Source organism: Sinohyriopsis cumingii, chromosome 3, assembly GCF_028554795.1.
Source record: "Sinohyriopsis cumingii isolate HCF-2022 chromosome 3, ASM2855479v2, whole genome shotgun sequence".
NCBI classification, from domain to species: Eukaryota; Metazoa; Mollusca; class Bivalvia; order Unionida; family Unionidae; genus Sinohyriopsis; species Sinohyriopsis cumingii.
Window position 1 is genome coordinate 72,336,192 of NC_142963.1, and position 144,179 is coordinate 72,480,370.

At 37.1% G+C, this 144,179-nt stretch overlaps 2 protein-coding genes across 2 annotated transcripts; one reads left to right on the plus strand and one right to left on the minus strand.

Annotated features, from left to right (window-relative positions):
- Positions 1–1,370: 1,370 nt before the first annotated feature.
- Positions 1,371–2,562, plus strand: LOC149803086 (QRFP-like peptide receptor). Its single transcript, XM_089951340.1, has one exon. The coding sequence runs from the start codon at positions 1,404–1,406 to the stop codon at positions 2,214–2,216; it is 813 nt and encodes a 270-aa protein (XP_089807466.1). The 5' UTR covers positions 1,371–1,403; the 3' UTR covers positions 2,217–2,562.
- An 11,455-nt stretch (positions 2,563–14,017) lies between these two features.
- On the minus strand, positions 14,018–99,581 carry LOC149803087 (visual pigment-like receptor peropsin). Its single transcript, XM_089953882.1, has 4 exons — positions 98,979–99,581; positions 47,166–47,271; positions 31,177–31,382; positions 14,018–14,542 (listed from the first exon to the last, which is right to left on the minus strand). Exons 1-4 carry the CDS (start codon positions 99,579–99,581, stop codon positions 14,018–14,020), a joined length of 1,440 nt encoding a protein of 479 aa, XP_089810008.1.
- Positions 99,582–144,179: the final 44,598 nt, after the last annotated feature.

Consider the following 144,179-nt stretch of genomic DNA (forward strand, 5'->3'; position numbering starts at 1 on the left):
GTTTATATTGATTTTAAGTAAGGAATTATACATAACAAAATATGTAAGTATATATATTCTCATATGTATGTTATTAATATTACTTACAACCATATTGTAGACTTAGAAATACCAGTGTGTCCACTGCAATTAAATATTATGTATGTAACTTTGTACTTCAGCCAATGACCTGATAAGAAAACAATAAAGTTATGTCTCAACTGAAACACAAAACAGAATGTTGGAGTTTTCGCTGTCGCATTTACTTCGACTGAAAACGTTACACTTTGTCTCGCTATTTGTTAACGGAGATTTTACGGCAAATAGCGCAAAGAAAAAGACAAAATCAAAGACGTTTTAAATATATTGATTACGATCAGCTTTGCTGCTGTCTGCTTTATCTCAATAATCCCGCCAATGACATCATCCGCGTAACGAACCATACTAAGTAAACATTTAGTTATTAAAGTCAATACGTTCAAATCCAGGCTACCACCTTATTATCCTACTTTGTTTTACTTCCACTTCACAGATTTCTAAGTCACTTCCAGCTTGTACGCAACGGCCGCATGCTAAGTTTCCGAACTAGGCCATTAGGCTATCGGAGCATTAATGTACTCCCAACCAAAGAGTTTGTCAATATGGCCGCTTCCTTTCTGGAGGGCTGATTGTTTGTTCTGCAGTTACGCAGTTTCATATTAACATATCATTGATATTATAGTCTGCAGATGATAAAGAAAATGTTCTAGAGAAGAGAGTTTTGATTCATTACTGATCGGTTCTTGAATAAGAGTGGGAGAATGTTTAGTTATTCGTTTTGTCCACGGATCAGCAAGAAACTAGGATGTACATATGTGGATTCTTATTAACATGTAGTGACATTTTACAGATCATTCCACTGTCCCAAAATGTCTACTCCCGATCATCCAACAACGACAAATGCCACAAGTAACTTAACCGATGTAGGAACTACTTTAATACCAAATGGAACAGATTCTGAATCTACATTTCATAATAATACAAACTGTTCTTCCACCTTTCCCCTCACACCTGGCGAGCTGCTGCAAATTTGTGCCGACACACTATGCTCCAAACAAGAAACAAATGTCTATCAGTTCTGCAAACAACACTATCCTCAACTGGAATTCATTATCGAGCAGGAACTTCTTTATTCAGACGCACATGTGTCCGACGCATCACGTGTGATTTTGATCATTCTTTTAGTTGCTATCATGGTGATCTCATTGGTTGGTAACTCACTTGTGGTACTAACGTTTATTACAAAGAGACACATGCGATCCACCACTAACGTTTTCATCGTATCTCTAGCAGTCAGTGACTTAACGTTCACCGTGACTTGCATTCCTCAAAATATAGGAGATGTTCTCAATAATTACTGGCAATTCGGACGTGTTGGATGCAAAATGATACCTTTCATTACAAATTTTACCGTAGCATGCAGTTCTTTGACGTTATGTTGTGTAGCTATTGACAGATACTACGCAATCGTTCATCCACTGAAACTGAACTTCCTGCAGGCACCGAGACGAGCCGCTATCTTGCTAGCCGTGGTTTGGATAATATCCTTTGGTGCTAGCATTCCCTATCTGATCATATATGACACTGAGACAGTTACGTCAAAGTGTTCTGAGGGACGGCATGAAGTCTGTTATACACCGATACTGAAGGGAGGAAAGGAAGCTTTTGATGTCGGCTTCACATTGGTTCTGCTCTTCATAGTTCCCTTCTTCTTCATGTGCGTGACGTACGGTATTATTTGCTGCAAACTTTGGGGTCAACCCACTATTGGGGTAAGAGTTCCACGAGTGCATGATGCGGGGCTCAGGCTGAAGAGAAGAGCTATAAAAATGCTAATTACTGTTATGCTACTTTTTGTTGTTTGCTGGAGTCCATTACTTCTCTTTAACGCCGCTTTGGAGGAATTAACTCTTGCAGAAAATATGCACAACATTAGCCTTTCAAAAATTCATTGGAGGGCGTATCTAAAGTGCCTCGCTTTGAGCAGTTGTTGTGTAAATCCTGTGGTGTATTCATTCATGAATGAGAAATTCAAGAAAGCATTCCTCAGTCTTCTTGCTTGCCGTAAAGTACGCGTGTATCCCGTGTCCTTCGAGCGTGCAAACCCAATGCGCATCTCAGCAGAAAGCCGGAAGACAACTACTCAGCTGGAACCTCCGATGCAGGAGAGTCAGCAGACTTCAGAAACGAGGGTCTGATAGAATCCAGTCTTACTTTTGGTAAGAACGTTCAAAAAGCGAAACCTTTATTGTTCGAAACAAAACTTGCATTGTTCAAAACAAAAAGATGACATGAGGTCAGAAAGCAAATTAGCGACTAGCAAAAGTAGAAAACAAGAAGCAGTGCAATAACATAGGTAAATAAAATCATGCTGCATGTATAATACGAGGACCAAAGATGAGTATTATACGGAATAGTAACTTCAAAGTGTCGAATAAATATCTGAGTAACTAAACTTTCATTTTACATCCATAACGTGTTGGAGCGAAATGCAGTACTATTTCCAATTTATGGTTAATTTTTAAAAAATAAAAAAAGGTTCTATTGAAAGCTTCTGATTCTTACACGTAGATTTGGACTGGAAATGTTATCTTCAGTTTAGTTTAGTTTCAACTTGAACCTGACGAATCGAAACTGTGTCATAAAGAAATTATAATTAATAGCTTCAACTTAGTTTTGACAAATGGATGATCAAAGCTTGTGATCCATTTTAGTTTTGACAAATGGATGGTCAAAGCTTGTGATCCGTTTTAGTTTTGACAAATGGATGATCAAAGCTTGTGATCCACCTTAGTTTTGGCAAACGGATGATCAAAGCTTGTAATCAATTTTAGTTTAGATCCGTAAATAAATATTCGAAAAACTGGAACAAAATGGCACGATACGTTCGAAACATGCGCCGCTCTGCAAGAACTCGTACAAGCTATGGGTAAGGATTTCTTTTTCCAAGACCCAAATAAAAGCTTTAAGTTTAAAATACATACATTTGTTACTTATAAAGCAAGAATCATGTATTTCATATATGTCTTTTTTTAGTTACTTTCCTGCTTATCCCCTTTAAATTTGTCTAATTGTGGGTCTAAGAGCTTGATTTCAGGTACGAGTTCATTCTTTGTCGAGACAAAGGAACCGGAACTTGTTTTCGATAGTTGATGCTCAGGACTAAATGGAAACTCAATGCAACTAAAACAATGTCGTAACAACTATGTCTTTTTAAGATATAATGTAATCTGTATTGATGTATCGTTCTGATTTTTCAAATGAAATATGAATCCTGCGTTTGTGAAACACGAACACCACCTCCCCTGTACACATGCTTTCTTATTTATACTTAGCTAATCTAATCTCTCTCTGCAAAATATGATGAGAGAGAGAGACAGAGACAGAGACAGAGAGAGCAAACTTAAAAATGACACGTTTAAAGTAGGACATACCCAAATTTAGTATTCATATAATAATAAAACACAGGAGTTTGTCAAGATCTATCTATGTCTGTATGTCTGTCTGTCGGTCTATCTATCTATATATCTCTGTTTTTCTTTGTATATATAAGCCATTGATGTAATTCAGATAGAAAATCAACTATATATGGATTGAACCGCATAAACAGAGTAACAACGTGGTCAGTACGACGCAAATCATAATGTCGTTCGATTCCTCCTTGTTTTAATGCGCCTCGAATGCCCTCCCAACAAACGCAGGGACTGGTTGAAAAATTATGCCGGCACAGTCTCGGATTATATATTTCTTTATGGTCAAGGTTTTAAAAATTAAATACATGTGATAAAGGCTACATACGTATTGGTGAAAATATGATTGTGAAGGAAGGATTTCATTTCAGAAATACAGTTCAAAATTGTTAATATTTTAGAGTTTGTTCATTTATGTTAAGAAACTATTCGGTAACAATTTAGCTTTAAATGACAGAAGGCATATGTATCAATGTCAACTTCATTAACCTTTGACCTTTAAAATTAGACCCCGAAAACATGTGGAAGAAAGCGCAGATACACTTACACTGAGCACTTTGGACGAAAAATATACAAGCTACACTTACGTAGGTAATGGTGAGTATTACTCTAATAGTAAGCGTTGAAAAAAGCAGCTTGACATTAATGTGTAAGAAACATATTACATCGTAGTACTGGAATTAAGTATAGCCTCACAAATTCCACTTTTGCGTATTTTGCCCGTATCTTAATGTCATTGACAATCTTAGTATTGTTATGTCGCTGTCTGAATAGTATGATTCCGTTAGTCAGTGAATGTTTATAGGAAGCTTTCATTCCAGACATGGTGAGTTTTCCCATTATTGGTGTTCTCAATACAAAAGCCAGTTGATGACAAACTTTATTGACCTAAAAAAAAAATTGAGTGGCCGTAAACAAAACAAACCTGAACAAGGAACGTAGTTACATATATGAGCCTCTTCGAATATTTTCTGATTCTATACATATTGGCAAAACTTTGCTTCCGGATGTAAATGACTGTGAGGTCTTTCAAAATCAGGATGCATGTTTGGGGTCAGATTAACATGTATTTTACAGTAACCTGTCTGAACAAGTCACAACTTATGCCGACCCTTACTATATATCTTCCCATTCTCAATAGTGGCACACAGCTGACACATAAAAGCTTATTTCTTACTAGCCAAAAGTTGGCAAAAGATTAAACAAATATCGTATCCAATTCCATTAGCTCCGACGAAAACTGAAGAGTTAAGTAAAGCAGTCATGTTTTTAAAGTAAGTTGCATTATATATTATTCCTTAAAATACTTATTGGTCACCTGATGTCCATGCAGCATACGAAAGGGCCAGCAGAAAGTGTGTTTAATAATTTAGATAAAGCAGCCGAATTAGATATTAGGCTCGAAATTATGTGATAAATTACATAAAAACGCCAGAAAGTCTACAGGCTCTTCTGAACTAAACTTGATGGTGAAACTGAATGCAATTCACAACAGTTTATTTAGCTGCCAAATACTATAAGTACCTTAAACACCAAAAGACCCCACATAATAATAAATTCCCTAGTTTCTAAAGTAATAAAAGAAACCGATCCTGTATACCACACTTTTAATGAAAACTTGACCGTTGCTGATATATCAGCATCAATAAAACAATTTAAGTAAAACGCCGGTGATAGATGGTCTACAGAACGAACATGAAAGATATAGTGGAAAGAAAATTGCGAATTCCATTTTAAAATCCATAAAATGCTGTACTACAAAACCGTTATATACCATGTGACTGGGAATCCGGCAATTTTATACGAATCTACAAAGCCTGAGGAGAATGCAAAAGTGACCCTGACAGCTAAAGGCTTTAAATTAGCTTCCTGTTTTGTGTGAAAATATTTGGAAATGTTTATACCATATATGTAATACAAGGTACAGAACGAAAGTGCTTAATTTTCCGAGTATTTAACAGAAGGGCTTCCGAAAGGGATTGAGATCCATAACGGCATCGTTTGACTTACATAAAGCTATCATCGCTAACATGTAGTTAGAATAAACACTATATGCCGCAGTTTTGGAGAAAATGAAGGCGTTTTACACCGTATAGGACGAGGGACCTTTCATACATCTTGCCATATTGGGATTTAATGGCAAACTCTTCGCTGTAATTAAGGAATCACACTATAATAGTTATAGCTTTGTGACTTCAATGGCAAACGCTTTGCTGTAATTATGGAATCACACTCAACTTCTATAGCTTTGTGACTATTATGGTAAACGCTTCACTGAAATGAAGGAATCACACTCTAATATCTCTAGCTTTGTGGCTATAATGTCAAATGCATCGTTGTAATGAAGGAATGACACTCTAATATATATAGCTTTGTAACTATAATGGTAAACGATTCGCTGTAATTAAGGGATCACAATCTAATATCTATAGGTTTGTGACTATAATGGCAAACACTTCGCTGTAATGAAGGAACCACTATCTAATATCTATAGCTTTATGACTTCAATGGCAAACTCTTCGCTGTAATTAAGGGATCACACTCTAATATCTATAGCTTTGCGACTATAATGGCAAACTCTTCGCTGTAATTAAGGAATCACACTCAACATCTATAGCTTTGTGACTATAATGGCAAACGCTTCGCTGTAATTAAGGGATCACACTCTAATGTCTATAGTTTTGTGACTATAATGGCAAACGCTTCGTTGTAATTAAGGGATCACACTCTAATATATATAGCTTTGTGACTATAATGGCAAACGCTTCGCTGTAATTAAGGAATTACACTCTAATATCTCTAGCTTTGTGGCTATAATGGCAAATGCATCGCTGTAATGAAGGAATGACACTCTAATATATATAGCTTTGTAACTATAATGGTAAACGATTCGCTGTAATTAAGGGACCACAATCTAATATCTATAGCTTTGTGACTTCATTGGCAAACGCTTCGCTGTAATTATGGAATCACACTCAACATCTATAGCTTTGTGACTATTATGGTAAACGCTTCGCTGAAATGAAGGAATCACACTCTAATATCTCTAGCTTTGTGGCTATAATGGCAAACGCTTCGCTGTAATTAAGGAATCACACTCAATATCTATAGCTTGTGACTATAATGGCAAACACTTCGCTGTAATGAAGGAACCACTATTTAATATCTATAGCTTTATGACTTCAATGGCAAACTCTTCGCTGTAATTAAGGGATCACACTCTAATATCTATAGCTTTGTGACTATAATGGCAAACTCTTCGCTGTAATTAAGGGATCACACTCAACATCTATAGCTTTGTGACTATAATGGCAAACGTTTCGCTGTAATTAAGGGATCACACTCTAATATATATATCTTTGTGACTATAATGGCAAACGCTTCGCTGTAATTAAGGAATTACACTCTAATATCTATAGCTTTGTGACTATAATGGCAAACTCTTCGCTGTAATTAAGGAATCACACTCTAATATGTATAGATTTGTGACTTTCATGGCAAACGCTTCGCTGTAATGAAGGAATCACACTCCAATATCTATAGAGTTCTAACTATAGTAGTAAATATTCGCTGAGACAAAGGAATCACACTGTAATATCTATAGCTTTGTGACTATAATGGCAAACTCTTCACTGTAATGAAGGATTCACACTCTAATATCTATAGATTTGTGATATAATGGCAAACGCTTTGCTGTTATGAAGGAATCACACTCTAATATCTACAGCGTTCTAAACTATAATGGTAAACGCTTTGCTTTAATGAAGGAATCACACTCTAATATCTACAGCGTTCTAATTATAATGGCAAACGCTTTGCTGCGATGATGGAATCACACTCTAATATATATAGCTTTCTAAGTATAATGGCAAACGCTTTACTGTGATGGAGGAATCATACTCTAATATCTATAGCTTTGTGATTATAATGGCAAACTCTTCGCTGTAATGAAGGAATCACACTAATATCTATAGCTGTGTGACTATTATGGTAAACGCTTCGCTGTAATTAAGGAATAACACTCTAATATCTATTGAGTTCTAACTATAATGGTAAACGCTTTGCTTTAATGAAGGAATCACACTTTAATATATATAGCGTTCTAACTATAATGGCAAACTCTTCGCTGTAATGAAAGAATCACACTCTAATAGCTATAGCTTTGTGACTATAATGCCAAACTCTTCGCTGTAATTAAGGTATATCCATGGTACTAAATCTGAGCATATACCAGTCCGGCAAGGTACTAGTGAAGGTTGGATGGTTTCCAAGCTTCGTTATCTCGTATATATTAATGCTATGTTAAAGTTGTTAGAAGATTCTAATTTAGACATAACCGTAGGATCCATTTTTTCTGCCAACTCTTCGTTAGCTGATAGCACCCTCATAGCGATAGGCTCTACTCTTTTGTACGCAATGCTTGATTGTATTAGGTAACTTCGAAATTAAAAATCATTGAGAATAAGAACTGCATCGTTATCTTCAAAAAGAACAAAAAGGCGAGAAACTGTACTTTCCAAAGGAAAATCGGCCCAAACATTATTCCGATTTCACAAACATCCGAACACGTACCTATGCTACCTGACATAGCTGCGTAGCAAAAGGTTTGGATTTTGGATTTTTTTAACGTAACTTTAACAATTTTCAATCATATCGCTACGATGTCTGCAATGCGGCAGTTTATAGTGATGTCTAGCACTAGGACATCATGCCGCAGACATGTAGCATGATGTTCCCACCCAGTCACATTATCCTGACACCAGGCCGACCAGTCCTAACACTAACCTCTTAATGCTGAGCGCCAAGCGAGGCAGCTGTTTGTACCATTTTTGTAAGTCTTTGGTATGACTCGGCCGGGGATCGAACCCACGACCTCCCGCATCCGAGGCGGACGCTCTAACCAGTAGGCCAACAAGGCGGATGCGTTGCAAAAGGAGAAACGCAATGTTCAAACGGTAGTAAATCATTTATTCCATTATCGGGATAGGGAAAACTAAACGTAAATTAATTACTTCAGGTTTATGAAAATGTTATTCCAATAGCACTTTATGGTTACTAGGTGTGGTCAAAGAAGGGATCGAAAGACATTTTTAAAAAATCGATGTATTTCAGTGTCAATGTATGAAGAACATTCAAGAACTTTCAATTAAGACCAGTAATTAAGGAAAGGATAGTTCTACTGAACAGAATTGCCCCTGAAACTGATAAACGAAAGCCCAATTTCCTTTGCAAAGTTATGACGTATGCCTGAGATTATGTTATCCAAAAGAATAATTTTAGACATTGTATACCTTTATTTGGATGAATGACCGTGTGAAACAAAAAGGATATATATATATATATATATATATAGAGAGAGAGAGAGAGAGAGAGAGAGAGAATTCTGCACATATATGACTAGAAGACTTTACGACTTTATTTGTATTTTTGTGCAAAAAAATGACCTTTCCTGCTAAGATCGAATGGAAGCACATTATATGGAGCACCGTACAAGAATATGAAAATAATTAATTCAGGGACATGCTCTAACGATTCATCCATTCAAAAACTTGAGAAATATTCATCAATGAATTAAATCCGCCATTTTGTGGCAAATACCGAAGTCAAGCAAAGAGCTTAAACTGGTACCAGTTTCAAGGGACAATTCCACAGTTGTCCCATTTTTGCATGTTTTCGCACCGTAGCAACATGCCATGCTAGCCATAATTGTAGCACACGAACTTAAGAACATATTTCATCACGTGGCATGGATCAAGGCAAATTGAATAGGGCTTTACTTGGTTATTATGTTGAACTAGTAAATAATGTTTGCCACTTAAAAGATGCAACTGCCTTCTGTAGGGCAAGGAATTATCTATTATGGAAACCTTCATTTCACAGAACACGTCTCGTCAGCCACGTTCGTTCTACGTTGAACTGGCGATAGGCTTTCCACTCCATATTCTCGTAACTTGATATCTATTCTTTTGCAGGCAATTGATGCAGGTGAATGAAGTATGGATAGTCTAATTGCATCAGAGTATATGAGGGTATAATCATACTGAAGATTACCAATATCAATTCCACACATGGGCTTCCACACAAATAGGCAAGGGTTTCACCTCCAGACATGTTTTGGCCTACGTCCGTAAAGCGTAATAGCTAACCACCACCTGTTCGTCCCCACCCCCTCCGAAAAATGTTCTGCCGGGCGCCCCTGATCATACATGCTGGAGTCTGACCACAGTTAGATTTCTTCTATTTTATGTATAAGCATTCACCAGTATGACACTTTTAGCATAACTGAAGTACCTCATTCGGTTTAGGCATACACATTAAAACACCTTCGTTCAATAAATCATAAATCATGCATGGTTTCACCATATCTTCTCTTTTTTTTTCTTTTTTTTTTGCTCTTTGCTTTGCTTTGATAGCTTTGTTTGTTTTGTTTGTTTGTTTTGTATTTGTAATGTAATCAAAATGACGTAGCGGAAGTAGCTAAAAGCGTCTGCATGAGCCAGAAAACGGACATTTAGCATGCTATTGTTTTCATTAGCAACAAGCAGATGCAGCTTTCGCTATAATTTCATAAAATATAATGTCACGAATATTATACTTATTTTAATATATAACTTACCGCATAAATTAGTGACAAACAGACCATGAAAACAAAGCACTATTTCTTCAGAATATTTTCCTGATTTCGATCAACTTCAAAGGATTGGTGGGGGGGGAGTAATTATGGCCTAAAGTCTTCATTTGGAAATGTCGCCTCTTACAAATTCGCACCGTTTAACAGGACACTAGAAATTTCCTCGGTTATTTCTTCCACAATCTTGATAGCATCTACTTCGATCTTCTGGACATAATGTAAACGAACTGCATTCTTTTGCATAACTACGACGGAAGCCTGGAACTACTATCTATCAACTCTAACTGCATTCTTTTGCAAAACTACAACGGAAGCCAGGAACTAATATATATCAACTCTAACTGCATTCTTTTGCAAAACTACAACGGAAGCCTGGAACTACTATATATCAACTCGAACTGCATTCCTTTGCAAAACTACGAAGGAAGCATGGAACTACTATCTATCAACTCGAACTGCATTCCTTTGCAAAACTACGACGGAAGCATGGAACTACTATCTATCAACTCGAACTGCATTCCTTTGCAAAACTACGACGGAAGCATGGAACTACTATCTATCAACCCAAACTGCTTTCTGTCTGTTTGTTTTACTTTCATGTTTGTCTAGACATTTATTCTTTTCTTGGGGGGTATATCTTATTTATTTGCAAAGCAATAAGCGCCCTCGGTAGTTCGTGCGGTCACTCCTCCATTTCGTGTCCAGGGCCCACGTTGCTTCACCTGATATTTATACGTGGCATGTCGATAGATATAGTAATACATCAAAGTCAATAGTCAGGATAGAATTGCTAATGGTGGTTTGTTTATGTTGTTCTTCTTGAATTATTATCTTTCACTAGTATTCGTTCTTTTATTTATTTCTTCTATTTATTCACTTATTATATCTTACTTAATTCTCTGTTTTGAAGGGTTTGTATTTGATAGTACAATCGGCAGTTTTATTTCTTGTAATTCTTGTTGTCACAATTTACGGGAATACCTTATATAGCACTCTACCAAGGGAGCTAATCTTTTGGATATTTATTTCCAAGATAATAAAGAGTTGCTTCTCTTGAGCAGGTTGTTTTGCAGCTTTTAGCAGCGCAGTTTCTGAAGAAATATGTTACCCCGAGGTATTCATACAAATTCATGAAGTTAAGAGTTTCACACCTGCAAGCTGCTATATTTGATGACATATATTCACAGTCAATAAGCATAGATGAGTTTACAGAATGTAATAAGAGTGATGGAAGGAGAGAAATAGTGGTACCCTATGACCACACGCAAGTTCTCGCGGTAAAAGACTGATATGTGTCGAGAAAATCGATTCGTTCAGTGACCACAAACAGTTGTGACAAAGAGTGATATGTGTCGAGCAAATCGATTCGTTCAATGACCACAAATAGTTATGACAAAGAGTGATATGTGGTACGAAAACGTCACCAGTGTTCTCCTAAATAAGAATTATAGTTACAATTTTCATGTACAGAAACCAAAGTAAGTCCTTGGGAATAAGCTAAATAGCCGCTTAATCAACAGGTATAACAAAATGAGACCATAACAAGAAAGATTCAAAGTAGAGAACTCCCACTCTTGTCAAAATGAGTTTTCGTTCCACAAAAGAAAAATAAATAAGTACAAGTCCCTGGGGATACAATAAGGCTAAAATCAGCCTCTTAATCAACAGGTAAGAGAAAATGAGTAAAATGTTTGATGAATATCACGGAATAATTAAAAGCTGAGAGATCCCACTGGTGTCCAAATGATTATTTACTTCACAAAAGAAAAGATAAATAAAGGGCTAAGCATCTTGTATAGACGTTCGATTTGAAAATTTAGTCTATTAACGTTGACCTCTTAATGGATGAAAAACAGATTGAGAACATAAAATGGACCTCACCAACATAAAATGGACCTCACCAACATAAAATGGACCTCACCAACATAAAAAGGATCTCACCAACGAAACAGATTCAAGTAGCACAGCTTTTTTGCAAGAGCAGTTTGTAAGTGTTGAAAGTAAATAAAAAAAAGATTAATTCTTTGGATATCTTGCACACTTGGGAAGACGTTTTAGAGCAAATACTGATAATATTAAGGAAAAAGTTAGATGAAAACCACAAGGAACTGTTTATAGACATTACAATAGATATTAAAACATCACTTGTTGTTCTGTCTGCAGCAAATTTACAAAACAAAAGGTTTTATAGGAGGTGTAAATTTGTATAGAGGTTTTATAGGAGGTGCAAAATTGTATAAAGGTTTTATAGGAGGTGCAAATTTTTATAAAGGTTTTATAGGAGGTGCAAATTTGTATAAAGGTTTTATAGGAGGTGGCGGAGAAACAGGTACTGGATGTGCTCCATCATGAAGCAAACATGATTCGTTTCTGGACTTAAATGAAAACATATTATTAAATATTTAAGATTACTTTTTATTAATTATCCCATACATATAGCAGCAAGTCTGTCATATGTCATCTGAACGTTCGATAGTCCAAGTGTTCAGAAGACAAAATCACGTTAGCAGAAATACTTTACACTTGCTCCGCATTCCTGACGATAGAACCATCATCATCATATTCCTTCTTTTCTAAATATCCTTCTCCCCTTTGTCTTCATCTTCTTTATAATTTCCTTCTTGTGTGCGTCGGTATTAATACCAGGGTTTAATCAAAGTTGGAACCAGACTCTTGCTTTTCGCTAAATTGTAGCAACTAACAATACAACATTTCAGGACCATGTCATGCTGTAAGAGAAACCTACCGTCACAACCACCCGGCAGTCCTCGAATTTAACACAAATTTCTTTGTAACCAGAAGGACTAGTATGCTGATAAATTTACTAGTCCTGCCAAATCTTTTCCTAGTCCTGTCTACAAAACAATGTCACACACTTGTATTGAGATTAACAACAATTTTATTTCATAATTAGATTTTTCATATGAAATGCAGAAATGCAGAAGTATAAATCCCACTTCAAATCATCAATCCGTCAATTCACATTTCTTGTTTCTCAACATAATCTGGACCCAATTCCAGAAAGGGATCCAGGTGTCCTTTCTCGTCCTCCACATGCACTCTGGGTCCATATGGGGTTTGTTTTCGTCTCCTTACCCGTCTCCCTGAAACATTCCACAAATGTATTGCTGGTGATGGATCATATGTCGGAATATCATTTGTATGAAACATGACAAAGAGTAGGTCAGACAGAACCCAAGGTCGCAAACAAGATCTCCAGTCACTCTATACCATTTTCATCTCTAAGAAACCGCTCTCGGCATTATCAGAGTGGGCTGGGATTGTCAGGATAAAGTCAATCAATGCCAAAATATTCTTGCAGTCAGTAGCACATAATTTTACAACTGTGGACCAAGTCAACGCATAGATGTCTTTGTAGCTGCAAAATAACAGAATACATTAAGAAAATATTAATTTGAATAAATATACATAAAGAAAAATGTAACGTCAATACTTAAATAATGTTTATATTGAATTATTTGTAAAAGCTTTCTTTATTTCTTTAAATGAGTATCTTTTTAATCAAGATACTATGCTAAATAAAGAATTTTAAATAAATCTGGCATCAATGATGTTTCTTGTATTAATTTTTAAATATTTGAATATACACCTACTTTCTGTAGACTAAGCTCTTTAATATGTCCCATTCCAATTCCACTACATCAGCATCCACTCCTGCACTGACAAGCACTGTGTATTTAAATTTTAAATTACATTTTAATACCTGTTCAAAGTGGTTCCTGATGGCTGTATATCCTATCCAGAAGCGGTCAAGAGCTCTCTCAGTGTGCAGTAACCTGCGTGTGCATCCAACCCTGCTTGGCATCACTGGTGATATGTATAGAGCAGCAAATGACTTCTTTAAATTACTTCTATGGAAGGGACTGTTGTGGTTATATTAATACAGAACCATCAAAAGAGTGTTCATCTTTGTGTAACGGGAGGTTCTTGTCACTACATTTTTATATGCCAACTCAAGGCTGTGTGCAAAACAGTGAATACCCTGTAAAGCTGGTTGGTTGTTTTTTAGTTTAGATACAATTCCAACATTTTTACCCATCATTACACTTGCTCTGTCACTACCAAAAGCAACAATCTTATTCTGACAATTAGTGATTCCAGCATTATCCAGTGCAGTGGTGATCACCTTCAGGATCCCGTCAGCATCTGCCTTCTCTACACTATCAATTGCTAGGAACGATGATTTAATCACTCCTCCTTTGCAAATTCTTATATAAACAATTTCCTCCTCCTGAATTGAACTGTCAGTACAACCATCGCACATTACTTCAGGAAACCTTGCTTCATTCACATCTTTGACAAATTTCTGCCTTTCACTTTCAGCCATGTAGTGAGTGAATGCAACTACCTGTTTATCATTCCTGTAAGTCACTCCAACATCAACTCCTTTCATCTCATGCAGCTGACACATGCATACAAAATCAATGAAGTGTCTTCTGTTCTTTACGATAGCATGTGCATTTCTAAACAAATTAAAGATCGGTCAAACACATTCCGATTTAAACTTTCCAAGATCTTACCAGCGGTCGATTCTTCTAGTGGTATCTGCATAGCTAGTTTTCTTTCTGAACTCTTTTTGTGTTGCCCACATCTTTCATGTACGTTTATCGATTCAATTTTAAAGTTAGAACAGCCCGCAACAAAACTGAATGTTTTCTTCGTGTTTGTTTTTGTGAATTGTGTACACCAGTTACACCGCATAACGTTATTTTCCTCATTATAATTCAGCCATTTCCTGTCTTTTGTCCATGTCTTCTGAAACTTTCGATTACGATTTTTCCTATCATAAAAATTATTCCTCTCGTTTATGTCATTTTCATTCAACTTTTGCTTTTTCCGGTGGATGAACACCTTCTATAAAACGCCACATTTTGCCTGTCTTATAAAGAGGGAATTGTGCCTCGTTTTGAAATACGAGATGTTGCAGTATAGCTGACGTGAATTATTTAAAGTAAGAAAAGGAATGGCACAGTGTTCTTTATATAAGTAAGTCAGAGCAAGAAACAAGTTTCAAAACACGTGCCTCTGCACACACACACACACACACACACACACACACACACATAAAATTGAATGGCCTCTCCCTAATAAAGACTTGATTTCAGCAGATGTTCTGCATGATCAAAGCAATGTCTATTGTAAACACTGTTCTACAATATTAGCATCAGAAGATAACGTTAGTGTCAGCTTGGAAAAGGTGTGCTCCCATCAAACGAAGCCATCCGACTCGGCGCGTTGTATTTAACTGCACCAATTAAGATCTCATCAGTCGTAAGTTTGGTAATTATTCCTAATTAATCTGACCTTAATGTATTGTTGAAATTAATAATAATGAGGAAAAATATTCAAATCTTAGATGCCCATACTCAGAGATTTTAAGTTGCAACAAATGTACGGCATTCTGCTTGGATGTCTCAATGTGAATTCAATTATTTGTTAATTCTTGTAAGGAAAAAATATAAAAACTATTCTTATCATCATAGAAAAAGTAGTTGTATGTAAAGGATATGTCAACAACATAATCGTAATAAATTGATCTAATTTTTATAATCATTTCGATGCAAATGTAAAATATGCAGTTTCCCATTTGTGACTGTTGAAGCGTTTGGCTAGCGAGCAAAAAAACCTTAAACAAAAAAATATGCAAAAAATATTTTGAATAGTTTTCGTCATGTTCCTTTATGTGGTATACCGCTTTTCTAGTTTGTTACTGTGGTCAAGTGAATAAAGTGCGATACCACGTCATTTTTTCATTTAGTACGTTATCAGATTAATTAGAATTAATTACTAACCTTCTGTTGTTAATGACAGGACCATAATTTTGTGCTGTTAAGCGAAGAGCACAAAATCGGATGACTTCTTGTTACAGAAACCTACCTTTCCGAGGCAGAAATTGACTGCATCTTCTCATTCTAATATTTTATGACTGTGTTTACAATGGCCACTGTCTTTTTATCTACAGAACATCTGCTGCGGTCAAGTCTTTATTAGGGAATGGCGTAAGCAAACGCTGACTATTGATAACCGAAACTTACTATCCCATCGGACTATTAACATTATGAAAGGAAATCTTCTAGCTTCGGGCTAGCGGACTACCACTCATTTCGAGCCCTGCTTTGAATAACCATCAGCATGGTATGATCTCTTGTTCAAATCTGATACGTTATTAGTAGCTTTCCTTTTTATATTTTTTTTATATAAATTTTTTGGTCTCTGATGTGGTGTTAAACAGAATGTTCAATACCACTTCTATTTCCACTATGTTCACCATAAATTGGGATTCCATAAATCCTGATATTGGAACCTTGTTATGCAACACCTTCTTCAGTCATACTCTTGCTACCGTGGAAGAAAATACCTCCATTCCGAGTTTTACGTTTGCTTTTTTATTTTGAATCTTTTTGTGTGACATCTTAACATGTAATAAAATTAACCCCATTCCCCAACTTAATAATAAGTCACAAGTTAAACTACTTTCTCGTTATAAGATAAGTCAACGTACTCTCAGTAATAAAATAAAGCATTGCGTGTAAATAATCCATTTTACATCCTGACTGCATATTTAAAGATTCTGTGGAATTTGCAGCCTGTTAAATTGTTTCAATTTAATGTTATTGTTGTTGGGTTTATTATTTGCTTCCCCTGGCAACGAATCTTAATGTCAGATGGCAGTTTTCGTGCCTGGAAGTAAATAAGAAAAAAAGCAAACCAACCTAACAAGCCCAAAAACAGTTTTATTACTAAAATTCCAGTATGATACCCAACAATCTGATGCTGTCTTCCAGACCTGTTAACTTTATTTGGCTAGAATCATGTCACGTGATGCTCTCAATCTGCTGACTGAATCTTGTCTATCAAATTGTAAAATGTACTTATACAAAGCTATTCACTGGCGTTTATGTAAATAAAAATCTTTTTCGTGCAATATAGTCTAATCACGTTAACTATCATTGCAATTATTGGATTGTTAGTAACAATAAGTTTAATAACCTCAAAACAATGATAAGGTGTTTTATTTGTTACTTTCTAATTTTAAGTCTGATATTTAAGTCTAAAAATAAAAAGCAATAGAAAATGTGTTTTGTCGGGTGCAACAGAGCCTCTATTTGCTGTGACCAAATTCACATGTGAATCGTTAATGATTTCACAACCTACACTTTTCATTTTGTTCACTGTAAATTAAATTTAATCTTGATGAGTTTACATATTCTTCACATCTCATTTTGCATTTCATTTTTCATTTCCTCAATCAACTTTTCTTTATTGCAATTGTTACATTTTGCAAAAGAGTGTAATTCCATTGTTCAGTTTCAGATTGAACTGCAAAATTAAAGTTCTTACTGAAAAAAATGTTATCTGTATGTTTACACGGTGTCAAAGGTATACTTGATTGTACTTCATCCACATGGTGCAAAATCTCTTCCCATATCAACTGATTATGAATAATTTTGTAATACGTTTTGTGAGTGAAGGTTTATAAACTCTTAAAATTCTACACAGCGAACGTTTTCTCTGGGAAAAGTGAAATGCTCATTGTATTATTGAGAGGAAAGCATGTGCAGTTGGCACGATGTCTATTACTTCTTTGCATGAAAAGCTGAGAGAGGATTAAATGTCGACATGACTGCATATATCCAAATCTGATTACATTTATTTTATTCCGAATCCTTCAGACTAACTTGAGGTCGAAGACGTTGTATTTCCTTTTCCTCAGCTTTCCTTAGATGTCGCTGGTATTTACGACGTGTTTTTAATGTTATCTCTTTTTATTTAATATTTAATGTCATTTTATAACTAAGCACGGAGACGGTGTGCACTTTAGTCAATTTATCACGTTGTGTGCCACTTCAAGTGTGATATTTATCGATGATTTTGCTCTTCGTCCATCTGACGATGTAATCGACATAAATTCACATGTCGTGCATTTCTTAAATACTTAATTTTCTGGCATATGCTTTCTATTTTCAGCATCTGTCAGTTTCTATAAACTCAATCAAAACTCAAATACTGCTCCTAAATACTGTAATTTATGTAGTGTGCTTCCTCAATCTATATTTGTGGTATTTGTCTTCGATTGTAATTTGCACTTTTGTTTCTTTATGTTCTAATTCCATGATCATCGTTTTCTTGATTTCACTTCTGCATACTTGCCTTTTGTCCATTTTGTTTTAGAATATTTTAAGAATTTCACCAGTAAAATTGTTGGTCATATAGAGACAATGCATGTTACTAAAACATTATGTTGAAGCTTCCATTTTGTAAGTGACAGGACTGCCTTAAATACCTTGCATGATTTTAAATATTTCACTGTAAAGTTAGGACTGTAGCCAATTGCAAAGGTTATTTTTATTTTAAAATTCTGACTGTTTAAATAATTTTTAAGTTGCACATTTAAAATCTACCAATCGCCAAACAACCGAATAGACTTTCCCATGCTGTTGTTCTGTTTTTCTTCCTTGCTTTTCTTCAACTTGAGTCATGTCCGTTTATCGGCAATGAGGTGTACTGCATTCCTCAATTAAATCTGATAAGACATCCCAATGTTAGATTTGAATTTATGTATGATATATTCACCTTCTAGAATTTAATGGCATGTAAAGTATTTCCACCTCATGTGCCTTTTTATTTGTATGAGTTAGTTATATGTATATTTGATTTGTATTTGTCAGGTTTTTTTCTCGACAATTATTGGTTATGTTTAATTGTATTTTGGACTTGACCACGTCCAAAATCAAGTTTACTCTGTACATGACTAGGGATATTGATGCTGTTTTTTTTTGTTTTGTTTTTATTTGTAAACAGACAATGCCTATTTATTATTTATCTAGCAGTATGGTCAAATATTAGGATCATTATCAATAAAGTTAAACGTGATTATTTGGGTCTTCGTCCAAGATATTAGACTTTCCCATGAATAACTTGTTGTACCTGATGTTTTCCTTGTCTTTTATTATAATTTTCGGACCAGATTTTATCGGTTTACAACTTATGATTTTCACGAAATGAACATTGGACCTACTATAATTTTGTTTGCTTATGATACCATCAAAAGCAGAATCATTTATAGTTTTGTGTTCATTTGTTTAGTCGGGAAGAATTATTTATTCAAATAATTATTCTCTGCAATTACAAACTGCTGAATAATATTCTTGGACAGAAACATAAATTTGTAATTATAGTGAATTCCGACAAGGACATATTGGATTATATTACTGTGACTAATTGGAAGACTGTTAGCACATCATCATACTTCAGGCCACTAGTACATTAGTACATTTATGACTGCAGGTACATCAACACGTTTGGTGCTGGATTTTATTTCGAACACCACTGGAATTTACTTTGAACTTTATTCATTATGAACAGTAACATAACCTTTTGTACTACTATTTGGGGTTTAATTTGTATAACTATTAGTTCTTTTTAAATTTTGACTTTGTTTTCCAGGGAAACAAATTATTTGTTGAATTTTACAAAGTTATTGGTTTTCTCTCTTTTGTGTTACTCGTTTAAGACCAGATGGTCAGAAAAGTTAGCTAAAAAGTTTTCGGTGTTTACTTTTCAATCAAATCCTGAACTTTTATTGCAAAAATGTTGTTTTACTTTAGAGTGGAATACTCTATCTAAATCAGATTTTGTCCTTTGAAAACACTGAGCAGGTTTTGCGCTTGATCCAAATTGTGATATTGAAGAATGAAAAACCTGGCACATCCATATGCGTTTTGTAGACACAAGTCAACTTCCCGTAGTTTAATGTGGATTTTTGTATTTAAAAAATACTTGGTTTTTTTTGTAACGATAATAGATGCTATTAAAATTCCGAGGATGCGAAAATTTTATAAAACTTCTCGTGACTTTATTTTTCCACTCAATAGTTGTTTTTCGCTACAAAAATATTGTACGCTTTAAAGCTCTGAGCACCTTGATTTACCTTTTCTGACATGTAAAGCAAAAATCTCGAATAAACTTTGTAACATTTTTGACTCTGCTTCTTGTATCTACATTTTATCAAAATGTCAACTCTTGGTATGGAAGCAGCTTTAACCTTTATTCCTTGCTTTTACGATTGTAATTTGTTCTTTTGTTACTGTTTAGGTAATCCTAAATCGATAATTTGTTCCCCTTGACTTTAAATTAAGAAAGTTTGTTCAGCAATAGATCTTAACATCTGCAAGTTCTTGCGATTAAACCAACCTTATTTGTCCACAGAAGGATTACCTGAAAACATACATTATTATCAATAGAGAAGTTTTCATTTTTGCACATTTTAATCTACTAGAGTTCATTGAGTACATTTACTCGCCAATTTAGTAGATACTGAAAATAAAATATTTTATTTTCTACATCTTTTTTGCGTCGTCTCTGAAATGCAAACTTCCTTGAATTCTGAGCATTATTTCTCCACGTTTTTCAAAGAAAAACAATCAGTGGTTTATTATATCCTTTCAATTAATCTCTCTGACGAAAATTTGTATTGCTTAATATTTATACGAATGATACTCTGACAAAGACTTGTGTAATAATTATATGAATCATACGCCATGATGTAAACAAGTCGAGAATTATTGTCCAACATGAGTCAGGTACTTTAGTAAAATCCTTGTTACCTTGGATGGCAATGATGTTAAACAATACACGTCTTTGAGATCATGGAACCGAAATATCTAAGAGATCGTTCTTTGGAAGGTGTTACCTGATTGGGCCCTTACAAAACGCAACAAGAAAAAAGTGAAGACAACAAGCTTTGTACAATTTAACAAATAATTTATTTCCCTAGAACAACAAGTTAAAAATGAAAAAAGAACTTACGGTTTTACGAATCAAATCCAAAAATACTATAAGAATTAAAAATAGAAGTCCTAGTAATAAAAAGTCCTAATGAAACTGACTTCGAACCCCGATGAAATCCAAAATGAAAGGAGATGACGTATGTTGTAGTCAGCGTCATACTGATGTGTCAACAGTTCTTTGTTGAATCACAGAAAGTAATATTCCAGTTTGAACTCTGTACAAATTTCGATATCTGTCTTTGTCCAAGAACTACTTTAGAGCGCAAGTATTTCCAGGGAAAATTAATCTCTTAGAATCAAAATAATAATAAGAAAAATAAAATAATTAGCCCAACAACTGGTCACAGCATAAAACACTTTGACTTCTCAAGTGTTATCGCAAGAATGGCTATTATTTCGAAAAACATCAATAATAAATCTAGCTACAACACAAAACAGATGCCCAGATGTGGGTCAATCTTCTGGAAAAAACTAATTGGTATATTTTATTTGACACATAGGTCATATATGGTCTTGATACCACTTTGTGAATGTTACTCTGAGAAAGAATTTTAAAACAGTTGTTTACTAGAAACCATCAATGGTTCTGAATCAAGGTCAGGAACTAGATCAGCATTAGAAACAAAGTTCCTATTATTAGTTGTTTACTTTGAAAATAAAAAATATAACTGAACTTTATTCCAGTAAATAAATTTACAATACAATAAAAATTAAAAGTAACAAGCAAACTATTAAATTAAATCAAATATAAATTATATCAAATATACATAACAAGGGTAAATTCGTTCATTAATAACCTAAAATTAGCCAGAAGTATGTTGTATCGGTACGTTAAAGTGCACGTTAATTCCAAGTCATTCCTCCTTCAAGTGATTAAGGGCTATTGTATAATGGAAATTATTGATCTTTTTCATAAAAGCTCTACAGCTTGTTATCTGAAGGCTGATAAATGAAGACGAATTGTGTATACAAGTCACGAAGCCATTACTGAGAAAAATAATAATTTATTTCCATACACAAATGCGCACAATATTACGATCTGCTATTTACCTTTCGTCCTTTCATTAACATAAGAAACAGGTGGGAATATATGTTTCCGTTTATCCGGTTTTTTATGTGATATTGAATTACAGTAGTTTTTGAACCCACTGATTCAACAGAACATTTTTAACAGAATAATTTTAACCAATGTCTTATTCTCCTTTTCTCAGATTAAACATCTTTTTTTTCACCAGCGAAATATTTTTGTTGCAATTTTTCGTCAATCGATTTACATACGCATTTACCATTCTTTAAAGAAAACATTTTGAAATCGTTGCTGGCATAACACGTGTGAACTCCCATTCTTGTCTAGAGATGCAAGTGGACATTTATAGTGTTCTTACTAAAGCCATTTGCAGGCAAACAGTTGTTTCAGGGCAGACTTGATTCTTCATGTAGAATCACAATGGCTAATGTTTGTTTTTTTAAAGATGTTAAGCTCTGAATAATCACTGCTGTAATGTTTCTACAGACCCCGACCCAGCTATATTGACTGTTTCAATCCACGCACGTAATGTGTTAACGAAAATAAAAGGTTCTTCATGTTCATGTGAAAACTGTCGTTGATTTGACAAGATACATTATTTGAATCATTAGATGTATAATATTATTGTTTTGTAAACTTCTCTGTCCCAACGTTATTGTTATATTTCGGAACTTCATTTTCTCAAAGACGTAATGCAGCCGTCAATAGCACTGACGAAGAATGGAGAAAGAAATGCATGCAAATAGATGATGAAGTATGCCTTAAACCATATATAAGAAAATAAATTGTACATCCGTTATATATATATATATATATATATATATATATATATATATATATATATATATATATATATATATATATATATATCTGTGTGTGTGTGTGTGTGTGTGTGTGCGCGCGCATGATAGGAATGAAGTGGAAACATTTAGTATTTTCGTAATAGCATAAGTGGAAACATTATTTATTTTCGCAATTGGATAAGTGGAAACGTTCAGTATTTTCCTGAATGGATAAGTGACAATACAATCTTTTCACATCAGTCAGGAAACATTCCCGTATCTACTAAAAACGTAGATATCCTCAATGATCATTGTTTTTACCAAGATAAACATTAATGAAAATCACATAGCAGGATTGAACAAGTCGTCGTGAATAATAGAGTTAGAAAGTTTAGATTAGATTCAAATAACTTGCACAATGATGGTAATAAAGCTAAACAGACTTCGCTGTATAAAAGAAGTATAGAATGCCACTGATGTTCAGGTGTTACTAGATCAATGTACACTGCATCATTGTGCTCTTCCTCAAGAGTTTAGATTTTAACAATACACTTGCAAAATCCTCAACAATGGTACCAGGCGGAAATAAAGCCTAGAACTGGAAAATGTTTGCCTCCAGTACGATACGATTACCTCAGATACAATTGCTCAGTAAGTTAACGATACTCACAGTAATGGAATTATTTTCTTCTACGATTACATTATGGAGAGAAATCGTATCATCCAGTACAGTTTGGTGCATCCTCAGGCTGAACGAAAATGGAATGTCTTATCGTACTGTGCAATTAAGAATGAAGAAAGTTATCCTGATCTCTTTTACAACTTAGCAGGTAAACAATTTTTAGGTTATGGCAAAATATGGTTCTCCCCGCGCCTTTTAATTAATGCGACATTCTACAGAAGTTAATAAGTATTTTTTAAATGAACAATGAAAACATACATACATTAGTAACAATTATAACAATTATCGTAATTGTATGTATCTGGTTTAGTTTCAAAAGCGTGCCCGATAGCATATTTCCTAGTAGCTGTCTCAAAATAACTAGCGTACAACAATCTATCAACTTTCAATGAAATACAAAATGAAACGCAGATGCTCACAAAATGTACGTCTGTTTCATTACTGATAGTCGGGTCGATATCTAAAACAATCATCTTAAATCAGTTATATTTTAGGCATTACTAAATGTAGCTGAATCAACCTCGTAACATGATTTGTCCAGTAGTTAGTATTGGAAAACATTGAAATAAATCCAATAAAGGCTGAACACATTGATGTTTTTGATTACGTCGTTATCATCTGTCCAGCTTTTCTGTACACACTATTTGCCATACAAAGTGGTTAATCAAAGATTAAACGGTGATCGGGAGAGACCATAACGATAAATTCGGCAAGTAGTTAACGTCACTGTATGATACATTCAAAGAACAAGTGCTGTGTTTAACTTATAATAGTTGGAATGCAGCTTACATAGAATAAAGAATAGTTTTATATGCATAAAAGGCTAGACGCTAACCAGTTTGTTCAACAAAATATTAATATTATAGTGACATGTGCACCTGCCGATGAGATTTAGTTAGATTCTCGACCGCAATAGTTAGAATTTGTCTTCCGTCCTGTTACAAAAGCACCTAACCTAACTTGAATAGTTTTGTTTGGTTGACAGTTGGTCATATCAGTATGGGGGATAATGCAATACTACAATGATGTGATCAAAGATTTTAAAGAAAATATAAGGTTATTTTTGTAACTTCTTAAACAAGTACAAAAATGACAATGAAAACTGTGTTCAAAGAGAACCATGTTACTATTCCGGATCAAACTCAAAAAGAAATTGCACATGAATTGAAACAGAAGAAAATAAACAAGCTTCCGGATTTGGATGTCCTTTCCAGTGCCGACTTTTGACGTGACCGCATAATAAAGAGGTTTTCTTATCCACCAAAAGAATCGTTTATCGTATTAATATGAAAGAGCAAGCATCCTTATTCGTCTTATTGTTAAACATTTTGTGATTGTATGACCTGTGAAAATTCATTCCTTGAAAATGTTGCTTTGTTATTGAATGTGAAAATTTTGTTCAAGTTAAATATTTGTAATCCCACTTTTGGCTACGTCTTTGCGATACTATCTATTCATCTTCTTCATAAACCAGCAGATCTTTTATCTCAACCCACAAAACTCTATAATCGATGTTCCACTTAGTTTATCTTTGAAAACGCTAAGCATCTTTTATTCATTAATGGGAAACCAAAGCCACGTTTTGCTTTGCATATTCCTAAAATTGTCAAAAGGTTTGATGTTCTTTTTCCTATTGCTGTAACTGTTTCTGTCTCAACATCAAAAGCAACGAATCTGCGTCAGCCATGTGAAGTCTGGTTCCATCACAATATTTGTTTTGAGTTTGTTTTAGCAAGATTCTACAACCACTTGCTAATATATAATTGTTTATAGGCAGTCCGTTTTGTCCGGTCGTAATTACCAATCAATTTCTTTTGCAACAGATATACATTAATTTGGTTAGTGCAATTGTTTTATTCTGAAATGTAGTTTTTATAATTATAATAGAGATTGAATTGAATCTTCTTCTAATATGCAACCTATATCGCTATTATTATGTATTTCAAGATTTTCTTCTACCAATCGAATTTTTTATCATTTGCCCATGATTGTTTAATTTATCAATTGTTTTATTGATTATCATATATTAATTTAAACCTTCTTGGAGCATTTTGAACTGCTTTTTTTATAACGAAAGCTATTTCACCGTCCATGATAGAAGAACTGTTAATTTCTCGATCTGATGTAAAACCATGATATTGAATGAGTCTGTCTATGTTGTAGTATACTGCACGTTTAAACATACATTATTGTTACTAATAAAATTTAAATATAATGTAGTAAAGATGTTGTGCAGAAGCTAACAAATAGTGTAATGGAACTATTTTCCCTACGATACATTTTGCATATGGTCACAGTTTATGAAATAAAATGAATCAAATAATACCGTTGGTTGTTGTGATAGAACTATTTACATTAATAATACTATTTTTGTGTTGGGCTGTGGAAATGTGTGCTTCAGACTTCTACAGTGACACAAAGTATTACGTGCTGGATTGATAAAGGATTTATTGTTCTCTTTTTGGAGTTGAAGTGACATTGGTATGATTCAAAATTTCACATATGTTGTTTGATTATCTTTAGGGTTATATATCTTAGGATGGTTGTCCTTTGCTCAGTGCACACTCGAGAGATTATAACTCTGTTTAGGGACTCCATGATAATTTTGTTCAAAGAAAGGATTTACCAGTGGCTGAGATATTGTCTCATGTGGCGAAACGAGATTTTAATTTTTAACTTAAAATATGTAAAGAATGGTACATCTTTGTCACAATCCTTATCTTTGATGAAATGTATACTTCATTCATTACGTATACCTTTTTTGACTATGGTGAACTTGAATTGTCAAACAATGTGATCGTTAGCATTTAATCACATTTGATGATTACTGGATGTCAAGAAAAGGTGTTGAAGAACCTCCGAAACATTTTGCATTCCAGTATATGTTTCTTCGTGCTTACCAATGTATGTTACACATTTCTTTGCGATAGATGTTGCACAGTATTTTGCAGTAATCGTTACACATTGTCATACATTACATGTTACACAGTGTCTTCTTGCATTAAATGTTACACGGTGGCTTATAGTATATATTACGCATTGCTTTAAAGCGTGCTTCCAAGAATAGGTTACAATGAAATTTCCAGATGTATGTTACAATGTATATTAAGGCGCAAAATATGCTCCTCCGCAAGCGGATCTTCATCTTCCACAGTAACACTTTCAAAAAGTGGTACCTCATAATGGACAATGCTACCATCACTGTGTCATCGATATGGATGTTCTGCAGTTGTTATTCACCCATTATCTTAAAGTTAATTAAATAAAATTGGTTCATTGGTCACCTGAGTAATTCCAATCTTTATATTAGAACTGTCTTAAAAGTAACATTCCTATCCTTGTTTACTCAAAACATTATCAGCACTTAACTCAGGTTTAAGCTCAAAGTTTTAGCTATAATTGCGTTTCATATGGAATAATAAGATCTTTAAGAATAGCTTTACTTTGGTTGCTTCACTAGCATACCAAATTTCAAGGATGTTCATATATTCCAAAATATTATATCTAGATTTTTTTAACTGAAGCTGAGTAAAAATGTGTTAACAAATAGACTATAATTTTTTGGACATGCAATATTTTTGTCTTCAATATGTGCACAAAACTAAGATTTCAGTCTCTTCTCGAGCCTAATATTGGTTCATTAGACCGGTTTTGTCCCTCTTTTGCTTTGATTTTGTTGCTTAACATCAAAGCACCCGAGTGCCCCTTGAATCCAGTTCATAGTACTTGGTTGATACCCAAGCTGAAGATGCTTACAATTACGGCCATCTAAATTGGAGCAACTTAGACTAAGTATCCTTGCTAATGGTCTCGGGTAGCCTCGGATTAATCAGTTCTCGATCAAAGGTCCTCAATCATGGAATTCATAAATATTGGTCAAGTAAAAAAAAACCAGAACTACATATTTAGAAATCACAATTTCCCCAAACTATCACTTTAATACTTTCAGTACATTCTTAGTTCATGTTTTGAAAGATTGTTAATCAGGTTCCATAGTCTCTGAAGTTTTTGAGGACACTCTATTTAAAAGTCTGTACGTGTTTTTTAATTTTTTTATAGAATTTTGAACGTTAAACAACATTAAAACTAATGCAATTTCTTCTTATTAGCTGCTGCATTTTAATCAGTGTTGCAATATGGTTCAGATAATTAATTAATAAATAAATGCAGAATTTAAAAAAAATTGCAGACGATAAATGTTTCAATCATGTCCTTTATTCCATTGAATTCCGAACAGTCATCCAGTCTCAGCATATCCATGCCTCATATTATCGATATTCAAATATCTGCATTCACGTAGGTCAATGAACGTGATTTTTTGACACTGTAGGGTTCAGTAAGGTTTAATGCTGAACCATGTAAATGAATTAAAATAGAGAAAAATTACAATTTTGAAAGGAACAAATGTCTTTATAGCCTTTATGTGTGAAATTATTAGAAAATAATGAATATTTTTTTCTTTATGTTTCGCAGACAAATTATATTTGCATCATGGTTATGTTCCACAGACTGTAGTAAACTACTATTCATCAGCTTTTTTGCATGCCTGTTTGGCCAATTATAGAGAAAATTATATCATATATTCAGGGCTGACCTAATCTTTCCATTTGAAAGCGGTCTTAGTTATTCTCAGCGAAAGGGTGAAGTGCAGGGGCATTAGATGGCATCGTCATTCTTCCCCGAATTTCATCGCCAAAAATAACATTCAGCAAATTATTCTTTCTTACATAACTACCACATCAGCCAATAATATTATTTCATAATTATGACAACAAATCCAATAATAATAATAATAATAATAATAATAATAATAATTAATAACATGGAGGGATCAGAATAAAACGAGTTGGGTGCTTATCACTCAGAAACATTTGTACCTCAATGTGCAGATCACAAGTATATATACCGAAGTATTTTTAGTTTCTATTTTTAAAGTAGTCATAGGTAACCTTATGCACACGAAATTTGGTTACATTAAGATCACAGAACTCGGTCCAAATGAAGAGTGCACTTCATTCAATTTTTGTCTTGATTTTCTTGAACCTCGTGTGGTATTAGAGATGATGACGAATACGTTAAATAATATATGTGTGTATTAATGTCTTCTACCATACTTTTCAATACTATTTTTTTTAAAGAAGCACTTTCAATATCCATTTCGTACTAAAATTGTTACTGAACCTAAATAGTACCCAATTCATCTTAAGACGTAATGAAACCAGTTTGCTATGCACCTGGGAAATATCAAACCCAGAAGAAACGTACATCATACTTAAACTGTGTACTAATGAAGGCAATTCATTATGGTACTTTGTGTCAAGTCAGTCTGTCCTATTCTCATTGGCAATGCATTATGGTACTGTGTATCAAGGCATTGGCAACGCAGGTCAGTCTGTCATTGTCCTTGGCAATGTATTACATTACTGTGTATCAAGTCAGTCTGTTCCATTATCCTTGGCAATGCATTATGGTACTGTGCATCAAGTCATTCTGTCCCATGGCAATTAGCAATGCATTATGGCACTGTGTATCAAATCATTGGCAACGCAAGTCATTCTGTCATTGTCTTTGGCAATGCATTATGTTACTGTGTATCAAGACAGTCTCTCCCATTATTCTTGACAATGCATTATGTTACTGTGTATCAAGTCAGTCTGCCCCATTGTCCTTGTCAATGCATTATGGTACTGTGTATCAAGTCAGTGTGTCCCATTGTCCTTGGCGATGGATTATGGTACTGTGTATCAAGACAGTCTCTCCCATTATCCTTGGTGATGCATTCTGGTACTGTGTATCAAGTCAGTCTGTCCCACTGTCATTGGCAATACATTATGGTACTGTGTATCTAGTCAGTCTGTCTCATTGTCCTTGGCAGTGCATTATGGTACTTTGTATCAAGTCAGTTTGTGTCATTGTCATTGGCTTAAAATTGTTCCTATTGGAAAATGCAAACAAAAGCATTTAATATTGCAAGAGAATATAAATACCCAGAAGCCATTTCAATTTTACATAGATATTTGAATAATACTTGTGAACTTGTGATTTTTCCATTTCTCTAGTTGCAGTGTCATCCCTGGTATTGTTTTTCATATTTCGTTTTCTCTCTATGGTTCCCCCTCCTTCTCTCAAGAGACTTCACATAGTTTCGAGTTGAAATTAATCGTGCAGTGTGAAAACATTCACCTTTCCAGTTATTATATAGTAGAGGCATTTGAGCTGAAAATCAGGATTTTTCTTCGATTCGACCAAAATCTTTCTTAAAACAAACCAAATAACTGTACATTTTACCACTCCTTTTTCATGCCTCTTAAAGCCACCAAAGTTCGCAATGTCTAGAGAGCATCCAAATAATGCAAATCACACTTTTTTTCAGTTTCTTTGATCGGAAAATACGCCAGTGCCTCTTACAATCGGATGACATAACAAACTTAACCGCACTGGTCCTTGGTGATTATATTAATACAGTTCCTCAACGTAGCTAAACATTTTAAACATATTTTGTCAAGAGTCAACTGGTTATAATTTTGTTTCCATAGTCATTCATGATATTATAATATTGAGGCTTCAAGTCATAGTTCCTTGTTTGATGCAGATGCCATTTGTTTCCAATTCGAAAACACCTTATCGCTTGCTGCTGTTGTGAGATACTTTAATTCTTTGATGAACTTGTTGAAATGGTCCCGTCTACTCGCAGGAAATATAACTATATATATATAACTATATATATATAACTATATATATATATATATATATATATATATATATATATATATATATATATATATATATATATATATATATATATATATATATATATATATATATATATATCCTATAAATGAGTACGTATTTACAGTACCAATCAAACAAACTAAATTCAGACGAAGAGATAATTGATAATTCTCTTTGAATGGCCAAGTCGTACATTTTACAGGAGTTGTTTATGAAGATCCCTTAAATAGTTTATTATGTTCCATAATAGTCAGCATTTTATGTCGGAAACAATGGTTCATACCTTGATTACATAAGCTGCAAAGTATTTGTTTTCCCATTTATAGTTATGAACTATCAAATAACATTGCCATCATCCCGTCTCAAATATGTAAAGTTTGATTACACTGAAACAGTTACGCAACAACAAGAAAATATCCTCCACCCATTTATCTATCTTTTCTGATATTTAGTGTCGAAAGAAAATCGTCATTTGCAACAACGGTTGTCTCTGCAAAATACAATTTATATTTTAATTGTGTTCAGTAGACTGTCTATGGATTCATTTGGACGTAGCAATCAAATCCAGAAATCATCCAACTTCTGAGCTTGAGTTTTTGTTTCATCCAGTCAGAAAGGACGTCGTATTTGTACCACCACTTTTAATGGGCTCAGAGACAATGTAAATCTTAAACTCAAACTGTGAGCATTTTTAACTCAAGGTATAGTCCTTCTGGTCATCTGCTGTGAGAACTTTTGTTTACATCTGGTAGCTCTTCTCTGAGATCGTTCCCACATACACCAGCAATTGTTGGAAAGATCAATCTTGTTAATGGCTGTAAAGGGTTAGTTTTTCTTTCAAGCCGTACTTTGTTTCTGGTATGTACTCGTGCTTCCCTTGTTATGAATTATTTTCTCCAGTTGATTCGAGGAATTCGATGAATCGCTTTTCTTGACGGATGCGAACACGGACATGTCATTCCACTTGGACTTGTACCTTGCATTATCTTGATCACATGTATGTTCCGGAAGTCCTAACCTTACTCTAAGATGTCGACAAGGAATAGCCTCTACAAATGCTGTTCGAAACTGTTTATTAGTAGCAACGTAAATAATTGGGTTCCACATAGTCCCTGATTTGGCAATTAGCGCAGGAGCACTCTGTGCCCATACAGGAATATTCTTGACGTCAGCAAATGCTGTCCAAAATGACACGATTGCATAAGGTGTCCAACAAGCACAAAAAACTCCTATTCAAAAAGAACAAAACAGTGAATAGTATAAGCTTATAACGTATTTTAAAATTGTAAATGAGAAAAAATGAGACGTGAGTTTTGTTTCATCGATATAAAATTAATCGGGATGGGAGATGCATCTTTGTGCTAAATCAGTTATTTGGTTGCATCCTGCCTAATTGTTCATTAAGCGTTCGTACTATTTGAAGTGATGAGCACTAAACGCTAGAATTTGTATTTAAGCTTTGTATGCTTCTGAGTTTAAATTACACTAAGAGCTTATGATTAAGAAATATTAGAAAGATGAGGCTATAGTTTTAATTTCATGTCAATGATAAGGGTATCGTGGATGATTAAACAACATAGGATTTACGTCTTTCAATGTTTACTGTTTTGGTTGTAGAATCCAAAACTGCCACCCTCATGAAATAGTAGTAGTTAAGGGGGACGATTCAGCGACAATGGGAATTAGCATTACAGAACCCCCTGGGACTGTTTAGCGACTATGTAAATTTAACATTAACCACCCTGGGACTGTTTAGCGACTATGTAAATTTAACATGGACGAAAAATCGTGGGACTGTTTAGCGACAAGGGGAATTGCACATGGGAATATGGGAATAAACAGGGTGGGACTGTTTAGCGACAAGAGGATATGAACAATGGAAATTGAACATGATGGGACTGTATAGCGTCAAAGGAATTTAAACAGGGTGGGACTGTATAGCCTCAAGGGAAATTGAATATGATGGGTCTGTATAGCGTCAATAGGACTTGAACATGGTGGGCCTGTCTAGGGACAATGATGGTAGAGGGCCAAACACAACAGAGACAGAGACAGACATACACTAGTAAAAGCCTGAGATTTATATATAAAGCATTACTAAGACCTGAAATTTTGCTGGGCTGTTCAAAAATTTGCATAATTGTAATGATGCTATAAATAGCTATAATCATGAAATGCTCAACGACAAAATGGATGTGTCTAAAAGTAACCCTAAAATGACGAAATTGTCCCAGAATTTAAAGGAAAATAAACATATCCCCGAAAATTAAGTTACAATGGTTTAGACTAAAATGGATGAAATTAGTAACTACTTACAATATCAACTTGTGTGACGATCGTGGATAAACACCCATGTATCTATTTATAGCTATAATCAGCTAAAATTCCTATGAAATCCCACTATCTATTTATACTACAACTTGTGGGTTATTCCTTTGGAAAACCCCACTATCTTTTTATAGCCTCAGCTTGAGTGACGTTCTTGTTTATGAACTCTAGTATATATGTATAGCTACAACCTGTGGAAATCCCCAAGTCCATATTTATAGTCTCGAAATTTCCAGCGCCTATAGGATAGACCCAGTAAAGCATGGCCATTCTCGTCACTGTCTGAATAGCTACTCAAGTCAATTCGAAGCGAACGCGGTAAGAAAATAAGTATAGCCAATGAAATTGCTTACAACGGGTGATGCATTGTTTTGTTCTAGGACTGTGTGGCATAATAATCCCTATGTTCTTGCGTTGTTACCATTACAGTGCAGACAGACTGAGATGTGAACTTACAAGCCCTCTTTGTGTGTGTGTTGTACCATTTCTTCTTACCACATCAAAATACTGAGCGTCACAGTATTGGTTCGCGTTTACAAGCTGACCATTTTTTATATCTCACTTAAACATTTTAACATAAACACTCACACTCACATCGGTAAAGTCAGAACAGATGTGTTACAGTATTGAGGGGCATGTTATATTTTTTTTCAGACTAATAAATTTGGGGTTTGTATGAAGTAAAGAACCGAAACTATAGTGAAACTCAAGGATGATGGCCCAATCTGTCTGTCTATTGATGCGTGTATTTACTTAAGAAGAAATATGACCTCTAAAACACAAAGAGATACGGCAAGCATGATTAGATTAAACACAACGATGTTTTCCTTCACGCCCGTGTTATTTAGAGTTTCAATCGTCTTTGAAGACAAACTTGGTCTCCTTTTGTAGGGCTTGAAATAATAAAAAACTGAAAAATCTTAAGCACTTTGCAATAGATAATTTCATCAACGGACTAAACAACATAAATACCGTTACAACAATAGAAAGCCTTAAATCTTCTATCAAAAAGAAATGCATGAAAAAAATTAAAAATTAACGATAACTAACCAATGAAACCGAATTTAACAAAGGCAATGACATGTGAAGAAATGCCTTTCACTTTGGAAAGGTAGGCGAATGTACTCTGTCATGCACCATCAACTTGAAAAAAATTATAAACAGAGAGAAACCTGAATTCAAAATTCAGTTGTTTTTTCTTCAAAATTGTTTCGTTTCTTTTTTCTTTTTTTTTTTTTGGAACAAATCTAAGCACTAATATAGAGTGGAAAAGGGAAAATGCACATACAAGCTTTGATATTTCTGAAAAAAAGAGGGGATATTACTAACGTTCATAACCACCTATATATGCTTGGACTTGTCTGTGACTTATCCACAAAACAAGATGTACATATTTCTGGTCAAGCTGCAAGTGTGTGCGTGTTTTGGAAAATGGTAAAACTTGGATATACAATTTTCTCGTGACACTTATAAAGTGAAGAGTCTGTGCAAGTGTCAAAAGCCAAAGTCATATAAGTTTTGTATTTTGTACGGCTTGTAAAGATTTCCACTTTAGAAAATGTGAAGTATCACAAGTTATTATCACAAACAGAAGTGGAACATAGGGGCTTGTAAGAAAGAAAATAACCCAGACTGTTGGTGTCATCAAGAGTGCTAGAGACGGTACCCGAACTTGCTTGCTTGCTTACTTGAATTAAAGTGATTTTCGCTCTAATGGAGCATGTATCACTGGTTTAATCACGCACCGCGTGATTTTTAATTACTCCTGGGGAAGGAAAGAGAGCCTCATCCCCCAGGCTTTTATGTACTCACAGACTATTTTTAAATTTAGCCACTCAGGTGTAGGACTAACTAGTCCTTAACAACCTGACTGAAAGGCTTTAAACATGAGTGGGAATTGTCCCACCACACACTCATTTTTCTGTCCGAGCGTGGTAAAGGAGGAAAAAAGTGCTCAGCAAGACAGCCATGGATGTTAAGTACTCACCAAAACGCTGGCCTGTACTTATTTCAAATCAAGTCCCGTTTTTGCTAATGGACAATAAAAGATACCAATAATGGGTTAACCAGCTGTGCAATTAGTTCAAATCTAACGAGTGTGTTAAATTTCCTACTTCCTAACATATCTGTCTAATATTAGTACTTAGTGTACATAAAAATAGCCATACTGATCTTATTTAAATTATTATGTCTAAGCGACATATACCAGTTTGGTCACTGTTAGGTTTAAAAAGTTAAGTTTGTTGCGGTGTTCCAATAGGTCAAGTTTGTTTCGAAAATAGTTTAGTCAAGGAGGGATACCAAGCCAAATATGGTTCCCTATTTAATAATAAGCAATCTTTTGGAGCCCTAAAAAAATCTGTTTTTTCTGTTAGAAGGTAACACGTCTCTCTTTTGCTTTCACGTTCTTTCCCGCACTCCTAGTCTCATGATTCTTGATATCAGGAAATGCGTAGGCATGATGGGCGGTAATGTAAGCAGCGGCTTCTACCAGTTGACTGAGGGTGTATCCAGTGAAGGCTTGTCTGTAGAATTGGGGAAGAACTCTGACCCCTAATCCCCATTGAGAAGGTCTTGGTTTAAAGGTGTCTAGAGATTTGTAGGCAACTTATTGTATGGCTCTAATAAACTGCCCTGCTTTGTTGACGTCATACAATGCTTGATCTAGCCCCATTTCGGTGTACTTCTCAACGAGGTTCAGCGTCCCCATCCTCCTCCTCAACCGCCTCAATTTCCTCTTCTGGTTCTGATACTAATTCTTCAGTTGAGGTAGATAGTTTCAAATCCGCTGCTATGGTGTCTGTCGCTGTTATTGTTGTTGTGGTTGTTCTTTCAGCTGAGATTGCCTGTAGTATCGGAGTGAGAAAAGAACGTAGTGCCTCCGATAATTACATTTGAGTTTGCCATACCGTTTGTCTAACATAAGTGGCCCTTTGTTTTGCCACCACTCTTTCCGGGGCGGGCTGTTTGTTAGGTATAGTCGGCTGTTGACTAGATGTTATTTGTGTTCTTGAGGTTGGTGGAGTGCTAACTGGCTAGGTCTGCATTCCTTGCTCCCGCTGCTGTTGCGTATATTTCTTCCCTCCACACCGAGTTCTGGGCCTAATTCTTTTAATTTCGTTGTACCCGAACTTACATTATCCATATTATCACCAACAAAAAAAAACCGCACAGACCTAAAAGAAACACTCACTCACCACTTTTTACAGAACATTACTATTTTTAAAATTTTGATAAGCGACGGAAACGAACAACTTAGAGTCACACTTTCAAACCAAGAGAAAGAAATCATGTGCTGATAGACTCACTTCTGTATTTTTTCTTCTAACTGACTAACATATCATAGGCAATGGAATGTTATTTCTTTTCGAGAGTATGGGGTAGCCCTGAAATTTTTTGGGGGGAACTTGAAGCTATGGCGATCGCTTAGGTTATAAGATGGCGGCCTCCTCTGACGACAGGCTTTCTCACAGGATAAGGTCTGCTTCTTCGGAAAGAGAAGAAGAACTCTTTGGTGTCGATACAACTGTTCACAAAGCCTCTGTCAGGTTCATGCTGCTGCTGCTGTTGCTGCTATCTCTGCTGTTTATGAAGTCTGTACTTCTCCGTCCATTCTTCTTTCTCCTTCTTGAATTCCTCCTTGAAGAGCTCTTCTTTCAGGTCTTCAGGGACTTTCAACATTATGATATTGTCTATCTCTTCAGGTCGCGGTATCAGACTTGTCATGACCCTATGCAAATTCACATAGGCTTCGTTCAACTTGGCTAATCTTGAGCACATCTTCGTAGGAAGATGAGTCGACAATGGATGGGCAGACTGGAGACTGCCCCGTTTTTTATTTTCAAAGCGCGGACGTCAAGGAAATCATTACTACACGATTTTCGAGTCGAACCGTTCAAATAGTGTTATGGGAGGGATAGAGAGAAGTCAAAGAGCATGAATCAGGATACCTATAGTTAAACAAACCACAAAGGCATTTTTTTCTTCAAAACACAACATTTTTTATTCCAAATCACTTAACACTAACCAACAACTCTAACATTTTTTAACAATAATCCAACAATATAACATCAAACATTTTTTTTCAAATCACAAACATTTTTTTCAATTCACACTCTACTTTAAACAGGGCTGACAACGTTGTGAATGAAATTGTGATTTCCACTGTTGGAAGTCATTAGGCCATTGATGGATAAGCATACTGGTTACAAAACCATTGATCTACTTTCACATCGTTTCTAGAAGAAGAACGAGGATCAAAATGATTCACTAAATGTTCTAAGGAATAGCCCAGGCTGCGATGATGCAGAAAATGCACACAATATTCTCCACACACCAAGGAATCTGTGCCTTGTAATTTCACATTATTAAATCGTGTGGTCTGAGCATTTCTTCTCATAAAGTCGATGATATCGTCTTCCAAAGGGGGCAATCCATACGAATCGAAATATTCCACACATCCTTCTTGAGGAAAGTAGACGGCTACCCAGTGGGTTCCTGGGAGACGACTGTCGTCCGTGTTGATCACATAAGCTTGATGGCCTTGAGGTTTGCAATGAGGGAGTTCATCTTTAGCACAGACGACAGGATTCCAAGAAGCAGTGTACGAACTGTGGTTCAAAAAGTAATAAAGTTCCCAGGTATCCATTTGTGTGTTGTTTTTTTCTTCACAGGTAATAATAAGTCATCAATTCGATCCTGACTTTTTGCTTGAATATGTCTGAAAAGTAACCGTTTCTTCGCCTTGTCTCCCAACTCTGATCCAAGAGAGCTTCGATGCGATGGATCTCTTGAGTGGTTAATGGTGGACAAGAATGTTCACGCAAGCCTTTATACCACTGTTGTAACACGTCTTCTTCCGAGATGAGACTCCAAGCTTCGTCCAGATATTCGTCCAATTTTTCTTCTTGACTCAGCATCAGGCATTTATCGTGTTGAATTTGACTGGGATGATCGTTTTGACATCCATAGCAATCTTTCTTGATCAATTCCTTAATTTTTTTCTGTCAAGACTATAGCATAACAGGAAACTAAATGTGATTCTTGTTCTGGCCATCTAGACTTCATCATGATGACTTCTTCGTCTTTGTCTTGGGGTTCTCCTTCCTCAGGATCTTCACATTCCATGTCCAAAGAATCCCTACTATATAAACGTTGATAAAAGTCTTCCATGACTTCTAATAGTGTAGAATGACTTCTCTCAAACTGTTGGTTTATATCGTATTGTCCAATTCAGCATACAGGATGACGTTCACCGTATTATCTGCGCGTAGATTTTCTGCAAACTGAAATTCCACACGCATCTGGCCGGATTTTATAGGGTGAAAATGTCATTCTTCGCTGTCTTGACTTACAATTCGTTAGAGAACCGTTTTCGAAAATGGAGTTTCACTGTAACTTTCCCTTTGGAGAATGGAATATTTTGTCCCAGATCTCCTTTTATAGCAATGTTGACAGTGTCTAAATACGACTTACTGACGGGCAAATAGTGAGGATGTACAAATTCACGGTGTACGTGATAGGTGTTTGCACCTTCCTGGTCATTGTTTGTGGTACTATCCACTTTGAAAGGAATGACACGCAGTAACGGCACAGAGGTGTGTCCCACCACGTTGTACTCCACCACATCGGAATACACAAAGATCAAATTAAGACCTTGGTTCAGTTCTACCGGGTTTCCAAAAGCTCTGTAAAAATCCATATTACTGTTGATCTTGGGGCTCAAATTGTTTGCGACCATTTCTGCATGTCCACCCAAAATTTCAAACAAACTACCATTGAACCTGAGGGACAATGTGTCCGTATCTTGAAATGTGACCATGAGACGATGAGCCACTTTATGGTACTCAATCTTCACACTTTTTTTGGCTCTGTTCAGTGCTTTGCCAAAGGCTAAGTTGAACCTGTCCGCAATAGTGTCCACCAAATGTTCACCACTAAAATAATAACCTGAAGGAATTTTCAAGGTGTAGATAATGAAGGCTGGATTGCTGGCTGGTCTTGTGTCCCCTAAAAACCCGATTTTATTGATTTCATCCTCCAATTGGGCATTCAGGATTTCCACCTCGAAAGTGTTTTGCTTTTCGGTGATGTTTTTGATTTGTGTTGGGTGAATGATTTCCACTAAAGCCACTTCCCAATGGGCTTCGTGATCTAACTGGATGGTCTGAGGTAATTTGACCGTGTAACAGCACAACGTGTTCTTGGGAAACACCTCCATGGAACTGTCACTGGGTAAGGTTAAGTAAAATTGGTTGTTATTGCTCATAATTCCAGAGTTTTGTGGCTCTCCGAGGTGTTACTGGAAGTCAGAGAAGTGTCTCCGCCCAAAATGGGGTTGTTGTTGGAGTGGTGACTGGCACTGGCACTGGACACAAGGTTCCCGTTGTTCCCGTTCGAAGAGAATTTCAGGGAGGGATTGGGAAGCAGGTAACCGATGCAACTGCTCAATACAATGGTCCACAATTGTTTGTCTCCTTGTTGCAAACTCAAATTGGCGATGGCTGCACCGATGACACAATACACCACGAAGGTTTGGCAGAAAAAGACGATCTGCGTTTTAGGCACACGTTCTCCACACCACACCCACAAGGGTTGTTTTTGTAAATCTTGCAGAGAAGAATTGGGTGAAGGAGTGATCGCAGTAGCTGAATCTGTGTGAAAGGGAATGATGGTCACTTCTTTTTATAGTCGATGACTTGCGAAGCGTCGATCCAAGAATGAAAACTGGGCGGATATCCTTTCCAACGTACTTTGACTTCTTTGACACGTCGTTTGCCCACTTTACGGTTTCTGCGTTTGACAATGCCTTTGATGTCGTACACGTCGTCTTTTTTGGTGACACGGCTTCATTTGAAATAAGTAAGGGCTAGCGTTTTGGTGAGTACTTAACATCCATGGCTGTCTTGCTGAGCACCTTTTTCCTCTTTTACCAAGCTCGGACAGAAAAATGAGTGTGTGGTGAGACAATTCCCACTTATGTTTAAAGCCTTTCAGTCAGGTTGTTAAGGACTAGTTAGTCCTACACATGAGTGGCTAAATTTAAAAATAGTCTGTGAGTACATAAAAGCCTGGGGGATGAGGCTCTCTTTCCTTCCCCAGGAGTAATTAAAAATCACGCGGTGCGTGATTAAACCAGTGATACATGCTCCATTAGAGCGAAAATCACTTTAATTCAAGTAAGCAAGCAAGCAAGTTCGGGTACCGTCTCTAGCACTCTTGATGACACCAACAGTCTGGGTTATTTTCTTTCTTACAAGCCCCTATGTTCCACTTCTGTTTGTGATAATAACTTGTGATACTTCACATTTTCTAAAGTGGAAATCTTTACAAGCCGTACAAAATACAAAACTTATATGACTTTGGCTTTTGACACTTGCACAGACTCTTCACTTTATAAGTGTCACGAGAAAATTGTATATCCAAGTTTTACCATTTTCCAAAACACGCACACACTTGCAGCTTGACCAGAAATATGTACATCTTGTTTTGTGGATAAGTCACAGACAAGTCCAAGCATATATAGGTGGTTATGAACGTTAGTAATATCCCCTCTTTTTTTCAGAAATATCAAAGCTTGTATGTGCATTTTCCCTTTTCCACTCTATATTAGTGCTTAGATTTGTTCCAAAAAAAAAAAAAGAAAAAACAAACGAAACAATTTTGAAGAAAAAACAACTGAATTTTGAATTCAGGTTTCTCTCTGTTTATAATTTTTTTCAAGTTGATGGTGCATGACAGAGTACATTCGCCTACCTTTCCAAAGTGAGAGGCATTTCTTCACATGTCATTGCCTTTGTTAAATTCGGTTTCATTGGTTAGTTATCGTTAATCTTTAATTTTTTTCATGCATTTCTTTTTGATAGAAGATTTAAGGCTTTCTATTGTTGTAACGGTATTTATGTTGTTTAGTCTGTTGATGAAATTATCTATAGCAAAGTGCTTAAGATTTTTCAGTTCTTTATTATTTCAAGCCCTACAAAAGGAGACCAAGTTTGTCTTCAAAGACGATTGAAACTCTAAATTACACGGGCGTGAAGGAAAACATCGTTGTGTTTAATCTAATCATGCTTGCCGTATCTCTTTGTGTTTTAGAGGTCATATTTCTTCTTAAGTAAATACACGCATCAATAGACAGACAGATCATCCTTGAGTTTCACTGTACTTTCGGTTCTTTACTTCATACAAACCCCAAATTTATTAGTCTGAAAAAAAATATATAACACGCCCCTCAATACTGTAACACGTCTGTTCTGACTCTACCGATGTGAATGTGAGTGTTTATGTTAAAATGTTTAAGTGAGATATAAAAAATGGTCAGCTTGTAAACGCGAACCAATACTGTGACGCTCAGTATTTTGATGTGGTAAGAAGAAATGGTACAACACACACACACACAAAGAGGGCTTGTAAGTTCACATTTCAGTCTGCACTGTAATGGTAACAACGCAAGAACATAGGGATTATTATGCCACACAGTCCTAGAACAAAACAATGCATCACCCGTTGTAAGCAATTTCATTGGCTATACTTATTTTCTTACCGCGTTCGCTTCGAATTAACTTGAGTAGCTATTCAGACAGTGACGAGAATGGCCATGCTTTACTGGGTCTATCCTATAGGCAATTTATATAAAAAAATATTTAAAAAAATTAAACTAATGCACGAACAATGGTACCATGGGCGATCCCATGGAAATTGTGTCCGTCTTATTGCAAAATACATCAACATTTAATTTAACCGTGCAGATCGCTAGAACAAACCTCTGATAATATACATTTTGAAAAGTGTTGTGTGACACTGATCGCCATTGTCGCTTGGTGTCTGCTTTCTTCTCGAAAAGAGATCGTTTCGTCTTGACTATAAATATTTAATTTGACTAAGTTTTACGCGCTACTTGAACTCATACATTTACGTTGTAGGTATAAGCCGTCGTTCTCAGTTTTCTGGAAGTTCGTTTTTGCGTTTCTCAGATGTGATACTATTTTTTATGGAACGAACGAAATTTCTTTTGGTGTGAATCGGGACTCGTGGTTTTGTGGCATAAATGGAGAATATTGATGAAAGCTCAGTTATGTCGTCTTCGAAATCGCTGACACGGATTTGAACTAACACTTCAGGTTTTGTGTGAGGCGATACGGTACATCATTGCCTTTTACTTCCTCAATGAAATCGTTTCATCTTATTGCAAAATTACATTTGACTAGGTTTCATACGCAGCAGGTCCCTGTATATAAGGAGAGTGTCTTAGCGTCAGAGTATTCATTCCACTCTCAAATGATCAAGAAGATGGAAGAGTCAGCACAGCTCGACCTGCTGGTCAAATATATGCTAAAAGTCATACGAAAGCATAATTCATAGGCGAAATTGGCAACAAAACTTACTCTTTTGGTTGTTGATTTGATGAGAGTCATACGAAAGTGTGTAAGTGCTAATGAAGTTTGCTATATCTGCAAAGGTAAATGGGTATTTGTCTCCAGAATACCTGCTTCGTCTAAGAAAGAGAGACAAAAGTCAAGATACCTAATATCGTTGTCAGGAGAAAGGACACTGGGATTCAAAGTGCCCTACGAGAAAAGAGAAGAAACAGAAACAAGACGAAAAAGAGAAGAGGGATTCAGAAGAAAAAGACATTGAAGATGAGGAAGAACTTGTGCCAGTGAAGACATGGAAATGGAAAAATTGACAATGTGAGCCGATGCGTTGGCCCTGATGTGAAATTTCATACTACCTTCTAAAAGAGAATAGACCAGAAAGAAAACGTAAGTGTCTCTTGGTCTTGACATTGTATAATAAGGATGGCGTGTTTTGTTTTTACTCACACTTTATGAAATTGTGCTCTTTCACCTCTCTCTATCCCTCTGGATCATGTTTTAGTTAGAATTGAAATGGAAGGATGTTTTCCTTCACGCACGCTCTTTAGGCATGCAAGTCCGTAAACAATAGTCAGTCTATTCATCCATGATTTTGTGTCTTGATGTTTCCTAAATCACACACTGATGCCATAAAATAACGGGTTAAATGGGTTTTGTAGTGTTGGGAGTGGGGGGTGGGGTGTAGGTGTTTGGCAGAGTTGGTCATTGCAGGTGAGGGCTTAGGTGCTTTCAAAAAACTTTTTCTTCTTCACTCTGTGTTGATGGAATATAATGGGTTATTTTATTCACTCTCTGTTGATAGTATATATAAAGGGTTATTTTTTCACTCGGTGTGGATAGTGTATAATGGTTTTCTTCTTCTTCCGTCTGTGGTGTGTGTGTGTGTGTGTGTGTGTGTGTGTGTGTGTGTGTGTGTGTGTGTGTGTTCACGTACGTCGAGTAGATCGTATATTTGGTTGTTTTTTTCTTCTTCCTCCCGAGTGTGGATAGTATATTTGGGGTTTGTATGCGTTAGCGACGTTGTGTGGATAGTATATTTGGGGTTTGTATGAGTTAGCGACGTTGTGTGGTTAGTATATTTGGGGTTTGTATGCGTTCGCGTACGTTTGTATGGATATTATATTTGGGGCTTGTATGCGTTCGCGTACGTTTGTGTGGATAGTATATTTGGGGTTTGTATGCGTTCACGTACGTTTTACTGGATAGTTTATTTGGGGTTTGTATTATCTCCCTTCTGTGTTGATAGTATATTTGGGGTTTGTTTTTTTCCTCTTCCCTCTGTTTGTGTGTGTGTGTGTGTGTTTGTGTATGTGTGTATTCGCGTACGTTGCGTAGATCGTATATTTGGTTGTTTTTTTCTTCTTCCTCCCGAGTGTGGATAGTATATTTGGGGTTTGTATGAGTTAGCGACGTTGTGTGGATCGTATATTTGGGGTTTGTATGAGTTAGCGACGTTGTGTGGTTAGTATATTTGGGGTTTGTATGCGTTCGCGTACGTTTGTATGGATAGTATATTTGGGGTTTGTATGCGTTCGCGTACGTTTGTGTGGATATTATATTTGGGGTTTGTATGCGTTCGCGTACGTTTGTATGGATAGTATATTTTGGGGTTTGTATGCGTTTGCGTACGTTTGTGTGGATAGCATATTTGGGGTTTGTATGCGTTCGCGTACGTTTGTGTGGATAGTTTATTTGGGGTTTGTTTTTTCCTCTTCCCTGTGTGTGTGTGTGTGTGTGTGTGTGTGTGTTTGTGTGTCTGTGTGTGTCTCTGTGTGTGTGTGTGTCTGTGTGTGTGTGTATTCGCGTACGTTGCGTATATCGTATATTTGGTTGTTTTTTTCTTCTTCCTCCCGAGTGTAGATCGTATATTTGGGGTTTGTCCGCGTTAGCGACGTTGTGTGGATAGTATATTTTGGGGTTTGTATGCGTTCGGGTACGTTTGTATGGAAACTATATTTGGGGTTTGTATGCGTTCGCGTACGTTTGTGTGGATAGTTTATTTGGAGTTTGTATTATCTCCCTTCTGTGTTGATAGTATATTTGGGGTTTGTTTTTTTCCTCTTCCCTCTGTGTGTGTGCGTGTATGTGTGTGTGTGTGTGCGTATGTCTGCGTGTGTACGTTGTGTGTGTGTGTGTGTATTGGTCTCTGTTTGTCCCTATAAAACTCACTTTATCCCTATCAGATACACTCTACCTATCTACCTGCAGTAGCTTGTATTCAGGTCAGCCACTTGCAACACTGTTGACATTATCCCCTAGTGTTCAGTACAGTGACGTCACTGACGCTGGAAATTTCGAGACTATAAATATGGACTTGGGGATTTCCACAGGTTGTAGCTATACATATGTACTAGAGTTCATAAACAAGAACGTCACTCAAGCTGAGGCTATAAAAAGATAGTGGGGTTTTCCAAAGGAATTACCCACAAGTTGTAGTATAAATAGATAGTGGGATTTCATAGGAATTTTAGCTGATTAAAGCTATAAATGGATACATGGGTGTTTATCCACGATCGTCACACAAGTTGATATTGTAAGTAGTTACTAATTTCATCCATTTTAGTCTAAACCATTGTAACTTAATTTTCGGGGATATGTTTATTTTCCTTTAAATTCTGGGACAATTTCGTCATTTTAGGGTTACTTTTAGTCACATCCATTTTGTCGTTGGGCATTTCATGATTATAGCTATTTATAGCATCATTACAATTATGCAAATTTTTGAACAGCCCAGCAAAATTTCAGGTCTTAGTAATGCTTTATATATAAATCTCAGGCTTTTACTAGTGTATGTCTGTCTCTGTCTCTGTTGTGTTTGGCCCTCTACCATCATAGTCCCAAGACAGGCTCACCATGTTCAATTCCTATTGACGCTATACAGACCCATCATATTCAATTTCCCTTGAGGCTATACAGTCCCACCCTGTTTAAATTCCTTTGACGCTATACAGTCCCACCATGTTCAATTTCCATTGTTCATATCCTCTTGTCGCTAAACAGTCCCACCCTTTTTATTCCCATATTCCCATGTGCAATTCCCCTTGTCGCTAAACAGTCCCACGATTTTTCGTCCATGTTAAATTTACATAGTCGCTAAACAGTCCCAGGGTGGATAATGTTAAATTTACATAGTCGCTAAACAGTCCCAGGGGGTTCTGTAATGCTAATTCCCACTGTCGCTGAATCGTCCCCCTTAACTACTGACGTTATGATTTGCAAAATCGAGAATAGAATAATGAACTTATTGGAAACAATGAGGTCTCATGACTGTGATAGAAAAATAATAAACGGTGAGCAACTTAAATATTACCATTTTCAGTAAACGATGTTGTAAAGCACATTAGACAGCAAGCCTTATTGTTTTATTTTCGTCTTGTTTTTGTGATGATTTTTTTCTTAATCAATATTTCGTTTTCATTTCCCGACCTGTCTTTAACTCATGTTGCACAAATCAATCTGCTGTTAAGCACGTGCTCTTGTCATAACGGAATTTGAAAAACATTTTTCATAAAGTAGAATATACATTTTGGCTGTAAAGTGATGTTGCCTTCAGGTCCAAAATATGAGATTGTGTGACGATTTTCCTTTTCTCTAAGTCAGTTAGGGACAGATAACCCATGTTAGAATAAAGATAAGTCAGCCAACGGTCTTTTTTCTTTTGGTTTTGAAAGTTAGGGACAGATGCCTTTTATTAGTGTGCAGAAAACCAGTCAGTAGACTTTCTTCCGGTTTTCTTTATGTCAATCATATACAGATAACTCATGAAATATAACCTAATGAGAAACATCAGTTCCGTCTCGGGATAGGATGTATTTTTCCAAGATTAAGCAATGTGTTGAGTAATAGAATCTTTTCTGGTATCAATGGTTACTCTATTAGTCATATCCTTATATTCACTAACAAAAAAAGTTCCACATATTCCAAACAGGGAACTCTGTGAAAATGAGACTCAAAGAAGGCAAAGTAAAACAAATTTAAAATTGAAATACTCAGAGTTCTCTTCTCTTCTATGACATTATCTTATGAAATTATATTATTCTTTGCAAATCTTACAATTCGCCCCACAAACTTCCTTAACACACACTTTTTGTGTAGATTTTGAACTATTTTCTACTTATTGATTAAATGCCTGCAAACATTGTAACCCTAGTTTTAAATTATATCTGTGAATCTGTAAAATATATTGTGTAACGGATAATATATTTATTAGAAATTTATACCTATTCATTAGGAAATTTATAGTAGGAATTTATTATTATTATTATTATTATTATTATTATTTGCGATTTTAATATTGTTTTTCTTAAAGTAAAATCTTTCGATAACAATTCTTCATACTTTGAAAATTATATACCTTATTGTTTCAGCAATTATTTTCTAACATTTTAATTGTGTTTTTGTTTGAATTCATGCACAACGATACTTTTCTGAGATATATATTTACTACTAAATCTAAAGTATATCTTGGCTACGATTTGGTTACTTGATTACTTACATAAATTTATATTGTGTTTCAAATACATGAACTTTATTTTAAACAAATACGAATTTGGTAGCCCTTAAATAAGTCAAATATTTCATGTTTGTTGCCATATATATAATTTGGGGGAGGGGGTATTTTATATTTTTTTTAAATTTAAAATAACACATTTGTTTCTTCATTCTCGAGAATGTTCTTCTCGTCGTTACAGATAGTACCGAACCCATACGCCTCTGCATTCCCTCAGATTGTAACAACCTACTCAGTTGTCTTAATGGTGTGACCCCTCTCAAGTCATTGCGACCAAAAACAGGTCAACATGCTCTCACAACCTCACACTTCTTAGGTCATGGAATCGTGGTGAGAATACAATTTCTATGTTCATTAGATGAAGGAACAGTTCACTACACAAGAACCTTACTTCTTGTGTAGACACCGTACTTCACTTTCTTAATATTAAAGTGCTACAATAACTTCTGACATAACATATACTAGTACAATTTTATTGAAAAATATAACAAAATAAATAAGCCTTCGATTTAAAACCAACATTTTGTAAGCATCCATTTTCATAAAACCTTGGACTATCTTTGGAATTTTGATAAAAATCGGACTGACAAACGCAGTGTCCTGATGAGTCTAGTTGGGCTTATTGGCATCACCACCTATCTGGGTGACCCATCAGCCGTTGAACACTGGCATCTACTTTGAAATTTGGATGAAGAAATCCTTGTAAATTCTTTTACAGTAGTAACAATAAAATCATGCAAGAGATATTCGATCGGGTATTTGGTAATTTTTAATAAATATATAAGCAACTTTCCGATTACCTATCATGGCCAAGATCGTCTTCGCCATCTTTTTCTCTGTCTCCATGTTTCTACGGGCCAATCGATTATTAATTTTCCCGATGTCATTCCTAGATATATGTCGAACCTGAAAAGGTTGAATAAGGAACTGAGTGAAATGACTTGCAAAGAATATATAAGGCGCATATTTAACACATGCATTAGTAGCAATTCTCGCAAAATATTCAAGAAAAATATTTCAGCCAAAGAACAGATATAATGAATTTAAATTAATGTTTTTTTATAAGGGGGCGAGGAGCTGCGCAATAGGAGGTCAATGAAAGGAATTAATGAAGGTGAATTATTTTATTGCATGTATATATACATTTACGAATTACATATACGACAAATACTGCCTATCAATTGTCCTTGTTCCGTGGATAATATCGATTTAACGTTATTATGAGGTTATACGTTTGGGTTAACGTGGACAGTTAATAATGCAAAATGCAATGACATTACTAGATCAACCTGTGCATCTTTAAATTAGTTTTTCTACCAAAACCTGGGGTATATAAGCTGCAAAGGAAATGCACTAATGACATGAATGAAGTTACTCAGGTAAACATATTACAGCGCATTGATGATTAATGATACCAACTGGTTCAGAAGGGGGAGGACCTCTGCATCAATCAATATACGCAGCCAACTTTTGGTCTTACAACGCTTTAGGCAGTTGTTTTGTTTTAGATCAAGAAGTAAGCTCATTTTAATGGTGAACTATTGAAAATACACTGATTGCTGAGTTCGAACAGTAAAATAAAATATGCATTATCGAAGATCATTGCTAGTGATTATGCCTTACATGTTAGTTAACGAATGTTCTAACAGCCTTGAACCCTTACTTAGACTAGAGGACCCCAGTAATAACACATGTAATGAATTTTATTACCTCATTTCTTACATAAACTTATCTGCTGGAAGAATTACACATTACACGATCTTAGATGCCATTTTAACTATGCAAAACGATTATTTATGAACAGCCTGGAATTGTAAGTTACCTCCTTTTATTCGCAAAAAAATCGTCTCCGGACGAAACACGAATCAGACTTGTTTAATTAAAATTTAACATTCGTGTTTTATTGATACTATTATTGGAAACTAAATCCCACAGTAAATTTTGATTCAATTTATAGAAACTCTGAAGCGCCACTTATTGAATCTAGGAGTGGGCTAGAATTCTCCCTTAATCCAAACTAATATTCGTGTTTTCAACATTAAAGACAAATATATTTTATCCCTATAATATTGAGAAAAAAGATACCATGACCTATTTCCATTGTGTTCTCAAAGGGTTTGTACAGAAAGACAAAGCCCCGAATGAAGCGTACTTTTCTGTGGTATAGTAAGGATTCTTTTCAAAATATGACACATGTCATGATATATTTCAGTTCATTACTTACATTAATTTGTGCAGTTTGCAATGAAATATATTACAAGTTATTAAATGCGTTATCCAAATAGACCTGTTGCAGTCCCTCGGTTAGTCACATCCTCTGTGATCTTTCTGTATGGATCTTCGGGCACATTTTTAATTCCAGGCGGATTGTACCAGACCAGGCAACATAACTATATCGGACCTCCAAATTAAACACAATTATGTACATACATAAGACTGATAGGAAATATATATATATATATATATATATATATATATATATATATATATATATATATATATATATATATATATATATATATATATATATATATATATATATAACGTTTCGTGCTTAGTAAGCTCTTCATCCTCAACACGGGAAAAAAATCCAAGCTAACAAACACTTAACCCAAAATCTACGACACATTTCTGGACTCCTATATGTTAGAATTACTAGGGACAATTTATAACAAGTGATATAACACTGCAAAATTGTGCTGAAATAATAGACGCGGGCTCTTGTAACTAAGCAGTTACAGCGAGAGGGTTCTTGCAACAAAACCAGCAAGCATTGACCTAATTAGAATTTGTGAACAAAGGTCGGAGACATAGCATGGCGAGAGATATACTCCAGAAAGTATACCCGCGTAGAGTTATGCAAGGAGGTTTTGTAGGAAAGATGTTAAGTTCCTTATGTATGAGTTATATGTCTTTCCGCCCTAGATAGACTCAGTCGGTAACATATCGAGCAACTAGACTGAATATCCATTCGAACTGTAGTGATTAGTGACATTCGAACTGATTGTGTTGCGAATGTGGCTTTTGTGATTATTCATTCGCTTTTTAATATAAATTAACATATTGAAAGATGCAGATCCTACTTGTCAGAATATAGATTTTATTATTGACTCGATATCCAAACTTCTGATTCATCGTGTAGTTAACTCCAGGTGTCTAACTTCTGAAACATTTGGTCTCAGGCATATGGTGGCAAGTTAGGCAATGTCTTTGCAGTGGTATGTACCTGAATCTGTGGATTTGTTTGAAGTTACCCTGGGAAGTACCAGATGATTCTTGACGTTTTATGTCTACGGTATGCAACCATAGGAACGTCTTTAAATATACCCTCGAGACGTTTGGATAATTCACTATGGTGCCAAAGCTTGAGTACGATCTGTTTTAGGTGTGAGACATCGGGACGAAAAGTTAGCACGAAGAGGACACACTTGTTGGTTTTCTTAATTTTGTATTTCAGGAGGGTTCCTCTGTCGAGAAGTTTGGCTATTTTAATAGCATCCTCAGTGTAACTCCTTTCATATCCTCTCCTTCCAATGTGTAATCTTACATGAGCGCTCCTTTTCAACGATATCTGTAAGACTTTGGGGAACTTTGGCGGTCCAACTTTTTTAATTTTTTATCGGTGTTGATCAATCTAATTTGAAATGAATGTACATGTATGATTATGTTCATCCCATATCTGAATGCAATAATTGCTTCAAGAAAACGATTATACTATAGTGAAATGACATTGAAGCGCATTGGGATGCCTCTGACATTTCATATTTGCTTTATGCCATGTCATGACATCATTTGTAATGATATGACGTGTTATCACCTGATTCATTTTTTAATAAAGACGGTGATTTTGAGATTGTTATATTGTGTAATTTAGAATTGTATGCCTTTAATAAAGTCTATCATTGCTAGAATTAAAGTATTGTAACCCATATTGTACATCTTTAGTAGCGATTACCATTGTTCTTATGTACCACAGCATTTGTGCATTACACCAAATGTATTACTGTGTTTCTCGTATATTACAATACAGAATGGTAGCAATACAGTATATGCAAAAAGAAATTGTAAGGCTATAAGGTCAAAGCCTAAGTCTTGTACTGTAGGCAAGGTTGGACAGCAACATTTTTTTGGAAGCAGAATGCTAAATGAGAACCCTTTGTAGTTGTTTCGGAAGTATGAATGGCTTTCAGAGTTTAAAGAACACAAAAACCATAACCTATTAAGGACAAAGCAGAACTTCTGTCATTGCAGAAAAACTATATATACATTCCGTGCTCGACAGCCAGGTCAGAATTGCTGCGTTGCAGACTTCAAGTTCTGACTTGCTTTTTACAGAAAAGAGAAACATACCTAGTCTTAGTTCAGATATTTATTAAGTATTATCCGGATTATTGATAACTCTTTCGACATTTAATTATTTACATTATTTTCCAAAATACAGAAATTACAGAATTGTGTGAAATAATTTAGCTTTCAATAAATACATGAATTTTATTCTATATCTTAATTATATAATTTGCTGTGTGTGCATAGCCTATCGTGTGCTGAAAAATGGCGTTAAACCCCACAACAACAACAACAACTGACCTTCTTCTTACAGTTCGAACCCAGTACCTCTCAGCATACCAGCGAGATAACACCCACATCGCAGGAGTGACAACGCCCGCTAAAGGAGGCCAGAATCATATGATCTCTCTCTCTCTCTCTCTCTCTCTCTCTCTATATATATATATATATATATATATATATATATATATATATATATATATATATATATATATATATATATATATATATATATATACATGTGTGTGTGTGTGTGTGTGTGTGTGTGTGTGTGTGTGTGTGTGTGAAGTGTCCCATCAATAAACTGGGCAGCATGAAAGAACATTAGTCAAATAAACTGACTACAAGGATGGGCTAAAAGACTATTGACCATTTACATCGTACAGTGATTATTATAAGTATTATAGAGGATGGTTTTATCAACATTTATAATACAGCAGCGGTGTGAAGAAAGAAACTCAAAGACTTTTCTTTATCAAAATAAAATTCATATTTATGGCAGAAGTTAAAATATTCCTTGTGATGGTCGATGTTTCAGTTGAGAACCAGAAATATATGTTTACGATACAGACACTTCATATTGGAGAATGGCCAGGTTCTCAAATGAAGTGACTATTAAACTGAGCTCTGGATGTTCTAAACTTTGCATACAAGAAAAGTAACATTTTATGCTTTGTGCTACTTTTTCAGCCTTGTAAATGAAAACGTACTTTCCAAAATGTATTTATTGATCATTTTATTTTATTTAGTCACTTATTTTTTCAAAAACATATTTTCCTTTTCAAAAAGATCTTAAAGTTACTTTTATGTACACAGATTTTAAAAAAATCTTTGCAGTACACCCCCTTGTTACGCATTGTCTGAGGATATTGCATCCTGTATTTGGTTTGGAAATTAGAACGGATATGAACATTTGTACGATGGGTTTTTCTTTTTTTCTAATTTTCATTATCAGAGAGTAGCTATCTAATTAACAAAAACAGATTCAAAAGACAAATTAAAAAGAAGCACGAAAACCCGAAAATGACCAAAATAGTACAATGACAATATCTACTGCTAAATAAAACTAAACTAATTTTAGACTACAGTTTCCTAATTGCCGAAAAAAATCTAAAACGACAGAATCGAAAGAAGCGTTCAAAACTTACATTGACTGAAATAGCTCAATGTCTAAATAGACTGATTTACCAGCCTAATAGGTGTTGGATTAAAATATAAGTTGGCTTCATTATAACATTCATAGATAAAATATTATAAGAATTTTTTTGTTTATTCAAAAACTGCTTTAGCCAAACCAAAAGAGAAGATTTTGATGCATCGCAAATTAGCGCCACATTATTTTTCACTAATAATTTCGATTTGAAGAAGTGCGGCTATGGATATGATGTTTCACCTGAGAGAAAGACTATTACAATAGTAATTAATACTTTCAACCAGTAAGGAGTCTGCAAGCTAACACAGATCTAAATAACACCGCTCGATTAGTGCCTACGATTAACCAAAGAGCAATCCAAACAAACCGTAGTGAACCTTCCTTCCAAAAAATATCATTTTGCAAATTTTTACAAGGACAATTTTAGCTTTATTTCGTCCGTTTTTTCTATATATTAATCCGCAAAACAAAGCTATCATCCTTGGTGTAAGAAAATGCTAATCTTAATGAAAGCTTCTTTGATTATACCCTTAAATCAATGACTTCAGCTCTCTAGATTGTTTTAATTTGTACTTAGGCTTTCGTGTCTTGACTTCCGCATGACATCCTTGATCATTTATCAGCGTCAGGAGCGAAAGTCTGATAAATGAAGCAGTTATATCAATTTTCATTTTTGTCGACATTTATTAGCTCTAATAAAATAGTTTCGTCTTGTTTTTACACTTCAGTCGGTCTAAACATATCTAATGATATATTGGGGCCCCTAATGGCCGAGTGGTCTAAAGCGATCTCCGTTACGGATCACTGCCATCTCACCTCTGTCTGCGTGGGTTCGAGTCTCGGATTCGGCCAATGTGGGTATGTGAGAAAGCTTGCCAGTAACTTCTCGAGGGTAGGTGGTTCTTTCAGGGGATTTCCCAGGTTCTTCCTCCACCATTAATACTGGCCGCCATGTATAGCGTATCGTGTGCTGAAAAATGGCGTTAAACTCTACAACAACAACAACAACAATGATATATTGCTTTCAAACTTTGGCGAGTAAACTTTATGTCAGTAGGTGACATAGACTAATAACAGTATGGAAACTAGAATTCACTTTATGTTGCATTACAAATTTGATTTTCTTCGAACTATGCACAAAGCAAGTACGTGTCCTGTATTTGCAGCATTTGAAGACAGCTTCAGCAATTAAAATCTGGCATTTTGTTACAAACAGTAAAAGATGTCCACCGTTTCCGTGTTTCGAGACATAAATCTTTGATGTTTCGACAGATCTCGTGTCTATTAAATCTGAGTAGACTGATGCTTCGGGTCTCTAAGGTTTTGTATCTGAATATTAGGTTACTTTATAATTGATATAAACTTTAGCACGACGTATTAAACAGTGATAGTTATAACATCGTGTAAACCCCATTAGTGTATGTCAACACCGTGTTAATGACATTTACTGCAAGAGTTTGAGGTCCTTACACGACATGTGACCATTAGCACTCCATGTACGACAAAATCGGATGTTTAGGTCCGACATTTGGGTGCGGATGCCCATGCCTCAGATACATCGTACTAAAACAAAGCAGAATTGTGGTAACGTATATTTAGGACTATTTATTGGCCGTCCTAGGACGACGGTAATAGAAGAACGTTTCAAGATATAAAATATTAAGAGGTAAAAACGAAAACCTGGAATGAACCAGTTAAAAAAGACACTTTAAACATAAAAATACTAAACAAATATATATATAACAAAATTTCGAACCCGCAACCTCTTCTTTGACAGTCGTGACATACAGAAAGAAAAATATGAGTGTTTATACGATATCCAGGACTAGTACTTCAGAATTAAAGTTTAATAGGCAATAAAGCAATTAGTCATTCCACATAATTACTGGGATACAAATATTATACATATTGTAGCAAAACAAAAACCTTAGATTTTTAAACAAACTTTGTTTAATTAAAAATGAATGGGACGGGCTTATTGCACAACAGTCGCTAGAAACCGCTGTGTAAACTAAACTTCTTTCTATCTACACGGGGTTTCACAACCGTAACTGCATTGATGATCCTCGTTTCTTTTTGGATATACAATTAAAATGTGAAATAATTAGTTGCATGAAAGTTGGTGAATGGGGACCCAAAACATCCTTTTCTAAATTTCCCTAATCCTCCAAAAATTAGCTATCAGTTTAACCCATAAGCCTGCTTGATATATAATCTCCTAAGTGACATAACTGTTTCATGATTTTAAGTAATACATGAAAAACAATCAACATGTAATAATTTGTCACAATTTCATGATGGCTTTCAAATTTAAGAAATTAAACACTACAACACTTAAGCATTGTTTCTTTGTCGAACATCTGAACACCAGCTTTTATAGAAAATATGTTAGATTGAACACCATCTTCTTTATACATATGAATGTTCTCAACTTTATCATCTATCAGATATTTCCTCGGACACTCTGATTGTCTGTGTATGACCGTAGGGTGTAATATATACAGATTTGCTAGGTCTGTTTAACCTATTTTGAATGTTATCTCAGATCCTAAATGTACGGACTATTATTTTTTAGGAGAAGATGTTAAACTGCTTTCTTATAGCCTTTTCCAGCCTCTAATCAAGTGTTCCTGAAGATCCAGCTGTTTGTGAGCATACAGATTATATATGTGCTCCATTAATTCTAGTTGGAATTCTTACTTTGTTCATAAAAGCATAATGTGTTATCTTCAATTTTTAATCATTTTGTATCAACTCATATTGTTCTCTATATATTTTAAATTTACTTTTGATATTATTTTTGTAATTATCGATTGACTGGACATTTTGGCAATGAATTTCAACTCCCTCATTATATACGTTATCAGTCAAAGGACTTTCAGTTCTTTCATTATCAATTTGTTCAATCGTAATCATCTTATTCGTAAAGAGCACTTTGAAATTTATTTCCAAAATCTTTTGTAACGCATTATTTAAATCATAAATAAACAATGTGGATAAGAATTAGGCTTTATGAAGAAAAGAAAAACAAATATCGGTTACAGTCATTACTTCAACTGGCATAGAAGAATACTTTAAAAAATTAAAAATTAGAATCCAAAATACTACATGCAAAAATATAACTGGTAATAAAAAACAAAATGGAAAACATGTGAAATTGTTCTCAATGCAAGATGATGCCAGTAAATTACAGACGAAAAAATAAGACTACATGACATTAATTTTGCTTTAAGGTGCTCTATTTAATTTAAGGCATGATACCCTCTACCAGCGCACCAGGTGCATGCCATATACCATTCAAACACGACAATATCAAGCATCGGAGGAAAAGACGAGAAAACAAATTAAATTAGTGTCATATAAAAACCCATCAATAACAAAGTTGGCAGTTACACACTTTTAATGTGCCTAGTATTCAACTAGTGGAGACATTTGCTCTTTTGATAAAGAAAAATGAAATGAATCAGAAGGGCTAAAACTATCTGCTTCTTAATCATCAATACTAAAACTTCAGGTTTTGTAAAGTTTAAGAACCTTCGGTAAAAATCAGTATATTGAACACTTAGCATTTGTAACGTACTATTTAATTTAATCTTTTGAGTGAATGCTCGTACAATTATTATTCCTACTCTTTGCTAATTAGCTTAATATTGTTATTAATGTAAAAGTTTTCTTTATTATAGTTTTCGTAGCATGGTTTGCAGTGTTTACTTTCATAATAGTTATTTTCAGTCAACAACAATTTTTCTTGAAACATCATGCAAAAATATAACGCATTGCAGTTACCATCTTGAAGATCTCGATGAATTTATTTCAATTTTGGAGTTAGCTATAATATTATAATCATAACATTTTTATCTGATGAATACAAGTTTCACTCCAACACTTCTCCATTTATCCAAAAAAGCATGTTGGTTCTAATTCGAGTATGTAGTGCATACCCCAGTCTCGAAGTATGTATAGTGCATATTTTGAACGATAAGCTCCGCCCACTTATTTCCTGTGGCTCCGGCTCACAAACTGTCGTGAAAATGGTGGATCCAGTAGCAACAGCAACTGATTCACTGGAAAATATGTTCGACAATATTTCCGAAAATGTCATACCTCATTGCAAGTTTCATTCATTCAACGATATATTCATGAAATTAGTACTTTCGATGGCGCAAATCAAATCAGAGTTGCACTACGCTGCTGGCGATCTATGAGGAAGAACTAACATCCAGGCAAACTTTAAGAAGACATTTTGCTAGAAGAAGAAAAAAAAATCTTTCTGTTGTTGCAGAGTTAAGCATACTTTTTAATTATCAGATTTCGAGTATGGCTTCATTATCTTTAAAAGTTGTTAAATAAGGCTTTAGTTGCCTATTTGCACTCGTTACATTTTTGTCGCACATTTATAATTGTCATATAAGAATAAAACAAGTACTTTTTATATACAATTAATAATTTCATTATGTATGAAAACAAATACTAAATTTACAATAAAAAAATAAACAATTTATGCAACGTTGCCTGAGTGATTGAAGGGAATATTTTTACGTTCTTTACGCTGTGTTAACATGTATCCTCAGTTGGATAGAAAATATATTTAATAATCGTATCATTGATAAACCAGTAAATTAAAATTATATCAGATCTATGTAAAACGATCATTTATCGTTTATCTCTTAAAAAATGACACATTAATGGCACATCGTAATAGGCCACTATTGGTACGTTGACAAGGGATGTCTTTTCATTCGCTTTTACCTTTGCTTGCTAGTTATTATGACTCGTTTTTCCTTACTTCATTGATGTCATAGCATTTTGCAGGTGTTATAAATTTAACATCAGACCAAGGCAGTGATGATGGACATTTGCATCCTATTACGTGTTCTTCTTTGCGGAATTCCACAAAATCAGTGAAATCAGCCGTTTGAGAGAAATCCTGGATTAATTGCTCGTGGAAAAAGTGGTCATGGATAACTCCTTCATCGAAATAGATGACCAAGAATAGAACCAGTAGCTAAGCCAAAGTGTGAGAGCAGGAGAAGAAACAATATTCCACGATAGTCGGAGAAAGAGAAGCTCTTGGTTAATGCTTTGCAAAACATCTTGCAAAGAAAAATTCAGGCTACTTACAATAATACAATGTTATAGATGTCAAGTAAATTGTTTCTGTTGAATACAAAACTGCAAATGTTTACGATGATGAGACTAGATGAAAAGTTGGAGTATTTTCTACAGAAAGCTTTTGACGTCATTCCATAAAAGGAAAATCTTGAACGTGTGGTGTACCTGCTTGCTACAAGTTTTAAACCACTAAAGCAGCAGGAAAGGTGAACCGACCACTAGCTGGAAGGTCCATCTACGAAAAACAAAGCTTCCTACAAAAATGAAAAATATAAGGTCAATAACGCCAAACCAAAGCCTCTAACCCAAACCGAGAGTTTCACTAATTGGATTAGTTTATTTTGTTACTCTATCTTTGTCGTTCGTGTTTTTCAAAATGTGTGTGTTTTGTTTACCAACCAGGTCACTCATTTGTGGTCGCATCCTCCCTGCTGCTGTTTGGGTGTTGTGTAATTAAATAATTATTATATCCATAATAGAATCTCGCACAGCTAGATTAGCTCGAGAGCGATTAGAGACAATAAAAAAATATACTCCAGTCCGTGATTCTGTCAAACAAAAATTACAAGCGTGTCAGGAGTCTCAGGTAAAATTTGCAGAGGGTTCAGAACAATTATTTAAACCGGTTACAAAGGCTACCGAAGGAGTTATAGAGGCTACCAAAGGTCTTCTTCCCACGTTGAAGCAAACTTCTAAAGCAACTGGAAAAATAGCAGGAAGAACTAAGAAATCAAAAAGATTATACGAGAACTTCCAGGTGAAATATCTGCTGCTCAACCACAATGACAAGAAGAAATGCAACAAGTACTTGAGAGTATTAACAAATTCCATGAGGAGGTCGGTGATGTAAAGGATCTTGTTACGCCAAAACCAAAACCACCAACCCGATTTATCGAAGAAGGTCTTAAACAACTTCAAGAAAACGCTGTAAAGGTTGTCGCAACAGAATATCTAAATCCATATAAATTATTCGATCCAAACTCCACCAGTGTTCCAGAAAAAAAGAGTCCCGTGGTATATCCAAAATCACTATAAAAAAATATAAGGATAAATTTGAAAAAATTATGAGACGATTCAAAGAATTTAGAAGAACCCCCTTACTCGGAGTTTTCAGCCCATCTCGTATTGAGGAAGTAGAAGCTACTGGAAGTGGTATTGGTTCAGGTACCTGGGTGAGTGGCCTTGCTACTCCATGTCCCAATAATGTCCTTGCAGATGTTGGACGATCAGACATTCTGATTGGCGGAAAACGAGCAGGTAATAATTCTCCAGAAATCATTAATGAAGAAGCTAATATTTGTCAACGATTATTTGCAGACTGTATCATGGATATTAATATTTATCGATCTCTCATTGATGAAATCGTTGATAATTATAACAGTGATTGAGGGTATGTAATTAGATCAGTGACTATAAAATAAGATGATCGTAATAATGCTCATCCTTGACTTGTATAACTCAGGGTGATAAATTCGTGGTTAACTACGCATAAAGTTACCTACGGAGACGGACTCGGCGATGTTGTTCAGGGTCTATTTAGAAGGATAGCTTTTGAGGCAAAATCAATACCGATTGCAAAGCATCTTAGAATGAAAGCTATTTACGTTGTTCGTGTTAAAGGTACTGGTGCTGTTAGTGATGTTGCTAGCAAAGCAAAGCAGTCTCGGCAATTGAGGAAAGACTAGCACGATTAATACGACGAAATTCGCAATCAGTAAAATTACCCAGAACCGAAGTTATGCCTTCAAATGTAGTAAAATAATAAATCAAACTGCAAATCAAAAACCAGCAGAGTTGACTGGTGGAGCAGAAAGAAATATAACTGCTAGTCTGCTAGCAGGAAGTGGTCTTCGTGTTAGACGATAAAAAATATAATAAAATATTCAAACGTTTATCTGATCCCGCATTTGACATGGATGCGCCAGTCCTCAAAGATGAGTCTGTGCGCGATTATCAGTATTATTCTTATGGCGCACGCCAGCCAAATCAGAGTTAGCGAATTGATCTGCAGGTTCAGGATACAAGCAGAAGCATTTATTGAAGTAGAAGGTGAAATTCTGAAAACAAATAATACTGAATATGGAGCTGATGTTAGTGTTGGTTTTGTTAACAATGTTATTATAAAACTGTTCGACAGTGCTACGTATATCATCGACGAAGAAATATTGAATCAATTCAGAAAAACGTAGACGTTGCCACGACGATATTGGGTCTAACAAGATAAGCCGATGATTATTTAAGATCGGCTGGTCCGTCAATGATGTTTATGAAGGATGCTAATAACTACGCTACCAACATATAGTATAAGACGAACAAAAAACATCGCCAACAACGCTGACGCCGATGTGTGGCCGGTGTTTCATGGTGCTAATCCAGAGTTCAACTTAGGATTCACAGCACGTCGATCAATGCTGAAAGATGGAAATAGAAGATTTTCATGTGGAATTACACTGTCCCACATCTTTGGATTTTACAGAAATGTCAGCCAAGCATACAGTTGTACTTGTCCGAAATAGTGTTGTCAACTACGCACTTTGGCGACCTGCTGCTGTTGTTGATGCTGGTAAAGTAATGCTGACAAAACTTTCGCTGTTGATGCCGTAATGACTCCATCAATCGCTGAGGAACAAGGGCTGCTCTCTTTTATGGACTCTGGTGTTAAATCAAAATTATCATGTTCACAGTACTGTTAATGATGTATTCACATGGCATATAGCATCACAGCAAGGTGTTTCTGCACCTGGACTTATATTTGCTGTTTTTCAAGATGCTGCACGAATAAATTCACAAATACACAGTATAATGATATTTGACAAAGATGGAGTTAGTGAAGTTTCATTAAGGATAAATGGACAACAAGAACCATCTGAATTTTGATCAAAATCATGTTGCACGTATATATCATTGTTTATTGACATTTATGGAACGTGGTCAAAATGTAGATACTGGTCTGCAAATATCACAACTATATTTCACAAATTTATATCCGATCTATTACTTTTCGCTGGAACACCTGGATTTAGTTAGACAATTTGTCGTTGATATACACTTTCGAGCTCGTGTGACAAGAGGGGCTATTGCTAATTACAGAGCAATCGATGTCATTCTCTCAGACAAAACAATGTTGCTTGAAGGTTTTGGTGGACAAATGAGAGGTATTGATGCCCCAGTAGAAAACATGTGTTTTAAAGACAAGTAATATTAAGTGAGTCGACATAGTTCGTAGAGTTCTCTGTGCTACCACGGATAACATTCCAATATTTACTGACGGCGGTAGAATCAGAGATTAAAATGTATCAATCGCAACCATCAGAAATGAACTTATAAAAAGTGTTGCTAATTGTTTACGATCCACCGGTGATACAATGACAAGTGAACTCAACATGGGTGGTGATTCTATTACCGCTTTCAGTGTATTCGTGTTAGTGAACTGTAAGTAAAACATTTTTTGAATTGTGTTATTTTGATTGCCACACAGACATTTAAATTATTGTATTTAATAGCTACGATGACACAACAATTAATCTAGTTAATTAGTTATATAATATTACGCAGTAAAAAGTGGGGTAACTACTTAATTACTCCACCAGAGAGATCTTTGCTTGACAGAATCATCTCCCTTCATCTGTTTCCATATAACACATCGGGAGATACTGAAATATTATTTTTTGTTTATACTTTCTTGAATACGCCGATTTATTAATATTGTCTGCCACAGATTGTACTGAAGGTATGCAAATATCAAATATTTCCCAGCTGCATTCATTGATTGAAATATTATTTCCTCATCGCTCTCTGTATTTACGAATTTAACGACCCTTTTTGCAATTGTTTATTATTTACCAGTACCACCTAATTTGTTATTCTGACTCTTTGTAATAGCTCCTAAATTACCCAAGGAATTATCGAGTTTCCTGCCGTAGATACGATCAATCACAAGTCCAATTTGTATCAGTCCGTGAAAACACTCGTAGATGAATTTATGAGAGATAATTGTTCTTTCCCCAGCAGTAAATCTAAGATAACCAGCATTATTAACAGCAACAAGTGGTTCGTCTAGTCGACATCCTAATGATACCATCCCGAGATGCTTCGTAATTCTTGATGGTAGGATGATTTACAAACTGATATTGTTCCATTGTATATAATAATATTAGTTGTCTAAATAAATATTTTAAAATCTGGAGAGATATACTTCAGCATATTTTATGACCTTGTCATTATTTTCGGTGTTATATTTTTTATCATAACATCTTTTAGCTCTCTGTATTTGTTACCACCACATTGCACACACAACTGCGTTTCTCCTCTAACCATAACACCACACTTCAAACACGGTTTTGGTCCTAGACTTCTGTGACTCACGCTTTGTAACTGAAGTCCACATAATTCATTTACGCAGGCTTTGTTGCAGGGAGTTGTAGAACCTATCATTAGCCAGCTACATTTATTATTTTCTTGAATCATTATATATATAAATAATTATATTTCAATTTCAATATATATTTGTCTTAATTATAAAATGGAAGAGTTTGAGAGATTATCTGCAATTGAACCTTCTAAATCTAGATTCGATCTTGATAGAGGAACCCTTGACTTACCGAGGCGAGCTCTGATTGATCGGACGGAAACTAAATAAAAGTATTCGTAACGCCAAGAAAGAATTTCGCAGAGATGGCGCATCTCATGTGTGGTCAACATTCAGAATCACGCACAATACCGAAGGTGTTGTCGATGCTACGATGAATGACCAACGAGTAGCGACGATTATTAATTATCTCGACAATCAGAGATATATTTTTAGAATAAAATTTATTGCGGAAGTAGACGATACTTGGATTATCCGTGACAAACGTAACCCTGTTCAATTACATCACACTGAAAATATTGTTACGTTAAATAAAAATTCTAAACCATGAATGTTGACTGGTATTGATAAAGTGTATTATGAACAAGCGTATCCTCTAACTGCAGTTATTTATGCAATATATCCGATAAATGACAACCCTAGCGTTGATGATCTCAAACCAATGAAATTTTCGAAAATAAATTGTGTAGCCGAGCGAATTACAGAACACTTCACAAACTTGATACGTGGAAATAAACTAAAGGATCAAAGACGTAAAAATGTAAAATGATTGGGGAGAAACAGTTAATATACGGGAGCGTCTGTCAACGCCGTTGCTGAACTGGAAAAGAAACTCAAATTTCCAATAATAGTAAAAACAATGACCGGACGGATTTTGTACGAATCAAAATATAAATCGAAAGGAGCTCCGATAAATATTAGTGATCATAATGAGCATGCGTGGGGGTGATAATATTTCCTCGAGATAGAACAGTACAATTTTATCAAGGAAATATTTTTGATTTTATTAATCAGATTAGTAAAAGTGATCCTGTATCTGTCTGGTTGTTTCAAAGCTCTGAAGATGATAGTGATCTGATAAGGACTGATATAAGTCTTTGTGTGGAAGATAAAAGCAGATTTATCGAACAGAATTTCTTCATACAAAAATGAAAGATCTTGCGTTAAAATATATCAGCGACTATGGACATTTACTCAGTAATTGTTTTACTATTCCATCAGTTGCGGGTCATTTCGCCAGAGAGACAAAATCGTGGAAGCCGACTCGGTCTGATTTTCTCGAAGATGTAATATCAAGTTGTGTCGAATATGGGCATGGTGGAGTATGAAATACCAAATACGATTAAATAAATATGATATAATTTGATATAGCAGCGTGTTATCCTTGAAGTTTTCTTGGAATGGGAGAATGATCTGAATATTTTAAGACATTAACACATCCAACTCATGAAATTATTAGAGCTTCTGTAAACGGACCTCTACCAGATTTTGACGTAACGGGTTTTGCACGTATTACATCATTTAAGTTTACTGAAAATATTTTCATCCGATTTGGCATGCCTGGTTTGGCAAACATTTTTCAGAAAAAAAATGTTACGATACATGCTTGATTCAGGAATTTTATTATTGTTAACAGTGAGCGAAATATTGATGTCGTATCGACCACAAAATCAATGTTGGTTACCAGAAGAAAGAAAAGTCTTTGGATCTGTTTGAGGACGAAGATAATATTGATTATGAAAATAAACATAAAATGATCTCGATAGAAGGATAATTGAAAAGTTTACGCAAGGTGGTTCACATGCTCATAATTCATATTTCTTGATTGGTTGTTGACTAAAAATACTACTGTAATAATGTGGGCGATCATGGTCAATCGCCACCTTTTGTTGGATTGTCTCCACATAAAAGGCTAAAAAAAGTTCGTAGATTATTATGAAGAAATAAATGATGATCATAGATCACTTGATCCAGAATTAAGAGAGTATATGAAATTAGTCAGACTACAGCTAAATAATATTAAGTGTGAAATAATGCGTGAGATAATTTCAGAAACGTATATAAATGATTTTCTGCAAGTGTGGCGACCAGATGATTTGATAGTTGCAAGTAGTAAGATAGTTCGGGATACACTTCAACAACAATTATTTATGTTACTTAAAGAAAAAATTTCAAATCTACTTGTACCATTGTGTTATCGTTCAGCAGATACGCGACGACAAAATATCTACGTTGATATACCCGGATCGTCAGAGAAACAAAATCTTGTGTTAAATGATATTATTTTAGTTCCTGTCAGTGTTGTTGAGAGCGCGTTAACGATGGACAAAACTCCGTGGACTCTAGGTTATGCTATATCAATTCACTCGTCGCAAGGATTAACTATTTCTGATACTAATATTTGGATTGTTGATGATAGTATCGAATGGCCAATTTTAGTTTATGTCACAGTATCTCGAGTCTGAAAAATATCTCAGCTGCGGAGGGTTATCAAATACTTTACAGAAACTGCTGGTAATAGCGATAATGTTATTGATAATGATGTAGTAAGAAACACAATTGGTTAGTTGCTATTAGTGTGACAAAAAAATTATGACTTTAATCTCGATGTTGAATTTGTCATGACGCTGAAACAACAGCAAAATAATCATTGTGCAAGCTGTAACACAGTAATTTTGTGGCAGCATTCAAATAATAATCCAAGACAATTTTCAGTAGACAGAATTTACTAGTAATTTTGGCCACAAACGCGAAAATGTGATGTTGACCTGTCTTGAAAATAATCGGCGTCGCTGTGATAGTTTACAAAAGTGAATGCGGTGGTAATTTTGTGTCTTCAGGAATTACTTGTAATTGTTCACGTACGAATCCACGCTGAGGAGCAGTTGAATCTAGTCTGTAGATTGCAGGTCTACCCGTGGACCTTACCACACTGGAAATTGTATGGGTCGTAATACTCAACTAGGATCAGTCGCTCTATTTTTACCATCTTCAAGTTCACCAGATTCATATAAATATCTGACAGTCACATTACCTAGTATTAGTTGTTTTGAAAAGTCATGTCGTTGTATTGGTATGTGTTTTTTGTGATCGCATTGATGGTTTCATAGAAATTACACGAGTAATTTCATTATTTAATGCAGCTATTACACTTAGTAGTCTTGCAACCCATTCACGAGATCTCTTGTCTTTCTGAATTTTTTAATTCGCATAATGATATCCAAATAACCGCTACTAATGACTTGCATCGAGACGGAACACACTGAAGCCCTCTTGTGTCTGAGTACGAATCTCTGCTTTTCATCTACCTACCTCGATGACCAAGTTATTCAAAAAAGTTAACTTTGAGATCATTGCCTATCTATACCTGTGAACTCGGCATATAAGAATTAATATTAATCACACACATTTCATATATGGCACTGTGCAATATAGAGGTATTTGCCAGTTGAAATCTGCACCCTAGAACATTACCTATATTTAATGGGTATAATTTGTCATCTGTACTGCCTGAAATTATGTGACAACATTTTATGTTCATAAAAATCGGATCAACAGTACATTTTGACATCTTTACAAAATTATATTTGAATATATTTGTATTAAATTCCATGATTGTCCGCTTAGTTTTGGAAAGGGGATGCTGCAATATTTTACCACCAAAATTGAAAATTTCAAGATAATGTTTTAAAAAAATCTCACTCTAATTTGTGGAAAAAGAACTTATCCAGTTATGTTAATGAATAGAATTAAGTATGGTTCACTATACTTAGATTGAAATAATAGTTTAAAAAAATAATATCACGATTGAAATTAAACTTGGCTCAGCGATGTTTGTTTTTTGCATTAAACTAGTTTAGTTTGGGGGTTGGGGTTGAAATATTTTAACACTAAAACTACAAATTTCCAGCCTGTATAAAACTTTTTAAAAAATCTCGCTTTCTAAGTTGAAAATATAAAACATAGTATACCCAGCTGTATTATTTGAAAAGAATTAAGTAACTTGAGATAACAGAGAAGAAATAAATAAAAAAATCCCTCTCCTCTCCGCCTAAATAATTGGTTTGTCTCTTAATAGACAGTATTTTGTTTTCCATACAACAATTGTAGAAAATGTAAAATATATTTCTTTTATTTCTAAAGTTTGACTTAAATTGCAGTCATGAATTTAAACAAAAATTAAAATAAGTGTCTACCTGGCTGATGTAAAAGATACTTTGGTGATATGGAGACATACGAAACAATATGAACTAAAATATGTTATATTTAAACATTTCTTGACAGATTGACAACATTTTAAAAAAGTGGTTTTGAAGATGTGAAAATTATGTTTCTCACCTGCCGTCGTTGAAACAAAGATAAAAACATTTGATTGTATATTATGACTTAATTAATATTTCTTCCAATACTTTAATCAAAGTGTCACCATTTTGAGGGTCGGTGGGGGTGAGGTGATGTGAAACATTAGTTTTCTACCTGGTTGCTATGGATATTAAATGGATGATATGTTTGCTGTCAAAATAAGACCTTTCTAGAGATACTCCTAGAATGTTTAACTAAATACAAGAATACAATGTGCTGACAACATTGTGCTTATTTTCCTTGGATTACGTCGAGAGCTGTTGCTGACTTGACCTGGACACCATTTTCTTATAAATTGTGAAAGTTTAGACCGGTGGTTTCGTAATCCTTATGGAATTTATCTTTATTCGGTGGCAAGACGAATCCGCGACTGGGCATTTGAACCCGCGTTTTAACAGCCTACGCTGTCAGGTCTCTAAAGGTGTTCTCAAGTATATATTGAACATTGAATCATAATTCATTTTTCATTCAGATTGTAGGCATTGCACATGAAGATGAGAGACCTTTCTAATCATCATTCCTCATCAATTGTTAGTGAGCTGGTGAGTGAGTTGGTTGAGCGGGTCACATCAAATCGTTGATTTTAAACACTTTGCACACTATGCGCAATCTCATGAAAGCCTTTATTACACAAGTAGTGAATAGGGGCGATTCAGCCTCAAGGGGAATTAGCATTAAAAACCACCCTGGGTCTGTTTAGCCTCTATGTAAATTTAACATGGGCAAAAACCCTGGGCCTGTTTAGCCTCAAGGGAATTTAACATGGGAAAAAATCTTGGGCCCGTTTAGCGTCAAGAGGAAATGGAACAGGGTCGGGACCTTATTTTAATATGGTCCCGACCTGATGGGCCTATGGAAATGGAACAGGGGAAAATTGAAACAGGGTGGGGTCTCTATTTTTTTTTAAAAAAAAAAAAATATGGGGTAAGCAATGAAAGTCAAGATCTTTTCGAGACCTATGAAGGGCGGACGTGAAGGAAAACATCCCCTACTTTTCTCATCTCATATTATCTACTATCCACATAAGCGAAGCAGCAATAAACAAACCCAAAATCTACTATCCACACACGCAAAGCATTAAAATCAAACCAAAATCTACTATCCTCCCAAACATACGTGAGTGATTACAAAACCCAATAATCTACTATCCACACTAACCTACGTGATCGCTAACAAGCACACAATCATATACATAAACACATACAATCTTAACAGGAAAAGAGTGATTGTTTATAAATACACTACTCTACATACACACATTGGCAAATCGATTACTATATCTTTTCTAGAGATTGGGGTAGTCCTGAAAAGGGCTGTTTGTTTTGAACTCCAGGGCACCTGGTTAATGGTTGCACCTCCCCGGCCTGGCACCGCAAACGCAGCTTCTACTCCAATCTCCTTTCACTCTTTTGACTGGGAGCGCAGAGGGAGGATGATTGGCTTCAGCACCCCAATCCTCTGTCTCTGGTATATTGTAAGTCATCCTCTTTCCTATTTTCTTTTCCTCCTCTTGCCTCTGTCTTCTCTCCTCCTCTTCCTTCTTTATCCTTCCCTCTTCGACTATGGCCTCTGCAGCCAGCTCATTCACTATACGCCTGGCATATTCCAGGTGCATCTGGAGTTCTAAAAGTTTTACAATCCTTGTATTCATTGTCTTGCTGTTAACAGGTCAATGATGGGTAGCCCGACTGACGACTAGTTTTTTATTTATACGAAAAGCGCGGACGTGAAGGAAAACATCCCTAAGACAAAACTTATATTACCTAGATCATGGCCGAACAACGCGCGGACCTAAAAGAAACACTCACTCACTTTTTTATACTACCCATCACTATTCTAAAAAATTTTCATTAAACAAATAATATACTATCCACATACGTAAAGCAGTCAAATCAAACCCAAATCTACTATTCCCACACTTCAAACAACAAAAAACATTATCATAACCTACTATCCACACAAACGTACGTGAGCGCTTACAATGACACACACACACACACACACACTTTCTAAGCAAGATAAATAATTCATGTGCTTATACACTCACTTCTATTTTTTAACTTATTATAGACAATCGATTGTTATTTCTTTTCTAGAGGTTGGGGTAGCCCTGAAAAGGGGTGGGGGTTTTTTTTGTTTGTTATGGCAATCTTTTTTAGGTTCTAATATTGCGGCCTCCTTTGACGATAGGCTTTCTCCCAGGATAAGGTCTGCTTCTTCGGAAAGAGAAGAAGAACTCTTTGGTATCGATACGACAATCGACAAAGCCTCTATCAGGTTCAGGTTGCTGCTGCTGCTGTTGCTGTTGCTGCTCTCTCTGCTGTTTCTGAAGTCTGTACTTCTCTGTCCATTCTTCTTTCTCCCTGTTCATTTCTTCTCTGAAGAGCTCTTCTATCATGTCTTCAGTGACTTTTAACATTCTCACATTCTCTACCTCTTCTGGTTTCGGTATCAGACTGTGTCTGACCCTATGCAAATTCACGTAGGCTTCGTTTAGCTTAGCTAGTCTGGAGCACATCTTCGTTGGAGGATGAGTCGACAATGGATGGTTAGACTGGAGGCTACCCCCGGTTTTAAAGTCAAAGGGCGGACGTGAAGCAAAACATCCCTACACGGTTTTCGAGTCGGAACGTTCAATGAGTGTCATGAGAGGGATAGTAAGAAGTCAAAGAGCATGAATCAAGATTCCTATAACAAAACAAACCACAAAGGCATTTTTTCTTCAAAACAACATTTTTTTATTCAAAAAACACTTAACATTAACAAACAACTATAACATTTTTAACAATAATCAAACAATATAACATCAAATACTTTTTTCAAATTACAAACATTTTTTCAACTAGCACATTATTTTGGACAGGGCCGACAATGTTGTGAATGAAATTGTGATTTCCACTGTTGGAAGTCATTAGGCCATTGATGGACACTACGTTTCCTAGCTTGAGACAAAAGACCAGTATAATGGTCACAGAACCATCGATCTACTTTCACATCGTTTCTAGAAGAAGAACGAGGATCAAACTGAGTCACTAAATGTTCTAAGGAATAGCCCAGGCTGCGATGATATAGAAAATACACACAGTACTGTCCACACACCAAGGAATCTGTGCCTTGCAATTTCACATTATTGAATCGTGTGGTCTGAGTATTTCTTCTCATAAAGTCAATGATATCGTCTTCCAAAGGGGGCAATCCATACGAATCGAAATATTCCACACATCCTTCTTGAGGAAAGTAGACGGCTACCCAGTGGGTTCCTGGGAGATGACTCTCGTCCGTGTTGATCACATAGGCTTAATGGTCTTGAGGTTTGCGATGAGGGAGTTCATCTTTAGCACAGACGACAGGATTCCAAGTAGCCGTATACGAACTGTGGTTCAAAAGGTAATAAAGTTCCCAGGTATCCATTTATTTGTGTGGTTTTCTTCTTCTTCACAGGTAATGATAAGTGATCAATTCGATCCTGATTTTCTGTTGGAAAATGTCTGACAAGTAAAAGGCGTTTAGCTCTGACTTCGGACCCTGGTTCACGAGAGTTTCGATGCGACGGATCTCCAGAGGCGTTAATGGAGGACAAGAATATTCACGCAAGCCTTTATACCACTGATGCAACACGACTTCTTTCGAGATGACACCCCAAGCTTCGTCCAGATACTCGTCTAATTTTTCTTCTTGACTCAGCATCAGGCATTTATCGTGTTGAATTTGACTGGGATGATCGTTTTGACATCCATAACACTCTTCCTTGATTAATTCCTTCATTTTTTCTGCCAGGACTGTAGCAAAACAGGAGACTAAATGCGCTTCTTGTTCTGGCCATCTCGACTTCATCATAACTTCGTCGTCTTTGTCTTGAGATTCTTCTTCCACGGTCTCCTCACATTCCATGTCTAAAGTTTCTCCACTAGGTAAAGAGGGATAACAGTCTTCCATGGTTTCTAATAATCTAGAATGACTTCTCTTAAACTGTTGATTTCTATGGTATTATCGAATTCTGCATACAGGATGACGTTCACCGTTACATCAGGGGCTGGGTTTGCAAACGGAAGTTCCACACGAATCTGACCCGATTTTATAGGGTGGAAATGTCCCTCGTCGCTGCCTTGGTCTGGAGTGAAATCAAAAGCCCACAAAGCATAGCCTCCTGCATAATCTTCGTACGTAATACCGTGACTGGTGTTGGTTCCTTACTGGCCGGTGGCTTCGTACAGGGACAAGTACGATCTCAAGTAATTCATCTTCTCGGGACTAAAGTCCGGTTCGAAAGGTCTGGTACACAAGGTCTTGCCATCGCGACTGACTTCGATCTTGGACACCCCAAAGTGTTGAAAGTTGAAAGGATTTTTATCGGCAGCTCCGTTGAAGGCTGTATTCTCGACCATACCAATAATCAAACGTTTGGGTAGCTGTCCTTGAAAGAGATGATCTTCGATCATGGATCGCTGTCCCCTGGGAATGGTGAAGGTTTTCACTTCTACGCGTCGGATCGGATACTTGGCGGTCGTTCTGCTCAACGTGTGACTGATGTCGTTTCCCACTTTAGGTAACACTTCCACACGTCGTATGTAGAGTCTGGCTTCTTGGATGACAGTTTTGTAATCGCCAGCTGCAGACATCAAATGGAAAGAGGCACTGCTGCGATTCAGTCTCAAGCGGAGATTTACCCCGTTCAGCAAATACTTTTCTTGCAACCACATGTCAAAATGTAAACGATCCATCAGTTCTAAACTTCGACTTAGTGCAATTTTCTTTCTTCGTTCTATAAATCCAGATAAATTTTGAGCTTCCCCATCAATTGTAGTGCTGTCGAACTTTACAGCTAATGCATCAGGCTTCCATACCACGCAAGCATCCAGATGATTGTTTTTGGCTTCTTTTCCGTACGTCAAGAGATTTTCCAGGTACGCTCGGTAAGGGTAAGTATCCAGGCTGCTGCTGACCAGTTTGTTATTCAAATACAAGTCCACTCCACTGAACGAGGAATGCATGAAATTGTTAACGGGAGCTACTCTGGACGTATTAATGAGAGAGTCACCGTACGCTTCGGTTACTTTGACTTTCAAGTAGAGGTAACTGCCATTCAGATCGATGTAATCTTCGGGTTGTCCTTTGATTTCAAACTCAATGGGAGCTGAATCCGTCAAAGAGGAGACGGGATGAAATTCGACCCAATGGGATTCTTGCATCGTCATCACGGTGGGGGGCATGGCAAACAGATTCAGTTCCGACTTGGAACAGGCGCAAGATTCTCGGTGCATCATTTTTCTCCGTGTCTCAATAATCGAAAACGTCTAGGTCTCGGACGGTTCTTCTTTTCTTTGCCTTTCTAGCTTTAGAAGTGTGAAGTCTGGTGAAAGGGTGTTTTCATCGTCGTCTCTTTCTGCCTTGTCCTTGCTGTGGCTTTAAGGAAGTAGGAATGCCTGACTCGGTAGCGTGCAGGGCATTTATAGGAGTTTCTCGTCGACCCAAAAGGTCTTTACCCGTTTGCAGCAAGACATTTTTGCCTGCCCTCAAGAAGGCTTCTTTGGGGTTTTGTTTGTCAATGATGACATTTTGGAGAACTTCTTTGCTTTGTGTCAATGCCGCATCTTTCAAGTCGTGCAATCCGCGTGTCACCATTGGTTTCAACACCGGAGCCACCGAACGAAAAGCCGATTTTAGCATATCTCCTAAACCGTGTCCTCGCTGTCGAGCAACGCCTCGGTACACAGGATACATAACTTACAAGTCGTGAGAGAACCGTTTTCGAAAATGGAGTTTCACCGTGACTTTTCCTTTGGTGAATGGAATATTTTGTCCCAGATCTCCTTTTATAGCAATGTTGACCGTGTCCAAATACGACTTACTGACAGGCAAAAAGTGAGGATGTACAAATTCGCTGTGAACGTGATAAGTGTTTCCACCTTCCTCGTCAGCGTTCGTGGCAGAATCCACTTTGAAAGGAATGACACGCAGTAACGGTACGGAGGTGTGTCCCACCACGTTGTACTCCACCACATCGGAGTACACAAAGATCAAATTCAGTCCTTGGTTCAGTTCTACCGGGGCACGAAAAAACCTGACAAAAGAATCCTTGTCGGAAATGACTGCTAATTCGTCTTTTTGTTGTTCTACTTTCTTCCTCATCTCCATGTACCCGCCCAACTTGGCAAACAATTCAGGACAAAATTAAATGGACACGATTCCCCCCCCCCAGGAAATTTTATTAGGAAGCGACGAGCTACTTTATGGTATTCCAGGGTGACACTTTTTTTCACACTTTCCAAAGCTTTAAGAAACACGACATTAAACCTGCAGGCTATGGTGCTGACTAAATGTTGTCCACTAAAATAATAGCCTGGGGTAATGAACAAGTGATAGGTGGTCCACTTTTGATTTTTTATGCTAGGGGCTTTATTGTCATATTTGCCATAGCTATCCAAGTACTGTTGCAATTGTTCGTCATGAACTTCCACTCATATTTGTTTTGATTGGAATGGACATTGAGGACTTGGGTCTGGTGAATGATTTCCACTAAAGCCACTTCCCAATGGGCTTCGTGATCTAATTGGATGGCCTGAGGTAATTTGGCCGTGTAACAGCACAACGTGTTATTGGGAAACACCTCCATGGAACTGTCACTGGGTAAGGTTAAGTAAAATTGGTTGTTAGTGTGACTCATAATTCCAGAGTTCTGTGGCTGTCCGAGGGGTTACTGGACGTCAGAGGCGTGTCTCCACCCAAAATGAGGTTGTTATTGTTGTTGTTATTGGAGTGGTGACTGACACTGGCACTGGACACAAGGTTCCCGTTGGAAGAGAATTTCAGGGAGGGATTAGGAAGCAGGTAACCGATGCAACTGCTTAATAAAATGGTCCACAATTGTTTGTCTCCTTGTTGCAAACTCAAATTGGCAATGGCTGCCCCGATGACACAATACACCACGAAGATTTGGCAGAAAAAGACGATTTGCGTTTTATGCACACGTTCTCCGCACCACACCCACAAGGGTTGTTTCTGTAAATCTTGCAGAGAAGAACTGGGTGAAGGAGTGGTCGCCATAGCTGCGTCTGTGTGAAAGAGCATGACGGTCACTTCTTTTTATCGTCGATGACTTGCGAAGCGTCGATCCAAGAATCAAAACTGGGTGGATATCCTTTCCAACATACTTTGACTTCTTTGACACGTCGTTTGCCCACTTTACGGGTTCTGCGTTCGAGAATGCTTTCGATGTCGTACACGTCGTCTTCTCTTTTGGTGACACGTTGTAACTCGGGCAAATAAAACGTTCCTTTGAGCACTTCGTTCATGTCTTCCAATTTATAGACGGTAGGATGACGGCCATGCACTCGTCCAGTGTCACGAAACAATTCGGTGGTCCAGTTAGGTAAGTAACCTTTGTCAAAAGTGCGTTTGGTTTTGCCAATGCGTACCGAATCTCCTACGTCCAACACTCCACTTTTCTTGGGGACAGCCCTCGTCGGGGACGTACCAAACAGGCGATCAGACACCAACACTTCGTTCTCGGGAGTCACCTCTTGCGGGGCACGTCCAATGCTTCGATGGTAAGATTGGTTGTACGCTTGCACCAGGTGCGGTAAGATGTCAATGTACTTCAGAGTGTGGTGATGCGTAAAATATTTCCACATGCGTTCTTTCAAAGTGCGTTGAAAACGTTCCACAATGCTGGCTTTGGTTTCAGGATTCTCGGTAGTACAAAAATGAAAGTCACGTTTCTTTAATTCTTTTTGGAAAGCTTGGTTCAGAAATTCGGTACCTTTGTCCGTTTGCGTAAAGTGTAGGTAGCTTGTTCTTGTAACCATCGTTGCACTTGAGGTAAACGGAGACTTTTCAGTCGAGTTTTGGCAGCACGATACAATTTTTGAACTCCTGCGTAACCTGCAGGATGGGAGGGATCGTAGTAAATGCTGGCTAACACCTTCTCCATTTTTTTGGTTTGTTAATAAGACACCCACTCTTTGAGGATGCTACTTTGGGTGGAACGAAAGGGTGGTTTGGAAACGGATTTACGTGTCCGATGGGCTACGGGAGTAGAAGTCGAAGGTAGTGGTGGAGGTGGTAATGGAATGGCTTTGGTCTTCTTTTCTTGTTTCACTTCTCGTTTCCCTTCTTTCTTTTTCACTTCTGTCGAAGGAGGAGTTGACATCATCTTTTTAACCCAAGCTTTCATTTCTTTTCGTTGGGGTGTGGGGGACGGGGTCAACAAGGATGCTGCAATCTTCCTTGAAATGGGAGCTGCTGACGGTGTTTGAAACACTTCTCGTATCTCTTCTTCCTCAGGTCTTCGTGGGGTAGCGTCTCTGGTGACCCCTGGGGATGGTAGTAGTGGTGGTGGTGGTAGTGATGATGGTGCTGGACTTTTCATCAAGGTCTTAAAATCTTTCAGAGTGGGTAGAGCTGTTTCGTCTAAAGCTTTCTGGTGAAAGAGTTGCAGTTGTTGCAAGAGTTGACCGTACTTTTGCGATTTTTCTGTTTCGGAAAAATCTTGGCGATCCATCAAGGACTGCAATTCGTGTTGTAACTGGGACATCTCAGTCAAATTGGAATTGGGAGGTAAATGCGAGGTGCGTTGTTCTTGCCAACGATGGTATTCCATCCATCATTTGTAAGGCACTAAAACTAGTTTTCGTCCTTCCATGGGATGTTAGGGTCAATTCTGAGATCTTGGGATTCCAGAGGGCCTTTTTATCTTGCTCCCACCAGTCCTACCAATACGGTTCGCAAGACTCCTTTCAGTAATGGGCCTAACAAGAGGGGTAAAATTCCTCCACGTTGGACCAACATCTTCTTCTTTTGACAAATGGGAATTTTCTTTTGAACCGTTTGGCGAAGAACGTGACGATGTTTGCCTAAGCATTGTTTCTGGTGTTTGGACAAAGGGATCGTGCCTTTCAACACGTTCAAACAACATTTGCACACGGTATCGATGACCTCTTTGGAGGCCGTTTGAATGAGTTTTTTTCGCAGGGGTGGAAAAGCTTTGGACAGGACAGATAACATGTCCCCATGTTTGACTAAACGTGGAGGCAGTTCTTTCCTTTTCTTTCCTTGGGGTTTAGAAGAGGAATGTTTTCTGGAGGGTGACATATTTGCTTGTGAGTTCCGGGACATTCACTAAACATACACTAACGTCCATGACTTAACACACGCCCTTTTATCTTTTTTTCGGGACTATCGCTTTGTCATAGAGGTGACAATGTTTTTTCCAAAATCGCCCTTTGTTGACGCCTCTTTTTCTTTGAACGACTGTATCTTATCTTAGGGTAACGTCGATGCTTGGCTAAGCGCTTTGTCGGATGACGAGTCTGCCTTTGTCTCTTTCTTTTTTGACTTCTTGGAGGTGACATCTTTTGGAAGTTCACTGATACCCCTACTTGGTCGCAGGCCCTTTTTATACTGGAACGCGTCGCCACTGATTGTCTTTACGGCGTATCAACTTGAGGACAGGCATGACACGTCGTGCAGGGGTACGCAACGGACTAAATAGCGTCAGTTCTTGCTTGGACAAATCCAGTAAACTTTGTAACATGCCCGATCTTTCTTGCACTTTGATTTTGGGAGAAGGTACTTTGTGAGCAGCGGACATTGCCGCTAAATTGGAGGGTCCTGCCACTGGGGAAGTTCTTGTGTCATCAACGGAGATGTTCTTGGTGTGATCAACGTCTCCAAGTACTTTTCAGTTCTTGGTGTCATCAACGGAGAAGTGAATGAACCTGAGGCTACCGGAGACGCGGTCACCGCCGTTGCAGGTCGTGGTTTGCGAGTGTAAGGTTGCGTCCTGGCCGAAGTGCCTCTCTTGCGACTAGTTTTCTGTGAGCTTTTCTTTTTCTGGGGACTTTTTCTCTGCTTCTTTTTCTGGGGACTTTTATTTTTCCGGGGTGGTGACAAGTAAGAGGAGGGTCCCGCCACTGGAAAAGTTCTTGGAGGCACGGGTCTCCTTGGGGACCTGGTCTTGACACCGTGGCTCATTTTCTTCTTCTTCTTCTTGGAGCTTCGTTTGACTACTTTTTTCTTGGGGAGAACTTTGGGAGCATTAGGATCCCATCTTAAGAGAGAGCGAATGATGACCCCTCCTAGAGTACCGCTCCCTCCAGGTTTCAAAATGATTTGTTTTTTGGTTTGAGTGTCGATGCGGCGATCGGCCAGTTGGGTCAAAGCGACTTTGTTTCGATCAAAAAAGCGTTTGGTTTGATGAGGAATCTGAATGATCCCTTGTAGTATTTGACGTGCTGTCACCGTGAACCATCGTAAGACTTCTTTGAGACTAGCTTCTAAGACACGAGCCCGTATTTGTGGATTTTTTTCTCGACTGATGCCATACAAGGCACGAATCAATTTGACGGGAAGATGCGACTGAAGGGACGTCATATTCAAACTGTGTGAGACAGACGAAAAGTGTCTGAGGTTTTTATAGATTTTTTTGGGAGTGAAATTAAGTCGAGGATGGAGACGTGTACAGGACAGGCCCTCCGTCTTGGCACCAGTAGTGAAACAATTAGGTACGAAATCGCAAATCATCGGGGATCGTAGGTTTCAAATCAACGAGTAAATAAGCGTGTGGAGTTTGAGTGGCATCGTCGTACGCCTGAGTCAGCCAAGGCGTTCCTAACTGTTTGGCTAAGACTTGCACTTGCGATTTATCCCGAGAGCTTTTAAACAAGACCACGTAATGAGCATTGAGACTGATGGTGCGATGGGCTTTACTTTGTTGAAACAAATTTTTGAGTGATGTAAACGACATTGGCATTACGATGATGCCCTTTGTGCGTAAACCACAGTTTAATTTCTTCTTCGTCTTCTCCTAACATGTCGTCGAAAATGACCAAATGGGTTTGACGGGAGTCAGAGACGATTCCGTCGTCTTCTTTAGGAATGCCTTCCACAAACACGATGGAATCGCCTTGACTTTCTCGCAAGAGGCTGTACGCCGATTACCACTCTTTGTAACACCACACGATGCGTTGAGGTGGACGATCGATCAAATCATGTTTATGTTCGATCAAACGTTTGACAAATTCGGTTTTGCCTGAACCGCTAGGTCCAGCAATGAGCATGTTAAAAGGATGGCGAAGATACAAAGCCTCCCAACAGGCACGATCTAAGTGTTCGTCGGTGACTTTGACAGTGGAAGAAGAGGGAGCAGAGACAGCAGAGGTAGCCATAGTGTCAGGAATGTCACTTGTGACACGAAAACAGACAAGACATGAGTTTATATACTTTTTCAGAACACGTTTATTGAATGTTTCAAACATGAACACGAAAGACAAAAATACATAAAAGCCAAAGGCTTAAGTACAACGATAAAAGGCACATGAAAACCATTAACGTGGAATAAAAACTAGTTTCTGTACAACATGTTTTGGATAATGTTCTGACCAGTTCTATAGGGGGTAAGGTCACACAAGTGTCCTCCCGAAAGGGTCTTTCAGGCATGTCCACGACAGTCTTGTCCTGAGTGACGAGTTCTTCTTCTGGTACTGTCACTAACACAGGTTGAAAAGTAACTTTTTTCTTTGAACAACTCGCGTGCATACTGGGCCATTTCTTGGGTCCAAGCCTCAAAACCCCTTTTTTTCCAGGCACGTACTTCTTTCCATACGGGTTGTAAGTCACAAGCTACACACACATCATCATACACGTCTTCGGTAGCTAAAAGTTGACGAATCTTTTTTTCCCGCAGAGGTCGAGAAGTATCCAGATGAAAACGCAAGGCTTTGAGCAAAAGGAGTCTTTCGTGACCATTTAAGGCCATTTGGCTGGTAAGTACTGTTCGTAAAGAGTCCACAAGGAATCGGCTGGTAAACGAAATCCCAGAAAACAAGTCACTAAGACACACACTATGCGTCGTCCCAAATTGAATGGATACAGTTCTTGTAATAATTGATGGTAATGATCCACGGTTTGAATATGATCATTGAGTTCCTTCCACGGAGTCTGCTCAGTCACTTGTCACATAAGCCGTGGCATGGATTCCTGTTTTTATAGTCTCTTTATTTCGGAAGCAATAAAGGTACTTTCTAACTAGAGATCTTCGTTCTCCAGTTGGGAATCTAAATCTTGCATACTGTAACCTACACTTCAGAGTTCGTTTAGAAGTTTCCTCTTCCGCTAAGCAGATTCCACGTAAAATATCTTGGTAATCCTTTAACTCGCCTTCCTCAATGCGTTGTTCTAGGTGAATCTCGAAGTAACCAAAATTATGAACATTTCATTCATTCACTAACTCAAAGTGTTGAACAAGGTCTGACCACTGAAACAATTTTTGACTTATCAGTCCTCTTATACCATTCAGGAACCAGTGGTTAAACATCTGGTGACGTAACGGATGCAATTGTTCTTTACGTTTGACTTGTATTTTGACCAGCTCTCGGTAAATGCGTTCTCTCAACTCCACAGGCAAAACACGAATGTTCTCTTGTAAAGTATCCATGAATGGGTCATACTAAATCCTCTTTCTGACACAAGAAATGTACCGTTTGCACATACATGGTTTTAATTCATTGTCGAATCTAAATCGTTTAATCACTAATTTACACATTACAATTCGTTCAGAAGTTTCCTCTTTCACTAAGTTGACATTGTGTAAAATATGTTGGTAATTCGTTAACTCTTCCTCTGGAATTCGATGCAGTAAGTTTATAATGTAATAGATAGAATCATCAATAGCAAACCAATCCTTTTAAAACCAGGGGGTCGTTGATCAATGTCTGTCCAATGGAACACTTTCAACTGAATCACTCCTTGTATAGCATTCAGGTACCAGTGGTTCAAACATCGGTGACGTAACGGATGCAACTGTTCTTTACGTTTCGCTTGTATTTTGACCAGCTCTCGGTAAATACATTCTCTCAAATCCACAGGCACAGCACGAATGATCTCTTGTAAAGTATCCATGAATAGGTCAGTCCGTACAATTCACAATCTTCTCCTAGAGCAAAAGTAATCCACATAGTGAGTAATTTCTGACCACTGCCATTCAGGGTAACGTCCAAGAATCTCATTGAACTCTTTTGATGTAAATGGTCTAGAGTGATATAATAGGATGAATGCACACTTGACCCAGAGAAATCTAACACATTGATTATTTTTTTTTCACTTTCCTCTTGTGAATTTCTCGGCACAAAAGTTCTACAGTTACCCATTGAGATTTCACTATGGCAAGTCGCTGCCAAACTTCCTTGTAAATCTTCTCTTGTAGTTCTTTAGGTAATGATTCAATATCGTTTTTGAAATGAAGTTTAAATACTGGTCTCGGTGATGTCCAACATTTGACTCCTAACCAGTCTGGTTTCTTTTTCAACGACATGGTAAGTTACTTCAATGTCTCGGTCCCACAAAGGGTAGGTAATGACAATTCGGTGACCAACGAGCATGTTCTAGGTAGGCCGAATCTTGTGGTTCCCAGTGGTGAAGTGACACACTGCAACTGAAGCACTTGACTTTATCCCCTTCGCCCAAGTAGAAAAATCCAGCTCTGGTTAATTCTTCGGGGGTCGAGCCTCCCAGATACTTAGACCATTTTCCTTTGAACGATTGAAGACGATTTTCAAAGTCGCAATATTCCGACAAACGCACAGGAAACGAATATTCGTCTTTCACAGGTTCGTTTCGATGAGGGTTGGGTGACATGGACAGGAGTTTGCTCAGGGCTGGATGACATCCGTACGGAGGTAGACGTGAAGGTGGACATCCACCTTTAAAACGAAACCCAGTAAAGTGTCGAAGAGGACGAGCGGCATCGCTTTCGCATCCCTCAGGTTCGACACGCACAGCATCACTTTCCATGATAGGGGTAGTGAGAACAAAGTTCCCATGATGCTTTACGGCATCGCTAAGGTCACAACTTACAGCATCGTTCCCATCGCAAGGCTCACAATCGCATTCTACTTCAGAGTCCCCAAACTTGAATTGTGCCTGTCTGAACTTGTTTTGTGTTTCTCTGAAAGTATTCATCTTGTTCCCTTGGTCTTGGTAGTCACAATGAACTATCGATCTTGACCATAGCCCTTTTTTATACTAGTCGCAATGCAGTCTCAAGCTTGTACATCATTCCTTTTTCATGTCTAGTTTTGGAAGGTACCGTCTCTAAGGTACCGTCATAATTGTACCGTAGTGTAATGGGTGGAAAGGCCATAGAAAGGTAAGGGCAGTGCGGAGACCATCGAGTATGTTCCAAAATAGCTGAATCTTTATAGATACGTAGATCCATTCGTAACTTCAGTCCGCAAGCGAAACACTGTACTTCGTATCCCAATCCAGACTCAGGTCCCAAGTAGACAAATCCTGTTCTAGCTAAAACATTCGAAGAAGGTAACCCTTCCCTATCCGTAGGCCATGCTTCAAACGTTTCCAATCGACGGGCACAATAACAATAGTCAGGTAAGAACACCGGAAAATGGTAGGGTTTGAACTTGGAGTTCTCACTGGATTTCTCACTTGATTCTTGCTGTGGCGAAGTCATACTTCTGGTGGGTGGCTATCCTCTTACAACCAATGTTTTATACCGACATATCTATACGGCAACGTGAAGTGGTTGGGAAGCCGCACTCGCTTCTGGTACACGATTTGATAGACTTTTTCCAAGGGTCGACTGACGATGTGGTGAGTGGGTAAACGTACAATCTTGTTGAGTTGATAGGTGGTCACTTTAAAGTGTTCATCTTCTCTAGACTGCAAGGCATCTTTCAATACGCCAAAGTTCACCACTCGACTGGTACGATAATTCAGAGTCAATCGTTTCACTTTGCTCTTCGTGTGCACTTCTCCTTGTTTGTCCCGGTATTCGTAGTCGTAATTTTTAGGACCGCCACTGGCGAAACTTAGAATCTTGTCGTCGGGGTGCTCGTCTGTCCAGGCTCCTAAACGGTCTTCTTCGATGTCAGGGTGCTGTTGACTCGGGTGATCGATGTAAATGCACCTGTCTGTGTCAAAGTATAGGACGCGTTCCCCTAACAGTTCTAAAGCTTCGTACAATTTTAAGCGAGCATGAGCTATCACGTAAGCCGCAATGATGACATTTCCAAAGGAGTCGGCTTCTACAAAGTCCAGATCTTCTTCGTAATTCACTAAGATCAAATCTTCACGAACGACGTCCACGTGTTTCATGAATTTAGTTTTGTCGTGAATCATCTGTAAGTAGCGGGAAGGTTCTGTCAAATATTCCGTCTTGGGTAAACACGGTCGTTGTGCCATTTTACCCCACAAGCAATTTAACATCACTTTGGTAAACGATCGCCTGCCTTCGTTTTTCTCGATATGGTCTAAAGCAATACCTTCTTGTGCCCAGTATTTCTCTTTGAATGTCTTTTGGTCTTCGGAAGTGTGACACCAGGACGGATAGCCGCTGGCTTCTTGCTTTAGTTTCAAAAAGGCATCCACGTAGTCGGCGAAAATGCCTTTCTGAATGGGGTCTCCCTTGTGGCATTGTTGTGTCTTGGGAAAGTGGCAAATTTCGTACACTTCTAACAGTTGGTATCCCATGTCCAGAACTTTGAACAATTCTACGCTGACCCACGTCCCCGTCAAGGCCCGTTCTTCCTGGGTGTGCTGACAAGGTTGGTCTTGGTTGCACGTTTCGGCACAAGTACGGCACAAAGGAAACATTAGATTGTCTTGACAATGGTGAGGTAAGACGGGATGGTACAAGTCGGTAGGAGGCAAAACTTTACATTTGATCACGTCTTCGTATTGTCGAATGTTTTTCAGGTCGATGTGTTCCGTCAACAATTGTGGGTGCCTTGCAGGAAAGCGACAATATTTGCACACGTAGGGATACAACGAACACACGTCAAAGTATTTGATTTCTTCTCCTTTCTCTTCGTCGGCCTGGTACAGCAAACAGGTGGCATTGGTTCTTCCTCCGTACAAACTATCCCTCGGATTCAGGGGGCTCATGAACTGGTAACTTTCCACGAGGCGTTTAAACTCGGGATCGGTTTTCAAACGGTGATCGTACTCGTGTTCCCACATTTCCACCACTTGGTATCCTTCCTGTTCTAACTTTAGGCGTCGCTGACAAGTGGCCTGGAACAAGTCTTCCATGGTTCGTTGTAAAAACTGGTTTTTAGTGCCACGGTCAGGGTAACAGACGGGACATCCGTGATATAAGCAACCGTTAAACTTGTACACGATCTTGGGGTTTTCTAAGTCCCAGCCATCGACCGAATGCGTTCCGATGGTCTTTTCGCTTCCTCCGTTGCGGGCATGCTGAATCCATGTGTCTTCCTTGTCGCACAAGTAATGTAACCAGCGTAATGCTTTGACCGAGTATTGACGTTTGACATAGTTGGTCGTTTGAGGACTGATGACAGCCACGGTGTTTTCAGGCATGAATCGTTGCCGGTACACTAAGGAACACGCTTTGGCAATGGTGCAAGCTTCTTTCAAAGGATCGACCCCTCCGTGTTCCATGAACAGTTCTCGAAATTTTCCACAGCAACGCCGTAAAATGTCCACGTCGGAACGACAATACTTTAGCATTTCTTCCTGAAAGTCAAAAGGGTCTGAGGCGTGAGCCTGGTACCAAGCGTAGAAAGCTTCCCGTTGTTCGGTACGCATGTTGTCGGGATCGTAATAGTGAGCCTCAGGCAAATGGGATAGAACGGCGTGTTCATTGGCTTCCGTATTGAAAAAGTGTGGAAAGTACCCTTTAACCATTTCTGTCATTCCAAACGTTTTAGGCATTCGACTCAAATGCATGGCCAAATAGCTCATCGAATCTTTAAACTGTACTTGTCCCACTTGCATAAAAATGATTTTGGCTCCGTTCAAAGTCACTTTAGGACGCTCGGTACCATGTTCCGTATAGTACCTCAAAAGAAACTGTCCATCGTATCCGGAGAAATTGTGAGCCATCATCGTGGCATGACGATGACAATCTCCGTAACGTTCGATGCCCTCTTGGCTCCACGTCTTGTCGATGGGGTCTAAGACCCATTGAGCGAAAACGGCTAGCGTGTTCGGTCCTCGAAAGATTTTTTCACGCCCTCCAGGAATCTTCCTGCAGTGAGGGCAATGACTGAAAATAGGTTCTTGAATGCACTTCTCGCACGCTCAATGAGCCACGCAGAAATTAGGAATGTGAATGCCAGTCTCTTGCATGCATTCAAAATCGAAAAGATGAAATTGCCTTTTTTCTTCTTGTGACCGTCCTCTTTCTCTGGTTGGGATTGGTATTTTTGCACGTAGCATTGATGTTCCAAGTCCACGATGTGGTGACAAATGTGACATTTTTTTCTTTCCTCGACATACGTGTGCCTTGACAGTATTGGTACATATGCCTTGTCCACACGTAGGGCACAATCTCAGGAGTTGACAAGCACATTTCTGCTGTGAACCTTGCGTCTTCAGATGTTGTTGGTAACAGGCAGGACTGACAAACGTGCGCAGACAAGCAGGACAATGCACTCGTTCTTGTCCTTCGTTCAGACAGGGTTGAGAGGCCAAACATCCTGAGCATTTCGATCCACAATGTTTGTGTTGCTCTCGATTGTTATAGCCATAGTCACATTGCTCACAGTAATAGCTGTATCCCAGGAATGCGGTGATACTGGTAATGGCATCAAAATGTTCATCGTGATGATAAAGGTGAATGTATTTTCCATCCTTAAAGTCTTTCCCTCGAAACAACAGAGGTCCGCGCACTTCTTGAGGGTGCACTTTCAAGGTGTAGCGTGGAACTAGGATATCTTGCAAATTTTGCATCTCAGGAATGCCACAGGGTGTGTCTTTGGGCAAGCCAGCTTGTTGTAATAGGAGTTCTGCTTCGTTTCGTTGTTTGGCTCGGTCCGATTGTCGAATAGTTTTCCAGGCTCTTTTCCATTCTGCCGTGTCGTTTTTGTCGACATAGGTTCGTCCCACCACGATAGCCCTGGCTAAACACATCTGGTCTTGAGAATTGTGAATTTGGACGAGGCTCTTTTTGGTGCTGCGAAGACCGTTCACCAATAACACCTTTTTGCGCTGTCCGGTCCCTTGAGGAGGAGAAACGTGGGTCATGTCCAGTGTGGCTTTTCCATCGGTGATGTCAGACTGGTCATTAGATTGTTGCACGTGTTGAATCTTGTCCATGACTTTGGAAGCGGTCAATTCTGTGTTGTATGGAAAGTCTCAAGCGATCGTCTTCATTGGATTGACATTGTCGCTTCAGTGTGGTGAGCAAAGGATCCCACATCTCGGTGATGAACCCTTCTGCTTTCTCTAACGGTACTTCGGACTTGAAATCTTTAAACTTCGCCGTGTATTTGTAAGCCGTGGTTCTAAATTTTCTAGAGGGACGCTTTTCCGTCTCTTGAATGGAATAGTACTTTTCAGGGTTGACTAAGGGTAGTGAACTTTGTTTAGAGGGTTTGGATTCTGGTTCACTCATGTCCTCTTCAAAATCACTGGCATGAATTTGTGCCAAGACTTCAGCCCTGGTACGAGGCAATAGATCACGTTTCTGCCTCTTACTTTCTTCTTCTTTCTTCTCAAATGAATTGGATCGTTTCATCTTGATAGCAAAACGTCAAATGACTAAAATTTAAACACCATGGGTTACTTTATAGTCATGACAGACCAGCGTATATAAAGGGTGTGTGTCTTGTCCTTTCACTATTCATTTCACTCTCAAACCGAGCACAACGATGGAAGAGACTACACAGATCGAACGTTTCATCAGAGCTTTGCGAGGGGTCATCCGAAAATTCTCTTCAGACCAGCCGAGGGACTACTCAAACTCCTATCGAGATACAAGTCAAGATACTTGCTATATCTGTCAGAAGAAAGGGCATTGGTCTTCAGAGTGTCCAGGCCGTCAAAAAAGCAAAACAGGGGTTAAAAGAGACAAAAGTCAAGATACCTGTTATTATTGTCAAGAAAAAGGACACTGGTCTCCAGATTGCCCTAAGAAACAAGAGGAGTCAGAAGAAGAGAGGAATTCTGGAGAGGAAGAAGAGGAAGAAGAAGAAGAGGAAGAAAGCAGACAGGTGAAGAAAAAGAAACAGGAGAAGAAAAGAAGAAGGGAAGAAAGTGAGGATCAAGAGGAGGAAAAGACTGTGACAGTGAAGAAATTCAAAAAACAGCGAGAGTGAACAATGAGACAGAAGAAGTCTATGAACTTTTTAAAGTGTTATGTTGTGAATTGTGAATTGGATTGTAAATATTTATAAAAGAATAAATTAGATATAAAGGTAAGTGTCTTTGGGTTTTGATTTTAAAATAAGAAGCTATACTCACGCACTCATACACAGACACGTACTACAGGGGTAAAATGGGGGGGGGGTTGAGTTACTGAAAGTCTATCTCTTTTCGAGAGACATGGGTGGCCCTGAAAAGGGCCTTTGGGGGTAGGGGTGAGTTTAAGCAATCAACTTTAACTGTCTTAAGCCTTTGCCACGGCCAAGGCCTACTTCTGGACTGCGTAATGTTGATGATGATGTGGTTAAAATCACTAAGGGTATTACGGTAGGCTTAGTCACAGAGTTGGGGTGTTTAGCTCGGGAAGGTCGTGTTCTCTTCGGTCGTAATAAAGAAGTCTGATACATTTGTTTCAGACTTCTTAACTCTGCTAAAATGTCTAACAGTACAGTGACCGTTTGATTTTCACATCCTCGTTTCTTTGCTGCTGCTTCTTTTTGTTGTTGTTTTTTTCTTACCTCTTCTTCTTTCTGCTGTTGCTGTAGGAGAAAAGCTTGTTCCGCTTCCTTTTGCTGTTGTATAAATTTCTCCAATTCTTCTTTCTGTCTCTGTCTAAAATTTTCCACGTGCGGTACTGAAGGAGAAGGTGGCGAAGGTTCCGGAACAAATTCTTGCGAGGTAAGAAAATCCACAAAATCCCAATTCACCTCTTCTGAAAGTAAGTCCGAGTTCTCTTGAGTAGTCTCCACTGCTGGTGCACCCCAATTTATCGTTTTCTGAGTTTTCGTCATATTGAAAAACTGTCGCATGGATTGACTGCGCACAGGCGTTAGCGAATCTATATAGGACATGTGACGTCACAGACTGCTCTCTTCGGATTGGACGTGGGCTGACTGAATTTTATAACGCGTGTTTGGATTGGTCAATGAACTCAATCAGTTTCGATCCTTCCTCTCCCTATAAATAAGCGCAGTTCACTGCATTCCTTCACCTGTTCTCGGCACCCCCAACATGTGGACCGACGTGCAATCATCAACTCTTGTATCTTCCATGATGTTCCGGACGGACATACCGATGTATGTCCGATCCAAGTGGACAGTTGTCCACAAGACAGACACCAGCCTGTGGATCAGAAGAATATATGTGGAGAGGCAAGGATGCCTAAAAAGAGTTCTCATTTACGGTCCTGCAGTCAGGCGCAGCTTGAGGACAAGAAGAAGACCAATGCGGTGCCCTCTGTGTTAACAATAGGGTATGTTAACATAAACCCAAAGGCCCTTTTCAGGGCCCCTTCATAGGTCTCGAAAAGATCTTGACTTTCATTGCCTACCCCATTTTTTTTAAAAAAAGATAGAGACCCCTCCCTGTTTCAATTTTCCCCTGTTCCATTTCCATAGGCCCATCAGGTCGGGACCGTATTAAAATAGGGTCCCGACCCTGTTCCATTTCCCCTTGACGCTAAACAGGCCCAAGATTTTTTTCCCATGTTAAATTCCCTTGAGGCTAAACAGGCCCAGGGTTTTTGCCCATGTTAAATTTACATAGAGGCTAAACAGGCCCAGGATGGTTTTTAATGCTAATTCCCCTTGAGGCTGAATCGCCCCTATCCACTACTTACACACCCATTTAATCTTACGTGCTTGATCTGATTCAGCCTGTATTTCCATATTACCAAGAATAGAACTACTTTAGGCTTCTTCTCTTTACGTCCGCGCGATGTATTTCAGACATAGTGAATCGATGTTTTGTAAAACTCAAATCGTTTTGAATTGCATTCATACAGTAAAGCTAAAATATATTTAGAAAGTTTGAAAGAAGGGGCATGTAATAAATCCAAAACACATTTGTGTTTAGTTTTGAGTTTGGAAAAGAACTGTTATGATATGGCTTAAGTAAAGGTCTCTGCCGGACGCCCTAAATGTATCCCTACGCCTTATTATGGGCCAGTAACGTTAATTCATCAAACTCATTCTTTTCATCCAACTCAGAAGAAAAAAACACGTAAGCAGTTTTTGTGTATTTATTGCACGCAATACGTTATTTTGTGATCCTTTAAAACGTTAATATAAAAATTAAAGTACAAATGATATCCTAATGCCACCAATTTTAAAATATCATCCTCGAGGAACGGAAATCAATTTCCGGGTCACGGAAATCAATGTCTGGGTCATGTGTTTTAATCCTGTCAACAACAAAAAACACCAGCAAAAACGAGACTGTAATTAATCAGTGATTATCGGCAATGTTAGGACGTGTTATTTCCTTTAGGCTCGGATATCTTTTATGAGTACGATATGTTAAAAGTCACGCAAATCCTACATTCATTTTCATAACAATTTGTACGAAAGTAACGATCACTTTCGTATAGGTTAGTAACCATGCTTACTTACAATATACAGTCTACCCACCCACCACATTGTCAGTCTGTGTTTTTCGGGATAAGTATTACATGAAAGACATGGAATGGTTTTTAATGGAAATTTTAAAACTTTTTTCTTCTTCTGTTTGTCATGTTGCACACGCAAAAAATGTAAACGCATCTGGAGAACATTTTATTTCTATACGCTACCTGTCACATGGACAAATGTTTTCCATTTCATAGCCATGTATATATTTTACTGGATGTATCTGTTTAACATGTATGGAAATATCTATCATAAGTGCTCACTTATAAAACTAGTCCGACTGCAAACTGCACTGACCCAGATCTGCCGTCGCATACATATGGTATACGTAAACATAGTTTTTCGATCATGTTTTTCTTTTACTTGGGGTGGGTGGGTTTCAAATATAAATCCAAACATATGTTGCATATATGTGGCAACTTAGAGTAAGTGTTCGATACAGATTACCTAGAGTAAGTGTTCTATACAGATTATATAGGGTAAGTGTTCTTTATAGATTACACTGAGTAAGTGTTCTATAGAGATTACACAGAGTAAGTGTTCTATAGATATTACATAGAGTAAGTGTTCTATAGAGATTAAATAGAGTAAGTGTTCTATAGAGATTACTTAGAGTAAGTTTTCTATAGAGATTACATAGAGTAAGTGTTAAATACAGATTGCATAGAGTAAGTGTTCTATACAGATTACTTAGAGTAAGTGTTCTATAGAGATTACTTAGAGTAACTGCTCTATAGAGATTACTTAGAGTAAGTATTCTATAGATATTACATAGAGTAAGTGTTCTATAGAGATTAAATAGAGTAAGTGTTCTACAGAGATTACTTAGAGTAAGTTTTCTATAGAGATTACATAGAGTAAGTGTTCTATACAGATTACATAGAGTAAGTGTTCTATACAGATTACTTAAAGTGTTGTATAGAGATTACTTAGAGTAACTGCTCTATAGAGATTACATTCAGTAAGTGTTCTATAGAGATTACTTAGAGTAAGTGTTCTATAGAGATTACACAGAGTAAGTGTTCTATAGAGATTACATAGGTGACTATATGAACATAGATAATTTTTAACTCTATGCCCATATGTCCTTATCTAAAACTAATCTGATCAGCACATGAAGCATATACTATTAGAGGTAATTCAACCTCCACTCTTGTATATCGCTGTCTAACTAATGGTTGAATTACAATCAATACTGAAGGGTTGTCTATTATTTCTACACTAGCATCGTAGGTATTTTTATTCAATTTTCGATTTCTGGAATTCCGTAGAAATTCAAGTAAACTCTCAATTTAAGTCACCTTAAATCCGTCCATTACTCGTTTATGGTCTGTTTTCCTTTTCCTGTCTGATTTCTTTTTTTTTTTTTTTTTGTTTTCAAATAAATAACATAATTTTTTGTGTAAGTTTTTTCTAAACAATTTCTCATTGTTTTGATAATTTCAAATTGACTTATCCTTTCATTTTGTTGAAGATTGATGGCTATAGGGTTTTACGTTTTCGGAAATTTCATCGTACTTATTATTCGGACAATCTTTTACATTTTCTACACTTCTTTGACAATTAACGTCACTTAAAATATTTCGAAAATCCGTTCTATTTTGTTCTGGTGTGGGTCCGCATTTTTACCCGGCTGGGTAGGTGGGGTGGTTTAAAGCCTTTCAGCTTCAGACTGGCACAACATATCAATTACGAACAAGCCAAAATGGGACCGAATGGTGCCCAGTTGCAACAATATACCATCTGTAGTTGTTTGGTACAGGTATTTAAAAACAATAGGTGAATTAAAGGAACTTTTCAGTGGACAGGTCACTAAAATGTGTTGTTTTTTGTGTGTGTGAGCGCGCGCGCGCGCGCGTGTGTGTGTGTGTGTTGAAGCAGAATCACATGAGAAACGTCTTGTGTCATTATTCTTGGTTACGATAAGTGGAAATGGTTAGATTTTAGTACATGTCTGTCAGCAACTTTCGACAATATTTCCACAGGCACCAAAATGCTATTATTATTATAAAACTGTGCACCAATCAGACTCAATCATTAATCCAACAAACCTTTGATCTGATATCGATTTATTGATGACACGGAAAGCAAAAAGAGTCGGAACAAGGGAGTAAAGGCGGAAATCTTTTCAGTTCGCTCACATCTGCAAGCTGAAGTCACGTGAATAGTCAAGTATATTTGTGGACAACGGATCCATATTACAAGATGGTAAAACAGAAACTGACTTGTACTGCAGTCAAGGAGACTCGTATCAACGTGTCTTACCCAATTGATATCAAAAACATGTGATCAAAATCTTTTCTTAGGTCTCATTGTTTGTTTAAACAATCTTTTTTTACCAAAGATGTCATCGTAGAATGTACATCAAACTTAATAAGAGATATGGAAGACTGAGCAACAAGCATTAGATTATTTCGATCTCTCTTCTCATTAACAATAGTTACTTTTATCACGTTGCTTATGTGAATAATGTCGACATAATGCAGCATACATTGAATAATGCTAATGAGGTATTAAAATAACAAATCTTAACTACAATAGCATAATAGTGCCGGAGAGTAACTAATAAATGTTCAGAGATCAAACATGTCACGGTATAATTGCAAACCAACAAAAAGAAAGAAAGGAAAAAATTATAAAGATGTAGGCCCTTATGGAGTGGGGAAGGGTAGATAAAGGACTTTTAACTTTAGTTCGGGTGGTATATGTTTACACCGGAGATATATCAGCTTAACATGGAGACATCAGGCAAATATTTTCGATATAATTATGTAATTATGTCTGTATGTTTATATTTAGCATTTCCACGCAAATGACTTGAGTAATAAGATACTTTGGGAACCAAAGGCACCTAAACGAAATTGACACAAGAAAGCAAAATGGTGTTACGGACATAGGAATAGCAAGGTCCATTGATAGAGGCAATGTCCAAAAATACACATCTTAGACGTCCGTTTTATAACGAAAATTCCATCTAATTGCTTTAAACAAAGGTCAGATTATTTGGAAACCTCTAATGACACTTTTGTGCACCTTAAAGGTGTCATCAAAGAGAGAAGCAACTATGGCCGCTTGCCTACGACCGAACACTCGAAAGACGATATTGTGCATGCCATATCGATGTTAATGGAAGGTACTGACACGTGATCATTTATTGATTTCTTACATTCAAGCCCACAATTTATGTAAACAGTAGGCATGAATTTACTGCTTCACGATGTTCCATCAGCGGGATATTTTGATAGAGCCGCGATTGAAGTGGTTAGTGTTGATCGAGAGATAATGTAATCAGGAATCAGTAATCCCGTGGGTACATCCGTATGCCTTTGAAGTATGCTTAACATTCCATTTGCTAATTATCTATTTTAACAACCGAGTAGTTAAAATCATTACAAGATGTTTACATCTCTCTTGGACGGCAAGACCTTATAGTTTCGATAGAACAAATTTCAGCCGTTATTGGGACATCCTTAATTTTACCGTTCATGGGCTGATGAAAAATATAGTTTAAAGGTTTACAATAATGACAACAACACTAATAAAAGCAACTTTTGGTTCTCGTGGACGTATGTCCCCGCGTGTAGATATACAAAGTGAAACTCTTCAAAACCATAGTATAGCGGAATCCCCTTCACTTGAAACCGCTCACTACAGTACTTGCTGACTGTAAATAATTTGTCCCAGTGTGCGACAGAAATTTAGCATTTAAAATGGATTTCCAGATTTGAAATGAGTTACTTGTTATACTTTTTGGGTGTAATTGTTAACGCAAAATTGAAATTTAAGTGTTTTTGGGGGGCTATTCTCTATTTGATCTTTTTAGACATTAGGGTGCCCCCCTTTTTAATGTTCATAAATTTTGCAGTTTTTTTTTTAATTGTTATTTTTACACAAAGATGTTATAGTTTATTATTGTAACATTAGAAAAAATTTTTAATTTTAAAAATAAAATATTTTTTCGATAGTTTTTTCATTTTATTACAAATTCAGAAATATAGTTCATCTCTTGGCAACTGTGAACGGTCTCCTCTAGGTCTTCATCATAATTTAGTTGACTGTGACTTTTCTATTCTTCTCTAATCCTTCCTTTTTCCTTATCTTTGTCTTCTCTCCACTGTCTTCAATCTCAGATCTCTCCCTAAATTTGTCTTGTTTTTCTTTGGTCTTCAGGTTCCGTCTCTGTTTCTCTCTGTTGTTGTTGTTGTTGTAGTTCTCGTCCTTCTTTAATTTGTTTCCCTTTTTGTTCTTCTTTCTTGACTATCTTGTTGATGTTGCTGTTTATGGGGTTGTTGTTATTTCTCATTTTGTTCTAATCACTTGCCTATGGCTTTTGGAGTTTGTTGTTGTCTTTGCATTTGTTGTTCTTGACGTACTTTTTCGTTTGTTGGGTTCGTTAGCTGTTTTGGTTGCTGTTGTTCTTCCGTTTTTCCTTTTGGCTGGAGAAGATTGACATTTCTGTAACAAATGTTTGTTTTTTCTCTAACGTCGTTGGGCACAATTTCTTCATGTGTCCCCTCTTTCCACAAATCCTGCATTTCCGATCGTATATGTATTCTTGTATCATGATTTTGCTGGAAACCCGTGCATGAAGAACACTGGTTTAATATTCTTCAATTCTTGCTTTCTCGATTTCCAGAATCCTTTACCCGCTTTATATTGGACTATAGGGATGTGTTCATTTGTGACTCTTGCTTGGAATTTCTGGTAAAATCTTCCTGCTGTTGCCTTCAGGGATATTTCCAGCTGCAAGTCTGATATGTGTGGTTCTCCCGTCTTTTGTTTTACGTTTTCTTAATATTAGTTCTGGTTCTCTTATAACTGATGTTTCCCCTCCAATCTCCATTTCTCAGTAAGGGATTATCGGCTGGATTCCCCAATGGTCTTAAAATGTAGCCTGTTGTTCCCTTGTTGTTTAGCGCATCAATTAATTTGGTGAAGTCTTTATTTACCCCTTTAAGAGCTATCATTATTGTTATCACTGAAGGTCTTCATTCCAAAGGAACCCCTGATAGGTCTATTTCTTGGGTGCCCTCTTTATAAGCGCATTATAGGAATGAGCCTTCTGCTGTCTCAATTCTTACTGTTTTGAAGTTTTGCAAAGTCGGTGAGCTCTTTGCTGTACGCCATCTTGCAGGTGCAGCACTTTATTCCAGTTGTGTCGCAGTCTTGTAATTTTGTAGCCTTATTTTTGTTTCTTCTTTCCTATCCTTTATATATATATATATATATATATATATATATATATATATATATATATATATATATATATATATATATATATATATATATATATATATATATGTTCTCCATATTCTCATGCTAGGCTTCTGGAAAACTTTCTGCTAATCCATTAGTTCTCCTGTGGATTTACTTTGGGGGAGGGCACCAGACAGATGCACACACCCTCTTAAATTCCCCCAAGAATAAAAGTGTTTTTTTTAAAAAATGTTTTTGTACCCTCTAAGATCTGTTGTGTTGTGCTTTTTTATAGCAAGAATTTGTGTTCCAAACATGTATTTATATATAATTTCCAACGGGGTATTTTTTGCTATTGTGTGAAGAACCCGGGCTGGTTCTTCTAACTAAGGAGTTGTTCATCCGATCAGGGGCTTTGTCCTCCGAGGTGGAGTCCCTTCCCCTGCATTTTTCAGTGATCTTTGCCAAGGATCTCGTAAGTCCTGTGTTCATTTTTGATCCTGCTTAATAAATTAAAACGGTGACTCATTCCTTGGAGTATTTATTTCGACCCGCTTCGGCTACACCCTAGAATAAGTAGCCGCACTATCTTTATTAGTACTCACACGTCACACCTTATCCATAGACGTATCCTTGTATACATGTTCAAACATCTACACTAAACTGGCCTCGTATTTCCTCAGTGTAGATATTTCATTTTCGTGTTAATAAACATTTATAAAAAGGGGCCTAAGCTTAAAGCAAAGAGTATAAGTATTGTGTGATTTGTGTGTGGGTGCATGTTTGTGTTATTTAGGGAAACCGTAGGGTCAGTGTTAGTTTCCTTGTATAACCCCGTTTTTTTTGTTGTTGTATTGTTTGTCCATGTACTACCTCCGGGGTTTTCTGGGGATACCCCACAAGACTTTCCACTTCGCGTAGCGCCTTGTGACATAGCCCTGTGGTATCTACTCTCCATACTTCTTTCAGCACGTAGGTTTATGTATCTCTTTTGTATTCCTATAACCTAGATAAGTAAAGAAAGAAAGGGCAGAACTGAAGGTTTATTAGATTTAAAAGTTAGTACAGTGAGTTTCCCTTTTTTTTTTTTGTATGTGCTGTTATTTGCTAGTTTTATTTTAGAGAGATACCGGAGGTTTATTAGTTATGTTTTTTGTGTACTATATTGACCTAAGTCATTATATTTAAGTATAGAACCATTATCTTTTGAATGACAGTATTTGAGTAGTCTGTCTTATAAATGTATGTCCTTACTGACAATATACCAGTAGAATTCATGGCGACTAGGAAACTTGAAAAAATGATTTGGGTTATTACAGTTTAGGAGACCCCTCCGCTGCCCTAGTGGTTAGAGCGTCCGCCTCGGATGTGGGAGGTTGGGGGTTCAAACCAGTGAGTCATACCAAAAACTTTTTTTAAAGAGTTTTGCTAATTAAGAGGTTAGCGTTAGGACTGGTCGGGTGGGGCATCATGCTTTAGGGGCTTTCACGGTTATTATATCCCCCTTAAAAACACCAGAGGGCATCTCGGTGCAACTCACATCCGGATTGTTCAATCAATTAAGATGGCAGATGTAGATCAAGAAAATGTGACAGGCCGCTCACATAATGCAAGCAGGATCGATATCTCACTATCTTAAACAAAATTCTATCAATATTTGATCAACTGTTTTTACATCTTTCTTTTTTTCTCTCACTAACTTGCGCTGCTCCCAGCTTTCAAATAAATATTATCTGCCCATTTCAGAACTTAATTATCTTTCCATTACTACCTTATGCTCTAGTTTGTATTATTTGATTGTGCGAAAGTGTATCGCTGCGTAAAAAGTTCTTGCAATTTATTTCGCGTAAAGAATAATGAAAATATGTTTATTTTTTACAACTTCAATCATAGCAGGTAATGGAGGTTGAACGACAACGAGATAAAAATTCTAACTTCTTAAGGTTCTTTTATTATTTATTTAGACTGTTGCTTTTCTATTAATGTTCATTATATTTTGCATGAAATAACTTAAGTTTTTTTTCTTCAAAATCCACGAATGTCAACCACGCTTGAACAGACAGGCGCACGTACGAGTCTCCTTGATGATTATTTTAATTTCATTTCCTTGAACGGTTGGAAATTTTAGAGTATACAATTTGGAGAAATATCGATGTTAGACACACTATGCATGTATAGGACATGTGTGGCTCTCACCTATCTGCCTGTTTGTATGTAGGTATGTCTGTCTCATTTCATCTGGTGCATGGGTATGTATATCCTCGAAAGAATGTGTGTTCGCATACGTATACTACATAAACATACTTCTGGTTAAAAACGAGTATAAAATGATGCTAATAAAGAAAGTGATAGATAATGACAACAAATAAGAATATTTGTGAGTATCCATTTATTATTGACTTGCAAAGTGAATGTTGTTACAAGCAGTCTCTTTAAATCATACTGTTTGCAATGTCACATCCGGTCACGTGGATCAATATTGATTTAAAAGGCAAACCAAAGTAATAGGACGGAATCTGAAATAATTGGATCTTTAAAACTTACATATTTGATGCAAGGAAAGTTAAACAGAATTAAACTAATTTTAAGAAGGCTGTTCTAGATAAATTTGCTGGTGGCAATCAGAAATGTTGTCTAAAGACCGCAACAAATTTGAGAGTTACTACGCGTCAGCATAAGCAAAAAAATCATTCTGAAAGTTATTGCATGTACCTTCCGATACTTGATGTTTCAAAAGTAGAAAAGAAAATGAAACACAAAAAAACGTCATTGGGCATGTTATTTAATCTGAATATTGTACGATAGTTACACCCAAATATGAATAAATATTCCGTCTGCATTAATTACACTCCTTAATCGTTATGATAGCTAATGTAATTATTGCTTTGTTAAGTTCCTCTGAATACATTTAAATACTGTGTTCCTGTGTTCCATTTTTTTTTAAAAAACCAACAACATTTTCTGGTTTAAAAGATTCAGCATTGCAAATCAGCTGACATATCGAATTCGTGTTATAATTTTCTTATCGAACTTGTGTTATAACTTTATTAACTCGTGTTATAAATGAACTATTGGCCTTGCGAAAGTAACCGAGAAAGAAGGATATATCAACATATGAAGAATGCAAATTGTTGAGATTGTTTTTGTTAAAGTTATATAGCCAAAAATGTGCAATAAATGTTTAAAATCGGAGAGCAAAGTGAAATGTTCCAACAAATGTATCTGAAATTATGGATAATTATTCTATATTATCAGGTATAGACGGTGTATTTAATTTAATTCTTTGATATCATTTAAGTATGGAATATAAATATTATTTAATTATCTGATATAATATAAGTATGGATACTGAATCTAATTATCTGATTTAATGTCTATAATTATTATCCTAGTATGAACAAAATATGCTTGACATATATAATTGATTCATTGGTTTATCCATTATGATCTGTAGTACAGCTAAGATTCCTTCCTTTGTTGACTTTATGTTTCGCTATCCAAGTGTAGAACGGTGAACTAACCGGAACTGGAAATTTTTGATGGGCATGCGCGTTGGAGCTAAGGGAGGTAATTTTAGGCGCTACGATCAGTAACTCCGTTGCAACCAGGAAACTCCCTATATGTCTGCGGCATAATGCATCGGTGCTAGACATCACTATAAACTGCCAAACTGCAGACATCTTATCGATATGACTGAAAAGTTGTTAAACCTACGTAAAAAGAAAAATCCTTACCATATCAAGCGATAAAATTGTGGTCTAATGTTTCTTCAATATTCATGAACTACACACATGGGAACTTCGATATTGATGAATGACACCTGATATTCTAGTGAATTTCGATTGACCATAAATATTCATGCAGCAAACATTATCCTTGGAGTCGATTGATGCGAGCGTTATAAAAGATCTGCACCTTGAGATTTGTTTCTCGACGCAATAGGAGTCAGCATATGTGTATTAAGACCATTCTACTTATGTTGCATTAGACAATTTTTATTTGTTTTATCTGAGTACAATATATAAATGACGATAAGGGAAAATCTTTTAGCATTCAGTTTAAAAATGAGTTGACTATCTTCTCCCGTAGTGCATGTTTGGTTTCAATTACACTGTGCAATATTCTTTTTAGAACCTTTTCCACAAAGAATTATTCCACTATGCCTACAAGGTGTCGCGCACTCAACTACAGAGAGATAGATTTTTTTTACTCTGATCTATTATAAAGTGTGTCTATATGTGTCCATCCTCTCCTTTCCACCAGTTTCGTGGATTGCTATTTTCAATTTATGTTGGAAATTGTACGTATAACATTTAATTTGCACGCAATATGTGCAGTTATACCTTCTGTGCATGAATAATGTTTGTGAGAATGGAGTATTAATTAAAGGGAACTCACATGGGGTTATATTTTAGGTGAAATAGACTTGGATGTTAGCAAAGCTTAGCTAACACAGAACGTGTGAAGAAGTAAATCCAGAGCGCAGCAGTCGATCATCTATATTCCCACTTTTTTGCCTCTATTCATATCGAATGGAAAACTTTTGTGTAGTAATTACTTGGTAACTATGATCTTCGATATATGTATATAAACATATAAAATGTTCTAGGTTGTAGTTCAGCATTAAATATAGCAATTTATAAAACTCTGAACTGCCAATAAATAAATAAATGATATTATACAATTACTGAGTTCCATTTTAAAATTAAACCTGAATTTAGCAAATATCAAATTCATTCACTGAATAGCTTACTGCCAATGCAAGACTAACATGATATGCAAAAGTTGTACTGAGAATATGTGCCCGAAAGAAATTAGGCAACCGCTAAATTGTTTGCTTTCTCTCGTTCCAAACACCCAGGTTGTGACTAAAATCAGGGTCATGAGGACGTTCTCAAAGGTCGTGGATGGTCACCATGACGTTTTTGAGGCTGGCAAAAGTTATCTAAATATGGAAACGAGGTCCTTAGGCTCAGAAAAAATATTTTTGTAAGGGTCGCAGCCACAAAATATTCGGGAACCACTGTTCTAGACAACGAACTATGTTATGTATATCCGGTGTAATTATATCAGATTTAATATATACAAAATTCAATTTCAATGTTTGTCAGTTTTTTTAAAAATAAATATTTTTCATTACATGATATTGTAATGTAAATTTATACACTAGAGATGATAATTTGACCTTGACTGTTAGTTTATAAACACCAGGTGTTGATCTAAATCCTGACCTTGTTTCAGAACTTGTAGCAACCTTTGTAAACAAGTTCTATTTTAGTTTAAAATGATTGATTGTTTCCAAAGTTATGATGGGACCTTAACTTTAAGATATAAAGAATTTTTTTATATAAAATTGTCTTAGAGTAAAAATTATTGGTTTTCGTCGGGGTCACACTGGGTAAAAGTGATCTGTAAAAAGTACTTGCTTCTATAAACTTCCAGAAGATGATGATGTGACCCTTGTTTACGTTTTAGAAAGCACATATAACCCGAGTTTTGGAGAATTAATTTCAGCATAAGTTGGAAGTTGGGCTGTTAAACTGTTAGTTGTATGTTGTACTGTTTGGATTTATTTCAAATTACTTGGATTCAAAAGGATTACTTCTGTTATTTTTCTGGAAAATACGTGTGCTCATGTAATATTGTGGAACAAGGACAGGATTTTTTATAATTTTTTTTCAGCTATCAGAAACCGGAGTGATAATTTTTATTCTACAAGGAACCATTGACTTCAACACTGCAGATTGTAGCATACGTCATCGTCTTCCATCTTGGATTCTTCGTCGGGGTTCGTACGTGAAATCAGTAGAACATTTTGTTATTAGGACTACTAAAACTTTATTCTCGGATTATTTTGGGGTTATTTTTGGATTTGATTCTATAAAATCGTAAGTTCATATTTTTTTCTTCATTTTAACAGAATTTTTCCAGTGAAATAAATTATTGTATTTTTCAAAGCTTGTTGTTTTCTTTCTTTCTTGTGTTACTGTTTATTCGAGCCTAAACAAGTGACATAAGAAGTATAACTATGTCCACTGCATGGTAAAGTTTAAGATACATTTCGTGATTTTGCTATGAGATTGGAAACTGAATGTTTCCAAAAAATAAAATCAACTATAGATCGCAGATGTTCATGAAGGTAGCAGAAATGCAAAAATGTTGCAAGTAACTTATTGAATAGATAGAATTTAGAAAAATTGCTTAAATTTATATGCCAAATAGATTTGTGCAGAAATGAACTAAGTGTACTTACCGTCATATATATTTTGTAATAGCAAAGTATCATTCCACCGATGGGGAAGACAAAACATAACCAAAATATGGTTATTACGTATGACAACGTCGCTGGGTCTTTTTTATCCCAACGTATGCCACACGACGTTAAGGCACCTTCTAAGCCATACTCGCTCCATCCCAGAAATGGAAAAATTGACCACAAGAAACCACCAATAAAGCATCCGAAAATGGACAAACTCGCAACTCTGTTTGTTATACGGTTTGCCTGTAAATGTCTGGCAATGACGACGTATCGGTCACACGAAATCGCCATCAGCAAATACAATGATGATAAACCAAAGCAGTACACCATGAATCCTTCAAGATAGCACACAGACTTTCCATACGGCCATCCCCCTAGAAAACTAGCAGTCATGGCAATAGGGGTTGGAATAAGAGCCATAATAAGGTCACATACAGTCAAGGCTATGATGAACATGTTGGTTGGCGAACGCAATTGTTTCTTTCTGAAAAATATTAAAAGTACAAGGCTGTTCTCTAACGTAGCCATTACAAAAACGAACAGAAGAATTACGCCAGAAATGGTATGAGCGAAATGAGGATAATATGGATGTCTGATGATTTTATCATTCCAACGGATAAAGTCCCTCGCGTTGGTCATTGTAATACCTGTGGTGTTGGCGAACCCACTGCTCATTTTTGCATTTACCTTTCGAAAAGTAAAATCGACAATATCTGAATAATTGCGAATACGGAAGACACTCTTCAAATTTATAAACTTCAAATTAACATGAATTGGCGCTACCTTGTTATACCGTTTCTGCGTGAAAATCTGATTCAAAACTGAATGCTAGCCACGTGCCTCAAATAACAGACTTATTTCCGAAAATCGATAAATGATTGCAAGACTAAGATTCCAGTACTGCAATATCAGTATGTTTCTGTTGATAGGTTTGTTTATTTCCGAATTGTTATAATGCTCAGACCAGCCACATCTCGAGGACGGAACAAGAGTTCGAGATCCGGTTACTCGACGGAGCAAAAAAAATGCTCTTTGTCTGGCGATATTTTTTTTTTCTTTTATTGATCTATGATTGCTTAGCATATTTGTTGTGAGAATAGTTGCATGATGATGTAGTTTGCGTGGGGAATTTGTTCTATCTTCAACTTATGTTATCATCACGGTTCCATAGAAATATCTTGTGGGAAAACTCACCAGACCAAAAGGTGAGAGTGATAGCATGTTGAACTACTCTTCGTCTTCGAGGAAACTGAAAAGGCTGTTATATTTTAGCGAGGATGCGAGAAGCGTCTGGGTTCAAAAGCGCACTCTCAGGACTGGATACACACGTATGCTTATTTAAATCGTTACAGCATCCTACACCAAAAATTACATTCGAAAACAGCCATGAAATTATTCTATATAACTAATGACTACCAACTTCATATAATTATAGAATTACTGCATATGATATCATCTCAAATTCTGTATTAAAAATACCTAACATATATTCATTTAACCTAAAATGAAGGCAGTATATACTTGAGATATAGCAGGAAACCAATATGCAACCGTTGTGCATGAATTCAAATAAATGACATATTTTGAACGTAAGACCATAACTGCTGAAAAATCAAGGTTCATAAGTTGAAAGTAATAATTTCCAGAGCAATGAAAAAATTTCCACAACAGTTACGCAATTGTTGTAATCACAAAGAAAAATGATCAAAATATTAAGAATGAATTCCTATTATTGCTACATGTTTCTAATTACTAGGCATACATTTCTGACAAAGATAATACAATCCGTGGCACTCTATACTGTGAATTTGGCAAATTTGTATTAGGCTGATTATTCTGTGTTATTCTGTCGTGATAGTAGTAGTAGTAGTTGTTATAGTAATAGTTAGCTGATTAATTCTAATGCACGCTTCCGTTAGATTATTTCAATTATAACAGAGACGCAGAGTTCACTAGACCGTTGCCGTGATAGCAGCAATTAAAGGTACATGAAACAAAACTCGATTGTTGAAACCGTAATTAATGAAACAAGTGCCATAAAAAGAATCGTATATCGGGCATTTTCAGTCAGTCTGATCGTACTGTAATCAATGTCGCACTGAGCAAAGACACAATATATATGAATTAATAACCCGACCTTATGGAAGGAAAGAAATAGAACAATGGATTTTGCAAAATACAGGATAGGGTTCAAGGCGTTAAAGTATGATTCATAGTATTTATCCCAAGCCTAATATTAATTTGGGAAAATGAGTTTGTTGGTCTTGTAGTTGTAAGTAAAGCAGGTGATATAAATGTATATGATATTCAGCAAGATAGAATATTGTGTAGCGTTTGAGGGAGCATTCGCGAACGAACATTGTTAGAACATTAGCACGAAATGGCTGACTTAAGATTCTGTGCAGAACTTAAATCGATAGGAAAATCAGTCTGCTTTGTAAAGTCGTGTATTGCTATTTACCTTAATGACCTTAAAACCAGTCTACGTCATATTTGAGATAAAATAAAAATATTCGGAAACGCGAATTTTATCAATCACGGACGGACGAAAATGGTGGTATACGAAGGGCATTGGCTAAAATTAAAAATATGAACTATTATACATTGAAGTCAAGTTGTAATTTCATGACAAAGTTTCTGCGTGAATATGATTTAGAAAACCACACGTTGACCTAAACAAGACCGACCAGGAAGGTCTTAATAGGAAACGAAAACATCAAATAATCCTAAGTGATAACGCCAGAAACAACATCGAAACAGTCAGGAGAATGTGTATGTGTTCGATCGTGCACTGAAAATGTACTGTACAAGCGGTGTTTGACGTGTGGGAAAGTTGTTGATGCTGCTGTTTTCGTTATGGGGTTTAACGACATTTTTCAGCACAAGATAGGCTCTACATGGCGCCAGTATAACTGGGAGAGGAAGAACCCCAGAAAATCGAGCAAAAAATAAGGACCCACGGGAAGCTACTGTCAAGCTTTCTCACGTACCCACATTGTTCGAGGCCGAGACTCGAACTCATGCAGACCCACGGTGAGATCGTAGTGAACCGTATCGGTGTTCGCTTTTGACCACTCGGCCGCTCGGTGCCCCGTGTGGGAAAGTATAGTAGAGATAAAACTCTAAATTCCGAACAAATAACCGCTAGTAGTTAGAATTGATATTCTAATGCTAAGAATACTCAGAATAAGCTAGAGATCACACACAAGTAAGACAGGGTGCGCAGAAGGCAGCCTGCCGCGCTAGCACCCCGTTAACACACACATACACACACACACACATAAAATGAGTGCGACACAATTGAAACTTTTCCTATATTAACTAATTTTGATTTGCAATTATATGGTTCATATTATACCTTGGAAACGCTTTAAATGCAAAAACTTTCAGTCCCTAGTCTCCCACTAGGGGTTCCATATCAAAGACACATTGCCTGATTGTTTTCTCTCCCCCTAAACGATATTTCTGGATCCGCCACTGGATCGAATCAACAATCGCTGTCCATATTAACATCACTACTTAGCGCTACTTTCCACTAGAGAAGAAAATATACACTGATGTTTTTTTGAAGGCTTCCACTCTCTTAAAACTTAAAATCAATCTCCTAACCTGTGACAAGAATTTGGTTTTTTTTAATATTGACAGATACTATATAACATTGCAAAATCTATAATCAATCAGAGTTATATAGAAGATGCCACCTCCCTGTCGAGTGAGTGCACCAATGATTTTATTATTTTGCTGAGTCAGCCTATTTATATGGCGAACTCACACAGGGCCGTAGAGAGTGATCACCTGCCCTGGAGTAAGAAACACTCGGACCTTTCCTAGTTCGTGTTCAAATAAAAGTTTTCTTTAATAAAATTAAAATGTACTGTTCGGCCCAGACTCCTTACGGGCCCGGGCCCAGAGAATATATCCCAGGTTGCCACCACCACCACCCACCACCGCCCCGTCGGACCTGAAATCACGTGTCTACATATTCTGATGTCGCCAAACCAACCAAATAGGTGTTTACGACTATTTTACAAATAAGTTATTTCCCTATAATACAAAGTGAAAATTTAATAAAACTAAACTTACAGTAATGTGAAGTAAATCCCAAATAGTCCAAAACGTTTTATCACGAGTCTAACGAATAAAGGTCTAAGTAAATTCCAGTAGTGTTTTTGAAATAAGATCAACGCTAAAGGTGTTGATGTGCCTGTAGTGGCATGTGACGCAGTCGTGCGACAACAGTGTTTTGATAAACCAGAATAAGATAATCTAAGATGTCTTTGTATGAATTCACTATAATTTCCAGTTAATATCTCTGTCCAAAAATATTATTTATGTGCATTTTCCGGTGAATAAATTATTTAAATAAATAAATTCCAGCCCAATCAAGTGCTGAACACAGTAATAAGACTGGTTTCAGCTTCAGACATAACTGCAGAAGAAAAAAGAGTTTTCCAGTAAACAAGATTATAAAACCCTCTAACTGACCTAGGTACAATTACCATTTTCTAAATATTTTTTTATTTTAAATAGTACTTAATGGAAACTTGGCTCAGACTAAGATAATGATCCTAATATTTAACCCACACTCATAGAAAAAATATCAGCTATGTATAATTTGTTTATGAACGTAAAAACAACAGTGTTTCTAACCAGGAACAACATGAACTTGATTTTGGACAAGGTCAAGTCCAAAATAGAATTACCCATGGCATATAATGAATTTAAAAAAACAAACAAAAACAATGCAAATTACATGTGCATAACAACTAAAGGATATCTCTTAAATATAAGAAGAGAAACAGCCATACACATTCACATTCGACATATTCTACCTGTAACAATGCCACCTTTATTTGCATGTGATGATCCCACTGGTTATTGTATATCTTGTATCTGTCAACATGTAAGAATGATTTCAGTTACTTATTGTTGGAACAACGCAACTCGTACGTATATTTTGGACCTAATGGAGTAATGTTGAACAAACCTTCCCATCATGGAGTTTATGTTGTTCTTGGTGTTTTTTAACTGACAACCACCTGAAGAAAACTGCAACAAAACGGCACTCGAAACTACCTACTCAACCTGGGACGCTAGTGCTCAGACACTCAAGACATCATCACTGCTCTCTGTTATTCGACAGCAGAGTATTGCGCTCCTGTCTGGGCTCGATCGTTCCGAACCAAATTAACTGACGTCTAGCTCAACACAACAATGCTCATATACGTCCTACTCCTTTACCATGGCAGCCGGTACTCAGCAACATTCCTCCTCCACAGGAAGCAACTACAAAATTGCGGTTAAGGTATTTGATAGTGAGAAACTAAAACTGTACGCTGACATTACTTCACAGCCAGCAGTCCGCTTGGCTTTCAGACATCCAATATGGTTCGGTCCGTTGTCGAAAGATATGACAGCTATTTCGGCATGGAGCGATGAGTGGTCTTCAACAGATGCTGAAAACCACTCCTTCGTAGCTGAGCCATCTGTCTGTCCTCTTGGCTTCAACTTTCCACGACATCTGTGGACCACGATGAAGCGTTTCCGGAACGGACAGGGGTTTTGTGCAGTCAACTTTGTATGATGGGGCCAGGCAACTGACTCTTCCTGTAGCTGTGGAGCTCAGCAGACCATGTCACACATTGTGAACTGACAAAGTTCCCAGATGGATTGCAGGCTCTGCACTGGCCGGTATATTTGAAATTTGCATGTGCGCATTATCACCAACGTGAAAGGAGGGTTCTCTTACTGTTTCGTCAAAACTGTATAGTCTTCTAATGACGTTCTTATGATCAGGTACTAAAACGATGATGTTTTGTTTGGACAACAGCGACATTTACATACTGATATATTGGAGGGTGAGATGTTAATTTTTGTGTTACTTGATTTAATGTTCTTTATTCAATTGTAAAACGATATTCACTAAAACAACAGGAGAACATAGCTTTATGAACTAGCGTCAATACAATGATTTGTTTAGTTCTTCTACCTTTCTATTATTTTGTTGATATGTGAGCCCTCGATAAGGCTGACAACAAACCGACATGGAATTATTTGCTGCTGTACGATGAATAAATGTTGTAGCACGATTGTTGTAAGACCCACTTCATCCTAACTGGAAGAAAAGCCCTGTTATTTGGGGGGTTTTTTAAATGAGAGAAGTAACTGCTTGGGGCGTGCAGTTAAATTTGCAGAATATAAATAAAAGCTGGGGTCCTGCAATTGAACGGTTTGTGTGTTCATGTCATCGGCCATATCTGATTTTCGAATGGTATGAAGTGGATCAAGTAAAAGTTGTGTGCAGTTGCATATCCTACTAAAGTGAGTAATAGATGAACTACTATTCAATGGAATTGGTGTGTTAGAAGCAGTACCTGCTAAACCCATTCTTAACACGTCAAACTGACGGTTACTGCATTGTCTAACAAACGAAGTATCTCTTTGTTTAGATCTAAAGATGTTTTACACGTACTGAAGAAATCCACTCCCCAGTATAACGGAATTGTCTAAGACCGCTACTACATACAATGTGTGGGACAAGTGGATGCCAACGGTACGGAAGTCAAATTCAGCAAGGCCTAAAACAGGTTGTTGTTCACCAAACATAGTTGTAAAGATATCCAATAGCTGAAAATGACAATAATTAGTCCATGAATGTATCATTTAAAAACGAAATTTGTGCTTCACTGTCCACAAATCTTTCGTTATTTTGTCTTTGATATTAAAGAGTGTGGGGGTGTGCGGTTCGTATGAACAGGTACTAACAACGTGATCGGTAGCTGTGAAGCATGCCTATCCAAGGGCCGGGTACCCCCATAGAGACTTGATCATGATATTGGCTGCGAACTCGTTTATAGTAACACAGCTAACGGTATAATTACAAGCAATAATGACAATATTATGAGATCAAATTCATATTATTAGTAAATTTTCCTAATTAATAGATATACATTTCTAAAAAAGATAAAACAGTCCGTGATAATCAACATTGAGAACTTCACAAATACAGAATTGAAACGATGATAAGAATGCATTCTGAAACTTGTTTTTATGTTGACTTAACATATGAGAAAATAATTTAAAATTAAAAAGAACAAAGTGGAAAGATCGAGAACTTACAAAGAATAAAATAATTTTGCCCCTCTAAAAGAGAAAACTGTATAGCACACACAATTATCTGCCTCCCTAGAACCATTTATATCGAGTTCCTTTACAAGGATAGGCCGCACTTAGGCGACAAAGGGAATAGCGAAGGGGTCACTGGCATAACCTTGGTACCAGACAAGAAGCTATTACACTGCACTTTAATCTCTTCGTGAGACAGAGATCTCAATACGTTACAGATCGGATGCTATCCGTGTTAGAAATCAAGCAAAGAAACGATTTTCCTTAAGACAACTAAAGATAAATGTCCGTGTTTAAAATAGATAATGGAGAAGACAGAGATATTGGACTGACTTATATAGATGCTGACAGGGTTATCTGTCCCTAAGTGACAGAAATGTGACAGTTGGCACACCATCTTATAACTTCTTGCACTAAAATCAACATTACTTATTGCCAGTATGTGAATTCTACTATGTGAATTCTACTATGTGAAAACTGCAGCAAATTCATTAGGAACAATTGCATTTGTGTAGACATAAAGGAATGTGCATTCCCGCTAATACTTGACTCATCCTGCCGGAATCCTTATTAACATTGGGGTGAATGTTAAAACTTTCTTGTGGTAAATACTAAACTAATTTTCAATAATTAAAGTGAGATTATGTGCTTAATTTAACAGACAAACACCTTTATTTTGAAAATTCTTTGATATTTTAACACCTTCTTTTCTCATATGTATTATTAGAAAGACAGTACACCGTCTTTAATTAGACTGTAATAATACATATATATTTGTTTAGTATGTGAATTAGTAACTACTCGGCGCAAAATAATTTAATTTGACATTAGTTTTTAGAAGTCCTTGAATTCAAATTCAGTTCAGATTGTTCAGTGGTGAAAGGAATAAGATGGTCTGACACGAATGCTGAGACATGGTAAACTGCTTTCAAAAGGAGCACGATTAATTTACCGTTCGAAAATTGGCAGTCTCTTTTACAAATGTTTAAGTTAACGTATATGCTCACTTATAAGGCAAGTCCAACTACAAACTGCACAGGCTCAGATTGCCGTCACATAATGTGCTGGAAAATATGGGTCTATGCAGTTTCTTAGCAGTAATCAGTAGACCAAGCAATATACACTCTGACCTGCAAGCGTATAATTCGACGGCAGATCAGGTTCAATGTTGTTTGCTGTTAAACTTGATTTATAGGCGAGTATAGACGGTGATTATCACTGACCATACGCAATATAAAGTGTGTGTGTGTGTGAGTGAGTGAGTGCGTGAGTGCATGCGTAAGCGTGCGTGCGTGTGTGCGTGTGTGTTTGTGTGTGTGTAGAGAGAGAGAGAGGTTTTAGCTCCTGTCCATAGTAAATGTACGTATGACTATCGAAGTTTTACATTGCATATGGTTGCTCTATACAGACACTTCGCGGGTATCATTAAATACACGAGTTTTCGCCTGGTGAGAACTATTACGCCACTATCCCTGTCATATAGCAGCTATTCAGACCACCTCGGCTATTTCTGCGAGACAAACATATTGCAATGGATGCATGTAGGCGAAGTAAAATGCAGAACAAATGATAGATTGTTCGCTATAAATTTCTTCTCAAATAGGAACCCCGCAATCTATTCGGACTACTTCGGTTATTTCCGTGATCGAATTATTGAACAAAGGACTGACATAGGCGTCGCAAATTAAAAATAGTTCAATGTTTTCGAAAATTCTCAATCAATCCTTGATTCGTAAATTTGTGTGGACGGTGATTACTGGCTAGTATTGGCATACATTCGAGAAACACTGCAAATTTGCAAAAGTGCTTCGGGCTCTTGATTTATAATACTCAGTTTTTTTATAGCAAATCTCTACTAATTTCAAGTAATAGATGATAACATGAAAGTCGCTTGCTAAAACGACACTTAAATGTGCAAAGCTGCCTCAAGCGTTTTGCTCCTAATGAAATCCGGAGAGATGTCTTTGATACTGTGGACTGTTATGGGAATTGTACATCGGTATCAATGCAAACGTGATTATTTGCAACAATTATAATTTATTTAGCGACCACATCTGTTTTATATTCATCTTGATAGACTCATCTGTTTTGTACGTGGAAAAAAAATACTACAATAACCGGAATATCCACGGCTACAAATGTCATAGCAACGAAAGAGAGCACAACAACATACGTCGCAGAGCTAGTTGCGATAAAACAAAACATCAAATCTGTGAGCATGAAATATGTATTTATGGCGACTGTAAATCATGTCGACACATATGTTATCTATCTAAAAACAATTGTTTGAAACACTATGCGCCTCCATTATTCCACTTGATATCTCGTCCCCTATGTACGAGACAGTTTATGACCTATACAGGCATTTTAAAATCTCTTTTAGTGAGAAAAAATATTGCCAACGCGGAAGCACAGATTCAGAAAAATATATTTTTCTGGATAGATGTGAAGCTCGATGCTTAAATTGTACTTTCGATACGAGAGACTTCTGTATAAAATATAAAAGGAATTTGATACCTGATCAACAAAATCCCAAAATTCATTAAAATAAAAAAGGGACCCAGATTTCTCACTTTGGCAAACAAATAAAATATAGCTTAAATAATTCTATCATTGTGGTTTAAGAATTAAGATCATTACTATTGTAAATATATTTATCTTAGTCTGAGTCTAGGAAATCGGAATTTCTCCATATAATAACCTGTTGTACTTGATATTTATCACATTCTTTATTGTAATTTTAGTAACTCATTTTTTCTTTGTAAACACCTCTGAATGATCTAGAATGAAAAGTTGCCAACGCGGAAGCACAGATTCAGAAAAATATATTTTTCTGGATAGATGTGAAGCTCGATGCTTAAATTGTACTTTCGATACGAGAGACTTCTGTATAAAATATAAAAGGAATTTGATACCTGATCAACAAAATCCCAAAATTCATTAAAATAAAAAAGGGACCCAGATTTCTCACTTTGGCAAACAAATAAAATATAGCTTAAATAATTCCTATCATTGTGGTTTAAGAATTAAGATCATTACTATTGTAAATATATTTATCTTAGTCTGAGTCTAGGAAATCGGAATTTCTCCATATAATAACCTGTTGTACTTGATATTTATCACATTCTTTATTGTAATTTTAGTAACTCATTTTTTCTTTGTAAACACCTCTGAATGATCTAGAATGAAAAGATCACTAAATAGATTTTTAGAAAACGCTAAGTGTGACCTCGGTCAGGTAGAGGGGTTTATAATCTTGTTTATCTTTTTAACTTGGAACTATAGTGAAATTCAGACAAGTACATCTTGGATTATATTATCGTGATTCATCAAAAAACTGTTGTTACATTTTCGCGTCCCACGCTACTAAGGACACATCAGCACATTCAGTGTTATATCTTATTTCAAAACACCACTAAAATTTAACAAAAATCTTAATATACCTCTCCGTTTATTTGTCCCCTCTACCATTTGAAAATCGAAAAACATAAATGAGATATCAAAGATGCACAGTGCTTAGTCATTCATTGATTTATAATTTCAAACGTGGAAGTATCCATCATGTAAAGAAGAAGAAAAAACGCAAATAAGCACAAAACATCCAATTTGTAAAATGAACATTGAAAGCGCCCACCTCTCTATAAGATGTTGATAGCTTGTTTCTGTTCTGTTTACATCTGTATGATATAACTAGTTATGTGGAAGCATTTAATGCACACAAAGGCTCTAAGCTATACTTTTGCATGATGCAGAGCATAATTTATGACTGAGAACTTTGTATAGAAAATTTTATCGTAAAAATGCAACCGATCATTTTATTGGCTTAAGAATTAATTTTGCATACAGGATATAATACTGACAAGCCATTGTGTATCTTTTCATAATATCGTTTTTAGTGGAGACACTATCGTCGGTATGGTCCATACATTATGAGCAGCACCATAATTCACACAGTATATAATATAGCTATTTTGTTGAAACGATGCAACTACAGTCAAAAACCAAAACAGAGGCAATAAAAAAACATGAATGATTATGTCATCCATTCATATTGGGAACGTGCAGAAAGGAACATGAAATTAATGGAAACAAAGAATAAGAAGCCTGATGCTTAATTTAATTATTTGTTCGGTCTCTAGAAAACGAAATATTCTTTTAAATAAGAAAAACTTTTGTTCTCCACTATGCAGAAGAAATTCTACGGAAAAATTTTGACGAATAAGTATTGCTCACCTAACCTAATAATCGTACAGCATAATCAAAATAGTCTGACAATTTTTCTTATTTATTCTTTCTTTTCATAAATTCGCAGTGGCGTTTCTACATTTCTGAGTTTTATTTTATGATGGGCCTCCAATACTTAGAAGTTTTGTACTACATGTTGTGTCCATGTTGTATGATATTCCAATATGAAATCCTCAGACAAATAACTTCGTCTTCCTAATGTTTAAATAAGTGATAAACATTAGGTTCTTGTACATCTTGAACTGCATTTGATTTATTTTCTTTGTCTGTAGCTTACCTCGATAGTAGTGCAAACATACTCAAACCACCTTACAACATTATCTTGTTGCCAGTAAACTGTGCATTATATTGCAGATTTAAAATAAGGGAAATAGTTTAATAGTTTAATAATATAAACTACACAACAATACTAAATAACTTTATCATATGAATATTTCAATTGATTATGGTCTTTCGGAACGTTTCGATTTTTATGCGCTCTTTCCGAGGCTTCTTCTGCGATCCATAGTTCTACGTTCTTTGACAGTATGATTAAGTGCATTTAAAGATAACGCCTTCCTGGAAGAAATTTAAAATTGAGAACAATAGTATAAAATGGGGTCAACAAACAAAAGTTGTTTTCCTCTTCCAAGAGTGTTTGTAAAGAAGTAGAAAGGAATTCAACATAACACACACACACACACACACACACACACACACACACACATATATATATATATATATATATATATATATATATATATATATATATATATATATATATATATATATATATATAGTATTCGGGCTTTTTAAGGGCATAACAAGCATCGTTTATTTTTATGATTTTTTTGCGATTACGGGAGCGAAGATGTTCCAAGATATCAATTCAGACTGTTTTATGTTAATTATGCAGCTTTCTTGCAGTTGTTTTTATTGTCACAGCATATCATAAATCTCAAACTTATCCCCTGTTCTTTGCAATCTCAATAAACTCTAACAAAAGAACAAAACTTATAAGCAATAGGTAATATCGGACATAGGACTAGAGAATCGGTTGTAGCAACTGAAATGAAACAGGTTTTTGCGAAAATTATATTTAGTTTATCCTTCCCCCTTTTCAATGACTTGTAATATTATGCCCTGCTTTATTATTCTAACTTAGAAATCCTAATATTGTTTTGTTTAATGCATTTAATATTTTCATTTGCAAGGATAAATCTGCGAATACTGTTTTGTGCTATTTTTCGCACTTGTTAAGTTTTCAACATATTTCTTCTTACCGATAAATGTTGAAAAGAACACATTTTTTAGGCAAATATCAGAAATATAGCTGTCAGTACTTATTAGCAACTACTGGCTCTTAAGAAGGTGACAAAATACAATTATGGAGATAATATTGCTCTTTTTTTGTTTATATTAGTTTATGTCACTCTCTTGGTGGATGCTAATAGTAATGTTTGTTAGTTATACACCTTATAACGTTTCATTCCTCTCTCTTTATATTTTATATATATATATATATATATATATATATATATATATATATATATATATATATATATCTGTCGTTTTTGCGATCTTGTGTATATCCATAATTGCATTATTTTCTCTTTTGTCAATTTTCAAACGAAAAAAATTAAGGTTTAGAATTTTTTAATCTGGGTGGTTTCTGCAGGAATGATACATCCATATATTAAATCATAATGGATCACTATGACAAGTAAAATAAAAATTCAATTCAAGGTTGCGTATGCTATTTTGCTGCCTTCTATTTATTCTCGGATTACTTCACGATCTGATCCACGCCGTCCTTTTTTTATTAAAATCTGTTGCAACCTAGTGTGGGGAGGTTTTGAACAAAACATGAACATTTTCTAATGTCAGGAAATCGTTTCTTGACATGGTAAGTTCGTCAGCAAATATAACGCTTAGTGACTTGATACATAAAATCATCTTTGTATATAACAAGGCAAAAATATGTTTCACTTACTTCAATTGCAATTACAATAAAGAACTTTTATCATAAGTTATCAAGCCTTCTGCCAAAAAAGATGTTAATTCTTATTGAAGTTTATATTAATTACTTTCCAGGGAAACCAAACCATCTCAAGTATACAAATAAATGTTTTGATCAATATCTAATCATAATGAGATCAGGTTAAGTTAATTCCTGCATGACGTAAGAGAAACTAAATAGAGGTAACCTGTTTAGTGTGGGATGTACCCTCTTTTGTTATATCAGCTTGAACAATGTGGGATTTTTTTTTAAAGAGCCCCATTTAAACCGAATCAAAATATGTACCCATCTATTTTAAGGGTTTTGCTTCTTTTCTGCCTTTATTTGTTTTGCTGGAAATTTTCTGAGTGTTTGCAACACCTTTGCCTTTATTGTTTGCGCCATTGTTGGACATTTACCCGAGTTCAAGGTGTTGTTATTTTATGGATTTTGGCACGATGTTTTCATTTACCGTTTTAGACCAACTATCTTTTCCTCGGTATTATGTAGCAGGGATTTGTGCTGATGTGCCAATAAATAAAGCCTGTACTCAGACACGGTAATATTTATAATTAAATGAGTTACAATCGCATGCAATCACGAACTAGTTTCTAAAATATCCACTTCATTACATGAGTGGTAATTATGTGCAATTGTAACTCCAAGTGAAAACCAGTTGTTTTTTTTGGGTTTTTTTTATACAGGAAAATGCAATCAGATGACCTCTTTGAACCAGACTGCACATCCTAAATTGTAAAACGTAAAATTTATTGCAAAATATTTTGCACTTGAATGCAATCACAACATTTTATGTGACTGTAAGTTCTGCGATAACAACGAATTTCAATCCCTAAAAAGCTTTCTCTCAAGAAGAAAGATCAATAAAATGACTCTTCAATAGCAATCTAAAATCGGTCATGCAAGTTTGGCCACATGAATGAAGGAAGTGGGGTAGAGAAGAGAATAATTAATAGGGATTTGATCAGAAAAGGAATTCAACTTCTATCAACACGCTACATAAGCACAAGAAGAAAACTAAATGTCCTGGTTTATTGCATTATTTAACAAAGATCAACATCAATCATGAAACATTTTTCTTTACAAAATCGGAGTGGAAAAGCGATGTTTTCCGTAGAAACAAATGCAATGGTCCATCTAAATTACTGTTTAAATAAGACTGAATGTTCGCACGTCAATGGAGGGATGCACGTTTTACACAACTGAAATTTTGCGCTTAAATACTCTCTCTCTCTCTCTCTCTCTCTCTCTCTCAATCACACACACACACACACACACACACACACACACACACACACATACACACATTGGACTAGAAAAGTGATTCGATATAGAGCTTTTAAAATTGTTCTAAAATAAATCTAATGTATTTTTAGCACGGGATGAAAGTTTCTGTAGATGAGGTAATAAAGTCAGTGTGGCGCTGGTTATGATGGGTGGGGGCATTTATCGTCTATCAGCTCTTGAGCAATGGTTTTAATAAAGGAACCAGGATAATGAGAACAAAAGTTCGAAAATATACACCCTGTTTAATGTGATTTACAACGTTGTTTTTTTTAAATCACAAATATGGAACTTTAAATCTACCCCTTCTCCTAGAAATTTTCTCTATTCCAGATTCTATACCCATAGAACTGGCAACTTACTATGGTCATACAAATCGATACCTTTTAATTTATTCAACGCATTGAATTTTCGAACATAAATGACAAGTATTCAAATCAAACGCTCAATCTCCTCCACCACCAACTCCGACTGTTGCTTGATAATATAATGAAAAAAGCTAATTACTTATACCCGATTCAATAATCCTTCACTAATTGTTGCGCAGTTAGAAGAGGAACAATTTACCAATCACCTTTTCCAGATCGCAAGGATAAATGGTTGATATTGTATTGATAGAATGAAGACCAATAGAAAAGCTGGTAACGTGTGAGGTGAAAAGTAGTCAGTCACGTCATACATATACGTGTGCGCGCGCGCGTTTAAATTACAAATTTAAAATGGTCATGAAGTCAACATTTTTCAACTATTTGCTATAAATTCTCCTGCACATGATAAAATGTATATTAATTAATAGGTTGTACTTGTCCATGTAAATGTAAAAGTTTTTATCTTCTTATCACATACAATGATACATCTGCCTTGGAGACCTATCGATAATCAAAGCAAATCAGTGTTTACGTTCAGAAGAAATGACATCTCCAAACACAGTCAGCAAGCATTACTAATTAATGTCAGTCGTGTCTCATTTGTTATGTTGTGTTCTTTTGCTTAAGGATGTTACAGCTATGTTGTGGCGTTTTGTTTTAGTAGGTTACAACTATGTTGTGGCCTTTGGTTTAAGTAGGTTGCAACTTTGGGTATGTACTAAACTCGAAATCCTCGACCTCATTATTTGGTGGGGGGAAAATTATAACAGCATATACACAAGTGGAGATGTTTAGAAAATTAAAGCCGGGTACCCTAGCCACGACATGTCCTGGGCATAAAAGCCGGGTACCCTAGCCACCACATGTCCTGGGCATAAAAGCCGGGTACCCTAGCCACCACATGTCCTGGGCATAAAAGCTTAACTCAGAGTCAAAATGTGAGTATTTTATTTTTGTATGAACATAATATCCAATAACGGGGTATAGAGTCTAATTAAATTCCATGAACCTGGATAATTTAATGTAATTGGTTATTGGTTCAAGAATTGTTGATAAACTCGAAACTGCAACACTTTAATCACATTCCATTTGCATTTTAACAAAAATGATAAATTCTTTGGTTTTTAAAGACACCATACATTTCATTATTTTAATTTAAGATACGTTTTAATTGTGGAATATCTGGAACTATCCCTAATCATCTCCCCAACCTCCATCGGCTCTGCTTCCAGTCATCGTCCCTGTGCTTTCTACAACCTTTATCTAGAGTGACTATAAAGATATTATGAAGCAAATAGATACCTGTATTTTATGAAATTATTATTTGGTTACACAGATGTATGCATATTGTGTTTCTAAACCAACGCCATTTATTTGTTTCGATGGCGCAAATGATGGAGGGACTTCGTAGGGTGGGAGAGACGAATGCAAAACATAACGCTTGAAAAGATGTGTTTTGGAATGGACAATACTTTTTGAATTCATTTATAAAAAATTATTCAAAGGATTATGTCTCTCCTTCATTTTAAAACACACGGGAGGCATCTGTCTTTATACTCGTTCCATTAATCTGGCTTACTTTATGTCGTTTCCATTAATATAACTTTTGAAGTCCTAGAGATTACACGTCCAGAGTATTTAAATTATCTCACTGATTATTTATTTTCATAATTCATAGCAAATATTTTGTATTTTGAAGCACGACGAGGGGTATTTTGTGTATGAAATCATATTTAAGATAAGAAAACCTATTCCCTGCCGCACATTATTAAAACTCTGAATCTTTTCTTGCAACCGTTTTGTACATTTACTAGACAAATTTATTAATTATATGGAAACCAACGCAAAACCGTGATATAGCAAGAGTGATGTATACCACTGATTGTACTTTCACAAATAGACGAGGAAATACTACAATAATTTGTTCTAAATGACAAAAATTATCCTTATCAATTTAGCACATTTCAACATTGTTTTCACATTTGAGTGCAAGTGAGAAAATGTGCTTGCCGGTAAAGAAAAATAAGCACAGTTTGATAGATGGTACATTTATCATTCCAATGTAAGCAGGAATATGTAACTGAATCTTGCCACATGTTTCTGAAATGACAACAACCATTTTATCTAAATGCATCAAAATCGATAAAAATGTGTCAAGTAAACAATTTCTATACGACATTTGAAATACGGCATTAAAATCAGAATCGTAAAGATAAATCGCATAGTGGTAAATGCTTAGCAACAAAGTGTATTAAATATGGCTGTGGTCAAGTGCTCCAGTAGTCGGATAATCTGTTTCCGGTTAGCCCATGTATGGAAATCAAAATGCCATGTTTTTATTAATCATTTGTATACTCTAAACATAGTAGCCATCGAATAATACTCCAGCAACTATTGTGGATAATTCCATATAAATTCTAGTCAATGCTGATTAGTACATAGCTAATAGCTTGTAATTGTTGCACATAATGGCATGCATAGGCTTCCGAAATAATAAACACACAAACTCCGTATTTGAAATTGAAACAAATATCTCACAATAATATTCAGATGTTTTCTATTTCCCAAACATTATCATTTCACATACAAATGGACGTGAAAAAGTAAATTAGGAAAACATGAGACAGGGATTATCTTGTGTGATGTGCTGACTCAGCCATTTGTTTAATGGGCGTCAAACAAAAAGCGAATAATAAAATCAAAAGAACATTAAGCTGCAGCTCAAGAACAGTAAAAAAGAAATATAAATAAAAACTTCACTAAACGTATATCAACTTCCTAGTCTTTATGGATGGTTTGCATGTTTCTCAAGAATTCCTGGATGAACTTCTTTGACAGGCCCGACCCTAGGGCAAGGCGAATGAGGCAACTACCTTGGGCCCCGCTCTTTCGGGCAATGCAATTTGTTTTGCTTGTGGCCCTGCGCTCATCGATTGCTGCCTTGGGCCCCGCATACCGTAGAGCCGGGTCTGTTGTTTGATAAGTTTTAGCTCAGCTGCATTAGGCTATTGTGATAATTGCTTACGCAACGAACAAAAGTTTTGTTTTTACTAGAATGAACAAATATCACGCTACGGGATGATTTTGACATGGCTGTCTTAATATACGGTAAACTAGAGATTACAAATAAAAACGTGCAATAAAAATTTCGTTTCCATTATACATGTATGGCCCAGTAATAAGCAATCCACGCGTGACTTGTCGATTTTACATCACATACCGTTCATTTGTCGTCTCTATAGGACTGATGCATGTCTTTCTTTCTTGAACTGTCAACATAAGTTTTGAGAGCTTGCCTTTAAGGCATATCCAGACTGTAATTGGTATATAGCGAGAATCAGCAAACTTTCAGACGACACTTTGGGGTAAACTGTACCACACAAACTTAACAAACCACAGCATGTGATTGAAAGTGTTAGTAGAATGACAGGGATTGATAAGATAATCTGGTAGGAACCCACGATTTTTGCGGGTTCAACGATGTAACCCAAACCCCGAAAGCATAAACTAAATATTAACTGATTTTAAACAGAAATACTTAAAGAGAAAGGTCGGCCATGATATTTGTCAGACTGTATTATATGGGCCAACATATATTTTGTTTTTAATGGAGTGGCAGCTAAAGTGAAACATGAAGACATAGTAGAACAGAGTTGCTTGATACGTGTAACATTAGATTTCTACCCATAACCTAATACAAAATGCTCACTACTTCGATCCATGAGCTAACAAATAAAATGCTCACTATTTAAATCCATGACCTAACAAATAATCCTCACTACTTAGAACCATGACATAACAAATAATGCTTACTACTTAGAACCATGACCTAACAAATAATGCTCACTAGTTCGATCCATGACACAGCAAAATAAAATGCTCACTACTTAAATCCATGACCTAACAAATAATGCTCACTACTTAGAACCATGGCCTAACAAATAATGCTCACTACTTCGATCCATGACATAACAAATAAAATGCTCACTACTTAAATCCATGACCTAACAAATAATACTCACTAATTAGAACCATGACCTAACAAGTAATGCTTACTACTTCAATCCATGACCTAACAACTAATGCTCACTACTTCGATTCATGACCTAACAAATAAAATGCTCACTACTTAAATCCATGACCTAACAAATAATCCTCACTACTTAGAACCATGACATAACAAATAATGTTTACTACTTAGAACCATGACCTAACAAATAATGCTCACTACTTCGATCCATGACCTAACAAATAATGCTCACTACTTAGAACCATGACCTAACAAGTAATGCTTACTACTTCAATCCATGACCTAACAAATAATGCTCACTACTTCGATTCATGACCTAACAAATCAAATGCTCACTACTTCAATACATGACCTAACAAATAATGCTCACTACTTCGAACCATGACCTAACAAATAATGCTTACTACTTAGAACCATGACCTAACAAATAATGCTCACTACTTCGATCCATGACCTAACAAATAAAATGCTCAATACTTCAATTCATGACCTAACAAATAATGCTCACTACTTCGAACCATGACCTAACAAATAATGCTTACTACTTCGAACCATAACCTAACAAATAAAATGCTCACTACTTCGAACCATGACTAACAAATAATGCTTACTACTTCGAACCATGACCTAACAAATAATGCTCACTGCTTCGAACCAAGACCTAACAAATAACACTCGCTTTCTTCATACTAAAATTGTAATGTAATGTTTAACTGTTTCAGTTTCTTGTATAGTAAAAACTATATCTTAAAAAAGCTTTCACGTGAACAAGATTTTTGTTGCTGTTATTATTTAAAAGATATAAAAGTAAAGCAATACAAAACGATAATTACACAAGGGGCACAACAACAACAAAAACGTTCGTATAGGTACAATGATCTGTTTTGTCTGAGCCCTGGTTTTGCCCGTTCATTTTTGTTTTAATTGACTTGAGCATGGTGGTGAAGTTGGCTATATGTGAAAGAAAATTATTGTATAATCAATATCATTGTCAAAGCAATCGTGTTAATGGAACTTTCAGATTTGCCAGTGCGTAAATCGTCCATGAATTGAAACTATCATGCAAAAGACACATTCATATTCACCTACTCGCACTTGTTTAATTAAAATATATCGATAAAAATATTAGTGGATAACTACATATATTTTTAATGTTGTATTCAAGCGTAAATCATCTATCAAATGTTCCGATGAGCAAGGTATTTCATTTTGCCGCCCCTTTGGGGTCGTTAGAAAGCGCAAGCCACCGCACAATAGCAAAGCGACCAACAGGAAGAGAAGTGTCGCGAATCGGCAAATCTTATTTTCGTCAACTGTTTCTTAGCTCTGCGTTTGCTACATGTTTTTACTCACTTCTGTATTTATTTATTTACCTTTTCCTCCACGTAAAATTTGCTGCACTAAGCCTTGACCCAGATGGTCGTCATGGAAATATACGATTTAATGAAAACTCTTGGATGCAAAAGCACCACTACTAGCAATAGTTGCCGTGCTGTATTTATCCTCACTTCATGTTTGTCGTAATGAATGCAAATGTCTTGAAATCGGAACTAAATAAATAGCTTATTAATTTGATAACATTCCTAAAGGGTGCGATGTGTAACATAATCAATATCCTATCATTATTTAGTATATATTGTAAAAAGATAAGATGGGGTATTGTCAGGAAATAAGATATAAGCATTCAGGTCTTTACTCGCATTTATTGTTTAAATTTTTTGAATTAATTATTAAAACAGTTGGATTCAAACCATTGGCGGTAAATCTTCTAGTTCAACTCTGAGTCTCATTCTCAGGCTCATGTTTCCTAAGAGATAGGCCATTTGAAATACGTGTCTCACAAAATATTTTCTTATTATCATGGTCTCCTCTTGATTTCATTATTCATGGCTCTCGACAGCTTCTTTTCCGAAATGGGAGGTTCATAATGGGAAGGGTCTCATTCTGACAACTTTCTTGAGGCAAGCACAAACGGGAAACGAATTATTTTTAACATGAAGTGGAACGTATCTCACCTCCCTCCTCCCCCCCCCCCCCACCCCCCGAAAAGAAAATCATAATAAAAAACCTGGCATGAATACTTTGAATCTTTATTGAATAAGTCTGTGTCCGAGTGTCACGTCTTGGGGGAAGTTATTGCTGATGCTTACGCGGTTCGTGCATCGACATATTTTCTTATAGTTACTTCCTATTGAGAGCATCTGGATATGTTGATACGTATTACGCAAGGGTTCGACTATAGATTCGATTCTGGACAAAGAAACTGCCTGTTCGAGGCTAAATTAAAAAAAAAATTCTACGTCCAGAGCGACAGGTAAGTGAGAATTACCCCAGGGCAGTTATCAAAGAGACCAGACCGTAGCCAATCGTAACCAAAAGATATAAATTTAGGCCGTAGTTTTCCGTGCAATTAAGACGTTGTTTCGGCTACATTCATTGTGAGAGAAGTGTAGCCTTTGTTGGACTTGTGCACATATAATTATGTATTTGTATATTTTATTGGCTTTTATATTTCAAGGTTAGATAATGCGAATGATTGTTGTCGATGATGAGAGTTTACTATATCGAGAAGTTAACAATTAGGGATGTGTATGCATGTGTTAGAAGTCGTTGATAATATTGCCATTGTTATAGCACAGTTATTGTAGAACCAAGCGTGCATGAACCGAGGGAGTGCCCGGGGCCTAACCCAGAGATACAGACAGGAATAGCCAACTATCAAACATATATGCAAGCAAAGTAGCTGCACATACAAACAGACAAACAAGAGAAGAAGCAGAGCAGATTCTCCGACTAATCCAAAATGTAAGAAAAGAGAGAGATCGGGAAGAGGAAAACGAGCAGATACACACATTTCCCCACATTGACGTTACAGCAATAAGAGAGGAAGAACCAAAAAACCAGAGTGGCAGCAAGTACTCAGCCCCAATAAAGCGGACAGATTAATGACACCTGGGAAAGGATATAGCATACAACTAAAGGATAGATTTGGAAGCCTCACAGAAGAGGAAATACAAGAAGAAAATATTGTTGTTGTTGTATGGTTTAATGCCATTTTTCAGCACAAGATAGGCTATACATGGCGGCCAGTATAATTGGTGGAAGAAGAACCATGGAAAACCCCGGGAAGAGCCACCGACACACGAGAAGCTACTGGCAGGCTTTCTCACGTACCCACGTTAGCCAAGCCTGAGACTCGAACTCACGCAGAGGTGAGATGGCAGTGATCCGTAACGGTGAGCGCTTTAGACCACTCGGCCACATGGGGCCCCCAAGAAGAAAATGGAAACGATCAAATGGAGGAGGGACTGATAGGAATCAGGCCTCTTGCATCAACACCACAAGGAGGAGGAGCAAGAGAAAAACGGTGGCAGGTCCTGAATCCTCCCAGGAAGAAGAAAAAAAGGAGAAGGGGAAAACAGCAGCAAACTAGAAACAGGAGAAGAACAAAAAGTGATTTTGAAGAAGAGTACAGTACACGAATGCAACGATCTTACCATTCTTTAACGCTCTATTCAACAAATTTTTTGAATAAGGCTATTTTCCTAAACAGTATGAGAAGAGCATTACCTGTCCTATATAGCGGTGACAAAAGCGATCAAAACAATTACAGAGATCTTTCCCTAATTGATACTCTTTGCAAAGTCTTTACTGATATAGTGAATACTAGTATATCACACGTGGGCAAAACACGAAGCACAAACAGGAATTAGGGGGAAAAAAAATACTCCGCATACAATACTATATTTATTATCCAGCCTTTAGCACAAAAATATATCTCTAAAAGAAAAGGTAGATTTTACTGCGTTTGTCGATTTATATAATAAAGCTTTTGATAAAGTACAACATGATAAATTATAATCATCATTAATATGTAAGCGAATGTACTTTATGCAGTGTTTTCCATTTTTAATAACGATTTGATTACACAGCTGAAGCTCAAATGCAATGGAGTTGTATTTATCTCAGACGATATTGGTGATATTTTTGCGATACTCTTCGCTGATGATACTGCTAATTGCTACTAATTGCGCAGATCCAGTAAATCTCCTTCAGGACAAATAAATGTTATTGAACGTTTCTGTGATACAAATGGTATTACGATCTCGATAAAAGTATAATAATTGTTTTCAGAAATGGAGGATATCTCAAGCAAAATGGACGTTTGCTTTGTCAACAACGAGAAAGACGTATTAAGTGTGTGCGTTACTACAAGTACATTGGTCCATTTTTCACTTTTGCAAACAGTATTGAGAGGTTCCAAAAATTACCAATAATGCGATTTAATAACTTGTACCATCCATCAAAACAACAAATATGATATATCTGAAAAGACAGGATATATATATATATATATATATATATATATATATATATATATATATATATATATATATATATATATATATATATATATATATATATATATATATATATATAACAAACACAGACACATGCAGATCTACGATTTAGATCAAACACAGACACATACAGGACTACGATTTAGTACGAATACAGACACATACAGATCTACGATTTAGATCAAACACAGACACATACAGAACTACGATTTAGTACGAACAGGCACATACAGATCTACGATTCAGATCGAACACAGACACACAGATATACAATTTAGATCGAATACAGACACATAAAGATCTACGATTTAGTATGAACACAGACACATACAGATCTACGATTTAGTACGAACACAGACACATACAGATCTACGATTTAGATCGAACAGAGACACATAAAGATCTACGATTTAGTACGAACACAGACACATACAGATCTACGATTTAGTATGAACACAGACACATACAGATATACGATTTATAATGGAACAATATCCAGACAGCTCTTCAGGCAAGAACGATATGTACCTTTGACCTAGACGTTGGAAGACATATGGGGGAAAAAGAAGTTAAACATCACTTTTTCAACGGCTTCTTTCAGGCAGCGCCATGCGTGATGATATAATTCCTTCTGAGAGAGACACACACACACACGCACACACACACACACGCACCCACGCACGCACGCACGCACACACACACACATACATACATACATACATGCATAGAAAATTTAACCCCATAAAACATTGAATTCAGTTGCAATTGCATTTGTCAACGGAGAAAATATCTGCATGTATATACCCCTTGATTATGAATGGAGTTTTAAGAGCGTATGATGCATTCAATCGATCTTCGTTTGGCAATGCAAAAATGCACGTAAATACACTCAGCAAATAATGTGTGGTTCATGAAGGTGGGGAAAAAATGCAATTAACTTAAAAAAAATTTCATGTCCGGTAGACTTCCTTTGCATGTTTCTGAGAGCAAATCGGATATCAGATCTATAATGTATTTCCTTTCACCATAAAATTACATCAAATCGGTTCATTCTAAGTTTAAATATCATAGAAAGGCAGATTTAAAGCTGAAGCCAGAGCAAGCAAATGCTGAGACCAAACTGTTTTGTCCCTAATGAGATACGGATTGGACCTGTTTGACAATGTGCGAAGGAACAAATCGGTTATTATTGATTCTAAGTATAGATAAATTTTGGTGCACAAGGTTCTGTCGACCAGGTTTATCACTGGTATTTTCTGAATGCTATTCTAGTGCTGGTTCAATTGCTATAATAAATTTTGATTTGAAGCAAAGAATTATTGGTTGAATTGGACTAGTACGGATTAGTAAAATGAGATCTCGCGTCCACTGCAAATGGCATTGTTAGATATTATGAGAACGCCAAGCTTTATCCATAATTATGACGAGACCTTCTCTGCATTTATTGGGTGTGAATTAAGTGAAGCTAAACAAGATGGCGCAGGCCATATTGAAGCCTTGCAGGACGGTATCATTGTAAGTGAAGTGAAATAAAATCATTGATAATCTTAAGAAATCCAAAGCACTAATCCGTGATCGAATTTGCAATAAATATTTTATCTGTCGCAGCGATTACGGTGTAGAGTGGTCTGAAAACTTTATGTATTCAGAAAATTGGTCATTCTTACATGCCTGTACAATTGAACAAAGGTAACGGGAAATCAAAGAATTCCCTCGAAAGTTACAGATATGTTACTGTACTGCAAGTTTTCAACAAAACGTTTGAGACAATTATTCGTAGACATTGGTCGTTTTGGTTCAATTATATTAGTTCTAGTATTACTGGTTCACAACAACATGGGTACTAAAATGGGTAATATCGTACAACAGCAAGTTTTTCGGTGATGGTATCACTACGATTATAACTTACCCCATTCGTTCAACTATTTTTCCTGGTTTTCTTGATTCAAAAAGGCATTCGATGCTGTATGGCCCAAATTTGTTATTTTTTTCTACTATTCACAATGGGAATTTTCGGGTAAATGTCTTTTGATAATTATGAATATGCACACAAATACGCAGAGAAAAGTCCTTGTCAATGGGCATTTTTCGGACCAAGAAAGCATTTTGAGAACCTTGGTGTATACAGTATTTATTAATGACTTACTAATACAATAATAAACTAGTGGATCTGGAACAAAGAACGGGTCAATATCTGTCAGAAATCCAACCCTCGCTGACGATATTTCACTGCTGGCTACTTATCCAAACAATATATGAAATCTGATAGAAATTGCATAAGTCTCCAGTGAAATGGAAGCGATTAGATTTCAGTGTCACAAAGTAACATGTTGTTAGATTGGTCCGAAATACAAGAATCGTGTTAATATGAAATGACACAATTGATTCCTCATGTTTGTGTGTTGGTGATTCGGAAACACATCGGAGACACTTGATTAAATCAAAGTTTAGGCCACACGACGCAAGTCAAGCCACGGGCTAATTTTGAAGCTATGAAGACGTTCGACTCACTCCAATATCTAGCCGATTAGTTCCAGTATTGATTTCATATGACGGGTTAACTAAATTGGAAAGAATTGTAAGGTAAAAATCTGATTTTGAAAATATCCCTTAGAGAGTTCCAACGTCTCATGAAACAGATTTAGAAAGGTTCTCTTCGATACACGAATTGTTGCGAATTATCTCAGTATGGCAATCACCTAAATTAAGACAAGACAGTAAGGCATTTACAAACATACTTAGACTATGGCCTGACGTTCCACGAATACAGCTTGATATGCGTATTAGACTTGATACATCTTATTTGTGTTGCATGTCCTTACACATCAAGTTTTAGAAACTCTTTTGGGATATCCTGTTTGATAACTTTAAACTAACAATACATGGCATGTTATTTAATGCTGCAACTGCAATGTCTTCTAGATACATTAATGTCATCGTGGGTTATTGACAAAGAGAACTAAAAGTTATTTGTTCGGTATGCAGCATTCATCACGCAGTGTGCAACTATATTCAACAAATAGATTTTTTGGGATATGAATAACAGCAGGTCATAATTGACTCAACCTAGCAAATTAGCAAATATATTAGAATTTATACATTACCCAGAGGAAGTTATATCTATCACCTATTGGAAAAGATGTTTGTGCGTTCCGAAGCTTGTAATATATCGCAGAAAATTATTCTGATTAGGGATGAGATTGAATACATTCCCTCGTTTTCTCATTTCAGGAAAACAAAGATGATGAAGTCATAAAATATTTTCTAGGTATATAAGAAAAAATCAACGTTTTCATCTCTAAAGCAGAACACATGCAAAATATATTATTCAGTCTCGCAAAGACTCAGTGACGGCATAATGGTTCGAAGAATACAAAGGCTTTGTTATTTAGTGGCGCCTTTTCTTTAATTTCAACTGCATAAAAGCTCTCGTCGGTTCCCCCCTTCTCCTAGCAGAAAGGGGTAATTACCCTTCCCAACACGCTCGCGCTATCAGTACAAAGATTTTATTATAGACTCTAACAGATTCATGATTGTGATAAAAATACAATAATTGAATAACATTTTCCAAGGGAAATAAAGGCTGCAATTAATTTCAAGCAAAACCTTTATAATAGGTAAACGATTATAATTATAAAAAGAAAATAAAACCCTCGGTTGGTTTCTGATCAAATCGAAATTGGCAGCTCATCTATCTGCTCTAAGATTGCATGCTTAAACATATTCGGTATGAATTATATTTCAGACTGCTTATTATTGGAACCAGAATAAGGAATAATACATTCAGAAGGAAGGGCAATTACCAACCAATGCATGTATTACGATAGCATTCATAGTTGTTCCAATCAATCAATGTTTATCAAGTATAATGAAGATAAACTTTTGGGCAATTATCTCAGAATTATTGGACAGCAACACATCGAAATTATACCCTTAGTCTGAATCCGAAATGGAAAAACAGTAATTTTATCCGACGTAATATCCTGAATACTACAGCCGTTGATTTGTGAATTGAAATGCAAATTACAGAAATGACACCTTCTACGCCATATGGTTGTGCATCATGAAGATCTTTCTGCCATAGAGTACGAATTAAAAATTCTCTAACATGTATTATAGTATTATTTGTATTAAAATATTAATTCTGCCTACTGTTATCAAGCATTCTTCTATAGCTATCCAGGGATAGCACTTTCCGTTTGTCTGGTGTATATTTATAATTCTCTCTCTCTCTCTCTCTCTCTCTCTCTCTCTCTCTCTCTGAATGTGTGTGTGTATATATATATATATATATATATATATATATTGGGGGGGGGGGAATCGCTGAAAAGTGACACTGGTGTTCAAAATACCCGAAGGTTCATTATTAAAAGTTATTTCGAAGAATCTACTCTCGTTAGTTCAATATCGTATCATCACATATCAATCAGACACAAGTGTTCATGTAACGCTGGACGATTCATCTTTCATATTTGATAATTTCAAGGCAGAAGATGAAATAAGGAAAAACGTTTTGACCATTTCATTGCTAAAAATTTATTGATTTAAGATAAAGAAATTTTAAATTATTTCATCTTCCATCTTTTCACCTTTAAAGATTTAAAAATGGAAAATGTAAAGATGAAAATAATTTTAATCAGCAATCTTTTCATCACTACAAAAAGATGAAAGGCAGGAGGTGAAACAGTGGAAATTATTTCTATCCCGCCATATCTTACGTAATCAAAAGACGTATATTATTTTTGTCTTTCAAACTTATGTTTTGAATTCGTATTTAGGAAGCGATTGGTCAAAGAATTGCCTTCCGTTACGCAAACATTGTGAATATCAATGGGTAACGGTCTTTCGATTCGTGCGATAAAAAGTAAGATACGTTTGATGTATGACTGAAATGAACTTACCGTTTACACATGCAGTACTTACCTGTACACGTCTGATAGTAAATGTGCAATCAGTAATACCAGTGAATGTTGCTATGTATACCTATATTATGTGTATCATAATTATAGTTTGTAAGGGTTACTTAGTTAATAAGATTTTAAATACTAAATTTGTTATCAATCGTAAGTTCGCAATGTAAGATGATTCATGTATCGAGTGCGTTGATTCATTCATCAAGTTCCAAAACTGAAGTGTAGCCTTGCTCGAGTAATCATCACGTGGTGTGAATTGCGGTCGTGTTTTTTTTTTAAAAAGGCTAAATTAATCTACATTTTGGTTAGCTAGTATAATCCACGTGATCCTATTTACTGACTGAGATTATGAATGTGCGATGCTATTAATATGTCAAAGAATTATTAAATGGAACTGGGCATTCTCAGTAGTACTAGCAGTCATGGAAGAGTTATAAGACTGGTTCATTTATTTAATTAATCATTCATTTGAATTACAGATTCTCTAACATTTACATTTAAAGACATTTAAATTAATAGCTGCATCGGAAATCCTGTGAATTTATTGAAAGACATTTTGAGATTATATCATTGTGATTCTTCTGTACTTTTAATACATCAGTATATTGCTGAACATCCTTCGGAATACAATTGAAACTCATTCGGAATACTTAATAGTATTATAGTAGTGTATGGGGGCTGTTTACGGACAATGGGAAAATACATTACAAAACCCTTTGGGGCTGTGTATGGACACGGTTTTTCAGATCCCTCTGGGGTTGTTCACGGACAATGGGAATTTAACATGGGGAATATTGGGCCTGTTTACGGACAAGGGAAAGTTGGGTTGAATAGGAATGGAACAGGTGAGATAACGTCACGGTACTGGAGATTGGCAACAATGTGGCAAAGGTGTGACCTGAATACGCGCTACTCTAGGGAGAGAGAGACAAATATAGTAGAGATATAGACATAGACATACATAACACATACATAGATTGATGAACATCAGTCTCTCATACCTTAACAATAAAATGGACTAAACAAATTTGTAGGCAAGAAAGCAAATCTTTTCGAGGCATATGAGTGGCCCTGAAAAGGGCCGTTGATTTTTTTGTTAACACCGTTTTGTGAACATAGAGAATATCGCATAAGTCTTCTTCTCTTCCTCAAACTTCTTCTGACTTGTGGACCATAGATGAGGACTCTCTTCAGACAGCCTTGTCTCTCCACATAGATCCTTCCTTTCCAAACACTCGTATCGGTGATCTGGATGATTGTCCATGATGATTTGACATACATGGGTAAGTCCGTTCGGAACAGCATTGACGATACGAGAGTAGATGATTAAACGTTAGTCCACATCTTGTGACGGGAACAGGTGAAGGGAATGAAATGAACCGCGGTTATTTACAGTGAAAGAGCGGGTCGAAACGGATTGGATTTTCTCCACCAATCCTAACACTCGTTACGAAATACAGTCACAGTGTGGAGTCTCTCTTCCAGTCCGAAGAGAACTACCTGTTACGTCACATTCTCTATATAGGTGCGCTAGCGTCTGTGCGTAGTGAATCAATGTGACAGAGTTTTCAAACATGACGGAAACTAAGAAGACGATGAATTGGGGTGCACCGGAGGTGGAGACGAGAAGCGATAGCATAGCAGTGGCTACCAAAGTCAACACGGTTCTACTTCCATTAGAGACTGATTTTAATTGGGACTTAGTGGATTTTCTCTCTGCTTCGCAAGAATTTGTTCCAGTACCAACACCTTCGCCACCTTCTCCTTCCTTATCACACGTCGAGGATTTTAAACAGAGACAGAAAGAAGAATTGGAGAAATTTTAAATCAGCAGAAAGAAGCAGAAAAAGCTTTTCTCCTTCAACAACAACACCAACAGCGAGAAGAAGAGGCAAGAAGAAGGAAACAACAGGAAAAAGAAGAGAAGAAACAAGGTCTAAGAGAGAAGGAGGACAGTGAAAGTCAAACGGTGATGGTACTCTTAGACATTTTAGCAGAGTTAAGGAGTCTAAAACTAATGTATGAGACTTCTTTAATACGACCCAAGAGAAAAGGACCTTCCCGAGCCAAACAACCCAACCCTGTTACTACGCCTGAGATACCAGCCCATGTCATTTCTACCAAATCATCGAAAGAAGCAAGTCGAGAAGTAGGCCTTAGCCGTGGCAATGTTTTTTTAAAACAAATACCCAACGGTCCTTTTCAGGGCCACCCACTTCTCTCGAAAAGAAATAGTATTCATTTTGCCAAAATCAATTAAAACTCAAAATCCCTTTTTTTTTGCTTCATGATGTACGTGTGTGAGCGCGTAAGTGTAGATCCTTATTCTAAAAATCAAAGCCAAGAGACAATTACGGTTTCTGATTGGTCTATTCTGGTACAAATTGTACAATCCAGTTCACAACACAACACTTTAAAACGTTCATAGACTTCTTCGGTGTCTTTGTTCACTCTCTCTGTTTTTTAAATTTCTTACTTCCACAGGTTTTTTCTCCTCTTTTTCCTCACTTTCTCCTCGTCTTCTTTTCTTCTTTTTCTTCTCTTTCTGAACGTGTCTCGGTTCGTCCTTTTGGAAGGGTACCTCTTCTTTTTCTGTCCGGAACTCCTCTCTTTATCTTGCTCCTGTTGTTTCTTAGGGCAGTCTGAAGACCAATTTTTTTTCTTGACAATGATAACAGTTATTTTTACTTTTCTGACACCTGTCTTGCTTTTTTAACGGTCTGGACATTATGTAGCCCAATGCCCGTTCTTCTTACAGATATAGCAAGTATCTTGACTTTTATCTCGAAAGGAGGGGGTAGTCCGTCGGCTTGGTCTGAAGAAAACTTTCGTATGACACCTCGCAAAGCTCCGATCAGAAGTTCGATCTGTGTTGGCTCTTGCATCTTTCTGGTAGGTTTGAGAGTGAAATTAATACTGGAAGGGAAAACACTAACCCTTTATATAGGAAGACACTGGCCTAACATTGACATAGGGACCCATGGCGTTTAAAATGTAGTCATTTGACTTTTTGCAGTCAAGGAGAAACGATCGCATCATTTCGTGGAAAAAGAGAAGTTATTAAGAGGCAGAAACATGATTTGTCGCCTCCCGCAGTAGTTGAAGTCTTTGCTCAAATTCATGCCAGCGATTTTAAAGACGACATGAGTGAGCCAGAATCCAGACCCAGATAATCTACATCCAACCAAAGTTCACCACCACCAGTAAACCTTAAAAAGTACTACTACAATCGAGAGACGAAAAAGCGTTCCTCTAGAAAATTTAGAACTACGGCTTACACGTACACAGTGAAATTTAAGGATTTCAAGTCCGACGTACCGCTGGAGAAAGCAGAAGAGTTCATCACCGAAGTGTGAGATTCTTAGTTAACCACACAGAAACAGCAATGTCAAGCCAAAGAAGACGACCGCTTGAGACTTTCTATTTATTACAACAGCTTGAAAATCCCCGTTTGGATCGAGTTTAGCAGCCCAATAGAATTGACACCTTCCAAAGTCATCGACAAGATGCAACACGTGCAATAATCCAACGACAAGTTTCACATCACCGATGGAAAAGCGACACTGTTCATGATCCACGTGTCTCTTCCCCAAGGGACAGGACGCACAAAGATGATTTGGGTGGACGACCTTCGCAGCACCAAAAAGAGCCTCGTCCGAATTAACAATTAACAACCCTCAAGACAAGATGTGTTTAGCCCGTGCCATCGTGGTGGGAGGAAAGTTTGCCGACAAGAACGACATGGTAGAATGGAAAAGAGCTTGAGAAACTGTTTAAAAATCGAACCGAGCCAAACAACGAAGTGAAGCAGAACTCCTGTTTCAGCAAGTGGGGCTATCCAAAGACACCCCCTGTGGAATTCCTGAAATGCAAAAACTTCAAGACATCTTGGGTAAACGCTACTCCTTGAAATTACACCCTCAAGAAGTGTGCGGACCTCTGATGTTTCGAAGCAAAGATTTCAAAGATGGAAAATAATTCACGTCTATCATCACGATGAACATTTTAATGCCATCACCAGTATCGCCCCATTCCTTGGATACAGTTATTATTGTGAGAAATGTGACTATGGCTATAACAATCGAGAGCAACAGAAACATTGTGGATCGAAATGCTCAGGATCTTTGGCCTCTAAAGCCTGTCTTGACGAAGGACAAGAAAGAGTGCATTGCCCTGTTTGTCAGAGCACTTTTAACAGCCCTGCCTGTTACTAACAACACCTAAAGACGCAAGGTTAACAGCAGAAAAGTGCTTGTCAATTCCTGAGACTCTGCCCTACTTGTGGACAAGGCATACGTACCAATTGTGCCAAGGTAAACGTATGTTCAGGAAAGAAACGATGTCAAACTTGACATCAAATCGTGGACCTGGAACACAAATTCTACACTCAAAAATACCATTCCAAACAAGAGGAGGAATATGACCAGAAGAAAGGGAATTTCATCTTTTTAAATTTCGAATGCATGCAAGAGACCGGCATTCATATTTCTAATGTCTGTGTGGTTCATGGAGCATGCAAGAAATGCATCCAAGAGCCTATCTTTAGTCATTGCCCTAATTACAGCAAGATTCCTGGAAGACGTGAAAAAATCTTTCCGGGACCGAACACGATAGCTGCTTTCTCCCAATGGATCTTAAACCCCATCGACGAGACGTGGAGCCAAGAGGACATCGAATTTTACGGAGATTGTCATCGCTATGCCACGGTAATGGCTCAAAATGGCTCAGAATTTTTCTTTTGGGATGCTATACGGAACAAAGTATAGAACGTACTAAAGTGATTTTGAACGGAGCCAAAATCATTTCCATGCAAGTGGGACAGGTACAGTTTAAAGATTTGATGAGTTACAGGGTCATGCCTTTGAGTAGAATTCCTAAAACGTTTGGAATGACAGAAATGACAAAAAAACTATTTTCCACACTTTTTCAATTCCGAAGCCAATCAACACGCCGTTCTACCCCTTTTGTCTAAGGATCACTACTACGACCATGGCAACATACGCACCGAATAACGAGAAGATTTCTACGCTTGGTACCAGACTCACGCCTCGGACCCCTTCGACTTTTAGGAAGAAATGTTAAAGTATTGTCGTTCCGATGTGGATATTTTACGGCGTTGCTGTGGAAAATTCCGAGAACTGTTCATGGAACACGGAAGGATCGGTCCTTTGATTCAAGCTAGAAAACACCCTGGCTGTCATAAGCCCTCAAATGAAGAACTTTGTCAAACATCAATACTTGGTCAAAGCCCCATGCTGGCTACATTACTTGTGCGACAAGGAAGACAAATGGATCCAACATGCCCGCAATGGAGGAGGCAAAAAGACCATCGGAACATATTCGATGGATGGCTGCGACTTAGAAAATCCTCAGATCGTGTACGAGTTTGACGGGTGCTTATTTCACGGATGTCCCTCCCATCTGCTACACTAAAAGTGACACAAAAAATCAGTTTCTACAACGTACCATGGAAGACTTGTACCAGGCCACTTGGCAGTGGCGCTTGAAGTTAGAACAGCAAGGATACCAAGTGGTGTAAATCTAGGAACATGAGTAGCATCACTGTTTGAAAACCGATTCCGAGTTTAAACGCATCGTGGAAAGTCACAAGCTGGAGGACCCACTGAATCCGCGGCACAGTTTGTACAGAAAACGGACGAATGCCACCTGTTTGCTGTACCACGCCGACGAGGAGAAAGGATAAGAAACCAGATACTTGGATGTGTGTTCGCTGTATCCTTACGTGTGTAAATATCGTCACTTTGCCGCAATGCACCCGCAACTGCTGACCGAACACATCGACCTGGAAAACTTTCGACAATACGAAGGATTGATTAAATGTAAAGTTTTACCTCCCACGGACTTGTACCATCCCGTTTCACCTCACCATTACCAAGGAAAACTGATGTTTCCCGAAACGTGTAATCAAGACCGAACTTGTCGGCACACCCAGGAAGAACTCGCCTTGACGGGAACGTGGAGGGTCAGTATGGAATTTTTCAAAGCTGTGAACTTGTGATACCAACTGTTAGAAGTGTACGAAATTTACCACTTGCCCAAGACAGAAAACTATCACAGGGTGACGAGACTAAGAAAGACATTTTCGCAGACTACGTGGATTCCTTTTTGAAACTGAAACAAGGAGACAGCGGCTATTCTTCCTGTGCTACAGTCCAGAAGACCAAAAGAAATTCAAACAGAAATACTGGGAGCAGGAAGGTATCACTTTAGACCACATCGAGAAAAATGAAGGAAGGCGATCGTTTGCCAAAGTGATGTTGAATTGTTTATGGGGCAAAATGGCACAACGACTGTGTTTACCCAAGACGGAGTACTTGACAGAACCTTTCCGCTACTTCCGGGTGATTCACGACAAAACCAAATAAATGAAACACGTGGACGTTCTTCGTGAGGACTTGATCTTAGTCATTTGCGAAGAAGAACTGGACTTTGCAGAAGCTGACGATTTTGGAAATGTCATCATTGCGGCTTACGTGACAGCCCATGCTCGCTTAAAAGTGTACGAGATTTTAGAACTGTTATGAGATCATGTGCTGTATTTTGACACAGACATCGATCGCCTGGATCACTGTTACCCTAACATCGAAAGGAACCGTTTAGGAGCCTAGACCGACGAGCACCTCAACGACAAGATTCTAAGTTTTGCTAGTGGAGGTCCCACAATTTACGGCTACGAATACCGGGACAAACAAGGAAAAGTGCACACGGAGTGTAAAGTGAAAGGACTGACTTTCAATTATCGCACCAGTCAAGTGGTTAACTTTGGCGTGCTGAAAAAAGCTTCGCAGTCTGGACAGGATGGAAACTTTAAAGTGACCACCTACGAGCCGCTCCAGATTGTACGTATACCCAAACATCAGTCGGCCTTTAGAAAAAGTATATCAAATCGTGTACCAGAAACGAGTGCGGATTTCCAATCACTTCATTTTACCTTACGATCAAGTCCATATTGGTCAGCATATAAAAAGGGACAACGTCCAAGACCGATAGTTCATTGTGACTACAAAGACAAAGCGAGATACATGAATAATTTTAAACAGATATCATTCAAGTTCGGGGATGCCGTACGCTGTGACCTTAGGGATACAGTATCACATCATGGGAACTTTGCTATGACTACTACCACTACACCTACCATGGAAAGTGATGCAGTGCGTGTCAAACCTGACGGATGCGAAAGCGATGCCACTAGTTACAGAACACCTTATCACTTTACTGGTTTTCATTGTCGGTGTCATTCTCAACGTAAAACCATGCAGCTACCACCCGACACATGTTCTCCAACCGGAAGTAATCTTTTGCGGATTTCACCTTACCCTCATCGAAATGAGCATGTGAAAGACATAAATTCGTTCCCTGTGCGTTTGCCTGAATACTATAACTTTGAAAGTCGATTCCAAACCTTCAAAGGAAAATGACTAAAATAACTGTGAGGACATACCTCCTAAGAATTAGTAAGAGCCGGATTTATCTACTTGGGCGAAGTCGATAAAGTCAAGTGCTTCAGTTGCGGTGTGTCACTTTACGAGTGGGAGCAGAAAGATTCGGCTTACCTGGGACATGATCGATGGTCTCTGAATTGTCACTACCTACCTTTAGTATCTCTGGATAGATATTTTACAAGAGAACATTCGTGATTTGCCTGCGGAATTGATTGAACGCATTTACCGATAGTTGGTCTAGATACAAGTAAAGCGCAAACTCAAAATCTTTTCTCTATTCTTACAATATGCTCTTCTCGAAAGTAAACGAAGACCGATTATCGGAGGGCACTACTTGAGTCATAAATACAAGTGAAACGCAAAGAACAATTTCATCCGTTATGTCACCGATGTTTAAAGTACTGGTACCTAAATGCTTTAAGAGGACTGATTCAGATTAAAGTGTTCCAATGGTCAGACATTGTTAAACTGGACATGGGCAAGAAGGATTGGTTTGTTGTGACTCATTCACTTTGCTACAATGTAGACATACTGCAACGAATTCGCGGCGAAGAGTTCGAGGATTGCCAAAATCTTTTACACAATGAAACTTAGTTCAAGAGGATACTTTTGAACGGAGTGTGATGTTCAAGTTAATGACTAAACCATTTAGATTCGTCACTGGAATACGATCATCTCTGTGCAGAAAGTACACTTATTACCTTCGACAAAAAGAGGTATAAAAACGGGCTACCATACCACAGTCTTTATCAGTGGTGATACAACAAATTCCGTGGAAGAAAATCAATGACAGTATTCAGACGGTGGAGGATTACCAACACTTATTACACGACCTGTGTCCATTAAATTGGGGTCGTCGTGTGGTGTGTATCTTAGTGACTTCCTTTCTGGTATTTCGTTTACCAGCCGATTCCTTGTGGGCTCTTTACAAACAGTACTTGCCACTGAATAAAACATGGAAGTGGTCCCTTTAAATGTAAACTAGAGACTCATTCTGTTAAAAGCCTTGCGCTTTCATATCGATACGTCTCGATCACTATGGGGAAAAAATATTCGTCAACTTTTAGGTGCTGAAGCTGTGTTTGACTATGTGTGTGTATCTTGTGACTTACACCCTAACTGGACAGATGTACGTGACTGGAAAAGTTGGGGTTTCGAGGCTTGGACCAAAGAAGTGATCAATTCTGCCCAAGAGTTGTGATTCTAAATTCAAACGTCCAGTGAAAAAAGTAACGTTTAAACCTGTGTTAGTGACAGTGCCAGAAGAAGAACCAGACACTGAGGAAAACCAGTCCATTCAGGACAGGAGTGTCATGGCAGTTCCCGAAAGACCATTCCGGGACGACACCTGTATGGCTTTACCAAATGTATAGACTGTCCAAGAGAGATCCGGTATGTCACAGAGTTTAATGGATTTGTCCAAACGAAAATTGTCCCGACTTAGTCCGTTGCGAACCCCTCCACGACGTGTGATGCCTATCATCAAGTTGATACGACATAAAGACAATCAGTGGTGACACATTCCAGTATATAAATAAACCTGCGGTAAAGGAAAGGAATCAGTGCTTTGATGCTCCAGAACACCCAAAGATGTCCACAAAACGAGCGCACACCGTTACCACCAATACACTCTGTCCCTAGGACACCATTGTTACCACCATCGTTGTTCTTCTGTCCAAAAAGGAAACGAACAAAGAAAAGGACAGTATCGTCATAAAAAAAAACACTTAGCCAAGCATCGACGTCTACCACGGAAAAGAGGCAGCCGTCCAAAGAAAAAAAGAAGCAACCAAAAGGGAGGATTTTTATAACATTTTCAGACAAATAAGATAAAAGGACTCATATCAAGCGATGGGCTTCAGTGTATTTTTTTGTTCCTGAACCAAAAAGATGTCCCTTAAAAGAAGTGCACACTACTCTATGGCTAGAAAAGGAAAGAAAAGGAAAAGAAATCCTCCTCGTTTAGCCAAACATTGTGTCATGTCCATCCTGTCCAAAGCTCCTTCTCCCATGTGAAAACAACTCAGTCCCACAGCCTCAAAAGATGCCATGGATACCGAGAGCGAATGTTGTCTGAATGTCTTGAAAGAAACTATAACTTTGTATAAACACCAGAAAGAATGCTAAGCCAAACATGGACACGTTCTTCGCCAAATTGTCCAAAACAAAATCCCCATCCGTCAAAAGAAAAAGATGCTGCAACGCGGATGATTTTTAGGACCATTTGTCAAATGAATAGCGGGAATCATGCTGGGAGGGCTTTTGGGAGTTTTTTTAACCCATGGGTCCAAGATAAAAAGACCAAGAAGATAAAAGAGACCACTGGAGTCAAAAGATCTCAGACGTGACCTTTGGAATCGAATGGAAGGACGAAAACTGGATTTAGTGCCTTACAAACGATGGATGGAATACTATCGTTGGCAAGAACAACGGACTCCGCATTTCCCTTCCAATCCTCATTTGACAGATGTCCCAATTACAACACGAATTTCAATCGTTGATGGATCGCAACGATTTGTCCGAAACAGAAAAATCCCATGGGTACGGTAAACTATTGCAAGGACTGCAACTCTTTCACCAGGAAGCTGTAGAAGAAGCAGTTCAGCCGACTCTGAAAGATTTTAAGACCCTGATGAAAAGTCCATCACCACCCCTACCCCAGTGATCAAGACAGAAAAAGGAGAAGAAGAAGAGTTTCAAACTCCACCAGAAAAAAATACGCAAGTTAACAACACCACCATAGAAAGTATGCAAGTTTTAGAACACCACCTACATCCAGAATTGGGTGGATTAAAAATATGATGGCCACCCCCCTTCTTCCACAGAAGAGAAAAGGAAGGTGAAGGCAGAAGTTAAACAAGAACCGATTATCCTTGTTCAGACATCCTCTTTCTCCTTGACACCTATCGCTCGCCGGACACGAAAAAAGCATTACAATCCAAGAAAATATCACAGGAAATAAAGAGTAACATCAGTGAAGAGTGCGTGACTTATTAACAAAAATGGAGAAGGTGCTAGCCAGCATTTGCTACGATCCATCCCATTCTGCGGGATACGGAGGAGTTCAGAAATTGTATCGTGCTGCCAAAACCTGTCTGAAAAAGTATCCGTTTACCTCAAGTGCAACGATGGTTGCAAGAACAAGACACGTACACCTTACACAAATCCATTCAACGTAAATTTTCCAGACGTCGCACTTGAGTGGAGGGCATCGATCATCAATGGCAAGCCGATTTAGCCGATGTCTATCATTTGGCCACCTACAATCGTGGTAACAAATATTTGTTATGTGTCATCGACGTCTTTTCCAAATTTGCCTGGGTCATGCGATTGACTTTGAAATCGAGCAGTGAGTTAGTGTGTGCCTTAAAACATGTTAAAACAAAGTGGTTGTCACCCTCTTTGATGGCAAACCGACAAAGGCACCGAATTTCTGAACCAAGCTTTCCAGAAACAATAAAAGAAACGTGACATTAATTTTTTCACCACCGAGAATCCAGAAACTAAAGAGAGCATCGTGGAACGTTTTCAACACACCTTGAAAGAACGCATGTGGAAATATTTTACGCATCACCCCACTCTCAAGTACATCGACGTCTTGCCGCACTTGGTCCAAGCGTAAAACCAATCTTAGCATCTAAGAATCGGATGTGCCCCCCAAGATGTGACTCCCGACAACGAAGTAACTGTTTTTGAGCGCCTGTTTGGTACGTCCCCGACGATGACTGCCCCCAAGAAAGCTAGAGTATTGGCATAAAGAGATTGGGTGCGCATTGGTAAAACCAAACCCACTGTCGACAAAGGTTACTTACCCAACTGGACCACGGAATTGTTTCTTGTCACTGAACGAGTGCATGGTGCCAAATCTTTGTGGTGCATTGTGTTATCGGCGCTGCTATTGCCAATTTGAATTTTGCAACAAGGAGACAAAAAATTGTGAACCATTTATTGAGCAGTTGCATCGGTTACCTTCTTCACAATCCTTCCCTGAAATATTCTTCAACCGGGAACAACGAGAGTCTTGTGTCCAACGTCAGTCACCACTCCAACAATAACCACTCCAACAACAATACTCTTCTAGACACTCCTCTGACTTCGAGTGACCCCTCGGACAGCAGTATAACTCTGGAACTATGAAGAACGATAACCAATTTTACTTAATGTTATCCAGTAACAGTTCCATGCAGATGTTTCCCAATAATGTTTTGAGTTGGTACACGGCCAAATTACTTCAAGACATCCCATTGGATCACGAAGTCCATTCGGAAGTGGCTTTGGTGAAAATGATTTACCCAACACAATCAAAAACGTCACTAAAACTCAAAACACTTTACAGGTTGAAATCCTGAACGTCCAATCGCAAGAAGAGATGTATAAAATAGGGTTTTCAGGTGACACAAAGTCAGCAAGCAATCCATTATTAAGCATCTATACTGTGAAAATTTCGGCAGGTTATTATTTTAGCGGTGCACATTTGGTGGGCACAGTTGCTGACAGGTTCGATGCAGCGTTTGGCAAAGCCTTGAACAGAGTAAAAATAAGTGTTAAGATTGAGCATCATAAAGTGGCTCGTTGCCCACTGATGACATTTCAGGATACCAAAACGTTGTCCATCAGGTTTAATGGTATTTTGCTGAAAATATTTGGTGGACAACCACAGCTCGTAGCATATAATTTGAGTCCGACGATCAACAGTAATATGGACTTTTACAAGACTTTTGCATCCCCTGTAGAACTGAACAAAGGCCTCAATTTGATCTTTGTGTATCCCGATGTGGTGGAGTACAACGTGGTGTGACACATTTCCGTACCGTTACTGCGTGCCATTCCTTTCAAAGTGAATTCTACCACGGTCACTGACAAGGAAGGTGGAAGCACCAATCACGTTCACCGCGAATTTGTACATCCTAACTATTTGCCCGTCAATAAGTCGTATTTCGATACTGTCAACATTGCTATAAAAGGAGATCTGGGACAAAATATTCCATTCTCCAAAGGGAAAGTCACGGTGAAACTCCATTTTCGAAAACGATTCTCTAACTAGTTGTAAGTCATGTATCCAGCGTACTGAGGAGTCGCTCAACAGCGAAGATATGGTTTAGGAGATATGTTCAGTGGCCCCGGTTTTGAAACCGGTGGTAACACAAGTATTGCACGCATTCAAAAATTCCGCATTGACGTACGGCAAAGAATTTCACTAAAATGTCATCATCGACAAACAAAATTATAAAGAAGCTTTCTTGAGAGCATGCAAAAATTTATTGCTTCAAACGGGTAAAAAGATCTTGGGTCGGTGAGAAACTCCTATAAATGCCCTGGACGCTACCGAGTCACGCATTCATGTTTCCCTGACGCCACAGCAAGGACAATGCAGAAAGAGACGCTGAAGACACCCTTCCAGAGGTATTCACATCTCCAGAGCTAGAAAAACTAAGAAAAGAAGAACTGTCCGAGATTTAGACGTTTTTGATTATTAAAAATATCAAAGAGAAAGAAAGAAAGAACATGATGAACCGAGAGTCTAGCGTTTGTTCCAAGTCGGAACTGGATCTGTTTGCCATGCCACCACCATGATGACGATGCAAGAATCCAAATGGGTCGAATTTGATCTCATCTCCTCTTTGACGGCCTCAGCTCCCGTCGAGTTTGAAATCAAAAGACAGCCCGAAGATTACATCGATCTAAACAGCAGTTACTTGTACCTGAAAGTCAAAGTGAAAGAAACGGATGGTAGCGATCTAGATGCCGATGAGGCAGTTGCTCCAGTCAACAATTTCATGCATTCTTTGTCCAGCGATGTGGATTTGCACTTAAATAACAAACTGGGCAGCAGTAGCATGGATACTTAACCTTATCGAGCGTACCTGGAAAATCTCGTGACGTTCGGAAAAGAAGGCAAAAACACCCATCTGGATGCTTGCGTGTTATGGAAACCTGACACAGCGAGCAAGTTTGATGAGGTGGCAGATAAAGATTGCACCTAAAAGGGACTAGACTCATGTGAAAAGAACATTGCTAGGAGCCGAAGTTTAGAACTGATGGACCGCTTGCAATTTGGACATTTGGTTGCAAGATAATTATTTGCTGAACGGTGTGGATGTTCGCATGAGACTCAGTCGCAGCAGTACCGCTTTCCGTTTGATGGCTTGTGCTGCCGATTACACAACCATCATCGAGGAAGCCAGACTCTACGTGCGACGTGTGGAAGTGTTACCTAAAGTGGGAAACTACATCTGTCACACTTTGAGCAGAACGACCTCCCGGTATCCAATACGACGCGTGGAAGTGCCACTTGACTCTGTTTAAAGATCGAAGATCATCTGTTCCAATGACAGTTATCCAAGCGATTAATCATTGGTATCATTAGCAATGCAGCCTTCCACGGAGCCCCCAATCAAAATCGTTTCGAGTTTCAGCACTACGACGTGTCCAAGATGGAAGTCAGTCGCGAAGGCAAGACCTTGTGTACCAGACCCTTCGAACCCGACTTTAGTGTCAAGAATTGCTTGAGGTCGTATTTATCCCTGTACGAAGCCACCGGACAGTTAGGAACCAACACCAGTCACGACATTACGTACGAAGATTATGCAGGAGTCTACGCGTTGTGTGATTTTGATTTCACTCCAGACCAAGACAACGACGAGGGACATTTCCAACCTATAAAATCCGGCCAGATTCGTGTGGAACTTCAGTTTGCTAAAGCTCTACCTGAGACTGTGAATGTCATCCTGTATGCCGAATTTGATAATACAATAGAAATCAACAGTTTGAGAGAAGTCATTCTAGACTATTATAAGCAATGGAAGACTGTACTCCCTCTTTGAATAGTGGAGAATCTTTGGAAATGGAATGGAAAGATACCGTGGAACCAGAACCCCAATACAAAGACGAAAAGGATATGATGATGAGGTCCAGATGGTCCGAACAAGAACATCATTTAGTCTCCTGTTTTGTCAAACACCTGGCGGATAAAATTACAAAATTGATCAAGAAAAATTGCTATGGATGTCAAAACGATCATTCCAGTCAACGTCAACACGACAAATGTCTGATGACGAGTCAAGAAGAAAATTTCGACGAGTATCTAGACGATTCTTATGGTTTCATCTCAGATGAAACCGTGTTGTATCAGTGGTATAAAGACTTGCGTGATCATTCCTCTCCTCTTTTGATTGCTCTAGCGATCCATCACATCGAAGCTCTTTTGCTTCAGAGGATGCAGACGAAGCGAATAAACGGCTTCTTGTCAGAGATTTTTAAGCAAAATGTTCGGATTGAATTGATGACTTATCATTACCTGTGAAAACAAACAAGAAAACACAACACAAAAAATGGATACCTGGGAACTTTATTACCTTTTGAATAAAAGTTCGTACTCTGCTTCTTTTAATCCAGCGGTGTATGCTAAAGATAAACAGCCAGATCGCAACCCTCAAGACCATCAAACTTATGTCATCCAAACGGACGACAGTCATCTCCCATTAACCAACTGGGTAGCGGTCTACATCCCTAAAGAGGGGTGTATGTAATCTTTTGATTCGTAGGTAATACCACCTTGGAAGACAACATCATCGACTTTATGAGAATAAATGCCCAGATGACACTATTCAATAATGTGAAATTACAAGGCACATATTCCATGGTGTGTGGACAATATTTTTGTGTATTTTCTTCATCATCGCAGTATTGAATATTCTTTAGAACATTTAGTGACTAATTTTGATCGTAACTCTTCTAGAAACGATGACAAAGTAGATCGATGGTTTTGTGTCCATTATGGCTATTTCTTGCATTTAGCTAGGAAGCGTAGTGTGCATCATTGGCCCAATGCCTTCCATCAGTGGAAGTCTAGCTTGGCTTCACAACGTTGTCAACCTTGTTGAAAATAATTTGTTATTTGAAAAATTGTTTGTTTGTTTGTTTGTTTGAGAAAAAAAAATGTTTTATGGTTAATTGTTGGTTGTTTGTTATTTGAATAAAAAATGTTGTCTTCAAACAATTGTGTCTGTCGGTTGTTTTCAATTTTTATCATTATGCATCCTCTTTGACTTCTGTCTATCCCTCTCCCTAAAGTCAACAAATACAGCGTTCCGACCCAACAAAACAAATCGTCGGGATGTTTTCTACTGCGTCCGCGCTTGAACAATATAAAGCGAGACAGTCTCCAATCTCAACATCCATTGCTGACTCATCCTCTTATGAAGATGTGTTCAAGACTAGCCAAGCTGAACGAAGCTTATGTGAATTTACATTGTGTCAGGCAAAGCCTGATACCCAAGCCTTAAGAGATAGAGAATGTCAGAATGTTGAAAGTGACCAAAGACCTGACAGAAGAGCTCTTCAAAGAGGAAATCAAGAAAGAGAAAGAAGAGTGGACGGAGAATGACAGACTTCAGAAGCAAAGAGAGCAGAGAAAGCAGCAACATCAGCAGGAATCAGGCAGAGGATTTGGCTACTGCCGTGTGGACACGGAAGAGTTCTCCTCTTTTCGAAAAAGCAGACCCTATTATGTGGCAAAGCTTGCCGCCAGAAGGGCATGCAATCTTAGACGATAAAAGATTGCCATAATCCCCGTCCACAAAAAAACAGCCATTTTCAGGACTACCCCAATATTCTAGAAAAGACATTCAAGTTCAGGTGCCAAAAATTGGTGTATGTATTTTTGTCTGTTCGTTAAAATATAGAAGTGTGTCTATAAGCACTTCGTTTCTTTGTTTTGTGTCAAAAAAATACAAGTGTGTCTATAAGAACTTGGGTTCCGTAGCTTGTAAAATAGTCTGTGTGTTTTTGTTTGTAGTTAGTGGTTGTAGGTAAAAAGTGAGTGAGTGTTTCTGTTAGGTCCGCGCGTTCCATGTTTTTGTGATAATATGGGTCTTGTGAAGTTTGGTATCAGAGGATGCTTTCCTTCACGTCCGTGCTTCACAAATTTAAAGGAAGCATTCGTCAGTCTAGCTACCAATCGTCAACGAGACAACATCAGTAACGGAATCGCTAATTTGCTTGAACTCCAAATGCACCTGGAATATGCCGGACGTTTATTGAATGAGCTGGTTATAGAGGCTATAACCGAACAAGGCAGGATAGAGGAGGTGGAAGAGGAAAATAGAAAAAAGAGAGGGATCCTGCCTCACCTCATGCTAAGACCTCTCTCTGTGTGAGATCAAGCGTGAGGTGAGGAAACCTCCACAGCCAGTACCAGCATCACAGCCAAATCCTCTGCCACCAGTTCAAAGACCAGTGGTTCGCCAAACTGAAACCTGGTAAGAGGAAATAAGGAGGCCACAGTATCCACGTGTATGGCATAGGAGAATACAGAGGGAAGTCATCACTATCCCTGAATGTGAAGACTTGGAGAGTGAAACCAGTCAACCCCCTCTGCGTTACCAGACACAACCTTAAATTGGGAGCAGGACTGGAGACGGAGATGTGTCTGTTGTGCCAGGCCTGGGAGATGTAACCATTATCCAGGTGTATTTGGAGTTTAAAAA

Bases quoted from the DNA above. Each gene is read 5' to 3' on its own strand.
- LOC149803086 (XM_089951340.1), top strand. From the start codon at position 1,404: ATGATACCTTTCATTACAAATTTTACCGTAGCATGCAGTTCTTTGACG.
- LOC149803087 (XM_089953882.1), bottom strand. From the start codon at position 99,581: ATGAGCAGTGGGTTCGCCAACACCACAGGTATTACAATGACCAACGCG. The intron at 47,272-98,978 runs GTAATAACCATA...CAACCTTTTCAG, and splicing joins ACCCAGCGACGTTGTCATAC to GTTCGACATATATCTAGGAA. The intron at 31,383-47,165 runs GTAATCGGAAAG...CTTTTTGAATAG, and splicing joins GACGATCTTGGCCATGATAG to GAGTTTTTTGTGCTTGTTGG.